This window comes from Mixophyes fleayi, chromosome 2, assembly GCF_038048845.1.
Source record: "Mixophyes fleayi isolate aMixFle1 chromosome 2, aMixFle1.hap1, whole genome shotgun sequence".
NCBI classification, from domain to species: Eukaryota; Metazoa; Chordata; class Amphibia; order Anura; family Limnodynastidae; genus Mixophyes; species Mixophyes fleayi.
The window spans coordinates 58730741-58874919 of record NC_134403.1 but is presented as its reverse complement, the minus strand read 5'-3'; the positions used below and the strand labels follow the sequence as shown (position 1 = coordinate 58874919).

At 40.7% G+C, this 144179-nt stretch overlaps 1 protein-coding gene across 1 annotated transcript; it reads left to right on the top strand.

Annotated features, from left to right (window-relative positions):
• The first annotated feature begins 89913 nt into the window (after positions 1-89913).
• On the top strand, positions 89914-132015 carry FOXO1 (forkhead box O1). The gene is made up of 3 exons (XM_075199040.1): positions 89914-90787; positions 123442-124768; positions 127022-132015. Exons 1-2 carry the CDS (start codon positions 90203-90205, stop codon positions 124753-124755), a joined length of 1899 nt encoding a protein of 632 aa, XP_075055141.1. The 5' UTR covers positions 89914-90202; the 3' UTR covers positions 124756-124768; positions 127022-132015.
• The last annotated feature ends 12164 nt before the right edge of the window (positions 132016-144179 follow it).

The following is a 144179-nucleotide window of genomic DNA, read 5'->3' as shown; positions in this document are numbered from 1 at the left end:
TTCCTGCCCAGCTGTTAATGTTGGAGCTACGTATCTGGGTGCCCCTTATTCCTGGCTTTGGCCATACCTCTCCTTCCCTTTTATAGAGTGGTTATAGTGCTTCTGTGTGTGGTCTAATTACTGTTCTGTCTACCTGATATTGGCCTGTCTTTATTCTTGACTATAACTCTGCTAACTATTTTGACTACAAGTTACTGACCTGGCTTTTTTACTGATTAATGGATTTCTTTTCTGATCTCGATTCCAAACCTGTTTTGCCCGTTCAGTCTCCTGATATCAGAATTTGAACACGGGGCTCCTGCCTCTAGAGCCCTCTGCTCTGCTGATTGATCTACACTGGCTGTGGGACTGCTCCTAGCCTCAGTGTACCTGACTTCGTCTATCAACCTTTCTTGGTTCTATTGAACCTATACAGGATTCCCTTCCTTTCCAACAACTTAACTCTTATTTTGATTCCAGACTGTTACACTTGGCTTGTACCCAATTATGTTGGCTCTTTCTAGTCATTTTATCACTTAGTCCTTCCCTTGTCAGGTGCTGCCCAATGCAGTAAGCCTGGGGTGTCACTTGGTGAAGATTAGACACTTATTAGGCTCCACTCCCTAGGTTTGCCAGCTCCAGCCTCCAGCAGCAAAGTGGGTCCACTAACAGCCAGATTTGCAGAAGAACTTTGTTTACAGCTCTTGTGATTAAGCCATAACAGTAGTTGGACAGTATTGGGCTAGAAAGTCAACTCTTCCAAATGAACTTATCATCATCATGATCATCATCAGTTATTTATATAGCGCCACTAATTCCGCAGCGCTGTACAGAGAACTCATTCACATCAGTCCCTGCCCCATTGGGGCTTACAGTCTAAATTCCCTAACACACACACACAGACACACACAGACTAGGGTCAATTTTGATAGCAGCCAATTAACCTACTAGTATGTTTTTGGAGTGTGGTAGGAAGCTGAAGCACCCGGAGGAAACCCACACAAACACAGGGAGAACATACAAACTCCACACAGATAAGGGGGTAAATGTATCAAGCTGAGAGTTTTCCGGTGGGTTTGAAAAACCAATCAGATTCTAGCTATCATTTATTTAGTACATTCTACAAAATGATACCTAGAATCTGATTGGTTGCTATAGGCAACATCTCCACTTTTTAAACCCGCCGGAAAACTCTCAGCTTGATACATTTACCCCAAGGTCATGGTCGGGAATCGAACCCATGACCCCAGTGCTGTGAGGCAGAAGTGCTAACCACTTGGCCACTGTGCTGCACCTATGCAAATTTATTGGCTGGTCAGGGAAAACTATGGTGGTGATTTAAGTGCCTAATGAGATGGGGTATTGTAATGTGCTTTGATTTGTTCTATTGCACCTCGATTTCTGCCCATGTGCATGGTTTCCTGAGTATGATGGTCGCATTTTTGAAGACATGGATGTTTTGCACTGGTTGCTGAGAGGAGCTGGTGGAGCATTCCTTGCTTCCTGCTATTTCGCATTTTTTGTTAAGCTATATACAACTGAGGCTAAACTAAGACATATTTTAGGACTGCTTCTAAAATGGTAGGATGTAGAACTTTGTTGTGACATTTACACTTTTGCACAGTGCGCCTCTTCAGATTTTTACACCTGTCTGCCAACCTAGGAGCACTTCCAAGCATCTTTAAGGACTGGAAAGTAAGCGTGAATTTGGAAGTGAGCTGGCTGGACCATGTAGGTACACTGGTGCCAAACCAAAGTGATTTGCAGTGCGCATGCAGTTCATTCATTGCACCACCTCCCACCCAGCTGCTGCCCTAAGCATGGGCTCTTTTGTGCCTATACAGTAAATTTGGCTCTGGCCCTCTTGTACACTGTAGAGTTTGTAACATTGAAAATAAGCTTTCTCTTTGCAGCAGAAACAATTCCATATGTCCATATGATTTGCTGAAAATGTGTAAAGTAATAGAGCTAAAGCCCCCTGGATCCCAATACAAAACAGGGCTCATGGCCCCTCCTCACTTTGAACCATCACTGAACATGACCACCCTAAACTACCTATCCTGAACCTGTGTAGCATATAGGGGTGACAGCCTGACCCTCCAGGCTCTTGGGCCTCATAACCGACGCTACTGCACAACCAAAATTGTGCTGCCATTGTTGAAGGGTTAAATGCTTACACTGAATTTGAAAGCTGCCCCAAAGATCATTTTGACAAAATGATTTCCGTCTTAACATAAAAATAGCAGTAGGGTCACAAAACACAACAGTAACACACCGTAAAATAAATAAAGATGAGTGTCTACAGTTTCGGAGAACTAGCTCACGGAGCCCATGTTTTTTAAGTATTTTTATCCATTTCACAACAAAACATAACCTGATACTTGTACTTTGCACGCTGTGCTGTTCCTGGTGTTTCATACGTAACATGCGGTTAGACCATGCAGTTCATTTTAACCTGAAACATGAGAGACTTTTGTTTAAGTAACACATATGAGCTGGTGATTATAATGATTCTGTAGCAATAATATTGGTTATAAGTCCATTGATAATATTATTATTATTATTATTATTATTAATTTTTATTTATAGGGCGCCACAAAGTATCCGTAGCGCCGTACAAGGACAAACAATGGCACAGTACAAGGTGAAGCAGCACAGTACAAGTAACAGTAAGCACTACAACTCTGGGGGCTCAGGCACAGCATGAAAGAGAGGGAGGGAGGGGAAAAGTGAGTATAGGCAGGTAACTATGGCCCAAGAGGGTGGGCACGGATGACAGGTAAAGAGTCACTGAGGGGAGCGGAGAGAAGCGAGAGGAGACAGAGGGCAGAGGGACTGAGAGGAGGTGAGCTGAGTAGCTGGAGAGCGCAGTTAAAAGTGATGGAAACAGGAGGTAGGAGAGCCCTGCTCAAAGGAGCGTACAATCTAAAGGGAGGGGAAGACAGACAGGCACATGGATGAGACGGAGATAGAGTCGAGGAAGGGGGAGAAGGGAAGAAGGGATGAGAAAGAGAGGTAGCCGACCGGTGGGAGTTTAGGCATGAGACTGGAAGGCTTTAAGGAAAAGGTGGGTTTTTAATGTTCGTTTGAAAGAGGACAGATTAGGGGAAGTTCTGATGGAGCGGGGGAGCTTGTTCCAATGGAGGGGAGCGGCGCGGGAGAAGTCTTGGATACGTGCATGAGAGGAGGTAATCAGAGGGGAAGAGAGGCGACGATCGTTGGACGATCGCAGAGGGCGGGAGGGAGTGTGAATAGAGATAAGGTTAGAGATGTAGGGAGCAGTGGAGTTGGCAATATCCCCAATAATATCATTGGGGTTATGAATTAAAGTTCATTTTTAGTTTTCTTGCTACTATCAATGGTCTATAAAACTTATTTACCATTATGTCAGTGGGAAAAGTTTACTAATTATTGGTACAGTGCTTACTAGCCATTAAATAATCAAGAAAGACATGGAAAATAGCTACAGCACTTGTCATTAGCAAACTTTAAGGATCGCTTACTAACTACAGAATATGCAGATGTTTAGCCCATTGTTACATGCCCCTTTCTGCTTTTGGGAATTGCCCCCCATACAGGTGTTCTGTACAACCTTGTGCTGTTTGTGGGTCCAACTGGAAATGTGCACATAGAGAACAGTAAAAATGTTGAAGTACTGTCATCTAATACTGACCTTAGTAATAGATGACAGGTCTTTGCAGCAACAAATGAATGAAGCAACCTTTTTTATTCATTTCCACTGTTACATTTTTTCCATAATGTAATACTCCATAAAGTACATGGCAGCACAAAAGGGCGTTGGCGTTGTGGGGCCGCAGTTTTACAGCTCATAAATGAACCTTATTGGTTTTAAAGCATGACAACCTCACCTTTACTCTTACAGAGAGCAAATATACTTCCTGATCCCATACATGGCAACTGGACTAATTCATTGGAATAATCACTCCAGCTAGGATGCCTACTAGTTATTGCTGCCAATACCATACACATATTTTTAAATCAATCCATAACCACCTCTCTCCTCTTCCCAGACCTCTAGGTGACTAAGGCATTTTTAGAGCCTCATGGCCCTTCTACATTACAAGGATGTCTAGTCATGATCTCCCTGCCATTTTGGATATAGCGCAAATGCCCCTTTTTGCCTATTTATTAAAGTGCCCTGGTGAATCAGTTTTTCTTCCACGATTGATGCCCCTTTGTCTTCTGAACAGTTCTGGGTATGAAACGTATGTAACAAATTACCTTGAACACACTTTATTTCGGATACAAATAACTAGATCACATATAAAGTAAAATAAACAAACCTTATATGATTAACATTCCTTTTTAATTTAACCACTTATATGCAGGTGCCCAAAACTGTATCCCATGTGTGAAATCCCTCTGGTACCTGTGTTGCGTGGGACTTACATGAGGTATCTGGTTGTTGCATGGTTCCCCTCTTGCTGTCCCCTTCCTTTACTGCTCCAGCTATGGCGTGGGTGTGGCATCCACAACCAGGGGGTTCCCTGAGTACTCACAGCTACTAGTGCCAGTGCAGTGTAAATGGACATAAGAATTGGGCACCAGGTCATCTCAGTTCAAAGCAGGGTAAGGGTATCTTTATTTTACTTCCTCCAGCATGATAATCATAACAGTTACAAGGTGTATATGTACATGGAAAAGACCAGACTCCTCCAGCAAACACTTAGCAGCAGTAAAATAATTCTGACAGATCATCTACCTGGTGTAATAGGTACAGGTATTACACAGCATCAGTTAGAGCCAATCATGTACACAGGCAGACGGTTGGCATGGTCCAGAGGTTCTTGCACTACGCTCATGCACACCATCCCTTACATCAGGGACCCTCCTTTCCTGCAGCAACCCCTCCTCACGATATGGGGGTACTTTCAAAGGGGGGCTCTCCTGCTGCGGCCATACGGAATGGTACCCCACTATGCAGGGACTTCACTTCATCTCTCTACTGAAGCTAAGAATAACTGCTTAGGAAACACTTCCAGAATATATTTACACATCCCAATTATCAGGGATTCCTCCACTACAGACTTGCACTTACTCAATGTCTCACAGCACGCCTCTGACTGCAGGGTCCAACCATCTCCCTCCATTTAGGGGTACATTAACTCACAGTCTCCCATGGCATCTGGCCATGAACCCTCTCCCAGGGTGCTGACACTTTTATTTGCTATAACTAGGGGCTCTCTCGCCCTCCCTTTCTGCATACAAATGCTGTAAGGTGACAGCTGCCACACACTCGCCGCTTCCAAGAGTTTCTGACTGCCAACCATTCATGTCTCTCTATTCCAGGCAGACTCTCCCCCTCTTGTCCACTGTCATCCAGGTGCACCTGTCAAGCAGCACTGTATTCCTTCATGCTTTCCCTCTGCACTGGTGCCTCTTCTGGGGTACCCCTACAGGTGGGGATCCCCCTCTATCATGGCCCCTCTCTATGGTGCTCTTTATTAACCTTACTGGGCTCTTTATACTGTGGGGCTCTTACTGTCCTTAATGGGCTCTTATTTGGTACCTAGCGGCACCCACTGTGCCCCCTCACTGGCCGGGGACCTGGGTACACACACCTCCTGCCCGGGTCCCGGCTAAAGATGGCTCCCTCCAGGTAGGGAAGCCAGACTTTTAATAGATTTCCATCTGAACTCTCTATCCCCTGTGCTGGCGCTTTAGCACGGGACCATTGGCCATATCCCCACCGATGCCCAAAACATGAGACACTATTGCAGTAAATTATTGACCTCATCTGCTGTCACTGAGGTTGGGGCCACAAATCATAACGCTTCCAACCATTACATATATTCAAGATGTCAGTGATCAGTGGTGTAGGTAAAGGCCATTGGACACTAGTGTAAAATCCGAGTATACCCAACCATGCAGAAGTACCTGCCCATGTGTGCATCATGTACATCTTTTACACACAACAGGATTATATTAGCCCACACAGCTGCTGCCTGATGCTGAGTGCTGGTACTAAGCTTACTGTCTTCTAATATTCCTAAATTCTGATTTCCCAGGTGTATCATTTAAACTCATACTTCACCTGTTTTTATTTTGTTAGAGTAAAAGAACTGAAAAACTATTAACATTGCAGAAGACCAGAGTCATTACTTTGCTGATCTGTTTCTAGCTGATGATTCCCGAATGATTCTTGACAGATGATTACGGCAGGTATGTAATACCCTAATAACTGTTAATATAAAGCCACACGTTTTGTGAACTCGGTTGTACGTTATTATGTTATGGATAAGTGGTATTCAATATAGAGGGATGATATTTATGCTCACATATATACCATGTATAAAGATACAGTGCAGATAAAAAAGCTCAATGGCTTCAGCTTATTCTTATGTAAGCTGCTTTAAGTAACTTGTCAATGAATTTGCTGTATTATTGTCATAATGACACATGTAATATTGTGACACAATAACAGTAACCTGATTATATAATTCCTATTCATGTGTATGTTTGTTGCTAATGTCCAACATGTCGCCACACCTATTACCTTTAGAGTAAAAGCCATTCCGATATTATTATACAACATGTCTGTTGGTAATTAACAAAAAATGTAAACACAAGTGACACAGGGGGAATGACGCAGTTACATAATAGTATGAGGCGTCATTCTGATGTAAAACTATAAAGCAGGTGTCACACGTCACTGTACTAGGAGACTGGTATGCACTCATACTCATCAACTAGTAATACAGAATTGTCTGAGTGCCTGAGGATAAATTGTGAGTTTCTGCATGGAAATACTGCTGAATAGGCTACAAACAATATTGTATGACGCTGTGAGGAATATATACATCAGTAATTAATTTCTATATGGCTGAACAGTGAAGGGATAAACTAAAGCAAGTTCAAGACTTAATGCTATGGGTACAGTGAAATTCCTAGGCGGAAAATATTTAATTTGCTTTTGAAAGTTATACACAGGAAGGTGGTTAGCAAAACATTGGATCGCAGTCTGGCCACACCTACAGGTGGTCAAATTGTAAAGAGCTACAGTGGTGCATGCAGGGGGGGTTTCTCCAGAAACCCCTCCCCTCCGCTAACAAAGTGCCCCACATAGTGGCACTGTACTATACAGCAGCCGCGGCGCTGTCAAAAAAGAGTCCCCGGCGGAGCTGTAGTGTATACAGCACCGCCGCGTACTCGTGGGTTTTTTTTTTCTCGTGGTGGGGGGAACCCCGCCCCCCTAACAATCCTGCGTGCGCCCCTGAGCTAACCATGGGGTGCTCGGACATCATAGTCATTTTGGGGCTACCCATACGTGGATATTAGGACAAGTGTTCACCTAAGGTGCTCACAAGAGTATCTTAAATGACTTACCCCTATCTCTGGCGGCTACTATCTTGATACAAACAAATGATGTACAATTACATGACACAGAATGTAAAGAAGGCAATACCCAAGGAGCTTACTATCTAAGAGATGTGGGGAACACTTAAATCTTAAGGGAGCAGGATAAAAATTATAATATTTAAAAACAAATGCTACTAGTCAACGAAGGCATTTAATAATAGTTAAAAACAATCAATGTAAGCTCGAATATGTTCATACGTGCGATTCGGCTTGAACCTGTTCGATATGCTCAAATTTAGCTTGATTTGTTTTAGTTGATCTAAATTTCAAGACCTTCTTTTGAATTTTTGTAGTGATTGAACTATCTCTAGTGGTTTCTACATCTTTCAACACTCATTAATGCAGCTGCTGCTTTAGACATCAATAGAGAAGAAGCACAAAGTGGCTGCTGCCGTACTGCTCTGTAATTATTATTATTATTATTATTATTATTATTATTATTTAGATTAACATTTATTGATATAGTGCCAATAGTTTACTCAGTGCTTTGCAGAGAATGTTTTCATGAATTGCCTTAGCTCCTGTCCTAGGGGAGCTAACAATCTAATAAACTACAACACAAAAACACACATTAACATTGACCTACTTAGTATGTTTTGTGGACCCTGGAAGCAGGCTGGAGTGCCCAAGAGAAGCCTGTGTAATCACAGGGAGGACATATAAACTTCATGCAGATAGAGTCCTAAGGGTAAATTTATCAAGCTGCGGGTTTGAAAAAGTGGAGATGTTGCCTATAGCAACTAATCAGATTCTAGCTGTCATTTTGTAGAATGTACTAAATAAATGATAACTAGAATCTCATTGGTTGCTATAGGCAACATATACACTTTTTAAATCCCGCAGCTTGATAAATTTACCCCCTGGTTGGAATAGAACTACTGGCAGAGAGAGAGAAAATTGACCCACTGGAGACAGGGAAACAGGGGGTCAAATTGGAGTCTAGTCCAAAATAATAAAAGACTTGACAGTTCTGCTATTACTAATACAAATCACCATATAAATGTGGTCTACCTTTATCTAAGTAATTGCATTGTTCAGTTAAATTCACACTAATCCCATATTTTAAAGCTTTCCTATTTGATTTATCCAATGAAGTTATAAATAAATAGAAGTAAATAAACATTTGTACAGTAGGACTATCTACAAGCTGTGACAGAGCCTGCTATGAACAGAAGTTACACCATTTGAAGCATCACCTCTTTGTCTGTGTGTGCTAAAGAGCTTGCCCCCATCTCATCATCTCTACTTTATGTAGAAGTACTTCATGGGTCCAACTCTGGCCTATTGTGAATGCTGCTTGGGCAGATGTTGTTGATAGTCAAGAGTGTCTGCAAGTGAGGCTCAACAACACAGAGAGCGACCGGTGATGTTAAAGAGTATTAGGGAAACCCGGTGGTAACTGCCTTAAATTAAACTGAAATGAAATGACTAAATCCCATGAACACAGTCATAAAGGCCAGCACAAGTATCAGAGGTATTTGGGTTTTGCATTGCAAAATGTAGACATTCTCCCTCTACATGATCCACTACATATTGTTGGAATACCTTGCCTCTGTTGTGCAATAAGCTGATAGAGGGGTGTACAGCCAAGTGATATACTATGTGTTGTAAGTGAGTAACATGATTTTGAGTAGCTGTTTTTAGAATGTGCCATAGTTTTATTTCAACCTTCTTTACCATGAGGAAATAATAATGGGTATATCAGGGGGTCGCCCATTGAATGAAGAGTTGTAATATTTTGTAGTCTGTTTCCTTGCAAAGCTTTAGAATAAATCAGTTCACGTGATGAAGGAGGCTCCCCATCAACAGTGGTAAAATCCACAGCCACTTCATTGGCATTAGTTGTGTTGTAGCGACGCTTATCAATTGCCTTGTTGCATCATCCATACCTCAAGCGTGTCTCGACTTCCTTCTCTTGTTTTTTGACTTTGGTCATCATCATCAGGCTCTGTGTGATTTACTTGATGCAACATAGTGTTAAGATCATTCATCAATGTCATATTAGAGTTTGGATTTCTAGCCATATGGGGCTCACTTGCCTGTTGAGTATTGAGGATATAAAGTTGGGCATAACTTGGAGCAACTGCATAGAACCAAAGAGTAGTATTGTAGCGAATATGTCCATACATGGATAATACATGTCCAATGCAAGCAGTGTATTGGTTGTTTTTGTTATGCGTTGATTGTGACGATAATATTCTTGATTGCAAGTTCTTTGAACTGCATTCTCTGGACGACCTGTAAGGGTTCTACCACGTGAACATCCTCGAGGGAGTCCTCTTGGCATGTTTGTTGTAAACAAAGCGAAGATAAGTGAATAATGCAATAACACAGTAGTCCGTGATTGAGATCCCCGCAAAACGCGCTGATATATGTGGCTGCAAATAACTGTCACAGTTGCCAGACCACCTAGGAGGTCACATGTTCCAGGTCACCCAGCAGGTGCCCAGAGAGAGTTCATTAACTGTCACAGTTTCCAGAGCAACCAGCAGATGCACAGGTGTATTGGTAACTGTCACATTGTCCAGAGGACAATGATAATGCATAGTTGTAAATGGCGGGCGGATGTTTTGTAAAATAACTCCGAAGAGATGCAAGCAATTACAACGCCAATATTTTTTCTGCAAATCTACAAACCAAGACCTTTAATTTGGTATATAATGTGTCCTGCTCAGACAACAGCATCATAGATGTAAGTCACTCATAAAAGTCATACTTATGCTATGAATATATAGATATGGTCAGGGCATATGAATTGAGTGGTGTGAATGTTGGTACTCTGAGAGGCAGCCAGAGGGAGCTCATATTGAGGGTCGACAGCAACAGATTCCAAATGCAAATGTCACACCTATAATCAACTCCAGACCTTTTACCTGCTTAATTGATGATGAAATAATGAGGGAATAGCCCACACATGTCCATGAAATAGGTTTTGAGTTGATTGTCCCATTACTTTTGGTCCCTTAAAAAGTGGGAGGCGCATATAGAAACCGTTGTAATTCCTACACTGTTCACACTGCTACACTGATTTGGATGTAAATTCCCTCAAATTAAAGCTGAAAGTCTGCAGTTAAAGCACATCTTGTTAGTTTCATTTCAAATCCATTGTGGTGGTGTATAGGTCGATGTCCCAATGTTTATGGACTTGACTGTATTTGTTTTGCGTTGATATACCCTTACTGTGGCACTTTATAATTAAATGTTTTTGTTGATAATGATGAATGAATACTGCAAATGAAAAAAATCTGCTACATGCTGTGGTTCAGTTGGGTTTTAATGTTTTTTTTAGTGAAGTGTTTTCTCTGGATAGATAGCATGTGTGAATAATACTGATGCTAAATACACTGGCCCGATGATTGCACAAAAAAACTCCAATCAGCCAACATCCGACCGTTTGATCAGATATTGTGTGAGTGTGTATAGTGACATGATGATCTAAAGTCATCCCAAAGTGACGATCATCGTTTCATTTGGTTGGTTGTACTGTTTAATATTTTCCTGACTGATTATGTAGTGTGTATGCACAATGCTCACGATCTCCATAGAGTTTACATAGTCGGGTTCTTTTCAGCCGATACTATCAATGAATGTCCTGGTGAATAAATGTAGAGAGTGCTGTAGAAGGAATACTTAATTTGTTAGTTCTGAGACAGAATATTTAGTTTCAGAGTCACAGAAGCTATTGAAATTTGTTAGGACATGTGGATAGCTATAACAAGGTGGTTTTATTCAGTGTGACAATGTGACAAGAATGAATGAATGAATATTGTGCTGTCATTCTCTAAAGACTAGAGGACCAGATGAAGGACCAGATGAAGACCACAGATCTGAAGGTAAATCCTGTCAGTGTGTATTCATGATTCATTAGACTAATTGGACTTTCAGTTGTAGGTACAATCATTTGAGATAACACATCGGTCAGAAAATTCTTCAGTGTGTACCTAGCCGAATACCATAAGGTCTTACAGATAATCAACTATGTTTGCTAAAAGTAAATCAAAATAGATCAATTGTGTTACAGCATTTAGATTTTTTTTCATTCATTTAATCTGCTATAGTTTCTCACTAATTCCAATATTTATCCTAGAGGTATTCTCCTTCAATCATGAAAGTTAAACTTTGTTCTTTACAGAACTGTGTGTGGAATGTCAGGGTAGCACTGAATAATGTATTTTATATCCATGATTCATATTTAATTGTTTACAATATCTAAATAAAATAATAATTATTTATATACAAAATATAGATATAATATTCTATAGCAGTTACATATAATATAATGTAATTTACAGTTAATTAGGTTGTTTTGATCGCGATGGTATACTTTCCCATTTGCTATAATATTAAAGGGTTAACAGTGATAATAACTTGTGCTACTTATTCTTCCTAGTTTTGTATGAATTAAAACAGGCTCCTCATATAATGACCAACGTACATTTCTTTGCTTACCTCTAAATAAACCCACCTACTTTATTATTAAGCATAGCTTTCACAACCGAGTCTCATACACACTTCTGTGTTATATATTTTCATTATTATTAGTATTATTGTCGTTGATTTGTAAGGCAGCCACTGCAGTGCGGAAGGGCTGCCAATCTAATGGGAAGAGGGCACAGCTCAGACAAATAGAGTCAGTGTGGCTCAGATTGGAGATTGGGACAGGTGTGAGGGTGTAGTAGTATAGGTAGTATAGGTGGGAGTACAATAAGCACTAATAAAGAGATGGCTTTTCAGAGAGTGTGGGAAAGTCGGATCGTGTAGTACAGAAATCATAATGTGGGTATTACTGCTGTCCATCCAGCCAGCATACCCAGCATAGCAATAAAGAGATTGTGCTATGTTTGGAATGCAACAAAAGAAGACTCCCATCTGGATTAACCCTTAGGGTACATCAGCCAAATAGAAGGATTGATGCAGCTTGTGGTTTGGCCTAGTTACTGAACTTTGCAATCTCTTCATTTGCTGTGTGAGGTCAATTTGGCCATAGATCTGGTAATTCAGCATATCTGCGCCACATTATTTTATAACGTCCAAATACTTGTTACATGTCCATCTTAATGGAGATTTGTACAAATCTAATGTCCAATATTTAACCTGTTTTTAAGGAAAGGTAAACAAAAATAAAAAAATGATCCTTGGTAATAGGCTTATCGGAGCACCTAGTCCAGTAGATGTGCAGGGCATGTCCTATCCACTTGTTACGCTCAGTTTGTGTTACTAGGTGACTATGTTTCTTTCCTGTTACTATTATTATTATTATTATTATTATTATTATTATTAATAACCTTTATTGATAGTGTGCCACATGAGGTCCGCAGTGCTGCACAGAGGGAGAACAACAGGACAGTACATGGTATAACAGTACAATAAAGTAAACAAATAACACTACAACTCTCATCACAGCTACTGGAGTCAGAAGGGTATATTCAGTAGAGGCTAGAACCCGTGCCCATTAGTGTGGGTGCAACTAACTGATTTAGAGCCACTGAAAGAGGGGCAAAGACAATGGAGGAGTGGAGGCAAAGGGCAGAGAGCCCATGGAGGAAGTGCACACTGTAGCTGGTGAACAAAAGTTATAGGTAATGAGAACAGGAGGGAAGTGGGTCCTGCCCACTAGAGCTTACAATCTAAAGGGAAAGGGGCAGACAAACGGTTGAGACATGGGGGTGAGTCAATGTAAGAGGATCTGAGGGCAAGAAGCAAGAGTGGGAGAGATGGAGATGAAAGAGGGTGAGGTATACTACATGGTGAACAATGGTTAAGTGGAGGTCTGGTAGGCTTTTCTAAACAGGTGGGTTTTCTATGACCATTTGAAGCTATACAGGCTGAGGAATAGTCTGACCGAACGAGGGAGATCGTTCCAGTGGTGGTGGTGGGGGGCAGCACGGGGGAATCTTGGATAAGGAAAGAAGAAGCTTATGAATAAAATATAATAGTTAAAATACTTACATAATAGCCAGATTATGTTTTCTTATATTACTAATGTATGACTGTGTTTCACTGTATTTCCCAACCACCTAGTGAGTAACACTACTGTGAGAAGAATGTGTTCACAATACACATTTAGTTGTCCTCAAATGAACCTAATCTGTGCACTGGAAGCCCTTCTGAGATGAGAAACGGGTTACACAACATGTACTGTAAGATACATACGTACATTTTACCTCCGGATAGGTTCATGACAACTAATGCTTCGGTGACAGATATTTGCAATGTGTCCATTTTCCCAGCTTACATGTAATACTCTGCTCTTAAGAGGCATAGCAGGAAGTAAAGTATTTTACATAGTCTTCCATGTAAAGGGTATTTTCACATAACCTCTATTCTATGTGAATGAACAGTTTGTACCGCTTAAGCAACATTGAAACACACTTTAATTTCCCCACCACTTTGCCAGCGGCAGCTCTCTATCCAGTGCAGTCTGCTCGCAGCTCTTTGCCGGTGAGAACATTCCTCTACTCATTGTAACAAATGCTGAGCAGATGTAAAGTTTTTGTACAAGCGACTATAATGAGTACTTGATTATTATGCTATTTTAGGAATGATAATGAATGTAGTCACACATCTCTCTCAGGGTCATGCAGGTTCTCCCATTCTAGACTGATCTACCTCTAACAGGGACCTTGTTGCAGCCAGCTGGGAGTTAGCTAATATACATAAGGTTTCTCCAAGTACAACCAGATCATATTTTAATGATTCCCGTAATCATGCACTAATCATACCTATGTAAATTAATCTCAGTCATTTTGTAGCCTACCTGTACAAATAACTACCAAAATAAAGGAAATATTAGTAAATAGATAAAATGGAGCCACAGTGTGAGAATTTGGGTGTTAGGATTCTTACCCGCCAGCTCCGTTCCGCCGCACTTCCGGGTAGGTCCTGGCGGCGATCATGTGACCAATGGGCGGGGAATTCAAACTTCTATTTCAGCGCTGCTCTGACACACTATCTGTGTCAGAGGAACGTGTCTCCAGCGTCTGGCTTCCTCTCCTGTGCTCCCTTCTCCTGTGTGTTTCCCCTGTGCTTTGCTGAACTCCTGTGTACTGACCCGGCTGTTGTCTCTGGCTATTCTCTAGTCTCATCCCTGGCACTACGAATTGGACTGACTCCTGTGTACCGACCCGGCTGTTGTCCCTGGCTACTCTCTAGTCCCATCCCTGGCACTGCGAATTGGATTGACTCCCGTGTACCGACCCGGCTCCCGTTCCAGGCTACATTCTCCAGGACATCACGGTTAGTGTGCTTTGTCATTAGCACCCTGTTGTTCCATTTTGTCTCTGTCTGTCCATCTCATAGAGCTCTCCCCTTACGTCAGTAGTCTAACCTGGGGGCCGTGACTTTCTCCGGCAGCAAAAACCATCCTGCCTTGCGGCGGTTCTTGGAGAAGACCGGGAGGGTTGTTAGACTGCGCACCCTGGGAAGGCCGGCACTAATACTGACTAAGGTAATCCTGAATTGTAACATTGGGATTTTGTTTCTACCGGGAAACACACTGGAAGATGTATGGATGTGATACAAAGAGAGGTTGTCCCACCGGGATATACTGAGGTGTTTGACACTGTAGGTAAAATGCTGAGGGTACAGCTGACTACACCAAGTGTGCAACAGAGTTTTGTAGGCAATGCCTGACTGGACAGCACGTGCGTATACTAAGTTACCTAAGGTGTTGGCACTGCTTGAAAAGCGCGTAGCGTGCAAAAATCTATGCAGAGTTGTTGGCACTGGTTGAAGAGCTTGTAGTGTGTAATGAGGTACATGGATTTGTTGCTTCTGTTTGAACAGCATGTAGCATGGCATAAACAAATGGATACAACGGAGTATATTGCAGTGACCCTGTAGAACAGAGACAGAGAGCGGAGTACACACACCCAGATGACAATAACCGGCAGGTGTGATTGGCACCACCAGATAGAGCTGGCGCAAACTTCACCGGGGATCTCCGCAAGAGGATATGGTCTTCGCTCAGTGAGGATCCAGGTTGCAGTCCTGTGTAGTTGGTTCCCTATATGAAAGCCATAGATGGAAATGTTGGTGTGGGTGAGCTGCTGTCAGGGATATTGGACACAGGAGCTGAGGAAACATGAATTGCTGTTATATTTCCTAATATAGTCCTGGAACGAGAGTATGGATGTTGGACACAATTGATACTCAGGTACTGAGGAGCAGGTTCTTATAGTGGCTGGTTGCATCTGTCATCAGTACTGGAGGTTAGTGGTAACACCTGAGAGAGGTGTTATGTCATCTCTAGCCTGAGGATGAGCCCAGCTGGGTTCTGTTAAGGATTCTAATTGGGAAGGCAGCAATCAGTGGACTGCTGAGTGTTGGAGGCGGTGCAGTGATGTCTAAGACTGCTGGTACTGACACACACCTGCTTGCACACAGGTGAGCTTCCTGAGTTCATTAATTAGTAATATACCAACGTACTTAAATCCATGTTAACTAATGCTGCACCTATGTAGTTGCCCCATATTGTGCTTATTATGGCAAGAGGATGAGACCTTAGTGACGTTGAACGAGATGTGATTCATGTAGCTACAGTGATTATTATTATTATTATCATTTATTTGTTAGGCTCCACAAGGTATCCGTAGCGCCGCACACAGTATAAACTGTGGACTATACAGGGTGAAACAGTACAGAACAATAAACAAAAATACCAATACTTCAGAAGCTCCACACAGGCTAATACAATAAGCACGGAGTAGAAGAACAGGTGAGGAGACAGGAGGGAAGACGGCCCTGCTCATGTGAGCTTACATCCTAAGGGAGGTTAGACAGAACAGGCACGAGTGGAGCTAGAAGAGGCAAAGGGAGAGAAGGAAGAGCGAGTGGAGGAGGTGAGGTGGTTAAGTAGATGGTTGGTAGGCTTTACAGAAGAGGTGAGTTTTCAGTGCACGTTTGAAGGAGCACAAAGTAGGAGAGAGACGGATGGAACGAGGGAGGTCATTCCAGTGAAGGGGGGCTGCCCGGGAAAAGTCCTGGATTCTGGAGTGGGAAGAGGTGATGAGAGTGGAGGAGAGGCGGCAATCATTGGCTGAGCGCAGGGAGCGGGCAGGTGTGTGAATGGAGGTTAGAGATGTAGGGGGCGGTAGAGTGGGAGAGAGCCTTGTAAGTGGTGGTGAGGAGCTTGAAAGGGATTCTATAGGGGAAGGGAAGCCAGTGTAAGGAGAGGTAGAGTGGGGAGGCCGAGGAGGAGCGGCGTGAGAGGAAGATGAGTCTAGCGGCCGCATTGAGTATAGAGCGGAGGGGGGAGAGACGGGATTGGGGGAGGCCATTGAGGAGGAGGTTACAATAATCGAGGCGGGAGATGATGAGTGCGTGGATGATAGTTTTGATGGCGTCCTGTGAGAGAAAGGGACAGATGCGGGCGATGTTGCATAGTTGGAAGCGACAGGTTTGGGCAAGGGAATGGATGGGGGGAGCAAAAGAGAGAGAGGAGTCGAGGGTGACACCCAGTCAGCGGAGTTGGGTGACAGAGGAGATGGTGGTATTATTGACGACAATAGAGAGGTCATGGTGGGATGGGAGTCTGGGTGGAGGAAAGACAATAAGTTCCGTTTTAGAGATATTAATTTTGAGAAAGCGAGCAGACATCCAGGAGGAGATGGCGGAGAGGCAGTCAGATACCCGAGAGAGGAGGGTGGAAGAAAGATCAGGAGAAGAGATGTAGAGCTGAATGTCATCAGTATAAAGGTGATACTGAAGACCGAAGGAGGAGATGAGAGCACCAAGGGAGGAGGTATAGAGCGAGAAGAGTAACAGGCCGAGAACAGAGCCTTGCGGGACTCCTACAGGGAGAGGGTAGGGGGAGGAGGAAGAACCAGACGTGGATACAGAGAAGGAGCGGCTGGCGAGGTATGAGGTGAACCAGGCATGGACAGAACCAGAGAGACCGAGAGAGAGAAGAGTTTGCAGCAGGAGGGGGTGGTCCACGGTGTCAAAGGCTGCGGAGAGGTCAAGGAGGATGAGTAGGGAGAAGTGACCCTTGGACTTAGACATAGGAGGTCATTAGTAACCTTGGCCAGGGCAGTTTCGGTGGAGTGTTGGGGACGGTAGCCGGATTGGAGAGGGTCGAGGAGGGAATGGTCAGAGAGGTGTTTGGAGAGGCGGCTGCAGACAATCCGCTCAAGTAATTTGGAGGCATAGGGGAGTAGTGAGATAGGGCGATAGTTAGCAAGAGAGGAGGGGTCAAGATTGGGTTTTTTGAGGATAGGAGAGATAAGAGCGTGTTTAAAAGAGGAGGGGACTACACCAGAGGAGAGTGTTAAGTTGAATAGGTGTGCGAGATAAGAACAGGCAGTGGGGGAGAGAGAGCGAAGGAGGTGAGAGGGGATGGGGTCGAGAGGACAGGTAGGTAGGGAGGAACGAATAAGAGAGCGGACTTCTTCGCCTGTTGTGGGGCAAAAGGAGCAGCAAAGTTGGTTGTTGGAGGGAGGAGATGCAATGAGGGTGGCTGGAGAAGAGGAAGAGGAGATGTTCAGTCTGATGGCCTCAATTTTGGAAGAGAAAAAGGTGGCGAAGTCAGAAGCGGAGAGGGAAGGCGGGACAGGGGGGGGGGGAGAGAGTAGCGAGTTAAAGGTGGCAAAGAGGCGGTGGGGATTAGAGGACTGAGAAGAAATGAGGGACTTAAAGAAAGATTGTTTAGCGAGGCAGAGGGCAGGGTAGAAAGAGGAGAGGATGAATTTAAAGTGGAGGAAGTCAGCCAGGGAACGAGATTTCCTCCAGAGGCGTTCAGCAGTGCGAGAGCACTTTTGGAGGAAGCGGGTGAGTTTGGAGTGCCATGGTTGGGGAATCAGGCGGCGTTGGCGGATAGAGGAGGCCGGGGCGACAGCATCAAGGGCAGTAGTGAGGGAGAGGTTGTAGAGAGAAGACACCTGGTCAGGACAGGCCAGGGAGGGAAGGGGTGATAGGAGAGATTCAAGCGAGGAGGAGAAGGAGGTAGGGTTGATAGCATCAAGGTTGCGCCTAGTGAGGGTGGCTTTAGGTGGGGCGGGAGCAGAGGAGGAGGACAGCGTGAAGGAGAGGAGATGGTGGTCAGAGAGTGGGAAGGGAGAGTTGGAGAAGTCAGAGAGATCACAGAGATGGGAGAAGACGAGGTTGAGGGAGTGACCGAGACAGTGGGTGGGTCAGGAGGTCCACTGAGTAAGGCCTAGAGAGGAGGAAAGCGCAAGAAGTTTGAAAACAATTTAACTTGATATTTCACAAGATATTTCACTTGATATTTCACGAGAAGCTGTGGCAAGGTGATATTGTTATGGAAATCTAATCTAAGGATACAATCAACTTAAAGCAACTGTGGATGAAACCTTCTAGTCCTTAATAATTATGTCCTTACATTGGTTTGACATGCAAGACATCGCAGATGATCCATGCTGAATGAGTTCATTGCAAATTTTAGTGCAAGGTTTAAGCAGGTAATGTTATCAAGTAGAGTCTTGTAGAAGTTCACCAAGAGGAACACGAACACATTTTAGCTCTGATACCAAAGGCTTGGTCTGTCCCTAAATGTGTTATTGAGGTTTACGTAATATACTTTAATATATCATAACATTTTTATCTCTGAAATTGATGCCCCTATCTTTATCTTATCTACATTTAAGAGAGGTTGAAGACTGAGACTAAAATTGCATTAGAACTGGTGTAAGACATATGCTCAAGTGCTATTCTTAGCTGTAAGCACATTAAACAGCCAATCATTGCTATAGGTGTAATTCAAATCTATTACAATTTCATTAGATATATTTAAATTATAGTGCCCATTCATCCTCCATCTATGTGACCTTTTTTTCTCTAGATGTTCCTACATTGTTTTATTGGTTCTATATAAATGTCATCAAAAGTGGTAGTTGTCCGTAAAGTTTTAGAAAAATTAGCTTTTCAATGTTTGGCAACCTTGATGTCGCAATATGACAGCCCTTGTCCACAGACAGGAACATACTGCAGCAGGAATTTAAAAATATAAATTTGATGAGTCATGTACAAACAGCAAAAATGCTGATGTGCAGTTCATAGTTTTTGGACACTTGTAGTCCATACTTGCCAACTCTCCCGGAATGTCCGGGAGACTCCCGCATTTTGGGGGAGTCTCCCGGACTCCCGGAGGAGTATGGCAAAATCCCGCATTTACAGAAATAGGGCCACAATACCGCGATTCTCCGGGAATCGCGGCATTTGGCCCCGCCCCTGACTGTAAAATGACGCGTTTGCGTCATTGCGTCACGGGGGGCGGGTCCAAAATGACGCGATTTTGGAGCCCCGCCCCCCGCACGCCCACCTCCTCCACTGAATCTCCCGGAAAGCAATGGGAGAAAGTCGGCAAGTATGTTGTAGTCACTTCAATGTTTTATTTAATATCACTTTTAGGCTGCCCCCTTATTAAATTCCAACTCTCAATTTTTACTCTTTTTTTACAGAAGTAGCATACCTCAGGTGAGATTGAATTCAACACAAGCTGCACCAACATACATCTCCTCTCTTGTCTCAAAATATCTCCCATCTCTGGAACTCCGTTCTGCACAAGATCTGCGTCTCTTATCCACCCTCATTACATCCTCCCATTCCCGGTTACAGGACTTTTTTCGGGCTGCAACCACTCTATGGAATTCTCTCCCTCGCACAATAAGACTCTCATCTGGTCTACAAACTTTCAAGCGTTCTTTGAAAACCCACCTCTTCAGACAAGCTTATAATATTCCTCAACCACCCTCTTAACCTCACTAAATTACCCTATTACCACCCGTTACATAATTTCACACAAGACAACTACCCCCTGAACAACATTGCTGTGTGACGGGATCATTAAGCTTACAAATCACTTTTACCTTTGCAGTCTGGCTGGACCGAAATGCAAAATGTAGACTTAACCTCATGTATCAAACTCCCATTGTCCCATAGATTGTGAACTTGCGAGCAGGGCCTTCTCACCTCTTTGTCTGTTTTACCCAGTTTGTTTTACACTGTAGTTGTCCCCAATTGTAAAGTGCTACGGAATATGTTGGCGCTATATAAATAAATGATGATGATGATGAAGATATCTTCAAGAAGTATGAGGATACACCTTGTACCAATGTTATGGCTGGAACCTCCGCTATTTTTTCCTCACAAACCATAGAGGTGATTGATTTAGTGTGGGGGGGGGGGGAAGGGTTTTGTGCCTCTAGAATCCACCTTAAGTTCAAGTCATCCGAGCCAGCAAATTGCTGGTATAATTGAGCTTGTTCTAAATAGATGATAACCTGTATACAGACCAAAAGCATAGATTAACATCTTATTCCCCTTATACTGTATAACTAATGTATACAAATTACATTGTTGCATTTTTAAAGCTGTGGGAATTTCCCTTTGACTCAATCAGTGAGTTATGTCTAGGTGATATGCCAGGAATTTCACAACACATAACGTTGAAAAATATTCTTTATTTATCTAGCAGCGACAAGATAAACACAAAACTAACTGAAGATAAAAGTTTATTTTACACTTATGTGTACCCTATATATGTGAAAGTAATAACCACTCTGGGCATATAATGATTTACATGGTTTTAAAAATATCAGCTTTACCTGATATGATTGCAGGTGTTTGTGAGATAAAGCCTGAAATTAAGATGTATCATGTCAGACCTTTTTCCACCTTTAATTGTGACATTACAACTAACACAATTCAAGTGGAAAACAAATAAATATTTTTTAAGAAAAAGAAGTGGGAAAAAAGAAAAACTACAATACTCTGATGCAGACATATGCACACCCCTAAAACTAATAGTTTGTGGACTCACCTATCGCTTTTATTAAAACAGTGAGTTTTTTTTTTAATAAATGTCTCTCAACTTTGCACTTGGTGTAAATGTATTAAAGTTCGGGTTTTGCAAATGGCTGATATTCTGCGATTTTGCAGGGGAAATTTAAAAAGGCCATAACTTTAAAGTTCAACTTTGGTCTACTCAGATTATAAGACATTTTCACACATGGTTTGGGGGAAAAACACCAAATGCATTAATTACCAGGCACTAACAATCACATGCAGCTATCTTCTCCTAGGATCTCATCTACAAAATAAATCCCACACGCAAAAAATAACAATGTAATCATCAACAACATTTATTTATATAGCGCCAGCAAATTCCGTAGCGCTTTACAATTGAGAACAAACATTAATAAAACGATACTGGCCCGCAAGCTTACAATCTATGGGTAGGGAGAAGGTTTGGGTGCTTGTGAGAAATAGATATTCACATGAAGATAAGCACCAAATAAAGAGTCAATCTCTTACAGTTCCTCATAGACCAGACATGAGCAGAATATGGGAGATTGTTGTCACATGCAGAGAGTGACTAGTTCCTGCCAGAAATTCCTGCAAATCCTTTAATGTTTCCCTAAGCCTCTTGGTTGCCTCCCTGATGAGTTTTCTCTTTGTCCTGTCATCGGCTTTGGAAGGATGTCCTGATTTTGGCAGTGTCCCTGATGTGCACATTTTCACAACTTATTGATGATAGTATTCACAGATGTTTTGAACGCTACTAGTGTACCAGGGCTGCAAGGAAACCTGACAGGAACAGTTGATATTTATGGGGTTAAGCACAGACATTTTCATTGTTGGAAGGTGAATGCTAATTACCTTTGAACATGATTTAGAATGTGATTGCTTAAAGCTGAACAGCCCCATTATGAAAAGATGTGCATACTTATGCAACCAGGGTTTTGCAGATTGTTTATTGTTGCTTCTTTTCCTAAAAAAATGTCTGTTTGTTTTATACGTGAATTTTGTTAGTTGTAAGGTCATATTACACTTGGAAAAAGGTCTGACATGATTTATCTTGATTTCAGGCTTTGCATCACATGAAGTAATCAGTGGGACGGGTCATCTAGTGCTGCCATTTTTCATCGTCATCATTACGTATTGTTGCACCAGCCCTCTAGAATAGATACACCTCCTTGCAGGCGTATATGTGTTTGCATCCAGGTATAATTACGTGAACAAGCCCTTACTGTCAGAGACGTAACTAGACATTTTAGTGCCCTTGGTAAGTCATAACACTGGCATACCCACCCTCCCTCCACAGGAACACACTGTCACAGAGGGCATGTCTACAGGGTGCTGCTGGTGTCTTAAGCTTAGTTGCTGCATGGCCGTAACCTGGAATATTGGGGTCCTGTTTGAATAAAAGAGAGTTAGTATTCACCTCCTGGAAATCGAGCAATGACTAAACATTAGACCACCCTAATCCTGACCAGCCTGACATTAAATCATTAGCTTTGTTTGTTCAATAAACAGGCCTCCTTGCACCCAGTCAGCTCCAGAATTTAATTAATTACATTCACTTTTAATAAATAATAATTATATTCGCCGCATATAGCCCCAACATTAAATTAACTTGATAGTACCCACATAAAAATTAGGCCCCCTTACTCCCTATGAAATTTCAAATAATTGGATTAACTCGTTCAAAATTAACAAATATCAGTTGTAATAGTTTTCTGTGCAGTTGTGATTAGTACGCTACGTCATAACAGGGTTAATAACACAATTGCACAGGAAACCAACACATACACTTACACTTACATTTGTAAATAGTACACATTTAATAAAGTTCCAACTCACATCAGTTTATGAGTAAGACTTAAAGGTTATTCATGCAAAGATAAACTTACATTACAGGTATTTATGGTTCAAGTCCTAAGAAATGTATGGTGTTTGGTCATATATCATTCCTCATTTCACCAGTAGAAATACAGTGATAACAGAGTAGCAATCACACTTAGTTATGAATAAAATAAAATTGATACTCTATAATACTGTAGGCAGCACATGTTTTTAGGTTGGTTTAACTGGATTAGGTCGGTTCCCTCAGGCACAACATGTGCTCAGCTGTTAGAGTGAGCTGCCCCCACCTTTGAAGAGGAATCCTTTGAACTGACCTATGATCTGCATTGTACTGGACTGCCCTGACCCCTGGAGTTTATCTTTGTGTACATTGTGACATCGTCACTGTTTTTTGTTAACTCAAACTGTATATAAGCAAGTCCCTGGGCAAGTATTAAATCTCTCCCTTCATTGACTGCAGACTACAAGACTGAATCCGGACCTGGGTCCAGGGGGCGCTTGGTAATATATTCAGATATACTTTCCTGTGAAATGCTATACCTTTTATGCATTATCATGGTTTATTGTTATCCTGCTCTCTTTTGCTATTAAATCTCTTTGTGCTTTGGAACCACATTAATGGCATGGGACAATATTTATTGGTAGCGACTAGATGCATATTACATCCCAACCAGCCCTGACACTAAATTAATAGCCTTCCCATTTAGTTGACAGACCTAATTCTCCCCTCACCAGCCAGATCATTAAATTAATAGCATTCCCCTTTAGTAAACAAACCTAACCCCACCACATCTGACCCGACATTAAATTAGTTGCATTCCCATTTAATTAACAGACTAATTTAACCCTTCATCAGCCCCAACATTAAATTAATGGAATTCCCATTTAATAAAAGGATATATCCCCCCTCACCAATCCCGACATTAAATTAATAACGTTCAATTTTAATTAACCGACAGATTTCTACCCCAAACCAACCTAAACATTAAATGAATAACATTCCTATTTAATTAACAGACCCCCTGTTCTCTGCAGCCCCCTCTCCCCCCTTGTTCTCTCCAGTCCTCTCTCCCCCCGTTTTTTACAGCCCCATCTTCCCCCATTCTTTGCAGCTCCCCCCTCTTGCTCTTTATAGCCCCCTGTTCTTTCTAGCCCCTCCCCCTTGTTCTGTACAGCCCCCTCTCTCCTCCCTGTTCACTCCAGCCCCATCTCCCCTGTTTTTTACAGACCCCTTCACCCCCTGCTCTATCTAGTCCTTACATTAATTTAATTATATTAGGGCTCCTCAGCTTCTCTTATCTCTGCGTCTTCTTCTTGCTCTGTTATCATCTTGTTCTGTCTGTATTCATCCTGCCTCTTCTTGTTTCCTTGCTGGCTCTTCTATACAGCATCCAGGAGCTGGGCACCTTCCTGATGCAGGCTTTCTGTCACTGAGAAAATGCAGCCCTGCGGTTTGTGCCACTGGGCTTAATATCCATCTTTGAGGCTGCACACAGCGGGCTGGCATTGTGCCCCGTCACCTTTGCTCCCTTGCCTGCCGCACTGCCCGCACCTTCCTCGTTATAGCCCTGCTTACTGTAATCAGCCTATAATGCGACCAAATCTGCATATGGATATATGTGTATGCATTTTTGGTGCACATTCGCAGTATGGAAATGTATATTTTATGCAAAAAACAGTTGGTGCTGCATTCAGCCAAATACTGAAAACAGCTTAGACTGGATGTCATATAGGACTAACTGTACTATATAAAGAAATAAACATAGCATATTGAAACTGGCATTGACCTCAAAAGAACATTTTTTTTGCATTCTTTTGCGGTCTACACCGATTCCAGTATTCCCTCTATTTACTTCCTCTTGATAGCGGACAATTAGTCCTATTTCACTGTTTTCAGAACAGACTTGTATTACGGATACTGGAAAAAAAGGAACCTTAGCACATTTATTAGTGTATTAAAATAACTTGTGAACTAGTGCACACAACTTATGACACAACTTGCAGAGTTCTGGCTGGATTCCATGCTATAGAGTGGAGAGGGAAGTTCCTTGCATGTGAACAGTCACAGCATTGTGGATACAGTGAGGGGGGGGGGGGTATGGTTACTAAGAAAGTAAAGTCTTCTTGATTTTCCTGCTGTCCAACCACAACTTCCCTTCCTTCAGCTTCACCTTACCTCACGCTCCCCCCTCCCGCACCCAAATCCACTCTCACACAGTGAAATACTCTTGACCCCATCACATCTTTTCCACTATAAATTGATCCTTAAATCTTTCAACATTTCCGTTTCACCTGCCAAGCAAACATACATCACTTCTCTAATACCTATCCTACTCACCTCTCTCCAGTAACCAAAGATGAAATCTCTGCACTCATGTTGTCATCTCACCCTACAACCTGCCCCCTCAACGCTATTCTCTCCAAACTCCTGCGCTCCCACTCACGCACTGCATGTCCACCCCTAACTCATCTCTTCAATCTTTCTCTCTCCACTGGCACATTTCCTTCCTCCTTTAAACCCTCACCTCACCAATCCTAAAAGAAAATATTTCTTGACCCAGCTCTCTCCGACTCCCACCTTATTTGTCTCCTCCCCTTTGCCTCTAATCTCACTTTCTCTTCTCTAACTCCATTCTCAACTCTGAACTTCTGCCCCCAACATTCCACCGAGTCTTCACTCACAAAAGTGATGAATGATTTACTAACAGCAAAGTTTAAGGGTCACTTCCTATATTCATTCTACACCTCTCTGCTGCTCTGTTCTTAGACCTCTCACTGTACACCTGTTCTCTTGAGAAATTAATTTACACATTTGGCCTTCCGTACCACCTCTACTCTGACGACACCCAAATCTCCCTCTCTTCTCCTGACCTCTCCCCTTCTGTACTATCTCGTGTAACCAACTGTCTCTCTGCTATCTCCACATGGATGTCCCAATGCTACCTGAAGCTTAACATGTGCAAAACAGAGCTTATCCCCTTCCCTCCTCCCAGAGTCACCTCAAATCTCCCTCACTGTCAATAACACCACAATGTCCTCAGACTCTTAAGCCTGCTTCATTCCTCACATCCAGTCTCTCACCTCCAATGTAGAAATATTGCCAGAATACTCCCTTTTTTTCCAAGAATGCTACCAAAACCCTTATCTAATCTTGCATCTCTTGCCTTGACTAGTGCAACTTCTTCCTCCTATTTGGTATTTTTCTCACCCATCTATCCCCACTTCAATCCATTGTTAAATGCTGCTGAAAAAATAGTATTCCTGTGTCCTCCAGAATCCATTTGAAATTAATCACCCTTATCTACAAAGTTTTCAGCAACTCCCCACCCATACATAGATCTCAAATCTCATCTTAAACTACTCTCCCTCTTAGATCTACCTCTGACCTGCGCCTTGCCTAATCTCTGGTAACAACCTCTCATTTCCACTTACAAGACTTCTCACATGCTGCTACTTATGGAATTCCCTACCATGTCCGATCAGACTGTCCCACAGCCTTAAAATCTTTAAACTTTCTCTCTGAAAACCTTCTTTATTAGTGCTTACCCTACTCCCACCTATACTACTCACACTAAAAAATCGTCATAACTGTCCCAATCTGCACTCTGAGCCATATTCATACCTTTTGTTTCAGATGTGCCCTCTTCCAATTAGAATGTAAGCTCTTTCATTATCAGGGCCTTCCCTACCCTTTATTTTCATCTCTGCATTTATTTTGTCTACCTTGTATGTCCCTGTTTTATCTATGTCCTGTTTTCCCCACTGTCTGGCGCTACGGAGCACTGTGGCCTTACAAATCAATGATAATAATAATAATAATAATTTATAAACAGGCAAATAGTAATGTGTAAATAAGAATGGCAAAAGGACCGGAGTAAGGAGGTTTAATATAGTATTACAACAGGGAACCCATGGTCTTCCAAGGAATTTTGCTTTTTGGTAGACCCAACTTTTACAGACAACCTCAGTTATTTTATTGTATTACATAATTTGTTAACAATATTCAGCCCACAGGCACATAGTTAAACCATAAATGTACATACTTGTATAGCCCAGTAATTATAGATAAAGGGGGGATACTATTGAAAAGGGCTGAAGACCAGAGTTCATAGTGGTATAGAGGAGGGCAGGACAGGTTACCAATTAAATAATTTGTCAATCAGTAAATAATCAAACTATATCTTTACATTTGTATTTATTTATTATCCGGTATCTAATTACATCAGTCCCTGCCTCAGTGGATCTTACAATCCATTTTCCCTGCTACATAAACACACACACACTCACTAGGATAAATTTATCAGGCCATTCACCCGAACAAAGCCAACACAAACACGATAAGAACATACAAACTCCACACAGATAGGGCCCTGGTTGGTATTGAAAGCATCAGCCAATCAGCGCTGTGAGGTACCAGTGCTAACCACCATGCCACTTTGCTGCACGTTTAGTAATACTCTTGTGCAGTTCCTTAAGAAATTATTATTTGGCTTTAGAATTTAGATAGACATTTTGGAGTTGTGGATGTTCCTCTTGCATTTAACCGTTGGACAAAATTTGCAATTTTTTTGCTGTTGGTCAGCATTAGCCTTTCATTGGAATCTTTAGCCTCATTAAATGCTAGTCTATGCTACCAACTTCACTATTTGTTAGTCCACTATCTTCACAACACTTTTTCTTCATTTTTCCTTCATTTTCTGCTAAAGAATTGTCTATTTTGCTAACTTTTACATCTCTAGTCCCACCTGTATACCTATCCTCTGAAGCCCCAGGCTACTATTGGACTCGCCCTGGGAATATATATCACACTGTCAGCGGAATGTGACTCACACCTTCAAAAAGTGACCAGGAGAAGTTTACAGTATGTGGCTGCCGTTCACAGAGCTCTCGGAATCTGGACGTAAACCATCATGAACCGATAACAATCAAATGCACTTTTATCGTTTAATTATATTTTTTGGGTGAATTAAGGAAATTGAAGGAAATGCCAATAATAAATGTTAAATTTACAGTTTTTTTATTAAGTGGCTATATATTGTTTATCAAATAAGTATTTTACAGAAAAAAACTATATCCAAGAGCTCGTATTGAAAAGGTGTAATATATATTTTAATAAAATCACAAAAGGACAATAAGTTAAGAGCAGTTATGATATTTAAAAATAGAACTCAAGTAAATAATAGCTGAAAAGATATGATTATTATTTATTTATTAGGCACCACAAAATTCAGCAGTGCCGTACAGTGGGTAATAGAACAAAATACAGATCAAGTAAGGCAAAATGTAGATCACTCAAGAAGCATAAGTGCAATAATGCTAAAAAGTAAGTATAATATATAAGAAATAATGAACCTGATTCATTAAGGAAAGTAAGAAAAAAAAAATTAGTAAGTTTTCTCCTGGACAAAACCACTTTACAATACAAGGGGTGCATATTAGTTTATTATTTTGCACATAAGTTAAATACTGGCTGTTTTTTCATGTAGCACATAAATACTTCATAGCTTTATTTTTACACTGAAATTTAAAGCTGATCTAGGACATGTCCTACCCCAATTATAAATCTGTCTAAACATTTTTAATTTAGCTTTTTCCTTAATGAATCAGGCCCAATAGGTGTAAACATAAAGCCATACTTGCCTACCCTCCCGAAATTCCCGGAAGAGTAGGCAAAACTCCCGCATTTGCCGAAATTCACGGTATTGAATGGAGGGGGCGGGGCTTAATGGGCCCATTAAGCCCTGCCCACACTATTCAATGCCGTGAATTTCAACATTTTGTAGTGGGGGCAGGGCTATGGTGATGCGACAATGTCACCCCCCTCCTACCCCTTGTCACATGACTTCTCCCCCGGATCTCCCAGGAGAGAAATCTTAAAAGTTGGCATGTATGCATAAAGCATAGTACAGAACATACAGAGCCTAGAAATGGCCCAAAAAGTTCAAAGCGTCTATAAAAAAACAGTACTTTTACCACAGTTAGATCGTATAACTGTAATGTGACTAATAATAAATTAATACATTAGAATATATACTAAGGGTTACACTTAGAAGTATATTTACTAAACTGCACATTTGAAAGAGTGGAGATGTTGCCTAGAGCAACCAATCAGATTCTAGCTGTCATTTTGTAGAATGTACTAAGTAAATGTTAACTAGAATCTGATTGGTTGCTATAGGCAACATCTCCACTCTTTCAAACCCGCACATTTAGTAAATATAACCATTAGCATTTTAAACAGTATATACACCAATTAAACACACACGTACTTAAATCTTAAACTACAGTGTCATAAACCAAAACAGTTGACTATGCTAACCACATAAAAAAATAAATAGTAATAGTAGTAGATTATGACGAAATAATAACAAAGGGTGTTAGCTAAAGAAACGACATATCCAATGAATTGATGTTGTGAAGAATACATCAGCTTCCTGGAACCACAAACCAACAACACTAGTTACCAAGTGGCTGCGTCAGGAAACATCATGGGCCTGATTCATTAAGAAACTTAGGCAAGTAATTTCTTACTTAAGTCTCCTGGACAAAACCATGTTAAAATACAAGGGGTGAAAATTAGTTTTATATTTTGCACATAAGTTAAATAATGGCTGTTTTTTCATGTAGCACACAAATATCAACTTTAAATTTCAGTGTACAAATAAGCTTTCAAGTATGTGTGTGCTACATGAAAAAACAGCCAGTATTTAACTTATGCGCAAAATAGAAAACTCATTTTCACCCCTTGCATTTTAACATGGTTCTGTCCAGGAGACTTAAGTAAGAAATTTCTTGCCTAAGTTCTTTAATGAATCAGGCCCCATGTGATTAAAATAATACTGATGTAACTTTACTCAGTGTCTTCTAGTGTTAATTTCAACATTATATGAATAATACAATAATACAATATGACTTGAGTGTAAAATAATGAAATGCATATAAGATACATTAGAAATGTTTTCTTGAGAAAAATATTAATAATGTAGATGTAGAAACAATTCAGAAAAAGGACTACTGAAATAATTAATGGTTTAATTATAAAAACCTTACGGAATGACTGTTAAAGGAGATAATCATTCAAATAAAATGTGGGCCTTAGATCATCATCATTTATTTATATAGCGCCACTAATTCCGCAGCGCTGTACAGAGAACTCATTCACATCAGTCCCTGCCCCATTGGAGCTTACAATCTAAATTCCCTAATATAGACACACTCACAAACAGATAGAGAGGGAGACAGACAGACGGGAGAGACTAGGAGAGACTAGGGTCAATTTTTCTTTTTTATAGCAGCCAATTAACCTACCAGTATGTTTTTGGAGTGTGGGAGGAAACCGGAGCACCCGGAGCAAACCCACGCAAACTCCTCACAGATAAGGCCATGGTCGGGAATCGAACTCAGGACCCCAGTGCTGTGAGGCAGAAGTGCTAACCACTACGCCACCGTGCTGCCCTTAGATGCCTGATAATGATTTTAGTGTAACTCCTGTTTGCCTGGGAAGTGCTGGTAGGATGTTACTCTTAATTCCTATCACTGAGTAGAGCACCTGCCAGTCTCTCCCCCAACAGCAGGGTCCTGTGGGTTAAATCAGCCAGCAGATGTCTCTGATCTGCAGGTTTATCCACAGTAAAGCAGGTGTAGTGTAGATGCAGCAGGTGTACCACGATACGGTTAACACTGATGGAATAAATGCGGGCTAGGCAAGCTTCTGACAAGATAAACATACAGTATAGTTTTATTATGTACAGTCCTCCCCCCTTTCTCCTCTCTAGCACAATTCACTTAGTTGCAGCAAGTCGTTCTAGTTCCCATCTCGGTACAGGTTAAAGTAATAATCACCTGTCTACCTCATCAGTGGTAGTAAATGTCTTGGCTCAGGAGCTAACACTCGGGCTTTCTATAGTTAAAGAATTCACTACTCCCTCAATGCTTCACTCTCGTCAGAGAATCAGTAGCCCTTTGTGACTTATGACTTGAAATCTTGCAATATATGTGGATTTATGTAACCATCAAAGCAATATATCATTTATATGCACATGTTGATGCATTTTTAAGAAGGTAGCAATGCAGTGACCTTTTACATACAGAGTGCTGAATACACAAACAGCCTGTAAGCAGACTTTATACTGGTATAGTAAGGCTACATACACACTGTGGGAATGGATGTCTTATGTGAGAGGTACAGAACTTTATAAAACTGGTGCAAAGGAAAAACTTGTCAGCTATAGCAAACAATGATTTGTCTTTCTCTACTGCACTAGAAAAATTATCAGAACCAGGTTGCTATGGGTTACAGAACATTTCTCGGTGTCCCAATTTTCATAAATATTCCCCAATTTGTGTTTGTTTGTTTTTTAGTTACAAAGGTCCCTTTAACAATTTAAAAAGGAGAAATGTACAAATATTGTGTGAATGAGCAATTTAATATATTACACAGGTATGAAGGAAATAAAATTCTACTCTACAAAAGTAGCTATTATAAGGGTGACCTTCATATGCACCCCACACCCAACATCAATGATGCAATATTATGTCTGTTGCAGACTAATACCCGCAAACTGTTACCATCTATGTCTTAAAATAATCTTAAATATCTACCTATCTCTCTCATACACACACATATATATATATATATATATATATATATATATATATATATATATATATATATATATATATGTATATGTAAACACACACACACACACACACACACACACACACACACACACACACACACACACACACACACTCATTAAGTTCCACTGTAGATATTTAACTATTTATATCCTTTATTTATATGATTCATTGTCTTTATTTTTCATATATACAATGCAATTATAAAAAAATGTTGGCACAAAATTATTTCTGTCGCTTTGACAAAGTTCACATTTGAAGATTTTTCTTTTTTTGTCTTGGAGACCTTTTATTAGCTGGACGCACCTGTTTTTCCTTCCAAGTTGCCTCGCCCCGCCGTATGACACAGTGTAACCTGTCCTCTGAACTATGACAACGATGCTAAGATATGCATACAATACAAGAATAAACAATAGTACAATGAGTCGCGCACAGCAACAAATCCGCAAGCTCCTAACATCTTGCTCAGTGTCTGGAGAATGTTTGTCAACATCCAGGAGGAGAGCTGAGAGCTGGTTCAGTACATATAAATGGTCACTTTGAAGACATCCAGGACATAGAGATTTATTGACTGCTAAATGTCTCAGCTCAGGCCTCTCAGTGTAGGCAACTTAGTTAGATGCCAACATTTGAGAAAGCAAAAAAAAGCATAACTGAAAGATCAGTAGGATATCAGATTTCTAATGACATCAGAAATAAGTTCTAGGTGCTGGGCCAAAATTGTGTCGTAAGAGCACTTAGTACATTTTGTATTAGCTCTCACACTTAGAGATGTGATCAAACAAGCACAAGACCGTTTTAAGTGGTCTTATTCTATAAAGAAATGCAGAGAGCATGACTTAGGTTTCTCCAGTATGCCTGTCTTCTATCAAATCCATGAGATGAAGTTTCTACTGTGTATTTTGCTGCCTGATTTATCATTGACCTGTCTGACACCAATACTGGTGTCAGACAAAGGGTGTAAGGTGGTTACTAGAGACAGAAAACCGAATAAGGTAACTCCTTAATCCTGGTCACAACCCATCTCGTAGTTATTATCTGTACGTTGTCTATATAATTCCTCCCATTCCAAGGGGCCAGGTACAGCAATACCTAATGTTTTAATCACATTTGTTTTCGTGTGTTATGTCTGATAATATATTTCATGCTCATATTAATACTCTGTACATTACTGTAAATATATAAATACTTAACTAATGTTTTGATTGTTCTTTTGGGAGCAGACACGTGTCTACTGGTGATTATTTTAGTGAGTACAAGGCTGCATGTGAAGGGTGAATAGAGGTAACCAGGAAGCCACAGACTGACAGTTATATAGTGTAAGGAGCAGTGTCCTCCAACAGCACAGACTAGTAATGTGAGGCTCCTGAAACTGGCAGCTTTTGTGGAGGATCAGTTGGGCGCCCCTAGTGTAGAGTTGGTGCACCGGTGAGTCTAGTTTTCAGGAGGAGTGTAAAAATGAGAGCACTGAAATGTAATAATGGGGTGGAGAAGGTCCCTTGACGCCCATAAATGAGGTTAACCTGAGCAGTGTTGAAAAACAGCAAAGTTTAAATTTATGAAACGGCTGATTATAAGAGGTTGTCCGTTCCGTCCACTACACTTCCAAAAACATAAGTGACATATGGGCAGCACGGTGGCTCAGTGGTTAGCACTTCTGCCTTACAGCACTAGGGTCATGAGTTCAATTCCTGACCATGGCCTTCTCTGTGAGGAGTTTGTATGTTCTCCCCGTGTTTGCGTGGGTTTCCTCCGGGTTCTCCGGTTTCCTCCCACACTCCAAAAACATACAGGTAGGTTAATTGGCTGCTATCAAAATAGTCTGTGTGTCTGTGTATGTTAGGGAATTTAGACTGTAAGCCCCAATGGGGCAGGGACTGATGTGAGTGAGTTCGCTGCGGAATTAGTAGCGCTATATAAATAAATGTTGATCATGATGATGATGACATCACTGGCTTACAGCATCTAAGGATAGTTTTACAGGACTGATCCCTCCTGAACAAAACAAAAATATGGAATAAAACAAAATGATATAGTTGTTGCTTCGCAGACTCAGACAGAAGGTAGACAGCTTGGGTCTTGTCATTTAAGAAGCTGGGAATCTCAGCTAGGCCAACACGCACTAATCCCTGAAGCTTTCTGCTATTCATTGCTCAGTATATATCTGCCTCCTTAAATGCTGTTATCATGTAAAACACCACTAGGAAGAAATCTGGGAATAACAGGTCTGATTTGTTGAGTTGAGGCTTAGATTAGTAACATATTAAAGACTAATTCTACCAGAAAGCCAACAAAATGAAGACTCGGGTATTATCCATTAAAGTTATTATCTCGCATATATTTGTATTATTAACATGGAAATAAAATTTGTATAAAAACGTGCAGCAAAAATAGAAAAATATCTAAAATGAGAAACTGAACATAAGAATGTAAACACAATAAATACAGTATGATTTTTTGAATGTTAGAAGCAATTAAATGTTTACAATATTTTGTTAGAATAACTCTCACTGAGGAAAAATACATGTTTAAAATATATATGTATGTATGTATATATATATATATATATATATATATATATATTTGACTTTGCATTTTTGGTTAGTCATTTTGCCATATCTCTTGGAAGGCTCTCCAATTCAAGGCACTAACTTTGCAGAATGAAGAACGGACGAAGGGATACATAGTCCATATTACAAATGGAAAAGCTGATTTACCTAATGTCCCACACACACAAAATAATAGAACTTACAAGTAACAAATTGCAGTGTCACTCAGCTGGCCTCTGACCTGTTCTCCAGGCAGTGAGAGACAGAGAGAACATTTTCATAGCCTCTTATCTACACCTCACAGGTGCAACTCCTAATTAGCCAGCAACTGGCTAGCAGGTAGGAAGACCTGAAACGGGCCTGGTGAATGAAGTCTGCCCTTCTCTCTCGATTCATAACCCCAGGGACAGACCACTGTTTGAAAACCTACTTTCTAAACATACACACTGTCGCTGGGATTGTAAAACACATAAGACAATGTACCACACTATATATATTTTTTATATATATATATATATATATATATATATATATATATATATATGCAAACTAAATCCAAAAGTGCCTCCCTTTTTGGAGTAATATACGGCATTCAGCATTATATGCGTGTATTCATCAGTTTGCTGGAGGTGAGCGCCAGGGTCAGTTTATTTTAATAAAATCAAGTTCCGACCACTGTACAATAATATACAGACATATATGTATGTATATCTATAATTTGAGACAAATTGTAGTTTGTATCAAAAGGTTGTATTTAATCCATTCCAACGTTTCAGTATATTACTTTCTTCAGGGACACTATGTACAGTAGAAATTTGGAGGTGGTGGTTTGGAAAATGTAAGTGAAAGGAATTTGATAGTTTAACAATCAAAGCAGCATGAGAAATGGCAGTATGGCATACCAACGTATACCAGTATATCAGCCAACTTCAACCACTATATAGATATAAATAAATTCTAAATCAGTGTTTCTTAAATCTGTTTGGTGTCATCAGAGTGGGTTTGCACGGCACCTCTGTAGTGTTTTGCATTGTAAATTACTTTTATCATCTACATCAGGCCTGCCCAACCTGCGGCTCTCCAGATGTTGTGAAACTACAAGTCCCAGCATGCCCTTCCAGCTATCAACAGGTTGTCTACTGGCAAAGCATGCTGGGGCTTGTAGTTTCACAACATCTGGAGGGCCGCAGGTTGGACAGGCCTGATCTACATAGAGCAAAATGCTCATGTGAGAGAAATACAGGATCTATATAGATGACAGTGGAAGGAAAATTAAACCAGTGACCAGTGCTAGCATGTCTGGCGCCCCCCTGCAAAAAATAAATTTGCAACCTCCTCTTTTATAAATTACTTGTTCATTCAATAATGCTTTTCATCTTTTAATATAAATCATATAATGAACTTTAACAAAGAGAGTCATATAAATAAATACACTAAACTGCAAACATTTATTGCTACATGAATAATATAAATAAAGACTATGAATTATTTGTAATGAAATTTATCATTGTTGGCAAATTCATTTGGCAAGAGGTATAGAAGAGAAAAAAAATGCCCCCTCCTTCATCACACTGCTCCCAACTGTGCCCTGTCCCTTTATCACACTTCTGCCCCTTCAAAACACTGTACCCCCATTCATCACACTGTGCCCTCTTTCATCACACTGTGCCCCCTCCATCACACTGTGTCCTCTCAATTACACTGTGTCTCCTCCATCACACAGTGCCCTCCTTCATCACACACTGCTCCATCCTTCATCACACTGTGCCCCTCTCCTCCATCACACTGTGCCCTCCTCCATCACACTGTGTCCACTCCTTCATCACGCTGTGTCCCCTCCTTCATCACACTGCGCCCTCCTTCATTATTATTATTATTATCATTTATTTGTTGGGCGCCACAGGGTTTTCGCATCGCCTTACATAATACGAACAGTAGACCATACAGGGTAAACATCACAGAACAATAAACACTAAGTACCAATGCTTCGGAAACTCCGGGCAGACATATGGAGTGAGGGCGGAGCAGAAGAGTCGGTATGAGGACAGGAGGGGAGAGGGGCCCTGCTCATACGAGCTTACATCCTAAGGGAGGGAGGACAAAACAGGCACCGTGTCCTCTCAATTACACTGTGTCTCCTCCATTACACAGTGCCCTCCTTCATCACACACTGCTCCCTCCTTCATCACACTGTGCCCCTCTCCTCCATCACACTGTGCCCTCGTCCATCATACTGTGTCCCCTCCGTCATCACGCTGTGTCCCCTCCTTCATCACACTGCGCCCTCCTTCATCACACTGTGTCCTCTCAATTACACTGTGTCTCCTCCATTACACAGTGCCCTCCTTCATCACACTTTTGTCCCTTCATCACACACTGCTCCCTTTTTCATCGCACTGTGCCCTTCTCCATCACACTGTGTCCCCTCCTTCATCACGATGTGCCCCCTCCTTCATCACACTGTTTCCCCTCCTTCACCACACTGCACCTCCTTCACCACACTGCACCTCCTTCATCACACTGCACCTCCTTCATCACACTGCAGCCTCTTTCATCACGCTGTGTCCTTTTCTTCACACTGTTGCTCCTTTATCACACTCTGCCCCCTCCTTCATCACACTGTGTCCTCTTTCATCACAATGTGCCCTCCTTCATCACTCTGTGCCCCCTCCTTCATCACACTACACCCTTCTTCATCACACTGTACCCCGTCATTCATCACATTACACCCTCCTTCATAACACTGTGTCGTCCATCACACAGTGCCCCCTCTTTCATCACACTGTGCCGCCTCCTTCACCACACTGCACCTCTGTAACGACCTGCCTCCTGGACTTTTGGACTTTATTATTTGTATTCCATTTTATATGTTGCAGCATTTCACCAGAGGTACTGCTATTATGCCTTACTTGGTTGTATCAGAGGGTAACCTGCCCTGTAATTATTTCTTGCACCTGGGTGTGTCCCTTCTTAAACCTGTCTCTCCCAGCAGTCTTGGCTGGTTATTGTTGTCCCATCCTGTGGTTGCATTCTGTTGTTCCTTCCCTGTGCTGTGCTTGTGGTTTCATGCTGCCTGGATTCTCCATATCACTGCCTACCTGCTATCTGGGATCTCTCCATATTACCACTTACCTACATCAGCCATCTACCCGGTATTTATTTCTGCATCTTCCTGTATAATCAGTATTACACCATCAGACTGTTATTCCAGCAATAAACTTTGTGTGTTTTCAACTCATTCTTGGCTCCGGAGCTGCACTTTGTATTTGAACCGTGACAGTATAACCAGCCAAAAGAAAAACAGCTTAGGAGTCGTGTGGAAGATATTTATTCTGGGACCCTTTTCTGCAATTATTTTTTCATTTGTTTTTTGCAACATGTCTGTTTCACCAATCTTGGAATTGCCACTGCTACAAACTTTACAGATGGACATTATCTTGCTACGTTCTCAGCTTGCTAGATTTTCCGCTTTACTTGTGGACCCTCTCAGGAGACTGTCTGATTATGTCTCTCCTGATACAGAAGCTGCTGGTCTTTCTCAATCCACCTTTACTGCTGCTGAACCTGTGCAAACAGCACCTCTTAATTGTGCTTCTACAAATTTGCTGTTTAGTAAGAACTATGGGGTAACTAATTCCCAGTTCACAGGTGGTCCACGCCCTCATCTGACTGAAGAGGAGCGACGGCGCAGAATAACAAACAAGTTGTGTCTCTACTGTGCCAGCAACGCACACTTCCTACAGGACTGTCCTATCTGTAGACCACGACATTCTATGCAGCAGCCTTCAGTGTACTCCAGACCCTGGATTTGTCTGCACTTCACCTCCTGTTGCTATATTACAACCTGATCTGTTCCCTGGGATGGAGCCTAATCCGCCAGCTCCAGTTGCCACCTGTCCTGTGGTGCCAGCTCCAGTTGCCACCTGTCCTGTGGTGCCAGCTCCAGTTGCCACCTGTTCTGTGGTGCCAGCTCCAGTTGCTGCCTGTCCTGAGGCTCCAGCTCCAGCCGCCTGTCCTGAGGCGCCAGCTCCAGCCGCCTGTCCTGAGGCGCCAGCTCCAACCGCCTGTCCTGAGGTGCCAGCAGCCTCTGTCTCCTGTTGCGAGGTCCCAGCCTCTGTCTCCTGTTGCGAGGTCCCAGCCGCTGTCTCCAGTTCTGAGTCTTCAGCCGCTGTCTCCAGTTCAGAGTCTTCAGTCGCTGTCTCCAGTTCTGAGTCTTCAGCCACTGTCTCCCTTCCTGAGCTACATGCTGCTCCAGAGGGGGTGCTGCTCTTACAATCCGCTCCAGAGAGGGCCCTGTCCCTCCAGGAAACTCCAGAGTTGCGGATTCAGCCCGAGTTGCCTGTCCATGCGGTTCAGTCCGAGTTGCCTGTCCATGCGGTTCAGTCCAAGTTGCCTGTCCATGCGGTTCAGTCCGAATTGCCTGTCCATGCGGCTCAGTCCGAGTTGCCTGTCCATGCGGTTCAGCCCGAGTTGCCACTCTGTGCTGTCTGCTCTGAAGCTTCTCACAGCGCTGTCTGCTCTGAGGCTTCTTACAGCGCTGCCTGCTCTGAGGCTTCTCACAGCGCTGCCTGCTCTGAGGCTTCTCACAGCACTGCCTGCTCTGAGGCTTCTCACAGCGCTGCCTGCTCTGAGGCTTCTCACAGCGCTGCCTGCTCTGAGGCCTCTCACAGCGCTGTCTGCCCTGAGGCTTCTCACAGCGCTGTTCCTGCCAAGTCTGCCGTCCAGTCCGGGCCTGCTGCCAAGTCTGCCGTCCAGTCCGGGCCTGCTGCCAAGTCTGCCGTCCAGTCCGGGCCTGCTGCCAAGTCTGCCATCCAGTCCGGGCCTGCTGCCAAATCTGCCGCCCAGTCCGGACCTGCTGCCAAGCCTTCTGCCCAATCCGGGCCTGCTGCCAAGCCTTCTGCCCAATCCGGGCCTCCTGCCAAGCCTGCTGCCTAATTCGGGCTCCCTGCCAAGTCATCCACCCAGTCCGGGTTGTCTTCTGCCAAAGGTGTCCTGCCCGAGTCCCAGGGACGTATGTTCAACCCGAGCTGGCCAAGACTCGTGCTAATTCATCCTCTGTTCCAGATTTCCGACCACCTACCTTCAATGGGAACACACAGCAATTTAATGCTCTGATTAAATTTTTTATATCCTATTTTCCATCAGTACCTGACCTCCTAGATAACCAACGGAAGCAAGTATATTACTTGTTATCCAACTTTACAGGAAAAGCTCTGGAATGGGCAGGTCCATTTATTGAGGCCAGAGATCCCATCCTTTCTAATTTACAACTTTTTTGTGAGGCAGTGTTCAAAGAATTTGCTCCAGCACTTGTCAGTTGTACTCCCTGCATGTCTTCTGTGCCAACTACGTTGTCTCCAGTTGCCAAACCCTTGAGGCTACCTGCATCTTCTATTCAGATTGAGCAATCCTGTGTCCCTAAAAAGAAAGCAAAGAGAAAGAAAGGTAAAAAGAAGAGAAGTGAGACTTCGGGATTCCTGCATTCCTTGGACATGGTCCCCGTACCTTCTCTGTCCATGGATGAGGATTTCTCCACTACAAGTCCGATAGTGGACTATGACTCTGACACTTTCAAACACTTTTGGTGATGTGGGCGTCTGGAATCCGCCCTTAAGGGAGGGGGTACTGTAACGACCTGCCTCCTGGACTTTTGGACTTTATTATTTGTATTCCATTGTATATGTTGCAGCAGTACCTCTGATCACCAGAGGTGCTGCTATTGTGCCTTACTTGGTTTTATCAGGGGTTAACCTGCCCTGTAATTATTTCTTGCACCTGGGTGTGTCCCTTCTTAAACCTGTCTCTCCCAGCAGTCTTGGCTGGTTTGTGTTGTCCCATCCTGTGGTTGCATTCTGTTGTTCCTTCCCTGTGCTGTGCTTGTGGTTTCATGCTGCCTGGATTCTCCATATCACTGCCTACCTGCTATCTGAGATCTCTCCATATTACCACTTACCTACATCAGCCATCTACCCAGGATTTATTCCTGCATTTTCCTGTATAATCAGTATTACACCATCAGACTGTTATTCCAGCAATAAACTTTGTGTGTTTTAAACTCATTCTTGGCTCCGGAGCTGCACTTTGTATTTGAACCGTGACAACCTCCTTCATCACACTGCACCTTTTTCATCACACTGTGCCCCCTCCTTCATCACACTGTGTCCTCTTTCATCACAATGTGTCCTCCTTCATCACTCTGTGCCCCCTCCTTCATCACACTACATCCTTCTTCATTACACTGTACCCCCTCATTCATCACATTACACCCTCTTTCATCACACTGTGCCCCCTCCTTCATCACACTGCACCTCCTTCATCATACTGTGCAGCCCCCTTCATCACACTGCACCTCTTTCACTCCACTGCACTTCCTTCATCACACTGTGCCCCCTCCTTCATCACACTTTTGCCCTCTTCATCACACTGTGCCCCTGCTTCATCACACAGTGCACCCTCCATCACTCTGTGTTCATTTATTAAACTGTTTCCCTTTTATTACACTGTTTCCCTCTTCATTCTTTACTTACTTTTTTATGACATTCTTTTCTTTTGTTTTCTGGCTACTCTCTCTAGACGGCTTCTCACCGACAGTGTCGGGACGTGATGACGTCACACCTGACAGTCAGTATGAGAGGGGAGCACAGAGGAGAGCTCCACCACTGGATTGAACACCAAGTATGGGAAGGAAGGCAGAAAAGGAGCATCCCTCAGGCATGGCACCCCCCACCTTGCTTACTCTGTGTTAAACGCTACCTTCCCTTAGCTAAAACCACTGCTGTTTTGTATCCATGTGCTGTTACCCTTATAGATAATTACTACAGTAGTTCCCCACTTGTCAAAGGATCCAGGAGAATTTCATTATGAGTGTTTTGATATTTTTTTACTTACCATGTGTATGAAAGGAATTATTTTAGCCAGTTGAATTCTCCCATAAACGGGGTCATCATTATTTTGTTTTAGGATGTTTACAATAACTATATCGGTTGAGGACAAGAGCTTATAGCAGATGTTATTCAGATGACCTTTGGCTTTAACTCATGCAAACATTTCCCAGTCAGTAGCTGGGCTGTATCTGTCCTTGGACACTATGTCCTGTAAAGCAATAGCAATGAAGGTATTTTCCAGTCAAAGCACTGATCAGCTTTTCCAAGCAATGTCTTTAACAGACTGTCACAAATAGTAAAGAGTTTTCCTAGAACTTTCAGGGCTCCTTCATACCTGTCTGCTGTTAAAGCACCTTTCAGTCGCTAACTATAACCTAAAAAGAGGAATAAAAATAGTATGAATGGTTTCTTATGGGCTTATTCCCATTACTGTTTACTAAAATGTCAACACTGTGCTTTCGTTTTCATGCATTTTACCCATTTTCCAAGTGCAGATATTTGAATGAGCACTTCAAATATTGCATAGTTAGAGATTTCTTTAAGAATCCTACCTACAAATGTCGTCAACAGTTAGAAAATGGACCCGACATGATGCATGGGTTTTCTCTGTTCATGGAAATGCTGCCTAAGTATTGTATCAGCCAAAACGTTTTCCATTTGCTGATGACAGGTCAACTTTCTAAAATATAATTTTGTAAATTTTATAAACAGAAACTCTCTTCATTTTAGCACAGTTCACTTAATACAAATAAATCTTTACAAAGTTCATTTTCTAAAGTCTAGTTTGACATTTTATTAGCATATACAAAGAAAGAAGACTACAGTAATGATGTGAGGCACCTGCGGTGTGAAATGTTTTACTTAATTTGGTGAATTTGCTCCCATCACCTCCCTGGTTAGGTAATTCCACAGCCTGATTATCCGTATGGCTTATTAGTTCGCTTCATTGTTTCTTAAAAAAGGCAGCAAATTAATAGTTTTGATGTTTTTCATGCAGTAATGTTCACTTGTTCACCCTGAGGGCCTGATTTATCAAGGCAAGTATCTGCTGATTTTGAGCGCATTGTACGCAAAATCACTCTGGGCATGCTCAGAGCTGGGAGATATGTCCGTGAACGCAGCCATTTCCCCTGCATCGTTGAACGCAGAGAACACTATGGACTACGATTTCTGGGAGTTAATGGGGCGGGGAAGAGCCATTTTGCCGTAGTCAATTTACAGTAAGGGCATGCCAAACTCAAGTGCACACAGCCACGTCTGAATCTAGCTCTGGCCATCTCAAAGTGTTAGGGCTAACGGCTACCAAGATAAACTTTTAGAACAGATGGTATAGAGGTCTTCACCTTTGGCAGTCACCTTTCCCGTAGAGCTTTATGTGCTCACAGGTGCTTAGATGCCCACAGGTCTTAAGCTCTAGCGCAGTAAAAGTTTATCTATGGCGGCCGTAGCGCAGCTGCAATAGGAGGCTGTAGCCAAGATTGGAGCAGGTGGTCAGAAGCAGGCTGGATTCAGGGATCCGTAGCAGGCAGAGAAGTCAGGGACAGGCCAAAGGGTCAGGGCTGGCAGCGAGCAGGTATTACCAATAACAAAACCAAGGGTCAGGGAAGACAGAGAGCAAACAGAGCCAAGGGTCACAACGAAGAATCAGGTCAAGTGACAAAGTATGCACAGGAACAGAGCCGGTCAGCAATATGTGCAGCACACAGGATGCTATAATTGAAAGGGAGGCTAAGCCTTTCCTGCCTTAAATACCAAAGATGGCCAATGAGACAACAGACAGCCAGCCTGCAATTTATCAGCCCCAAGGAAAGCTAATTACACATAGCTAATGCACACACGCCTGGCTGCCACTCCTGCTAGGGCGAGGCGCTAAATAAAATCAGAAGAGCTACCTAAGAGACAGTCTGGTCGATAGTACAGGAAGTAACATCCTGGTCATCATGACGACGGCTGGCACGTGACTTGAGCACATAGTGAGCCACGGCAGCTTGGGCACCGCTGCGGCTCGTGACACAAAGTTACTTGCTTTTCTACCATATATCTTGCTCCAGGCACAGGGCTAGTCTAAGTCCTGAGTACTAGTGATGATGACAGTCTCATATACATGCTATAACATGTGTTTGCAATTATAAGCAACTGTAAAAATGTATTTTATGCTCAGTAGACATTAACAATATCCTAATAAATGTATTTCATGATGATTTTTTTTTAAAAAAAGTGTTTTTTTTGCATGTTCTTTTGTTTTATCATTAATGCCTTTATTATTAACATGTGACATTAAGTCAATATATTTCTACTATGCATTCTTTTACGAATGTATAATCCACATAGGTGTTGAACGCGAAACATCAGTGGGTATCAATCACATGATCATGATCATGTGACCACACTGCGTCTGGTGGCTGTGGATGTCCTCTTGTCACTTTAACATTCTGTATAGTAGAAGTTTAATATAGAAATCTTGTATTGATTTTAACATATAAGTAAATATAAATTAAAGTACCTCTAAGGCACCATTTATAATATAAACCAATACAGTTTGTTTAGACTGTATAATTTAACATGTATTAGTAATTTTGCATGTATTAATAAGGATGTTTGCCTCTGAACACTTTTAATAGCTCCTATCTCATTCTAGACAGGTGCACAAAACTGTACTCTATATATTTAAATAATAGCAATTGTTGCTAGTATATTCAATTGTAAGGTGTAAAGAACACACTGTTCATAGCCCCTGGTTCCCATGTACTGCTCCCGATCAGAGATTACCCTGTGGTGTCCTATGCCATTATACACTGCTCAGTCTGTGATGTCCAATGTGTTGTGCCAAATTCTTACTGCTATATTTAGATGTACAAACCATTTGAGGTGACACAATTATTGAAAATTGTGATCTGAAATTTAAAACGAGTTCACAGTGAGAAGTAAACCACATACGGAAGAAAAGAAAATAATTTGTAACTTTAATCACTGTTACCTAATACCTACATTGAGACGCCAATAGCTATTTAGTTTCTTGCACTTGTCTCTACCTTTTGGTATTCATACAATTACGTATTATTCCTCAGAAGGACTTAATTGTGTTATGGTTTATACAAGGCTCATTGTGTGATGGGATTATACAGTATTATCTGATATATTTATTGTGGTTAATGCTGGTATCAGCAGTGCAGTATAAAAATAGACAGAAATAAATCTCAACATCCCCCTTCAATTGGCATGAACTAGTTTAATCTGCAAACAAGAACATTTACTGTGTAAAGTAATCCTGGACAATGAGCAATCAGTGCAAATTTAAAATGCAATTGCTGTACTTGCATAGGATACGGACTTCAGCCTGAACCTTAGTGTGGGACTGCAATGCTTGTGTTACCACTAGGCGAACCTAGGTGGTCACCTAAATCATTGAATGACTGACAGATAGACAAGAGTGCCAGAAGGGGGAGTACGGACAGGATGGTGCCTGGGGAGCCCAGGACGCTTGTGCTGGTCCTGTGTGGGAATGGCAAGACGTTGTCTACGTTCCTGCAGCTCAATAATAAGGTTAGTCCTTAGTGAAAGTTGTATTTATAACTATAGTTATAAGCAGTTTCATTTTATTTTGTGACATCATGATCTATCTTTGAGAGCAGTTGTCAGACATGAACAGATTGAGGGGTTCTGTAGACAATAAATACTAGCAGACTAGACACAGCAATGCCCCTGATTTCACATCCAAGTGCAAAAATTAGATTTTGTTTTGCACAAAAATATTTTTGGATAATCCCTTTTTATTAAAGTGTTTCAGACAACAAAACATGCTGGTGCAATTCTCTTTAGAAAAAACAGTATACACTATATAAATAATATGAACAATGACGAATGTAAGCAAAGGGGGTGAGGTGAGGGTAAGGCTCTATTGGGGAGCAGTAAAGGAGATCCTCCTGTATACTATGTGTTGAGTCCCTGATAGGGGTATAAGGAACTGACTGGTCCATATTGTGGGTATAGAGAGAGATGGATAATAGTCTATGAGGACTTAGAAGGGCTAGGTCTTGTCTACACTCGAAAAAGTGGTTAGACGCTTCAGCTAATGTATGATAAAGTGCGGAGACGTACGTTCCCATGTTTGAACTCTCAGAAAAAGAGGTGAGTTAGGGAGTAAAGGGCCATGAAATGGGATCTATAGTTGTCTTCTCCTTGTTTTGTAGCCATTGAAACCAAGTGCTTTGGAACGCAGAGTATCTGAGGATCCTCCATTCTCATATAGAAGGTGAACCAATAGGAAAATAGTACTCTGGATATCCAGCTTGTCCCCTGACATCTTTAGGACGACTGCCGCTGCTCCTCTCAATTCTGCACCTACCCTGCTGGGGGTGTTTTATTGGTAGTGGATCATTACAGCGACCACATGGCCTTTTTTATCCTCAAAAGTATTTTTACATGTGTTTGTAAGTGGTGGAGACTGGGCCATGGCCTATACCTTCAATGGTATTCCATTTGCACTTCCAATGTAATAAAAACATTTAAATGCACAATTATGACTACAAGCGCCAGAATGTCCAGACACTTAATGACAACCTGGGTATCCTTGGACCTGTAGTGCACCAGGAACAAAATTATTTTTTACTATAAAATCTTTATTGTTGCCCCATACCCACCGGACAGGGGTGTGGGACGAGCCCTAGTGCTATCAGCACGGGGCTGGGTACACCTGGGGGAGGAGCACTTTTGTTTTTGAGGACCCGATCTCCCTAGGGAATCCAGCCCCATGCTAACCAACTGAAAACTGTTTGGGGGAAGGGGGTCAACGCCGTTTTTTTTATTTTACCTTTCTTCAGTTTTTTTTACATGTATTGCCGTTTTAAATATAGTAATTTATGTCAACATTTTGACTGTCTAGTTTACAAGCCTGTTTACATTTTACATGTCGACTTTTTAACTGTATCGACCTTATGACTGTAGACATTTTCACTGTAGTCTCCTCACTCTCCTGAATAATTTAAGATATTAATAAAGCTGGAACAATGTAAAATCTAAAATGGTTTAAGTGGATTTTCCTAGAGTGGGAGCAGCTGGACTTTGCAGAGGTATCTGTACTCTTTCTCCTGTGCACATTTCCCTGTGGCTTTGAAGTCCCACAAAGTAAGTGCAGTTTCCAAAAACATCATGTGGGCATGCAGCTATGTATATGTTAATCTTAACAATAGGTACATTTCTGCAAAATTGAAGGCATTGTTGGGTTGGAATTTTTTAGCTCACAAATTACTCCAGAAGGGTTATTTACTATGGTGGTAATCAATAACACGGCTATGTAAAATTCAACAGGAGAATAACGATGGGTATAAGCGCGACAAAAATAAAATCACTACTTGCCATATAACAGACAAGAAGTTTTTCTGAAGCTTTAAATCACAGTCCAGTGTAAAATCTAAATGGGCTAAACACCTGCACAGTACCAAATTACACCATTTACTGTGAAAACGATGCTATAAAAGCGACAATACTCGGACTCCACGTATTCCATTATACATGGCGTGGGGTCTGGGTATTGCCTCTTTCAAACTGATTTTATCTCTGTCTCGCTTATACCCATCATTATTCTCCTGTTGTTTAAAACTATGTGGGATTTTAAATAGTTGTTCTCCCGTACCTCACCCATTTACTAATATTGCATAGAGGAGTACATTTGTCAGTTTGCAGTATACCTTGAAGAACTAGCTCTAGGAAAATAAAAACTAGTGGCAGAATGGTTTAGTACAAACTTTCAAACACACACAGACACATAAGGTTGGGCTGTGCAGGGGGGTACCTGGTCCCTGGGCTGTTCTCATATGGGCTACTTTGGGCGGTAGGTGGGCCAGTTGCATTTTTTTTAAAAATGTTCCTAATAAGGCTGGATACACACTGCAGGTTTTCGGCCAATTTTCAGGCAAAACACCCGTAAATTGACCATTCGGCCCAATATTGCAGTAGTGTGTACACTTACACGGTGATAGTCGTTCCAAAAGCATTGATCGTCAATTTATTTGGTCAGTCAGTTAAACTAATAAACTCGTTCCATCCGCCTTCCGAACCTGCAGTATGTACTCACGATTATGATCTCAATAGTTTACAGAGTCATGATTTTTTCAGCCAATGCTGGCAATGAACATGTCCCGGTGAATAAATGTAGAGTGTGCTGTAGATGGAATAATTCGTCCGTTCGTTCTGAGACTGACTATTTTGTTTCAGAGTCACTGAAGCTAACAAAATTTGTAATGACATGTGGATAGCTATAACAAAGCAGTTAATCAGTGTTAATAAATGAATGAATGAATGTATGAATTCTGTTCTGTCATTCTCTAAACTACTATAGGACTGTCACGGAATTGCAGAGATGGCCGCTAACTGGTATTAGCTCATCTGAACAGGGAGGTGCAGAGTCTACATACCCCTGGTGTTCACTAGGGACCCCCGCAAGGGAGTTTGGGCTTAGCTTAGGGTACGCAGGTCGCGGTTTTCCAAGACAGTCACCGGTGTAGCGACAGTAGTGGACAGGCATAGTCAGGCAATCCAGGTCAAAGCCAAACAAGTGATGCGGTACATGGGGAGGATCGAGAGAGAAGTCAGGTCAAGCCAAATAGTCAAACTAGCTGGACAGCGAAGTACAAAACGTAACACAGGAGAATGGTAACAGGAAGCCGAGTCAGAACCGAAGAACACAGAATCAGAAGTTCAGGAATTGCTGGAGTAGGAGTGAACCAATACTATGGCACCTGACAGGTGTCAGAGGGAGCTATAAAAGGCATAAGGTGCACCCTGATTGGGTGATGGAGATTTGGCTGTCAGACACGCTGACTGCCGACAAGTGTGCGGAGAAAGCGTCCAGTTGCCTTGCAACGGGATGCGGCTGAAGGTGGCATGCACACACACAGCGTATAGGAGAACTAGGCAACGGGACGCAGATGCCGAGAAGGTGCAGGCGACCGTCTCTTGCACAAAGTGCCAGTGCGGAGATGGCGCCTAACAAGGACCAGATGAAGAGCACAGATGTTTAGGCAGATTGATCGGAACTTCAGTCGTTTGTAAAATCATTAGTGATAACAAATTGGTCAGAAGTTTTTTTAGTGTGTACCTAGCCTACGCTGCCGGGCTGAATCTCGCACCCCAGGCTAAAATTTGCCAGCGAGCACTAAATACAGAAATGCAACAATTTAGTAAGAAACCTGCTCTGGATTCAGACTTGAGCAAAGTCATATGGTCACAGGAATACATGCAAACTACAGGGAGAGAGCACCATGATTAGAGTTAAACCCAAGACCCCATCAATGTGCCACCATAATGTTCGTAAATAACCATTATAGGATTAATAGCATACAATATAGGATTAATAGCATACAAGCAGTGTATTTATGAAACAAAAGTTTAGGCTTTTTAAACACAAGTGAGCTGGGCGCAACGCATAAAGTACTTTTTACCAAAACAATTTATCCGCTTTCCTCTTATGTGACATGTATGATGATACAGAATACAGAATCCAGTATACAGACATTACAAGCAAACACTACCAATCCATGTACTCAATTACCATCAATGCTTCTGTGCAAGCTTATCTGGGCGACAGCTCTTGATGGTAAAGTTATGACTTTATCATGTCAAGCTGTCAGCTTTATCTGATGCTGAATTACAGATGATGGTGGCAGTGGATTGTTGTGATGAAGACAAGTACTTGAAAGTTATGAATTTACGCTGGTAGCGATCATTTACAAGCAATCATGGCAGGTCAACATCCCTACTGTACTATGGCTGCCATGGAATCGTGAATTTTTACATAAAGGAGAGGGCCCTTGAAGGTATTTTGAGTTAGTCATCAGTCATCTGATGTAAGACAGGTTTCAGAAGGTGACACTCTGAGCAGGTCAATGGAGTTTCTTTTTGCTGGTCTAGGCTGGACAAATGCTGGTAGCAGAGCAGTATGAACCCACATGAAGGGAAAATACTTCATCATTCAGTTATCATTTTGCTGTAGAATCACATTTTTCTAACCGTATTAATGGATTGTAGATTATCACTGCATTTTTATGGGAGAAATAGGGTATCTGGAACTGTCCACAATATATTGCAGTCCGGCATAGGGTTGTAGTGTGCTTCAGTTAATTGGAAAAATCCTTCTCCTCATCTATTAATGACTGTAAATTACTCTGTAACGAGGAACTCTCTTACTACAACCTTTATATATTTAAACCCGAGGCTGTCTGATTTTCTAATATTTGGTGAGCCAGAAGCCTGTCCGCTTTCGTATCAAGTTAACCCCCATGAATTATTTGTTAAAAACGCACCATAAAATAATCAATTTCGTCCAGGCTCAACAGTATGATTCCTCCTAGGTGTTGCAGTATGAGTGTGAGTGATTGTGCTGATCGTGTCTCATGTTGTTGCATTGGTGTCTTTGTGTTTAAGTGGTTTGATTGTTTAGTTTATTTATGTTAGTTTTATATAGAAAGATATCTATTCTTTTACTAGTGGAGAACATGTGATTTCAAGGCTGAAACTACATGGGAATTAGAATTTGTCTTGTACAAGCTTTATTTACTGTATGTTGTTGGATTTAGTATTTTCATGGCAGGTTATAGAGGGTATTTGTTTCCCTGTTTCAGGATCCCCCCCACTCTCTGCCAGTATAAATACCCTAACTGGGGTGCAGGGCTGGCGGAATGCAGTAAGCAGGGTAAACAGGAGGGGGGGTGCTCTGCTCCGCCTGCCTTCCCCGCTTGTCCACAGGGTGGCCCAATAAAAAATGACTTACTGCTGCACCTGGCATTGGCGCCCTCCTCCCTGCTCACTGACTGTCGGGCGTGATGTCATCATGCCCCGACACTGTCAGTGAGAAGCAGCGCAGAGAGGAGCCAGAACAGTAAAGAAAAGAGAAGAGGAAGAGAAGAAGATATAAGGAAAGAAGGTCATACAAAAGTAAGTAAATAACAGAGGGAAGCAGTGTGGTGAAAGGGTCAGTATGAATGTGATAAAGGTGGCACAGTGTAATAAAGGAGAAATAGTGTGATGGAGGGCACAGAGTGATGATGAAGGGGCACAAAGTGTGATGAAGGGCACAGAGTGTTGATGAAGGGACATAAAGTGTGATGGAGGGCACAGAGTGATGATGAAGGGGCACAAAGTGATGATGGAGGGGCACAATGTGATTATTAAGGGGTACAGAGTGATGATGAAGGGGCACAAAGTGTGATGGAGGGCACAGAGTGATGATGAAGGGACACAAAGTGATGATGGAGGGGCACAGAGTGATTATTAAGGGCCACAAAGTGATGATGAAGGGGCACAGAGTGATGATGGAGGGGCACAATGTGATTATTAAGGGGCACAGAGTGATGATGAAGGGGCACAGAGTGATGATGGAGGGGCACAATGTGATTATTAAGGGGCACAGAGTGATGATGAAGGGGCACAGAGTGATGATGAAGGGGCACAGAGTGATGATGAAGGGGCACAGAGTGATTATTAAGGGGCACAGAGTGATGATGAAGGGGCACAGAGTGATGATGGAGGGGCACAATGTGATTATTAAGGGGCACAGAGTGATGATGAAGGGGCACAGAGTGATGATGGAGGGGCATAGAGTGATGATTAAGGGGCACAGAGTGATGATGAAGGGGCACAGAGTGATGATGGAGGGGCACAATGTGATTATTAAGGGGCACAGAGTGATGATGAAGGGGCACAGAGTGATGATGAAGGGGCACAGAGTGATGATGAAGGGGCACAGAGTGATTATTAAGGGGCACAGAGTGATGATGAAGGGGCACAGAGTGATGATGGAGGGGCACAATGTGATTATTAAGGGGCACAGAGTGATGATGAAGGGGCACAGAGTGATGATGGAGGGGCACAATGTGATTATTAAGGGGCACAGAGTGATGATGAAGGGGCACAGAGTGATGATGAAGGGGCACAGAGTGATTATTAAGGGGCACAGAGTGATGATGAAGGGGCACAGAGTGATGATGGAGGGGCACAATGTGATTATTAAGGGGCACAGAGTGATGATGAAGGGGCACAGAGTGATGATGGAGGGGCATAGAGTGATGATTAAGGGGCACAGAGTGATGATGAAGGGGCACAGAGTGATGATGGAGGGGCACAATGTGATTATTAAGGGGCACAGAGTGATGATGAAGGGGCACAGAGTCATGATGAAGGGGCAGAAAGTGATTATTAAGGGGCACAGAGTGATGATGAAGGGGCACAGAGTGATGATGAAAGGGCACAGAGTGATGATGGAGGGACACAATGTGATTATTAAGGGGCACAGAGTGATCATGAAGGGGCACAAAGTGTTATGGAGGGCACCGAGTGATGATGGAGGGGCACAATGTAATGATGAAGGGGCACATAGTGTGATGATGAAGGGGCACAGTGTGATGAAGGGACTTGTTGCCCTTAGATATGACACTGAACTGCTTTGTTGTCTTTATTGGAATTCTTTAGAAGTAGTAGAAGAAAATTAGTATATTTTATTGGGTGAATTAATATCATGAAAGAGATTAAAAAACAATCATAAAAAAAACATTATTTTAAACAAGTTTTTGTCTTTGGAATATCCATAAATGAAAAATATATTTACTGTACAAAATGTACTTCGGTAGAGCAGAGAAAAAAAGTTATTCCGGATAAAGCTTACCGCGTGACACATGGTGCGGCCTACTAAGGTTGGTGCACACCTCTGGCAGGGACAGAAGATTATATGAATGGCTCAGCCTTACACAGTAGTGTAAGCAATTATGTCCTACAAATCAAATATGTCCTACAGGTTATTTATTGCAGTTAAGGCCTGTTAATAACAAATCTATCAAAAACGTACTTTACCGCTTCATCCCGGGCCAGTCACAGGAAACAGGCGCATGCGTGACCCGGTTAGCCGGTGGAACTGAAAGACTGGACTTTTCAACAGGGCCACTTGTTGAAAAATATATATAAAACAAAATTGAAATTATTCCCATCTGAAAAATGCTTTTATTTAAATATTAAAGTATTTTTTTCATTGAATTTTATCTGCTATTGTGATTCCGAGATGGCAATAACAGAAAAGTGTTGCAGTGGTAATTGCTAAATAAACTTTACATGCGGAAGCTATCGCTCACAGTAACTCTTTGATAGATAGCGTGAAGACCTAAGGCTTTTCTCAGTTTACTAAAGAGGCCGTAAAAACAAAAATTGTGATGCATTGATTACATCAGCAATTATTATTTTGTAATCTAGCCAATTGAATTTTATTTTACACAATTAGTATAACTCCAGAAATACACACCTAAATATATGGGAATAACCCGGACTTTATGTAAAAAAGTGTCCTGAGTTCCTGTTACAAAAAAGAGTGGAGCCTTATTTTAACTGCAAAGTATTGCAGTATTATTTAACATTGCCATTCACCTGCTGACTGAATTGTGTAGTGTAGTGTAGTATAGTTGTGGCTTGTTTGCAACTGGAAGCAAAAGTGTTGCAGCTACATGACCATTGTTCTGTAGAATGTGGCGGATTACTGGCTGCACTCTAACGGATGAATCCAGCACCTGTCCCTCATAGTGACTGTTTTTTTGATTGCAAAACACTCCTGGGCCGGGGAATGAATTTTCATGTAGACCTTAAACTCGCTTTAACTGGGCAGAATTACACACTCATGGCAACATATTATTAAAAAATTGTAGTACAAATATATGTATATATGGACAGGAAGAACCTTCTAGAGATGAGATATACATAGAGAAGGAAATGTTTTATGTCTTAACTTTTTATCTAAAGAGATTTAGGTTTGAGAGTAAGAAAAGAGAATGGGTGTTATTAATGTGGAAAGGAATGGAAATAATGATGTGACCCAGTCAAGGAGATATCAATGGGATACATCATCATCATCATCATTTATATAGCGCCAATAATTCTGCAGCGCTGTACAGAGAACTCACTCACATCAGTTCCTGCCCCATTGAGGCTTACAGTCTAAATTCCCTAACACACAGACACAGACACACAGACTAGAGTCAATTTGTTAGCAGCCAATTAACCTACCAGTATGTTTTTGGAGTGTGGGAGGAAACCAGAGCACCCGGAGAAAACCCACGCAAACACACGGATAACATACAAATTCCACACACATAAGGCCATGGTCAGGAATTGAACTCATGACCCCAATACTGTAAGGCAGAAGTGCTAACCCCTTAGCCACCGTGCTATAATACCATATAATACCATACTATATCTGCAAATTCCCTTTGTCTAATCAGTGAAGCATTAAGGAGAGCCATCAATCTCATCCACTATACCTTGTCGTCGACTTTAATGGAAAAAGGAGATTTTAGTTTTTCATGATTTTGGTATACAGCATCTGGTAGCTAAGCACACATGTCGTACAAGTATGAAAATTGATTTACTAAGCTCCTGAGGCTTTCAATTTAATACAGCGAGTCAAAGTTCAGGTATATCCTGTCTAGTGGTGAGGCTTAGTAGAACAAAAATCTGCTTCCATAGTTTTTGGTCAAGGGAGAAATGTCCAGCACATATACCTTGTATCTCCAGTCTCACCACATCCCAGAGAGCTCCATAGTGGAGTACTGAACAATAGAGATAGCTGCTTTATAAAAACTATGTTTGCTTGGTTAGATCAATACCGAGGTTGAAATCTCTAAATTCACAAAAGCAGTATTAACCAATTTAGAAAGTTGCCTGTAACATCTTTGAGAATAGAAGGTCATATAGTTCTTGTAAGTCCATAAATTTGGGAGTTTTGATAGAGGAAACTGAAGAAAGCTGTAAGTTAATCCAAGGAGTAAGACAGTTTGACCAGCCTGGAAAGCATTGTTTGAAGTGATGTCTATTCTGTTAGTAGATGGTCCAGAATAGGATTTGCTTGGAGATCCGTAGAATAAAATCCGTTGCAGGGTCTCAGAGTGGAGGCGTCTGAGAGGGAGTTGATGTGAATCCATCTGGGCTGTGAGACTTTAAGGATTTGAGTTTTGAAATCATTGACATTAGTTTGTTTTGGGAAAGAGGAAAATTCTCTGCATACTTCTCCGAAGATAACAAGGGAAGACGAACTGTAATGATGTTCGGTGAGATATTAATGTTTTATTTCCATCATAAAGTTGGGCATAACAAGCTTGAATTTCTTGCACAACTAATTCAGGATGGTTGGTGAGCTGGCCTCGCTTAGTCCTTATAGGCAAGACAAGAGCAGAATCACATTTAGGATTAGGTTTTCTGGCTAGAGTTTGGTTTATTGACCAGCATTGCTTCTGCAGCTTGAGCTTAGGTTTGCCTCTAATATTAATAAGATCTAACAGGCTTAGGGAAACTGCATTAATTCAAGATAATTATGCAATAATTCAAGATAAATTCCTTCAAGAAATGAGGCTTCATTTTCTACAGGCGACCTTTTACTGTTGTGATGCTGCTTGCAGAAGACAACAACAGATTTCAGGCTTTCCTTACCATAGAATGAAACATATGTGGAGTGGAAATACTCTCAAAATAGGAAGTAACAGCTCTGTGAAGTTATTATGAGAGGATCATGTCCTGGAGCATAAATTCATTTAGGCGCCATTACCAATTTGGATAAGATTATTCCGTGAATAAGACAGTTGCTCCAGTCATAGGATCAAACAACTACAGAAACATAAATAATATAGAGAAATAGAGTCGGATTTTATGCTTTTGACACAGCTTATGAAGTCAGAGAAACAGATGCTAACAAGACATGGAGCTAAACACAAGCAAAAAATATACCAAGATTATCCTCCTTGAATTTACTGTAATATTCTCAGTTTACAATTTCTAAGCTTATAGTTAGGAGGAATCAGAGAGAGAGAAGAAACAGGAATAAGAAAATAGAGAGTGGGGAGGTAAAGAACCTATGACGTGGGTTTAGTCTGCCTCTCTGTCTCTTCTGCCACCAGTTATGCCCCTATCTGGGGCAGCATAAGGTTTTACCGGTTTATCTTGGGGTTTGGTTTACATTAGTAACCTGCCATTACTAACACCTCCTACTGCTGTTACTTGGCCACTAGACACTCACCAACTATAGGTGCCCACAGAGCACCAGTTGTAGGAGAGTAGCTGCTACCTCCTCCAGGATCCTTCACTGACACCTGGAACCTATCGCTTCTATGTGTTGTTTGTACCTGCTGCAGAATCTCTTTGAAGGTGACTGTGGCAGATCCTCCTTACCACTTCCTCCGGATCAGGACTGCAGAACATTGACGCCGGGCTCTAAGGGACAGGTTGAGTGGCAGCTCTTATCTGTACAGCACATAATAGCTATATCAGCAGATATAGGCATCTTGCAGAAATGGAGCAGGATCTTTAAGAAGAGTAGTGTTTATTACTCAATGGCTGTTAAAAGAGCTGTTACACATCATTGAGAGATAGTGATGATACACACAGGTGGAATACATACACTACACATAATACATACAGCAACATGTGCTCTTTATATAGAGCCAAAGGCAGTTTACGCCCCTTTCATAAATTCAATACTGGGCCAATCCTAGTGGGTGATATGATCAGGGTGGCCAATCTGGGAGAGGGGCTAGACTGCACTGAACCAATCTCACTCTCTCTCGTCAAGTTGATGCCTTCCCCTACCTGGGTCACAGCATTACACAATGATAGAACCCGGAAGACGCGGGACTGTCTCATTAGTCTGTGGGGTGGATATGAGCATCAGTCACATTAGTAATGTGGTCTCTCATTGTTACTTTGGCTATTAGGTAGTTTCTTCACTTGGTGCAGCCAGGCTGGATTCAGCTATGTAATGTGCTCTATCACTGTATCTTAGACACAGCTGTCAATCATTCAATTAGACTGCTGCTATTGGATACGTGTGTTTTCCAAGGTTAATTGTTCCTGCTTCCTGTGCTGGTTGTAGTTTATCTCTGCTAGTGTGTGCTTGTCTCTATAGTTCTCTGTTTGGATATTTTGAATTTTGACCTCGGCTTGGATTTTGGGATTTTGCTTGCACTCTGCCTGCCCTGACCTTTGGATTGTATTTTGAACTTTGCTAGATCTCAACCTGCCCTGACTTTGAATTTGAATTGACTTCAGTGTGCTCCATTCTTTTTGGATTTTTATTAGACACTGGTGCTTGTTCTCCGCGTCCCTCTTCGTGGTAGCAGCTATAGGTGAAGACCTCTGCTTGCTGGTTTTGCAGGTATTAGATTTGGCAAAGCAGTATTGTAACACACAAAAATGCTCTTGGTATCCTGCCTCAGAAATAAACTAAAGAGGCCTGATTAATCTTTGAACGCAACCTGCATGCAATTTGCTTTTGTAAAACAAGCACGGACTTGAACGTACGTGCGCCTGTATTCAAATCCAAGTAGATTTCAAGATACATTTCCATTTGAATCTAGGAATCAGCATGCTCTGCCTAAATGTTGCTTGTCGTATGTTAGCAAACAGAACAGTATTCACCTGGACAAAACCATGTTACAATGCAAGGGATGCACATTAGTTTATTATTTTGTACATAAGTTAAATACTCTCTGTTTTTTATCTAGCACACACATACTTGATAGCTTTATTTGTACACTGAAATTTAAAGTTGATCTAGGACGTACCCCAACTATAAATCTGCCATCACATTTCAAATTCACCTCCCCCTCCAATACAACATGGTTTTGCCAAGGTGTATAGTTACCAATTGTTTTGCTTTACTTCCATTAATGAATCAGGCCCCATGTATTTATACAGCCAATCTTCCTTTCATATATAATTTTTAATGCAAAGAATATGCCGTGGCCAGGGCTGCCATCAGTATTTGTGGGGCCCAGTACAAATGAAACACACAGGGCTCTACTCACCCCACTCACGCCGCCCCCTTCCCCTCCACACCCCCGTCCGCCGCGTCGGTGGATAGGTTATGATTTTAGAGGCAAATGTAAACGTGTTACATATAAAATAAAGTACAATGTGTTTGAAAGATAAACATAGGAGATGGAAATAGGAGAAATGAGGTGGGGTCATACATACAGACACGAACACAGAGAGCCTCTCCCCCCCTCACTATGAGGAGCACAGCTATACAATGTAATGATGAGAGAAATGGCATACGCATAGTAGGGATCGCATAGAGACTCCTCCTACAGTCACTATGAGGAGCACTACTGCTCAGTATAATGAGAAGGAGACTGTCATACACAAAGTTAGGATCACAGAGAGACTCCTCCTACAGTCACTATGAGGAGCACTACTGCTCAGTATAATGAGAAGGAGACTGTCATACACAAAGTTAGGATCACAGAGAGACTCCTCCTACAGTCACTATGAGGAGTACTACTGCTCAGTATAATGAGAAGGAGACTGTCATACACAAAGTTAGGATCACAGAGAGCCTCCTCCTACAGTCACTATGAGGAGCACTACTGCTCAGTATAATGAAAAGGAGAAAGCCATACAAAAAGATAGGATCACAGAGAGACTCCTCCTACAGTCACTATGAGGAGCACTACTGCTCAGTATAATGAAAAGGAGAAAGTCATACAAAAAGTTAGGATCACAGAGAGTGTCTTCCTCAAGTTAGGACCATCCTTACACAGTTTGATGAGAATGTTAATGTAGGGATAATTTTTTGAATGTACTTTGCATATTTTACATACAATGTTCCAATTATGGTCCCAAGCTTTCCGGGTAATAGCCCACATATCCGTATTGTCTTAGGAATGATATTTTGGTAAATGTTCTGTGCTTTTTACCTAGTAGAGGTAAGTTTGCCTTTACAAGCCATCGCAGCTTTAAATTTCCCCTGCAAAGCTGCCGATTTCCAGCGACTTGCAGAAATCGGAACATAGTACATTTACCCCCAGGAGTAGGGTTTAGGGTGACTGCACAACGATAATATAATGGAATGGTACTTAGCCAGCCATTGTTCAGTATATAAATCATCTCATCATTCGTTTCTATAACACCTCTCTGTTTAGGTCACCATATCTAATACAATGACTATTTATCAAATAAAATCTAATTCATGTAGAGAAATGAAATGATTCACTATCCTTAACAAGTTCACTCGAATGAATATGAAAATCCCAGTGCTATTGTACAATAATTGCAGATAATGATGTACTGTCACTGGTTTAGAATAATCTAATAAAATAAGTGTACAAACAAATAAGAATAATGTGAAACTATTCAGTCTTTTTATGTACTTAACTGCAATCTGCTACAATTTCTTCTTAAAATACCTGAATATTACAACAGGGGGCTCTCAGTTTTACAGATGGCAAACCTGGAATTACGTAGCCCCCAAAAGTGGAAGTTTTATACATGACACATGAAAGTAAAATGCAATCTTCAATCTTACCCAGAGATTCTATTACAGCTGGTGGCTAAAATTGTTCTATCATGATAGCCCTGGCAAAATAACTCACTGCCACCACATTTGGTAATTAGTGATACTAACGTGCATATTTATAAAAAGTAAAAAACAATACACAGTCCAGATTACAGGAAAAGTTCTTGATTGCAGCAGCCTCTCTTGCTAGAACAGCGCTCCTTCCTCCTGATAGTACAGCGCTCCTTCCTCCTGATAGTACAGCGCTCCTTCTTCCTGATAGTACAGCGATCCTTCCTCCTGATAGTACAGCGATCCATCCTCCTGATAGTACAGCGATCCTTTCTCCTAATAGTACAGCGCTCCTTCCTCCTGATAGTACAGCGATCCTTCCTCCTCATAGTATAGCGCTCCTTCCTCCTGATAGTACAGCGCTCCTTCCTCCTGATAGTACAGCGCTCCTTCTTCCTGATAGTACAGCGCTCCTTCCTCCTGATAGTACAGCGCTCCTTCCTCCTGATAGTACAGCGCTCCTTCCTCCTGATAGTACAGTGCTCCTTCCTCCTGATAGTACAGCGCTTCTTCCTCCTGATAGTACAGCGCTCCTTCCTCCTGATAGTACAGCGCTCCTTCCTCCTGATAGTACAACGCTCCTTCCTCCTGATAGTACAGCGATCCTTCCTCCTGATAGTACAGCGCTCTTTCCTCCTGATAGTACAGCGCTCCTTCCTCCTGATAGTACAGCGATCCTTCCTCCTGATAGTACAGCGATCCTTCCTCCTGATAGTACAGCGATCCTTTCTCCTGATAGTACAGCGATCCTTCCTCCTGATAGTACAGCGATCCTTTCTCCTGATAGTACAGCGATCCTTTCTCCTGATAGTACAGCGCTCCTTCCTCCTGATAGTACAGCGCTCCTTCCTCCTCATAGTACAGCGATCCTTTCTCCTGATAGTACAGCGCTCCTTCCTCCTGATAGTACAGCGCTCCTTCCTCCTGATAGTACAGCGCTCCTTCTTCCTGATAGTACAGCGCTCCTTCCTCCTGATAGTACAGCGCTCCTTCCTCCTGATAGTACAGCGATCCTTCCTCCTGATAGTACAGCGATCCTTTCTCCTGATAGTACAGCGCTCCTTCCTCCTGATAGTACAGCGCTCCTTCCTCCTCATAGTACAGTGATCCTTCCTCCTGATAGTACAGCGCTCCTTCCTTCTGATAGTACAGCGCTCCTTCCTTCTGATCGTACAGCGCTCCTTCCTCCTGATAGTACAGCGCTCCTTCCTCCCGATAGTACAGCGCTCCTTCTTCCCGATAGTACAGCGCTCCTTCCTCCTGATAGTACAGCGCTCCTTCCTCCTGATAGTGCAGCGCTCCTTCTTCCTGATAGTGCAGCGCTCCTTCTTCCTGATAGTGCTGCGCTCCTTCTTCCTGATAGTGCAGCGCTCCTTCTTCCTGATAGCGCTCCTTCTTCCTGATAGTGCAGCGCTCCTTCCTCCTGATAGTACAGCGCTCCTTCTTCCTGATAGTACAGCGCTCCTTCTTCCTGATAGTACAGCGCTCCTTCCTCCTGATAGTACAGCGCTCCTTCCTCCTGAAAGTGCAGCACTCCTTCTTCCTGATAGTACAACGCTCCTTCTTCCTGATAGTACAGCGCTCCTTCCTCCTGATAGTGCAGCGCTCCTTCTTCCTGATAGTGCAGCGCTCCTTCTTCCTGATAGTGCTGCGCTCCTTCTTCCTGATAGTGCAGCGCTCCTTCTTCCTGATAGCGCTCCTTCTTCCTGATAGTGCAGCGCTCCTTCCTCCTGATAGTACAGCGCTCCTTCTTCCTGATAGTACAGCGCTCCTTCTTCCTGATAGTACAGCGCTCCTTCCTCCTGATAGTACAGCGCTCCTTCCTCCTGAAAGTGCAGCACTCCTTCTTCCTGATAGTACAACGCTCCTTCTTCCTGATAGTACAGCGCTCCTTCCTCCTGATAGTACAGCGCTCCTTCTTCCTGATAGTACAGCGCTCCTTCCTCCTGATAGCACAGCGCTCCTTCCTCCTGATAGGACAGCGCTCCTTCCTCCTGATAGCACAGCGCTCCTTCCTCCTGATAGGACAGCGCTCCTTCCTCCTGATAGTACAGCGCTCCTTCCTCCTGATAGTACAGCGCTCCTTCCTCCTGATAGTACAGCGCTCCTTCCTCCTGATAGTGCAGCGCTCCTTCTTCCTGATAGTACAGCGCTCCTTCTTCCTGATAGTACAGCGCTCCTTCCTCCTGATAGTACAGCGCTCCTTCCTCCTGATAGTACAGCGCTCCTTCCTCCTGATAGTACAGGAAGATGATCAACTGACAAGTTGAGGGGGCTAATCACATGATCACAGGAGCAGAGTGATCATTCCCCTTCACCTCCGATCACATTTGACAGCTAATGCCTGCCTGTTACTGCCAGGCTCACAGCAGAAGTGGGGACGCTGGGGAGGAGACAGCAGCGGTGGACGGTGGGCCCCCTGGTGAGCCCGTGGCCTAGACCCCAGTACCCTCCATACCCCCCGATGGCAGCCCTATCACTGTCATCTGCTGCTGCAAATGATACGGTTAAAAAATACGTACTTTCTAGAAACACAGACCTTAAATTGTTCACATCTACGATGGCAAACCCTCGGCATTCCTTTACTGTACATTGCCGCCCTTCTCCATCACACAAAGTACCTCAACTCAGATGCTAAGGTCAACCTTTATTTTTATGTCTCACAAAAGTAATTAAGATCAAGCGGAATTACTTTAGATTCAGCTGTGTTCTACTGAGATCCAGAGTAGCCTTATATTATAAAAGTCCAGCTTGAATTCCTTTGCAAATTCATATATCATGCCATCAGGATCAGTGACATAAGGAGATTGGTAATTTGTTTGCAAATTCTTGAAAGAATGGTACCTGGGTTTGGTTTGAAGCATATACATGGAGTAGAATAAGATCCAGGTCTAGGAATCAGCATTTTTTTTTCTAGTTTTGGTTGTCCCGTGAGCCTGAAAATCAGGGTAAACTCCTGGTGCCAGAATTTAGGTTCATTGCCTCTCTTATGATATGTCTCTTGTGAAAGATTACAATCTAAGATGTTCCTTGCAGGCCATTTTAAATTTATAACAGTTGGTCAGCCCTTTAACGTAGGATAAAAGTTTCATGACACCAGCATTGGAAGTCCAGGACGGTGATGGATCCGCAATGAAGAGATTAGAAGATGTGCAAAGACATCATATTTAACAGGAGGGGAAAGAGAGAGAGAAAATGTAAAGATGAGAAAGTAAAGAAGGACTAGTTATAGGCAAAAATACCCAATATCTTGTGGATGTCTGCTTGGAAAGTAAAAGTTTAATTGGACAACTGGTCCTGTTTAAACTGGAAGAGAAATATCTGAAGTAAGAAAGAACTAATCAGAAGTTCCCAGATGAAATATATTAAAAACACAATCCAGTACACGTTCCCTGCTATCGTGTTATTGTTGGAATGATAAAATTAAATTTCAGATAATAATGAACCATAACATTGTTAATTATGTAGCTCTCCTTGCAGAGTCAGCAATAATAAATGTAAGCTGTAGACTTCATCAACTATATTCCAGAGGCATCTGATACCAGCTTAGAAACAAAGGCAACGGGGTGGGGGTGAGGACAGAGGAAAGCAGAGAGGGGGAGAAGGTAACAAACAAAGAAAAAAAAGATATAAAGGAAATAAGCAATGGAAAATAGAGTGAGAAAATAGAGAGGAAAAGATAATAATGAAGAAAGGAGAAAAGAGGTGACAGAGAAAAAAGCAATAGATACTTTGAGAATACCTTCATTCTGATATAATACTACAGCAATAAAAGGTCATCTATGGTATATCCTTGACAATACACATGAGAGTTCTGTTAATTTGTTAGAAAGTATAAGTCAGTGATAAGACAATTTGAGTCACATAGATACTAGATAAATGCAATATTACTCAGTTGCTATGATATAGAGGTTTCCATAATCACAGTAAAGGAGCTAGGAGGGGCAGGGGGAGTTGGGGAAGGAAAGAGGGGAGAGTAGGAAGGAGAATGGGAATGAAATGAAGAGGGGAAGAGGTAGAAAGACAAGGAGGGCAAGAGGGAAGTTTAGATAAGAGTATTGCAGATACGTGTTCATATTGACAGAGTTCATAGTAAGGTAGTAGGGATTTCGTTTTTGATTTTCGATTATAGTTTTCAACAATTTAAATAACCTAGTTTGATAACCGAGATTTGCAACATCTAGGCAGGACGCGTATGAGTCAATGTTTAATGTGCTAGATGACTACTTGGCATAACAATACAAGGGTACGCAGTATATTCAGGGCCCTCTTAACAACCTTTTGGGCACCCGGGCAAAGCAGTGCACCGGGGCCCTTATATATACATAGTTTTATATATATATATATATATATATATATATATATAAAAAAGTGGCTATATATATGGGCCCTGCAGCCCAGGGGGCCTGTCGGAGGCAGCACAAAAAAAAACCCTGAAAAAAAAGAAGAAGAAAATACTAACCTTGCTGTCAGCTGGCGACCCGGCTCCCTCCATGGTCTCCTCCTCCGTCGCGCTCCGCACTGCAAGCGCTGCACAGAGGAGGAGACCATGAAGGTAGCCGGATCGCCAGCTGACAGCAAGGTAAGTATTTTCTTCTTCTTTTTTTTCCAGGTTTTTTTTTGTGCTGCTTCCAACGGGCCCCCCCGGGCACTTGCCCATTGTGTCCAATGGGAAAGACGGCCCTGAGTATATTAACAAAACCCACAGGCGTAGATAGTATCCTCTAAATCCCTGGTAGGAAACTGTTCTGAAAACTAGTAGCTCAAAATCATTAAACATCAAATGAAGATAGTTGGAAAGAAAACCTGATTCAAGCCTCTTATATACCATCCAAATATCTAATGACAACATCTAACATTGTCAAGCGGAGGGAGTCCAAAGTGTTCAGGAAAGTAGGACCGGACATGTCTCTTAGGGATCTCTGTCTACAATTTCTGTTTACAATGAGATGGAATGGGAAGCGTCTTTGATACTTAACTTGGAAGGCCATGCAGTGCAGAATGACACATTACATAAGTGTGGTGGAGACCAGATCCTGGAACAATAAGATGTTCACACAATTATGTCTTAAAGAACCATTTAGTCTGGAGGTGGACATGAGGGCCTCAATGTCTCTAGGAGGATTACCCATCCTCGGCTATTGGCGTAGAGCTCACTGACTAATTCTCACATGTCATGGACCAAGAATCGGCTTAAATATCTCTAGTGTAGCTTAAGGTCTGTAAATGGTTTTGGAACTCCTTTCAGGTGCAGATTGTTCCTGTAACTTCTATTATCTGCATCATCAGACACATCCCAGAAGAAGTCGATATAGTACTGTAAGTAATTTATGTCTCACGCAACTTTATCCTTAAAGTACACCTGGTCTGAAGCTTGCTGTCACACGCCGGGCGTTCGGTTTCTATAACCGAAGTCTGGCACACTTACCTGCTCCTCGCTGACTGCCGCGCTCCGTCCGGCCATCCAACATCTTCTTTTCGGGTCTGCACATGCACAGACTTAATTCCCTTATGTCTTCTGCCTCTCGCCTATTGGCTGCTCAATTTTGACTCCAAAGTTTAGTACTAGACGTTGCTCCATTGCTCCTGCTGTAACCTGTTGTCCGCAGAGCTGACACTTCATCTCTCCTGCTGTAACCTGTTGTCTGCAGAGCTGACACTTCATCTCTCCTGCTGTAACCTGTTGTTTGCAGAGCTGACACTTCACCTCTCCTGCTGTAGCCTGTTGTCTGCAGAGCTGACACTTCACCTCTCCTGCTGTAGCCTGTTGCCCGCAGAGCTGACACTTCATTGTGTACTTCGCCACTATCCCAGTGGTAAACCGGTGGTCCGCAGAGCTGACACTTCATCACTCCTGTTGTAACCTATCATCTGCAGAGTTTCTCCTCTCTACATTCCCCTATAGGTCTCGCCTGACACTTCCAGTAAGGGCCGCGACGTAGCTAACACCAAACCCCCTTGCGGCGGTCCCTGGTGAATACCGTCTGCCCGTTAGAGTCCGCGCCTTGCTGGAAGTAGTGCTAAATTAGGCAGATATAGGATCCTAACCTTCTGAACTGTGACACTTGCAGTCCAAATGCTGATATTCAGGTTCCCAGGACTGACACTTCAGTGGTGAGGACATTGCACTTCTGTTTGGATCAATTTTTCAATCCTGGCCTGGAGACCCATTGAATCTGGTCTGGCTCCAGCTCTAAATCTTCAACGTGGAAATTGACATCAACTTGGGAAGTTGAAGAGAACTGTGGCGACAAAAATCTAGCGGTGGACCAGAGGCAGGAGGTTTATTTCATTTAGGAAACACTTCTCCAGGTGAGCAACTTTTAGTAAAAAGAATTACATGTTTTGTGGAGAAAGACGTCAGGTTTAGCAAACATTTAATAGAAGCCTGAGAGGGAACGAGGCATAAAGGAAGGGCCCAACTATCCTAGTTTATCACATGTGGCAGTTGGTATTTTACCAGCTAAATTAAAATATCAATATTCTTTGTTAATATTCATGAACTGCGCCTCTGCAATATCTGATATAATCAGCATTCACTTTCCATTCAAATTCTATCCTTTTGGCCTCAAGACAAAGCTTTATTCATATTCTCATGTTACCACATGAACTGATATTTCCATTTTCACATCTTCTTTGTTGTTCTCATCGTTTAGGGCTTCCCAAGATTCTGATCTGACCACCTTCTTATTTCTTAATGTGAACTTTCTTGTTTGCATGTTGAATTGCTATTTACCATTCTGAAATGAATAAATAGTCTGGCGTATGTGGTCTACCTTTTAAAACCAACATTGTTCCATTTACATGATATCAGGCAATTGGCCCAACATCGAAGTATGTGGCCTCAAAATCACCATGATGGTTCATAAAAATTCTATTTAATTATGTCGGATCATTTTCGGACATGTTGGTAAATGCGTTTAGAAGATGACAGCTCATGGCCTGTGTGTTTGCAGTCATCCTTAGCTGTATGGACAGAGTGGCAGGATTATGTATACATCCAGTATCATTTTTAATGAGTTCACATTGTTATTAGTAGTGATTCCTGGTGGATTAATGTGAAATAATTACTGTCTGGGGTCAGCACCTATCTCACATATTGGACAATATATAGATGACTGACCATTCATCTTAATATAAAAATAAATCTGTGAGTGCCTAGGATTGTGATAATTCACTCTCATGCTTGGTAACATTCAAATCCTCCCCTCCGGGTGATTCCAAAGTGGAGGCAAGGTGGCAGGTGTGAGGGAGGCATGGTACCACAATCGTGTCACCATGGTACTGTCCCCAGCTGTCCAATGCTGCGATTCGTGGCATCACGTAGCAGAGGGCAGAGCAAGGAAGACGGGAATCAAACCACATCTGCACCCTCTTCAATAGTGAAGTCAATGGGATTGAGGAGTGAGGCCTGCACTTCTGTGAGTCCGGGAGACTCCCCCAAATTCATGTATCTCCTGGACATTCCAGGGAGAGTAGGTAAGTATGTTCAATTCTTGCACTGACTGGATTTATGTATTCAGGAATTATTTAATGTTGCTAGTGACACAGTGTCACCTTATTGATTCTGGATTCACCACCAACTGGTATTGGCACTACAAAACAGGGAGGCGCGAAGTCTAACGCACCCTGGTGTTCACCAGGGACCCCGGCAAGGAGGTATGAACTTGGCTGTGTGAGGTGCTCAAGTCGCGGTTCTCCGAGTTAGTCACCAGTGCAGTAGCGTGGTGAAAAGGAATGGTCCGGGTCAAGGCCAACCAATAGCGAAGGACACAAGGATGATCCAGAGGATGGTCAAAGAGAAGCCAAAGGTCAAAACCAGAACAGGCAATGCAGTACTAGAGATAAACGAGAGAGAAATGTCCAAAAATAAGCCAAAGGTCAGGAGGCAAAACACAGATGCAGGATACAGGTAACAGGAACACTGGGGCTGGTGTGAACCAATACTCTGCACCAGAACACTGACAGTAGGTGCCTTAAATAAAGGGAAGTGACCTGATTGGAGGGGAGCAGATCAGATGTAGCTGATCAACGGCAGAAGCAAGCATTCCAATGCCTAGCAATGGGTGTGAACAGTACTGCGCATGCGCACGCAGCATGGTCGTGCAGAACCAGGAAGAGCATTCTGTAGCTAGGCAATGGGACGCGAGCAGCGGGAGAGAGCAGGCGTCTGTCATCAACATCTAGGGGAAGTGTGGGGACGACGCCTGACACCCAGTATGTATCCCACAGTGACACAGTATGTATCCAATAAGTTCAGCCTTAGCGGAGACAAGGATCTATTACTATATAAGTTACCATCCCTATAGCAGGGACAATACCTGATAAATATGATCAAAACATTATTGGCCATATTGAAAAACATGGATGGAAAATGATAGTGAGAGCTCATCTTCCATCCGCACTAATAATCAGGGCTGCCAAGAGCAATTTGGGGCCCCGGTACAGCAACTTTTTGGGTCCCCCTCCTGCACACATAGTAGTAGAAGAGATGTGCGCCGCCGTGCCGTGGAAGGGGGCGTGGCCACATAGTTATGGGGGCATTGCCAACATGGGATATGGCTCCGCCTCTTTAGACATGACATATTATGTATTAAAATGGTGTTGCTCTCACCTACCTGTTATTGCAGCTTTCCCAACCTGGTACTGGATTCTTGTATGGATCCTGGAATGTTGGGACCTGTTTCGAATATGTATACATAAAATATGGAAAGTACATAACACAGATAATTATAATAACAAGCAAAATAATCACTTTTATCTATATGTTTGTGAATGGTCAGATACCGAAAAAACATTTGTAAGTGTATAAGAGAAATGGCTGCCTCATTGCCATACAAAGACATATGCACAATAAACATATTAAATAAAAATAATGAAGACAGAAAAATACATAAAATTTTAAACTTCAAACCAATTTATTCATAAAGTAACAATATGGGAGAGATTTAATTGCCGGTGATGTGACACACGGCAATTACAGTAGGAATCTCCGCCGCCAGGTGTATCATGGACGTTCCTCAGGTCTAATACAGGTCTAACTGAATCTATGTCTCACAATACAAAAAATTTAATATATTTAGGGTTTTTGAGCGCCTAATTTTTAGCACACTGTATAAAATGCATACTAATAAATGGATCTGGTACAATCTGGCCATCCATGTAAGTGACCACATTGGACCTTTGGCACAATGCTCTGGCCAATGGCAAGACAATCCCAACTTTGCTGACATCATAGGTTGAGTGATGGAGTTTATATTCTATTTCTGTATCTTCCATGATGTGACTTGTCATTTCCAGCAAAGTGAGATAGCTACATAGCAATTAGCATTAAATAAACTTCTCAAATCATATCCAGTTGTTTAACTGCAAGTCCAGGCTAACACACACAAAATCTAACCAAAGCTCCTCTCAGTTTGTTCAATATCTTGTAAAAATGAATTAATGTCTGACCTTAAATTTGTCAGATTTCCTATCTGCTTCAACACTTCTTTATATAAAGATTATTAGACCTAACTTTAAATATTTGAAAATGATTAAACAGTCGTTTCTTTAAAGTAATAATTATAACCGCCAACACTAACTCTTTTAGTATTCTACATGTTTTCTAATCTTATTGTTAAAAAAACTACTTTTCTCTGTGTTGATTAAAAATGAATGTATGTTATTTGATATGTTTCTGGCTCACTACATTCATTTCATTCTCATTTGTCATCGGAGCATTCACAATCACAAGTGGTTTCTGTTATTATAAATAAATTGATAATGTTTCCTGAAGCTTGGATAGTCTGAAACATAGTATCCCTTTAAAGGCAGAGTCATTTCAGAGACATCATCTAAAGACAAATATTTAATGTCCCTGAAAATTGCACAACTTTGGTTTCAGTCCACTAACGCAATCAGACACTGTAATTAACGGCACCACTGCTATTATGTATTGTTATACAAAGCAAAGTGGAAGCACATGGATTTATTACTGAAGAGAGAAATAATGTTAAACATTTATGTATACTTATTTTGATTTTAAAACAATCTAGAATATAAGTGACATAGAAATCCATACTGCTCTGTTCAGTAGTGAATGTTACTATATACTCTTATATTATATTATTATTATTATTATTATTATTATCGTTTATTTGTAGGGCGCCACAAGGTTTCCGCAGCGCCGCACATAGTACAAACAGTAGACTATACAGTAGACTATACAGGGTAGAACAGTACAGAACAATAAACACACAGTACCAGTACTTCAGAAACTCCGGGAGGGCAGATACAGTAGAGACGGAGCAGAAGAACAGGTATGGAGACTGGAGGGAAGAGGGCCCTGCTCATTCGAGCTTACATCCTAAGGGAGGGTAATACATGTATAATACACGTGTGACAGGATGGACCTCCTATGCTACCCTGTCTGTTGTGTTGCTGGGGACAGGCTGGGCCTGCCTTGCTACCAACCCCTTTTCTTTATCCCAAATGCGCCCTCTAACCGCAGTAGGAGGGGCTTTTTGCTGCTGTCACCACTAGGCTCCTTAGGGGCACCTAGAACCGCATCCTTCTGGGTAACTCTCGCTGCTAGTGTACTTCGTTGCTGGTAGACCTGGCTGGTACCCTTAACATCTTGCCTTCAGATCAGGGTTGCTGTGGACGGTTCCCATTGGCCTATCACACTGGCCAGAGCTGAAGTGTAGCGGGCAAAGCATTGATACTAGACGCTGGGTCCCAACCTCAGAACAGCCATATAACGGATTATATTAGGTCTAATCTGTAGGTCACAGGAATTATGGCAGGTAAGTTGCCATCAAAGCAGATTCCTTAAGCAGTGATGTTTATTAGCTCAGGAAGTCCTGAAAGTACAGCTACTTACACTAGTTGAGGTACTAGTGATATCCAGAAGTACAGATGGTATAATACATTACATGGTCAAGCAAGGCCTTTATTATACACCTTCTGACACACATGTTAGCAGGGGGTAACACCGCCCCCTGATCCTAGATGGCTCTGCAAAGACTGATCAATCACATTCAATAATTACCATTAGGATGTAATATATCCTTTAACCGTGGAGCTAACGCCATTGAAGCGTCAACAAAATTTACACCAGTCTCTTGATTTCTTAAAACTGGGTGTTAAGTTCCCTGTATTACTTGCATCCTGAGTCTACATTGTTCAGACAGGTTCCAAGATACAGGAAGAAAACCTACACAGGACCTTAAGGTAACGACCTCCTGCTGTGTTGTTCACTTCACATGAAAATAATTAATTAGCATGAGGCTTCCTTTAGAAGAGTTACACAAATCCAATTTCCTCTCTTGGCACAGTCTCAGAAATAAATACATTTCCTATACCGAAATGCAACACAATTTTAAAAAAATCTGTATATTTGCAATTACATAAAATGGTGCTATTAATTTAAATAAATGTATCAAATAAGTTATTTATAAATGAGCCAGCCACAACATGGTTTCTTTTTATTCCCTGTCTTTACATGTTCAGTGCCATATGTACATGTATGCATAATGTGATTTATGTGAAATTTGTTTGCTAAAGTAAATATAATACTATTTTGGTAATTCTGCTTTGTCATGGTACTGTGTGGGTTTTTTTTTTTTTGTGTCCGGTTGGGGAAACCCCCCCCCCCCCGACAATCCTCCGTGCGCTGCTGAACCCCCCGCAGCAGTTACCAGTAGACTCTATTGTAAAGGTGACCAGTCATCTCATTATCACTTAGAATGTTGAATAGTCTTACTAGGCATTGCCAAGAACCAGGAACTTTGAACTATGCATTTCAGAAGGATAGGCACACGGATTTTACTCAACTTGGCAAATAAATATATACATTGTTTGCAAATGAGGTCACTCTTTAGGATAGCGTTCTTTTGAGGTGATAATAGAGATTGTCTAAAGGGGGCAAAACTTTTTTTTAGGTATAAGTGAAAGGTGAAAAACAAAGGGAAGAATAATAAGACTAAAGACAGAGTGAGAGTCTTGTTGAGGGAGACAAATAAATGACAGATCATGTTAATAATTATGTTTGCTCAGTGTTCATTACAGAAAGAGCGGGGAAGGGACCACGGATAATTGCAAGTATACTTATAAAAACTAGGTAGATACAAGTACATTTACAGAGAAGTTTCTCACAGAACTCTGAAAGTGTATAGATCAATTGAGCCAGATGGGATATATCCAATGGTACTAAAAAACCTTAAAGGGTGCTGGTAACACCACTAACAGGATTATTCAACCAGTCACTAGCTACAGGAGTAATTCCAGAGGACTGGAAAAGAGCAAATGTGGTCCCACTGCACAAAAGCAAGGAAGAGGAAAGCAACTACAGACCAGTGAGCCTTACATCAGTAGTAGGGAAATTGATGGAAACACTCCAAAAAGAAAGAGTTGTAGAATATCTAAAATCCAGTAACTTACAGGATCCCAAACAGCATGGATTTACTGGGGGGATATTATGTCAAAATAATCTTATTGACTTTTTTTTTTTTGCATCAATATTTTTATTCAACTTTTTTTCAAAGGTACATGGGGTACAGAAAAAAAGAAAGGTGAAAAGAAATTACAAACAAAGGGAAGCACATAGGGAATCCCCTCGCAGGGGGAAAGGAATCACTCAATTAAAATTGAAACTAAAATAAGGCACACAATATCAACTATGCACATTTAAAAATAATAGGATAAAACAAAACAATCCAATCAAAAACAAACAGACAAATAACCCCAGAGAGATACAGCAAGACATATCAGCCTTCATTTTGATCATCCGGAGATGTCTCCACCATGGGAGGGGTACCAGGGGATAAGAGCTAGTCGGTGGGCTGGGGAGATTCTATAAGGGCCGCTGGAGAGTGAGCTGTTGGGAAATCGGAAGTATCTTGGGGAGCTCCGGGGCCATCTGCGATGTATTCATGCCACCTGAACCATTTTATGATAGGAGCTGATGCAGATGAGGAATAGGGCAGATCTATTGTTTCCATCTCAAAGCTGTACTGTAGCTTAGAGATGATTCGGGTAGTGGTAGGGGGGGGCTTGAGACTTCCAGTTTTGTGCTATTGCTGCTCTAGCAGCTATTAATATGTGGCCCAAGAGGTAGCGATCGTGCTTCGGAATGGAAGTCGGGTAGACATGGAGAAGAGCCAGGGCTGGGTCTGGAGCAACAGGAGTCTTTAGGACAGCTGAGATCAAAGCAAATACCTCGCCCCAGAGTGGCTGAATCATTGGACATGACCAGAAGACATGAAAAATATCGGCTATTTGGGCACATTGGCGCCAACAGAATTTTGATTGACTTGGCCAGAACCTGTGTAACCGCTCCGGGGTAAGGTACAGCCGGTTGAGAGGTTTGACCTGCATCTCTGTATGGTTGATGCACTTAGACATACGGTGGGAAGTTACAAAAATTCTTTCCCATTGTTGCTCAGTGAGCATTAGATTCAAATCCGTTTCCCACTGGGTTTGTGCCGGAGTTTTAGTTGGGGGGATCAGGGAATAAATGTAATGGTACCAAAATGTTATTCCGCCTCTACCACTGCCCTTTGTCAGTCTATTTATGACAGACGATGGGACCGAAGTGAGTAGGGGGTCCTAGAGACAGTTCTGACCCAGTGACTGATTTGCAAGTATCTATATGTCTCTGAGGATGGCAAGCTATAGCGGTCTTGGAGCTGAGGAAAGGAAAGAAAGAGGCCTTGGGCAAACAAGTCTGACACTGAGGAAATGCCTCTAACTTTCCAAGCAGCCAGATTCAAATCTGAAATGAGTTGACCCTCTGCCTGGAGAGAGAGGTTACGAGATGGGAGTACAAAGTTGGCATGCAGCCCAATGATTCTATCCCACACTTGCATGGCATGCGATATGGACCGTAACCTGTATACAACAGATGGTCGAGCTGGCCTGGGTGTCCAGAGAAGATCCAACAACGGGTAACTAGGGCACACGGCTCTCTCCAAATCCACCCATGGCTTAGAGGTAAGAGGGAGCACCCAATCCCGCAGCTGGCTCAATATGCAAGCCTCCTGGTAGCAGGTTAAGTTAGGGAGCATCAGTCCCCCGCATTGTTTAGATAGGGCCATACGTTTATAGGAGAGAAGGGGATGTTTCTGCCTCCACACATATGACATCATTAGCGTATGGAAGTGGGCCATCAATCGTTTAGGTACAATATAGGGAATAGTGCGAAAAATATACATCAGTTTCGGTAACAACATCATTTTAAAAACAGCTATACGACCCCGCCAGGAGACCTCGAAGTTAAGCCAATTCTTAGTTAGGGAGGAAAGATGTAGATAAATTGGAGTGAAATTAGTTTCAAATACTGTGGATAAGGTAGGGGGAATATGTATGCCCAGATACGGCAAAGAGTCCTTTACCCAGACAAACAGAAATTTCTTTTGCAGAAACGATAATGAGGATTGCGGTATATTAATAGGTAGGGCCTCAGATTTAGTAATATTTAATTTATATAACAAGGCCGAACTGTAGTCATCCAGGATGCTTTTCAAGGCTGGTAACGAGGTCTCCGGACTGGTAACAAACAGAAATACATCATCCGCAAATAGACATAGTTTGTGTGTATAGGAGTGAAAAGTAATGCCTGGAAAATTGGAAGCCTGCCTAATTGTATGCGCTAATGGTTCTATAGCCATAACAAACATCAGGGGAGAAAGGGGACACCCCCGCCTTGTTCCATTAGTAATGGGGAAAGGGGAAGATAGGAAACCGTTACTAAATACTCTTGCAGAAGGTCCTTGATATAATGCTAATATAGAGTGTAAGATATTGCCCTGAATGCCAAATTTAAGTAAAACTTCTTTCATATAGAGCCAATGGAGCCTATCAAATGCCTTCCCTGCATCGAGGGAAAGCATAACAATCTCCTCTCCTGTCTCAGACAAAAGGTCCACCACATCTAGAATGCGCCGTGTATTATCTGATGCCTGGCGACCTAATATAAAGCCCACCTGGTCCGGATGGATCAACTAAGGTAACTAGGGGTTCAGACGGTCAGCTATCAGCCTAACATAAATTTTAAGGTCGGTGTTAAGTAGTGCTATAGGTCTATAGTTCTTACAATCGGAGTGATCCTTACCAGGTTTGGGGATCGTTATTTGTGCTTCTAGCATCTCAGCTGGGAAACTACCCCCCCTCAAAACATTATTATAAAGATTGGTAAGAAGCGGGGCCAACTCCGACCGAAATGTGGTATAAAAAGCATTGACAAAGCCAACCGGACCCGGGGCCTTATCTCTAGGGAGGCGCTTGATGATCTCCTCAATCTCCCGCTGAGACCAAGGGAGATTAATCTGCTCCAGACTATTACGATCTAACGAGGGGAGACTAAGGTGGTGAAGAAAGGTAGATATGGACAATTCTGATGGCTGCACCGTGTCTTTGTCATCCCGAAGGTTGTATAAACTAGCATAAAATTTAGCGAATTGATTTGCTATGTCAGCGGGATTGTGGATCTTATTTCCCCTAAAGTCATGAAGAGTTTTTATTCGGTTTCTAGCCTGCTTACCTCTGAGTTTACGGGCCAAGCTTATTGACTTTTTTGACTGGGTGACTAAAGCAATAGATCAAGGGGAGGGGGCGTAGATGTAGCTTATCTAGACTTTAGTAAGACTTTGACACTGTCCCACATTGTAGACTGTTACATAAGCTCAAAAGCTTGGAATGGATTCTAAGATGGTTGAATGGAAAAGATTTTGGTTGCAAGATAGAAAACAGAGAGTTATAGTAAATGGAGTACATTCACAGCAGGGAAAGGTTACCAGTGGAGTACCTCAATGATCTGTACTTGGACCAGTGGTTTTTAATATCTTTATTGGAGATATTGCAAATGGTATTGAAGGGAAAGTATGACTTTATGCAGATTGCACAAATATATGCAACAGGGGAAAAACAAATGATTGATGATCTATCATCGTCATCATTTATTTATATAGCACCAGCAGATTATGTAGCACAGTAATATAACAATACCGAGAGGTAAGAGGGCCCTGCTCGCAAGCTTACAATCTATGGGACAAGCTACAGGAATGTCAAGTGTGTGGCAACTAGAGTTTAATGCCAAAAAATGCAAAATTATGCACTTGGGTCTCAAAAACCCAAATACTAAATATAGTATTAATGGCACTATAATGGAAACTATTGAGGAGGAAAGGGATCTAGGAGACTTAAAGGCAGGTAAGCAATGCAACAAAGAATGAGGAAGACAAGTCAGATGTTTGGTTGTATAGGGAGAGGAAGCAGTAGCAGAAGAAAGTAATAATGTCACTGTATAGGTCATTGGTGCGGCCTCATCTAGATACTGTGTTCAGTTCTGGAGGCCATTTCTCCAGAAGGATATGAATATATTAGAGACTGTACAAAGAAGGGCAACTAAAATGGTGCATGGCCTACAGCACAAAACTTACCCGGAAAGACTAAAAGATATTAATATGTATAGTTCTGAGCACAGAAGGGAAAGGGGGGACATGAAAGAAACTTTCAAATATATCAAGGGTTTTAATAGGGTACAGGAGGGAAACATTCTTCAGAGGAAGAGAAGTACTAGAACACGAGGACATGCACTGAGACTGGAAGAAAGTAGGTTTAGAGGACATTTCAAGAAAAATTTCTGCACAGAAAGGGTAGTGGAAAAAAGGAGTAGTCTCCTATCAGAGGTGGTAGGGGCTAATACAGTAGAGCAGTTTAAACATGCTTGGGATAGACATAAGAATATCCTTACAAAGACCTAAGGATCAAATAGGGTTTGAGGTTACCATAGGTTAAAATATGGACAGACTAGACGGGCCAAGTGGTTGCTATCTGCCGTCAAACTCTTATCAGAGAGTGTGTCAGTGACACACTCTCTGATAAGGTTGTGCTATTCCCCTGGTGCAGCCAATCACCTGCTTACCAAGTGTGAGTAACCTATGAATTTTCCATAATCCCCATTATAAGTTCCACAAGGGTTTGGCAGCCCACAGAAGTAGTAGAGAAGTAGTTTAAAAAGAGAGAACAAGCCACAGATCGCTTGCCCTAGACCCAGAAAGAATGAGTGAAACTAATGTCTGCCTTTCAGTGTATTAGTTCTAGGGTGGACTTACATTCGTTTGTTTTTATTATCGTCACCATTTTGTTAAGAGATACTTTACAACAGCATAGTGCACCTCTTTCTTTTTGCTAAATCAATGTCAGCAGTTGCACAGAGATTAAATATATGCAGAGTCATGGAATTTGCCTTCCAGCACGAGCTTTTTTTAAAGCTCCCTTCTGCGTGAGTTTCATATTGCCAGTCATGACGAGAGTGAGTTCAGTGGATCTGGCTTTCACCCTCAGCCACAGCAAGCTGCTTCAGCCAGGACGGAGCCAAGGGAGAGAGGACCTCCTATGAAAGCTCTCTCTGTACAAACTTGTGCTAAGATCTTGCCAGCTGGCTGTTGTGTCCTGTACATGGATTGTCCCTGACTTTCTGGTAAAAAATGTCACATACAGTTCTCTCTTTTCAAATCGGAATGTTGGTTTACAACATCATCGCAACGGCTGCGTTGCTTTCTAATTATCATCATCATCATCATTTATTTATACATCGCCAGCAAATGCCGCTTTACAATTGGGGACAAACACAATAATAAAGAATACTAGGTAATACAGACAAAGCAGTAAGAAGGCCTTGCTCGCAAGCTTACAATCTATGGCTAATGCCTTTATTTAACACAAGACCACTATTAGGTTTATTAAATGACTATAGTGTCACAAGTTAAAAATAAATTATAAAAAGATCTTATAACAAGAAAAAAAGAGGATCAGACAAAATATTAAATTTTCAGATAGGTCTTATAAAAGATAATTACATTTTGTCATTTTTTCAGATCATCATCCTCTTCATTGTTTATTTATAGGAAGCCACAGATTCCTTAGCGCCTGTAAATCATCTTACAGATATGACATACATATGACATACATATATATGACATATATGAATATAATAAACATAACAACAGAGAAATGAATACAATTAAGAATAACACGTACATGGATAGTCATGTGCTGTTAATACATCTAGCATGGATACTGGTACGAATTCCTAGTGTGTGAGTAAACAAACCAACAGCAGAAGATGTAACTTGAGACATGACATCAGGGTTGCATGAGGGTGACAGGCATGAGACATAGGATACTGAGCTTACATTCTACAGGATTTCAAAACCTCATAGTCTTTGTTATATAATTGCAATTATAAAAGCAATTTATTGAAAAATAAGCTAAACGTCTTGTCAATGAATAAGTAGTAGTTCTTAAAAATAAAATGGGCTGCAGAACAACAAAACAGGCAAACCTGTTAGTTATAAGACTTTCAAAGAGCCACTAAACATAAAATGAATGTAGGTCAAATTATTTATATATATATATATATATATATATATATATATTATATACACACATATGCTTTTGATTGTTAGCTTTGTTGCAAAGTCCAGTCCCGACGGCACCTACTGTAATTTAAACGGTAAAGTTCACTTTTTACCTTACCGGTCTCAAAAAAAACTAATTAGATGATAAGCTTCTTGGAACAGGGTCCACTTTAGTATTGCATCCTTATGTATGAAGTTGCTGTTTTTCTAAATGTGTTTGTCATCATTTGCGGTCTAAGGCACTGCATATTTTGTGGAGCCTTAGAAAATAAACCTACACCTACATGCAAAAATCCTGGTTTAACGACACAATTTAAAATATTTTATGTTATGTGAACTGTGAGCTCAAGGTATTGCCCTCAATTATCTGCTATCATGGGTATCTGCTGTGTCCATCAGTGGGCTTCACAATCAAGTATGCAAAGTAAAAAATACTTGGTCACAACTTTGAAATATGTGTATATGTTTTCAAAACATTTACCTATTTGTTTAGAAATGTTACTAGTAGCTGTTTTACAATGTGTACTGTAAATAGAATTGTATTTGAGTTTAGTGGTACTTTGAATTTAAGCAGCATTATGAAACCTGTGATTTATATTTAGATTCATCAGAGTTTTCCTCTTTGTAATGAAATGATTCATGGCTCAATACTGTGACTTGCTTCCAATTTAAATCGTCAAAGCACTTGTAACATCGATCAGGAATGTACAGTTATTAGCCAGCTGGAGCATTTACTCCGATGATCCATTCGGACAATGAATTAGAATTAGTATTTGTTAAATGGTTTCATTTGTGGCTCATTTCTTTACCTGCACCCATATCTCAACAGGGGGATTTTTAGTAGCATGATGCACAATGCCATTGTTGTATGACTAGGGTCTTTGTGTCATTTAACCCTGGGCAGCACAGTGGCCTAGTGGTTAGCACTTCTGCCTCACAGCACTGGGGTCATGATTCCCAACCATGGCCTTATCTGTGTGGAGTTTGTATGTTCTCCCCTTGTTTGCGTGGGTTTCCTCCCACACTCAAAAAACATACTGGTAGGTTTATTGGCTGCTATCAAAACTGACCCTAGTGTCTGTGTGTCTATATTAGGGAATTTAGATTGTAAGCTCCAATGGGGCAGGGACTGATGTGAATGAGTTCTCTGTACAGCGCTGCGGCATTAGTGGCGCTATATAAATAAATGATGATGAACCCTAACACTTATCTGTTGCACCCGTATACAAGAACAGACTTAAAAGTGTGAGCTATACAAGAAAGCCTTTAAAACAATGTGGCTATGTGATAAATAGTTTGTAGCACAAGTCCAGGCTGACGGAGAGCAGTAAATGTGCTAAACAGATAAGATACATTTGTTGACCGTATCAAAGACGCATTGACTACAGTTTTTAACTTACACTCAGGGGGATGGGGCACCTTTATACATTTCAATGTATATTGCGCTGTTGACAGTGATACTGGTATCTCTTCTTATTATTATTACGAAAGCGTAGTCTAATCACTGATATTATCTTTTGTGATTCCTGTATAGCCATACCTCTGTATCCCTACCCTTGCCCCACGCCTCACTTTTTTTTTTATGTACCCTTCCTATTATTTAAAAACCAATAAAAACTAAGAAGTCAAAAAAGTTCAACGCTTTTTTGTATACATGGAAAAGAAAGATTATAAACATGACATACATCAAAATAGAAAAATGGTTACAAAATAAAAAGGAGAGTAACAGAAGTCTTATATATCATCAATACGTCTGTGTATTCTAATCTTTCCATGTGCAGGAAAATGTGAATGAAGCAAAGAATGTTCTCAAAAATCTTCAATAATATATATAGTGGCGGAAGTGGGGTGTATATGGTGGTATGCTATACCGCTTTTACTCCTACTGTTTCTATTGTAATATAAATATATATATATATATAAATACAGTAAATCCTCACAAGACTGGAAAGTAAAAGAAAAACGATGGTGGATTATAGCAATGGAAGAATTGAAAGCTACGTTTTAGACCAGCATCAGAAGGTGGACGCCCCCCTTGTATCCAAGTCCCCACTCTACATAGAGTGGGTCTCTGAAAAAGTATAGTATTAGTGCATGCGCAGTGAAGGAGCAGTTGGGCGCTGGAGAGCCCAGCACTGGCCCTGGAGAGCCCAGCACCGGATCTGGCTACACTCCAGGACACAGTACTGGAATTCTGGTATACAAGGACAGCTTGGCTTTTGTAAGGATGTCTATGAAGGGCACTTTGAGGACCCACTGCTCAGGTTGGAAGGGGAACTGACCTCCTGTTTCTTCCCCATCCTCTCATCTTCTCCCCACTCCATTATCTCCTCTAATTACTTTTTCTTTTACAATTTTAAAGTCTCTTTTCCTACTCTTTCTAAAACTCTACATGTGACACTCACTTGACCAAAGTGAAAATAACAATAATCATTGTATCCTTGTGTTATTTCTAAAGCGCTTATCTCCCAATAGAACTCAGTGGCCTATTTTGCAGAAGATGAGGCAGCCATCTTGGTCACACTCAGTTGCTGGCCTAAATAATCATCTACATCAGTCTCTGCCCCATTGGAGATGATAGTCGAAATTCTCTACCAAATACACAGGTCCAATTTTGTCAGAAATCAATTAACCTTCCAGTTTGTTTTTGGACTGTGTGAGGGAACCAGAATAGTCATAGGAAATCCAGACAAACATGGGAGAACATACAAACTGCACACAGACATGGCCCTGGCTGGTGTCGAAAACATGGCACCATCGCTGTGAGGTAGCAATCCTAACCACTGAGTCACCAAACCTCTCAATAGTATGCTTTTTATACATGATTAAAATCTGGTCATATATATGCATGGTAATGTACATGCTCTATATGTGTACTAGACAAAAACACAGTTGTTGTCAGCACTTGTCCTTACCACTGCATATCAGTGTGTATCTAGAAAAATAAAAACATGAGGTATTAGCTGTCCCTTGTTTTTAGACATTTTTTAGATATTTTGATGAAAACATTTAATCTTGCACCCTACGTTAAGGGTAGCTCTTTGTATGCAAGTCCTACATCAACATACACTCAGTGACCACTTTATTAGGTACAGAGTGCATAAAAGCATGCAGCTGTGGTCAAGAGATTCAATGTTGTTCAGAGCAGACAGCAGAAAGGGGAAGAAATTTGATCTAACTGACTTTAACCATGGAATGATTGTTGGTGCCATACAGCGCAGTTTGAGTATCTCAGAAACTGCTTGAATTTTCACACACAACAGACTTTAGGGTTTCCAGAGAACAGTGAGCCAATCAAAAACATCCAGTGAGTGGCAGCTCTGTGGGCGACAACACTGTGTTAATGAGAAAGGTCAGAGAAGAATGGCCAGACTGGTTCAAGCTGACAGGAAGACAACAGTAACTCAAATAGCCATGTGTTACAACAGCAGGGGAGCGTCTCTGAATACACAGCACATTGAACCTTGAAGTGGGTTCATACTAGAGATGGTCACTGACCCCCGTGTTTTGGTTTTGGATTCGGTTTTGGATCTGGATTACCGTTGTGTTTTGGTTTTGCAAAACTGCCATTGCGTGTTTTGGTTTTGGTTTTGGTTTTGGTTTTGGTTTTGTTTTGCTATTTTTTTGGAAAATCCATGTTTTTGGGCCTAAATTAACCCAATTTAGTGCTCCAACTGTTTTAGAGACAAGTAATCTAATTGTTGAGGTAATAAATCATCCAAAAAAACAGTTTAATTCTTCGTTGGTAGGCCTATTCTACACACAAAACAAAACTCCATCTATGCATATTGGCAATGCAGCCATCGTCTTTGAATGTATATTACACCCTACACTTATAATTAAATATGTAAAGAAATGGAAAAAGCCAGTTTGGTTTCTGTCTCTCTAGGCCCCCCTCCACTTGTATAAAATACCCAAAAATTCAGCCATTATAGACTGTACAATATTAATTGACATGGAGAAAGCCAGTTTGGTTTCTGTCTCTCTAGGCCCCCCTCCACTTGAATAAAATACTAAAAAATTCAGCCATTATAGACTGTACAATATTAATTGACATGGAGAAAGACAGTTTGGTTTCTGTCTCTCTAGGCCCCCCTCCATTTGTATAAAATACTAATAAATTCAGCCGTTATATACTGTACAATATAAATTGAAATGGACAAAGGCAGTTTGGTATCTGTCTGCATCAGATCCTCTCTCCACTAGGAGTAAAATAGAAAACTATTCAGCCGTTATATAATCTAGAATATAAATAGAAATTGAGAAAGGCAATTTGGTATCTGTCTGCATCATAATCATCAACATCATCATTAGCGCCCTCGTTGCCTACACAAATCTCCCCCTCATCCTCTTCTAATTCCAAAGTGGCATCCTCAATTTGGGTATCACCGGCAACACTTGGGCTATTAAGGCACACATCAGCAGAATGCTCACGATTAGACATCCCACTGTTGGATGGACTCTCCACAGGGATTGTTGTCATTTGTGAATCAGAGCAAATATTCTCCTGTAATGCCTCACTGTTATCTTGCAGCTCGGCTTTGACGCGTAACAGTAGTTGTGCACCAATTGTAGGCTGGGTAACTTTTTGGGATCTGCCACTAATAGCCAAAGGTGAAGGCCTCATTCTCTCTTTGCCACTGCGTGTGTAGAATGGCATGCTTGCAAATTTTTTTTTATCGTCACTTAACTTTTGCTCAGTTACACTTCTTTTTCGCTTCAATACAGTAAAAAAATTTTTGGTTTTTGTTTTTTGCACTAATTTGAAAACACTCTGTTGTTTGACATCGCCTTGGCCAGATGACGTACTGGGAACACTAACATCAGGACTGGTGACAGAACCTGGTTGCTCATTTAGATCATATGTGGACTGCTTTGAATCCATTCTGAGCGCAAACCACTGGGGAGTGCTAAAAATTATTTAGTAGATTCTGCTGACAGTTATGACTTTTGACAGCCAGAAATATTAATGCACAATTAGGGAGGACACCCCAAAAGCACTGAGGAGTGCTAAAAATTATTTAGTAGATACTGCTGACAGATATGACTTTTGACAGCCAGAAATATTAATGCACAATTAGGGAGGACACCCCAAAAACACTGAGGAGTGCTAAAAATTATTTAGTAGATACTGCTGACAGATATGACTTTTGACAGCCAGAAATATTAATGCACAATTAGGGAGGACACCCCAAAAACACTGAGGAGTGCTAAAAATTATTTAGTAGATACTGCTGACAGATATGACTTTTGACAGCCAGAAATATTAATGCACAATTAGGGAGGACACCCCAAAAACACTGAGGAGTGCTAAAAATTATTTAGTAGATACTGCTGACAGATATGACTTTTGACAGCCAGAAATATTAATGCACAATTAGGGAGGACACCCCAAAAGCACTGAGGAGTGCTACAAATTATTTAGTAGATACTGCTGACAGATATGACTTTTGACAGCCAGAAATATTAATGCACAATTAGGGAGGACACCCCAAAAGCACTGAGGTGTGCTACAAATTATTTAGTAGATACTGCTGACAGATATGACTTTTGACAGCCAGAAATATTAATGCACAATTATGGGGGACACCCCAAAAGCGCTGAAGAGTGCCAAATATGAAGAAAAAATAATAAACATCTATCCTCCTCTCTGCACTAGCGATTTTGGTTAGAGCAATTGCAAGAACAATATTGTATTCTCTGTCCCTGCTCTAATTAGCCTATGACTACACCCTGCTCTCTCCCTCTGTCAAATGGCGATGGATTGCTGTGGAGGCGTGTATTTATAAAGTTGAAGTATCGCGAGAACCGAGTCCCGAGATCCGACAACGTCACAATGACGTTCGGCCTCGATTTGGATTCGGAATGGGCGGGAGAGTACCGAGCTGCTCAGCTCGGTACTCGGATACCCAAAGTTCGGGTGGGTTCGGTTCTCGGAGAACCGGACCTGCCCATCTCTAGTTCATACTGACTTATGTCAATGGCGCAGGCAGGTGATGGTGGTGTAATTTTGAGTGGAATGTTTTCTTGGCAACATTATACCCATTTAATACCAATTGAGCATCATTTAAATGCCACAGCCTACCTTAGTATCGTTGCTGACCATGAACATCCCTTTATGGCCATAGTCTACCCATCATCTAATGGCTACTTCCAGCAGGAAAACTAGTCATGTCATGAAGCACACATCATCTCGAGATGGTTCCACGTACATGACAATGAGTTCAGTGTACTCCAATAGCCTCCACAGTGACCAGATCTCAATTCAACAGAGCAGCCTTTAGATGTGGTAGAGCAGGAGATTCACAGCATGAATGTGCAGCCAACAAATACAAACAGCGCAATGCCATCATGTCAACTTGGACCAGAACCTCTAAGGACCAGCACCTTGTTGAATCCATGCCATGAAGAATTCAGGCTGTCCTGGGGGCAAAAGGGAGTCCTACCCAATACTAGCAAGGTGTACCTAATAAAGTGGCCACTGGGTGAATATGCTTCAACACCATTAAAATGCAGGAAAAACAGATAAACTCCCATCCCAGGTTCAGGGACATAGATCTAACAAGAGCAGGCTTGTCGGCCCGACCAAAGAGGTCTTATATAGGCATAATAGACCACAGCCAAAACAACAACGGGCAGCATTTTGGTACAAAAACAGAAAATAAATAAAGCTCTGCTCATTCATATATAATACATGGTACCAGCTGCATGACAACATAAATGTTCTATAAGTGTACAAAACAAAATGTTGTCGTCAGAAGAAATTTTGTATGTTATTTGTAATTGAATCTCTTCTGGTACTTACTAACAAATCAACTGAATAGCTTCAATATCCTCTTTTCTTCCTACAGTTACTGTACTAGGAGCTGGATGACTGACAGCATGAGTCCAGGTGCCAGGGATGCAGCACTGACTTATGGAGTAGTATTTATACTTTACAGAAGAATGGCACTCAGTGGAGCACCATACACATAATGTAGCATGTACAGTAAATATTTATTCCCTATGGCCCCTGATTAGGTGCAAGAGAAAGGAATTAGGCTTAACAAGGAAAGGAGTCGGGGCCTATTGTGGGACCCATGACATTTAGAAAAGACAAACAACAACTTTGACAAAAATTCCGTTAAAGTCCCACCTTAGCTAACACAAGGACGCAGAAAGCTTCTGGGATTCATTGCATTTGCAAAACTGGCCACATGTGTGTTCCTGCCGCTCAGTATAAGAACCCACTCACAAGATAAGTTTCCAAATTGGCCATACATTTAGGACGTTCCAGATGTTCGGTCCCACATACACAGGCTGATTGCGGTCACCTTACAACCAGGTTTGCCTGGTTCTATTAATAAAGCCTACAGTGGACACATACTAAGCCATCCTCCTTGGGGAAAAATTGGATAAAAAATCCAAAGCAGAATCATTCTTTGACATGTGGGAGAGTTATATAACTACTTTGCCAGTCTCAACTAGAATACAAGTACATAACTGCCAGCATCATACCACTTGGTATGGACTTAGGATTGTGATAGTAGACCCACAATACATTTAGAAGTTCACCTTTTCTTTTATGCAGTTTGTTCGCCCTCCACCTCCACCTCTGAAACTGACCGAGAATGAACTCTGACGAGAGATGAGTTAGTGCGGGTTATAGTGTGTTGCTGCTAGACTTTCTTGAGATTACTTCGTTTATTGATAATTATACGTACTGTACTGTAACATTCGTACTTGGTTTTTTGACAACATTGTGTTATAAGTTCAAATATGTTTCTTGCTTACATTTGCATGTTCAGTGTAAGTTTTTTCACGTTTGGAATAAAGATGGTTTAAAAATAAAATAAAAAAAATAAAGTCAACAGAAAAAAATAGATTCAGGCTTCCACATTTACCTGGTCTACACTGAGGAGGTGTCCTAGTGACGGCACTGTGACACGTCCCAGGATTTCCTGTTACTAATACAGAAACTATGTGCATTAGAAGCATAAAGTGTTAACTGTGAATCCTATGTGTATGGGCTGTCTGGTCCCAGCAATGGACCCACAGGCTGTCGCTGTCAGTGAGAGTCCAGCAATGGCAGAGATTTATATATGGTGCTGCCTCTATCCATTAATGTGCATTTCAAAAAAGCCAATGAGAGATGTGGGCTCTGCAGAGTGAGCAATTATAATGACCTGTAGATAAGGATGGGTTAAACAAAACCCACCAATCTTACCCTGACTTCCCACTGCAGGTTTGTTTAATAATAAAGTGTCATAACCCTATAAATTGTTAACAGCAAAAGCACAGCTTTTATCTAATGTTTGATATCAGTAAAAACAATCTCAAATAGCAAAGGATATTATATTCATGATGGAGTTTCATCTTTATAGAATCTGTGTTACATAGGAGACTGCAAGCCACTTATGGACTTCTATGTACTGCCCTAATCTCTCTCTTACATAGTTACTCATGCTAGAAAAGCACTGCCTTTCCTCCTACATTATTACAAAAGTCAGCTTTCAGCAATGGGTAGGAGAAATAACATGATGGACAGATTTAGGTAGTTAAGAATTAACACCTTATAATAAACACACATTATTATAGATATGCTCTGCGCTGTGCTATCACATACAGTCCATAATCTTCTGTATGTAGTAGGCTGTCTGCAGACAGGTACTAAGCCTGATATAAAACATTAAATATATCAATATTCATAACACTGGTCATCAGCATTTTTGCTGCCCAACATGTTAAAGTTGTTTTAGGACCAGTTTTTGGTGACGATTCCAAATATGTAATCAGATTTCCCAGACTGGCTAGTTTTTGAGATATGAGAGGTCACGCAAATTCGTCAAAAAATACAAAGAAAACTGACGATTTAGCGTGATCACATGGGTATGATCGTAAATAATACATAGGTAATTGCACAAAATGAACACATTTTAATTTTTCTGAAGCACACACAAAATTCCTTACAATAGTTACAACTAATAAGTTAGAAAATCCTGTAAAAATTGTTTGTAAAGCAAATATTTCAATAACGCTGCCTGTAGGATTTTCTTTTGTACTGTAACTTAGAACAGTCATGCTGGACTTTCCAACAGTATTCCGCCATCATATGTTTGTCCCAACTGCCTTGGTATCTCTCCTCCATCAACTGGATGTCCTGGTAAAACCGCTCCTCTGGTTCTTCACTAAAATCACAGAGGTTGTTTCGGAATTTGTCTAGGTGGCTATGCAGGAAGAGCACCTACTCTCTTGTACGGTTAATGTGTAATTTTCACATTGTCTTTCAGACAGTTCTTCTCCTTTAGGGGTCTATTTATGACCCTTCGTTTTTTTCACTTGATACTTTTCAATCCTTATCTCCTTGATAGGGATTGAAAAGTAACGGCTATGTATTAAAAAACTTCTCAGGGACAGCAGTGCCGATAGACTGCTGTCCCTGAGAAGTGACTCACCTGATCATCGCAGTCTTTTCTCAAGTTTAAAGGCTGCGGTGATCTTCTCTTTTTTTTCCCTTTTTTGTTAGTGCGCATGCACCGACTGAAAAGTTGGTGCATGCGCACTAGCATACTGGACGGCAAACTGCAGGATGATTGACAGGGAGGGATCACATGATCCCTCCACACATGTGCTGTCCAGCTCTGCGTCAAAGTTTTCAGGTATGTTAATGTACGCCAGCTTCAGATGGCGCACATTAACATGTAAAAAAAGAGAAAAGTTTCTCTAAATAGACTTTCATACATAGCGGTTCTGAGCACTTCCCATACACTGTTATGGGGAGTGCTCAGAAAAACGATAGAAAATGCAAAGCAGCAGATATCTGCTGCGATGCTTCAATAATACATAGCAATTTCACGGTAAACACCCGAAAACTGTTTTTTTCGGGTGTTTAACACAGGAAAAGTCCTTGATAAATAGACCCCTTAGTCTGGAAGCTAAAAGTTCAGATGCTTGCTTTAAAAAATTTAAATATCGTACCAGGTCATTCAGTTCCTCCTGAGAGAAAGGCTGAGATATCGAGGTATATCATTCAAATTTATCTCTACTGTTGTATCCTACAGCAGTACCAATGTCATTCATTTCTTTATCATCGGAACATGATGGCAGGGTGGTAAACACGGGCACAGGAACATCTTCCCCATGCGGTATAGGTCTTCTGGTTGATTCCAAAGTCAGGGTAATAATACTTGAGCTTCTTGTACCGATTAAAACCTTGAACGTTGAAAGCACAGAAATAACAGTCATCATAGTGATTTTTTGGCACGCCAAAGCTTAGGCTTTTCCGTTTACCATATTTCCAGTGTTGTAGGTCCTCTACACATGGTTTGCAAACCTTATGCGGTGCCCAGGCTTTGTCCTGGTCTACTAATTTGATCCCAAAATATGCCAAATAAACTTGTTTCACAAAGTTGGTGATGGGTTTTCTTTGTTTCACAAGAATATAGCTATCACATATCTAGCAGAATACGTCTAGGTCATTCAAACAGCTTCTACGGGAGGAAATCATTTTTTCGGAAAAAATAAACAAAGTTATATTGACATTATTTATATGTTTGACCAAAGTGTAATAAGCTGCACAACATGATATGTTAAAGGAAACATTAATTTAAAAAGACAACCCAAAAAATATCCAGCAACGCAAATGTTGCGAAAAAGCACTTAGCCGCTAGAATAGTACCTTACATATCTTGAGAACTGTAGCAAATTGTGAAAAACAGATTACATTTCTGAAATCAGCACCACCGATATATACCCCAAATCCATTTAAAGTTCCTGGGCAGCAAAAAAAAAAAATACAAATTTTGTTGAGCAGTGTAATGGGTTGGGTGGGAAACTGGTAATTTATTTGGATGAACACCTTTAATGTCCAACATAGTTTTCTTGATAGTTATGCAATAGTGTGGATTTTTGAATGTTGATTATATTTATCATTTTATTCCTGTAGTATGTCTCATTGTGGATCTGACATGATTATCTCTAGAGCTCTTCTGGCATGAATTGCGCGTTACTCTTCATTGTGCCGGGAAACAGGTGGCTGGGTTATCACTAATTAGTTTGTAGTGTTAAGAATGTTTCTTTTCTCTCTCTCGCTCTCTGTCTCATTTGCCTTGTAATTGACTCATCGCCTCAATAGACCAAAGTGATATTGGAAAATAAAAACTCACTGTGTTTAACTAGAAAGAAGACAAAACTGACCTAAATCGAGATCAATAAAGTGTAACATTTTTTTAAGATTAAAGGCTAATTCCACTTTTGTAAAAACATATTTTGAAATGTTAGCTGCTTCCTGGTCTCGTCATCGCGCTGCTTCAGTCAATGATGTTGTAAATCCTATTTGATAGGAAATCACACTTTTCTATTATTAGGAAGACCATCTACTTACAGCCTGCAAGAGGATACCCCAGTGACCTTGAAAGATGGGCACATTGTTGGGGTGCGTTGGAAGGAACTTTAGTGAACAAGAAAGCTCAATTTGCTTATGTTTCATGAACAACAGTGTCTAAGGTAATCACAGCATAAACAGCCCGCTGAGCTGTTGCTGTCCCCCTTGTCCTTGAAGTAGGGGACACTCTTGACCATCCAGTCCATCCAGGAAACCATCACAATGTCAGGAGGTCTTGACTTGCAAATGAAGGAGGAATATGTCCTCAAATTCCTGGCAGCAGCAGCCCACTTGGGTGGCACTGACCTTGATTATTTAATGGAGCAGTTTATTTATAAGTGGCAAAGTGATGCCATTTATATTATAAATCTGAAGTGACAACAGAAGAAACTACTGCTAGGTGCATGTGCACAAGTGTTTTAAAAAATGAGTGGGCCTGTGTTCAACTTGTTTGTGAGCCAGAAGACGACAGCAAACCCTTAGCCAATGCCAAACCCCTAACAGTGCAGGTTTTCCATCTCACAAGTGAATTATTACCACCTGTGGATCTTTCAAAATGTGTCAGTCAGTAATGAATACACCTGTGCTCCAGCAAAGAGATATGAAAAACATGCACTGTTAGGGGTTCCTGAGGACTGGGTTTGGGGAAACACTGATATAAAAGAATATCATAGCTAGGTTGTAGTGCATGTACTGCTCATGCCCAATGGAAATCTACATTGGCAAAGAGCACACGCAATGAACTCCTTTGCAGTGAAGGTGATATTATAGTCAGATGAATCATCCTTCACCCTTTTCTTGGAAAAATGAAAAAGTGGTTGCCCAATGGTTTGATGACCGCAACACTGGACTGGTGCTATCCATAAGACAGTCACCAGAGCAGAACCTGATCAAGCCTTTATGGGATGTTCTGGATTAATGCTTGTTATTTGCAGGCAATAAATATAAACAATCCATGTGCAATAAAAATTTGTTGACTTACCCTAAATTTCAATATGACGTGTCGTGCATAGGATCCAAAATTCTAGGAATCACTGTTCTAAATACTGATAGAGGACACCAACATAACATGTAATAAATACTGTAGATGGATAACTAAATAACATATAAAGATGATAGTGTTACATAGGCGATAGCAAGAAATAGCTAAATAATTGTGTGATAGTAGATGTCCAAATATACATATGGACAAGTCGTAGCTACATGTCCTCGCTAGTACCCAGAGTATTCCTGGCAGTATCAGTGTGTGCACCTGGCAGGTCATCAGTGCACTGCACATCCTGGAGGTATTATTATCACGGGAACCACGCGGGTGCAGAGTCTCCGAGGATACAAACAAATAACAGTGCGTGTTATCTGGCTGTGTCATCCTCTCTCTGCTGCCTGTGGCGGGTACTATAGCGCTGCAGACACGTTGCACACAAGGACATAAACAAACCGCACTCAGAGGATAACACGGGCTCTGGTGCTGCTCACTATTAACCGCTTCGCTGCGGCAGCCAAACCACTGAGCCAGTCACAGAGCGCGGCTCTGCCCCAGTGCCCGGCAGTGAAAGGGTGCACTCTGTGCTGTCCGCAGCCCCTCCCCGCCCACTCGGCAGCAGCCGGGATAAGGTGAGGGCGGGAGACAGCGGTAAAGCGCGGCGATTGGCCAAGACTCGGCACTCTCCTGTCAGGGTGACCCCGCCCATCCCCCCTCCCCTCCTGCCTGGGAGTGGGCGGGGCCGGCGCGTGACACGCACGGTGGGTTCCAGTAAACTGCAGCTTGTTGCCGGGGGCAGAGCCGGAGTTACTCAGACATTCAACAGGCGGCGGACGAGGAGTGCGGAGCTGGACCGCTGCCGTAGTGACGCACAGCTTCGGGTTTGCGGCTGGTGTGTAGTGACGCAGCGCGGCTGTCACTCTGTGTGTATGTGCGGAGTATTCTCGCACGGAGCCGCTCTGATGAAGTGAACTGAAACTTTTGCGCCCGTCACTCTCCGCAGCCCCGGGGGACTCCCATTACTGAGCAGCTGATCCGGGAGAGTTCAGGCGTCATGGCTGAAGCCCCGCAACCCCCTCCTCAGCCGGTGGTGGAGATAGACCCGGATTTTGAGCCCCTGTCCCGGCCCAGGTCGTGCACTTGGCCCCTTCCCCGGCCGGAGTTTAACCCAAGTAATTCGGCCAACTCTTCCCCGGCCCCCTCGCTGCAGCCGGAGCCCGCAGCCGGCAATGTGGACTTTATGAGCAACCTGAGCCTGCTGGTGGAGAGCGAGGACTATGACCCGGCCGACGCTCTGGGGGTGTGCGGGGACTTCCAGTGCCAGGACCTGCGGCAGCTGCAGCAGCACCCCCACCAGCAGCAGCAGCACCCCCAGGCTGGAGCTCTGCATGCACCCCCGAGTGTGCCAGCCCTGTCCCCCGCCTCCGCCCCGTCCCCCCTGGGAGCCCAGCAGCCCCGCAAGAGCAGCTCCTCCCGCCGGAACGCCTGGGGCAACCTGTCGTACGCCGACCTCATCAGCCAGGCTATAGAGAGCTCCCCCGAGAAGAGGCTGACGCTGTCCCAAATCTACGACTGGATGGTCAAGAGTGTCCCCTACTTCAAGGACAAGGGGGACAGCAACAGCTCAGCGGGCTGGAAGGTGAGCGAGGGGTTAATCTGTCATGTAGACCAGTGATCAAGAGTTGTCAAAGTTGTCTGACTTGTAAATCAAAGTATGCAGCTTAATCAGTGTCTGTGATAGTAGCTGAGATCATTACACTAAGCTGTGACACTTGACACAATACCTGGTTTTTAAGCAGCACCTGAGTGTCAGATTACAGTGTCAGCACTTGGGTGATGATCCCTACCCACATGCAAGGTGTTACAGGTAACCTCACTCCTGGGAGTGTTCATGACAGTGGGACCAGTGTGTGTGATTTGATTTGAAAGGATTGTGTCTGGTTTTGATGGGACTCTTGGGATCATGTCTGTGTCTGTGCAGCTATTAGACAGGCTCCAAAGCGCAGACCTGATTACTGTAGCTATTCCCATAATACTGAATTAAAGTAATAGGACTCTGAAGAGTTGCTATGCTCATGCAGTCATTGTATGTGCACTATACTAAAACTTCTAGAGGGCACGCACATAGAAGATCCTAGACCCTATTGTGACCCCCACAATAGTGCATTGTGTAGTGACAAATTCTCTCCACTATCTGTTTCCTCTGACTTCATCCTGAGGAAGAGCTGAGGCTCAGGTTACCATTTTTAGTATATTGGTGAATGGTGCATGTAAAGTTATTGTACATTTATAGGCTGATCGTAAACCATTGGATATACAGGATGAATGCATAACACTTGTGCATCCAAAGTTTTATTTTCTTTGTTTTTCTTGGACTGTTGTCAGGTCTCTAATAGATTTGCTGTTTGAAAAGAAATATTCATCTAGAAAAGACACTTTAAGCAAATCGTTTTTGACATACCCCTATGTTTCTGCCCTTGCATGAACTGTTGTCAGATTTGATTGCATTGTTCCTGAGTGGGTTCCTTTGCTGACTTTCTTATCTATGAATCCGTTTATATTTACAACACTTGTGCGATGCATTAAATTAAATGGACGGAAGAGGGACTGTTTAGTTGTGTGGTACTGTTCTCTGGACTAGAACTTCCTTTTTGGCACATGCTAATGATCATGTGCGGTGTGGGTGTAATGATTTTGGCCACTTGTTACTCGCACACCAGTCTGTCCATTATTTTTCCCTGTGTGGCAAAGGGAGATCTAGATCTTCCCAAAACACACTGCAGCGGTTGTCCTGAAACTGCTTAATTCCCTCTTGTCTTGTGAAAGTACCTGTGGTTAGAAATTTCCCTCCTGTCCCCACAGATTTAATGACCTATACCTTCTTGCTTGTACATTATTTCCTAACTACTGTGGAGATTCCCACAAGTAAACTTATGAGACACTTGTTGCTTTCTTTCTTGTGAATCCACTATTTACATATTTGAGAGTTTCACATTCCTGATTGCTGCGGATATATGGAAAATGTTAACAATGTATGGGCTAGCCTCTGAATAAATTAGCCATGCTTACACAGATGTGGGTGTTTTTTGCTGACACTAGTGGCAAATGTCCGTCTCCTATAAAGACAATTTTAATAAGATTATGTGCTTACTTTTGTAAGCACTTTCAGAGTTCTTTCTTGTTTGGAAATATTATTATGGCATACTTTACGCATTTTTTTGAGTCCCAATCTGTGAGGAGATGTAATTCTTGAAAGTTATTTGTAAATAAAATGAATATTTTGAATATTCTAAATGAATGTTTTAGTTTAACAGTACTTGTCATTGATTAAACTATTACATTTGATTCTATATGGCTTATTACCATAGTGACCTCTGAATGCTAACGATTCTGATTTGATCTGTGTTCTCCGAAATGTGTATTCAGTGGTTTGGAGGATTGACTGTAAATCATCTAAATTGTTTCCTCCTCAGCGAGGCATCCGTGTCTAGTGACTAGATCTCCTTGGCAGGACTTGTTTGCCGCAAACTGACCTGTTCAGTACAAGCAACGTATTTGTTTGTCATTTTGGGAAATATCTAAATTTTGCATCCACTGATTGCCAGTAAGGCACCCTTCTTTCAGTGGTAGCTGTAGTGTCTCCAGATGCCACCGATTTCTTTGCAATACTATTCTCCCAGAAAAATAGGCAAATTCTTGATACAAAAGTTTTATCCAAATTCCTTCAGGGATTAAACTTCACATGCCATCCAAAAGACAAAAGCAAATTGTGTGTGTGCACTTTTTTTTTCATTGCCGGGGGGGGGGGGGGGGGGGCAACAGTATTTAGCCCAGCATCTTTTATGAGCTGGCAAAATCAGGAATAATTAGAGCACCTTGACAGCCCTGTGACCTGTAATGACGTGGTGATTTGCTTGCAAATCGCATCATAAAATTGTGTCTATAAATGAAGGCTTAGGCTTGAATTGAAGTTTTTCTAAAAAATAAATGGTTGTGATGAGATATCAGATTCTAAATGGAAAATAATTGGTATACGGGTGTTCAAATGCGATATAATGAAAGAATGGCTTAAATAATTGGCTGCATGTTTGAGATAGGTGGGTTCAAGGATAAATTTGACTGTGACTGATCCTCTTGTGCAATACACTATGCACACAAAGCTGGTGTCATCCCCCTAACATCCCTGGGTGCTAATTGTAATCTATTGTACTGAGTGACAAGAGTTCTTCTAACTCTTTATAGGATCTATGTTACAGGATCGTTGCCATATAGTAGTTTTACAAGGCAGCTGGTGAATGGAAACCATAGTATCACCTTGTGCTGTAGTGTAGTCTTCTAATGCAGACATGTGCATCCTTGGGTCCCAGGATCTGTTTTTTGGGACCCATTATTGTTCTGTTATATTGTAATACATTCTATTGGCAACTACTTGTTTTTGAGTCTTGGGATAACACGACGCCTCAGCTGACAAAAAAAAAAGAAGTTTGAGCGCAACTGTTATGTACTTTGTGTTTAAAGCAAGTCCCCAGCTTGTGTGCAATGGGTATACTAGAAAATCAGTCATGATCCTTAAATTGTGTCCTATTGTTTCCTGTGAAAGGTTGTGTGGGATTTAGTATGGTTAGTACTTTATTTATCTTGATGTTTGGGCTCAGCTACTGAAGGAAACTAATCTTGTTCTACAGATGAACAGTGTAGTAAGGTGGATAAGTCATGTATTGTTTAGACCAGCTACACCTGTCACTGACATGTGATATCATTAGGTGGCATGGAGGAAAACAAAATTAAACTGGGAACCAATGCAAATGTCATGGGTTTGTTTATTTTTTTAATATAGATTTACCCTTTATTTACTTCTCTTGTTTGCTCTAATATAAACATGGTCCATGGGGGAAAATGAGTGTTATTGATACCTGGGCCATGTTTATAGGGAAGAGGATATAGGCGTATCATGATTCGCTGTTATTGAAGTTTAATTACATACGTTCTGGTGATTGTGTTTGTCTGCACACAGTGGGTGAGTGAATGAGAGCTTTGATTTTTTAGGTGTGAAAACAGCAATATGAGTATATAGGCGTATATTCTCCATTGCATAAAAAAAGGCAGATAGCCATTCCCAATTTGTGTATCTCAGAAAATTATAAACCTGATGCACAGTTAGTTGAGCCTTTTAAATAACTCTGTGGTGATTATGGACTACATATGAGCAAAGTGTTTCTGCTGTAATTGTTGCATACCTTCCTTTTTTTGTTTTTTCTGCTTTACTTTGCAAAATAGTGCTTTTGCTATAAGGCAAGCGAGCAGAGTTGCATTTTAAAGAACGGATGATAAAAACAGACTCCAAAAGTGAGTGCAAATCGCCATGCTTGGTTCAGCAGAGGAAATAGCAGGGGTGGAGCAGACTGACAGAAACCCACAAATGTGGCAGATGTGAATAATCCTAGCTTCACTTGTAATATGACTAATGCCCCAAAACTCAGATGAGTCGCCCTCTACACATGTAATATTTGCATAGGTTACTCACACGGCTGTTTTATTTGGAATGTAAGACTTTTTTTTTTTTTTTTTTTTTTTTTTTTTTTATATAAACCTAACCCAATTTGAAATGTTCATTAATAGTGTGTGGGAGTAAACTGTAGGTCGGCTGCTGTTCACATTTGCTCATTAGCGTTTGTTTTTTAACTTTGTGCAAAAGCTAAAGAGGGGTAACGCATCAAATGGTTGTGACTCGTAGGTAGTGCAGAATGATCACATGAGCAAGTGCTGTATATTCGTATGTTAGTGATCGCTACGCAACCTGTGGAACAACAAGTCCCAGGATGCCTTCACAGCATGTGTGCTGGGATTTGTAGTTCCACAACACCTGTAGATTTGCTGGTTATTTTACCTCTGCACTAAGGGAATAGACTTTGATTCTTAATATTATGTCCCATTCCCCTTCCTACCCCCCTCAGTTAGAACACCAGAAACTAGCCACGGTTTTTGTTTTTTTATAAACTTTTTTTTGTTTTGTTTTGTTTGTGCTTAGCTCTGTGCAAATATTTTAATTGTAACTTTAGTTTGCTATAGTAATGGTTACATATCCTGTTCTAGGATTTTTTTCTCAAACTGAATGTCTAATCAGGTGAGAAAAGGGATGATATAATTCATCAGTACTGTATTGAGAAACATATTTTGGCTTCACACAGTTTCTTTGGCACCTGAAGAATTTGCATTGTGCATTTGCAAACAAAACATTTATATAGTAAGTATTGTGTGGTAAACGCACCCATGATATTTAATATATATACTCTTCTCCACATTATGACGATGAAGCACCAGCGCAACATACAAATGGTTGATTTGCTTTAGTTGTAGGGAAGGACCTGTTGAGCTCTAGTATTAATATCAGATTGACTAGGACAAAAGCCCATTAAAAGTTGTCTCTTCCTCCTACTGCTAATTTGGACAGTACAGAAAAGGTTTCGTTACTTTTTTTGTTATATAATATTAAAATATACATTTCTACTTTTTGCTTCAGAAAGACATTGTCAGTTTAGTTTCATTACAACACATTATATACACAGCGTGGGACGTTTATGAAGACTGTTGCCCAGGTAACTGCGAAAAAAAAAAAAAAGGCGCTGTAACCCATTGCAATCAATCGGAGTGGAGTACTGTGTTGGAAATTTCTCGACCCGAATGTCTTTTTGTTAAAAGGGTTTACATTCTCCCAATAATAAATGCCAAACATGGTCACCAACCAGCCCCCAGCTGCATTAAGTCCCCTTTCAGACTGTTCCCAGCTGTTAGTTGTCAAAAGCAGCAATCCACACTTAATGCAGGGCACTGTACAACAAATGTTAACAACTTTTTTGGTGGAGAATTTTTTTTTAAATTGAAACATTTTGCTATAACTATGTATAGCATGATAGATGGAAATAGCACACAGGGTATGTTTTCCTCTTAAATTTGTGAGCAATGAAATGATTTTTGGTGGTGAGATACAGGGGTGTGTGTGTATATATGTGTATATATGTGTATATATGTGTATATATGTGTGTGTGTATGTGTATATATATATATATATATATATATATATATATATATATATATATATATATATATATATATATATATATATATTTTCATATATGCCAGGCTCTAAAGCTCCCGTTGAACCACAACTCTCAATCTTGGCACAGCTATCATTTCTTATTGGCAATCCCTCATGTTTTGTGCTATAATGTCTCCTCTTGTTAGAATGTGCAGTGGGCAGTGATAAAAGGTCTTTCTCAGATAACATTTGTCCTAATCCATCAAGCGCTCACTCTCGTTTCCCACCTTGGATTGCATCTAAGCTTCTCAATTGCATATCAATTAAGGAATTCTATGAAGGTGCTGCTGTGGCACCAGGTTCCTCCTCCTGATTGATCAGACCTTCCTCTTCCTCTCATTTTTTGTTTGAGTTGTGGAGTATGAGGTATACCTTCCGTTATGCCAGAGGTTTGTAACCTGTAGCTTATAACTGTTGGATTAACCTCTCCATCTTTCTCCGGCATGTCTGTTTCCCAGCTAGTGTGTAAATCTTATATATAAATATCATTGGTCTGTTTGTCTGTCCATTTATGCATTCGGATATCCCTGCACAGATTAGAACGAAGCCAACACAAGGTGGTCCAGTTGGATCCTGGACAGATTTTAGAGGGGGGTTAGGGTCATGGATGGACTTACCGTTGGTGTACTCTGGGTAGAACTTTGACCTGGGGAAACTGTTCTGGGCCTTACACTGAATTGATTTGGATAACATTTAATACAAAAAACAAAAAATCGACACTGGACAGCCACCTAATGGGGGTGTTGGAGGTAACTGTCAACATTTTAAAAATAGCAGCTTAGCAGCTCTTCCAACTCATTAATAACTTGAAGATTTAAGCCCGGGCAATGCCAGGTACTTCGGCTAGTATATACACAATGCCATTTTATAGGGTTTTGTTTTTTAAATTTTATTTTTTTTCTTTAAATTATGTCTGTTTAAAATATTCAGTTGCAATTTTTATATCTAAGATTCCATGCATAAATTTCAATTTTTACCAGTTTTCTTCTATAAACTTAAAATTGGCTGTATGTTCAATGACTATTTTGTAAAATGATTATCCTTGCGACCATACTTCAGAGGAACTCCACACTTTTTTATAGTAAGCTGCAATTGCTGTATCCAGCAGGAAAATGTGTCTAGTATTTCTTTATACCAAAATACAGGGTGATGAGAATTTATAGTAAGAGGTGTGTGTGTGGTTTATCTTTTTTTTTTTTTTTTTTTTTAACAGGGGGGAGGGGGATGTTTCTTGGAGATGGTGTGTTCCTCTATATTTGTTACTGAATTTCTTATTGTTTGTGTAAGCATCAGATTGTGATAAAGATGTTAAGCTCCCTGAGCATCTTTGTAAATCCCTTACCACTTCTACATCCGGGTAATACTACAGAAACTTTGCATATGTTTAATCCTTCTGCACTTTTGCATATAAAGGACTGCTGGGAAGAAATAAGACATTCTGCAGAAGTGTCAAGGATTCTGTTATGGTATGAAAGAGAAAAGCACGTATTTCTATGTCAGTGCTGTGATTGGTATTGAATACTTTTCATAGGGACAGCTTAATAACTGTCTTCTGTATCTTGGTCCAAGTTGATATTAAAGATGTTGATATTGTATGAGGCGTGTAAACATTAGCTATGCCACCTTATAGCAAATGCCACAAATAATGCCGGGACATTTGATGCAGTACAAGGAGAGAGGTGGCACAAAGGAAATCTAATTTTACATTCCGAAATGTGTTTGAGAAATACACTAGAATTAGCAGAATAATATTTTTCATAGTCTCTCCTGAAATATCAAGTGTTTTGTTAGATGAGTATCATGTGAGAAGATTGTTACATTTTATAGAATAAGACTATTTCCACAGCAGGCCATCCTTTTTTTGTATAGGCTTTAGTTGGCATTTTAGGCTTTTAATTTCAATGTGGACTTATTGCTACTTGAGGCTGAAACAATAGTTCAGATGCACCTTATCCATTAACTGATTCCTGAAATGAAAGTGGTTCTGGTGAAGCTGTGGAGACAAGTGCATTTTATAGAGTAAGTAAAGCCTCTATATGACCTTAATATATCGTTGGCTGTGTATTGCAGAGTTGGTTAGGTGGAAGTACACCAGTTATTTTATGTGTATGAAAGGTATTGTCCATTTTTGGGCAGCCTAATTTAATGCGAACATGGGTTTCACGGCTGGATTAAGATTTGTGTGGACCCCCTGCCACAGATTCTCCAGGTGAGCAGACCAATAGAAGTGCAAGCTCTTGGCTTCCTATTGTTCTACACAGCATTACCCTCCTTAGTTTGTGACGTTCACAGCCTAGTGGGTAGACAGCGGGACCAGTTGGAAGCGGTCAGCTTTGAGCTTGTAGATTGTAAAACACTGTGACGTACTTTAAATTAGCTTCGTATTGTGTTGCTGTCTACCTACAGCTGATCCAGCATTGTGCTTGGTAGTAAACTCCCTGTAGTCGTCAGAGAGTGCTGCATTACTGTAAACCTAGAATACCACAAAGCACACACACTTCCACTTTTGCCCGACATCGGCGATCGTGAATTTTAGGAAGTTTAGAAAACCAAATCAACGGCTACGATGTGTTTGAGTGCGATTAAAAAATGATGGTGTGAGCATACACTGTTGCGATATCTGCACAAACAGTGTGAATCGTATGATCTGTGCATAGGTGGGTACCCAGCGTAGCACCTCAAATCTTTATTCTTCCCACTACTGGCTCCTAGATTTTTGTGAACTTGTGATTGGTCTTCTGCTACAACTGCTATTTATCCAATAGTAGGCATGTAATGAAGTAATAGTTTGCAGTGTTGTCCCCAGCACCTATTTCACGGGTGCTCCACTGTTTTACTTGTCACCCGGCTCTTTGAGCCCAACAGAGTCCTCTTTTATAATAGAACAAACCATGGTTTCTCCTATTAGAACAGGCATTACGTGAGCACTACAGCCAGCAGTGTGTGTTAGACCACTGACCACCAGTCTGACCAGTCCTGCTCAGACACTTTACAATATTATTGCAAAGTATTACACTGCCCCCACCTGACTACTTCTTAATGTCACCCCCCCCCCCTCCGGCAGAATTTCTGGGGAGAACACTTAGCTTGTACGAATTGTTTTTATGATCTGTCTGTTGGATAAAGACCTTTCTGTGGATGACCATGAGTTTTACAAACAACAAGCAGCCATGATTGATGCTCAGTGGTCCCTTCTGCTTCCTCTCCTCTTACTTCCTATCCTCACTTCCTCTCAAAGGTCTGATGGGGAAAGTATATGAAGAATAGGATGAGCAGTGCAGATAGGTTAGTCCACAAGTATGTTTTAGGCATGGTGCTCCACATTATACACCTTTACCTGGGAAACTTTGGTCCCAAGCATCCTGAATGAATGGCCTTATGTCTATTTAATGCTAAAATGATATATGGTTAAGTTTTTGATAGGCTATTGAGAGATCTCAAAGATATACCCATAATCTTTTATCATAGTCTTACAGGTGACACATGTGCTTTTTGGTGGCTCCAAATTAATATGGATATGTTAATATAATCCCACCAGGAATATCAGTTAGTACATTCCCTGCCTCTCAGTTATGACCCCAGGTGGTGTATGCACACAGTGTTGGTGTAAAGATGGTGCCTGCACTGAATTAATGGAGGAAGTAATATGTTCTGTCATTCAGTATGGGCAAAAGTTTTTCCACCCATTGGCATTTATAATGAGCTTGTGACAATCTATGGTCCTAATGTGATGTGGAAATAGAAATGGTCAAGTAAATAGTGTTCTAAATGTGACCGATCTAGTATCGGGAATGTACTAACTGAATTGAGTTATCGGCGATATGTAAGAATCCTTTTATAAGATAGTTTTGTGGGTCTTGGCTTAGTTAATCAAAACATGACTACTAAAATATCTCAAAAGGAAAATTAGAGGTGTTGCCCATAGCAACCAATCATACATTCCAGGGAATGATGGTTGATTGATTAGTTGCTATGGGCAAACCTCCAAATTTCCTTGTACTTATAATATTTAATCTCTTTATGTTCTCTTGTGTACTTCACACTTATAAATGCTTTATCATTTCATTCACCAGTATGTCAGATGTGTACAATAGTGTAGTGTATATATGCATAATGAAAGGGGGGAAAAAAGGAAAAAAAATCCTTCTTAAAGTAGTAAAAGATCTTGAGAGAATTTATGCAGCGGACAGAAATGAGAATGTACCAGTTACCCTCCAGCTATGTCTTTAGACAGTGTCAAAGTACTAAGGCTCAAAATTCTGAAACATTAGCATTGCTTGGAATAGCCATGGATTAGATCACCAAGCATAACAAAGCAGTTTTCTCAATTCCTGAAGCACGCCAACAGGATTATGTTGCTTAAAGCGGAATACAGAATAATATAAAACTTGTTTATTGAGCTTTAAAAGGTCAGGGAATACAGTGTAAAAACTGAAGTGTCCACTGGTAGAACAAAGGTTCCAGTGTTCCCTTAATGAGCAACTGTATTTGTTAATAGAAACTTCCCAGATCATGCAATGGTGGAGAAAAGCAAACTAGGCCCATAAATTCCAGAAGATTGTGTCTAAATCTTAATCTGCCTGTTTCCATGACCCCAGCAATAGCAATGCCAAAGGGATAATAGTTGACGAGTGCATGACCATGTGTTGCCCCTGACAGAATGCAGCTCAGATGGGGTCATTTACTGCCTGGTATATCAGTATATTGGCAGTGGAATGGCGGGTAACCTGGTGATGTCGTGACTGCCCGCAGTGGTAACCTGGGAGAGGTCCAAACTGGCTCTCCTCTGCCACTAAAACTATGAGAGCCATTATGTAGGCTCGAGGACATAAAACAGTTATTCTCGGTGAAACTGGCAAGTCAAGGAAATGTAAAAATGGGTCTGGTCATGAAGGGGTGAAAATCATCTATTAAAGTTTTAAAGAAGCAAGCAATCCATATACTTCCTGCAAGCTTTCAGTATGCAGAAATAATAGTATTCTCATAGTATTTGGTTAGGGATTGGTGTGTTGAATTATAATAACCTTTATATAGCACCAGGATTCCAAGTACTTTATTGTTGCAGCGTCCTCGGCTGCCATCCTATAGAATCACACACATCAGTCTCTGCCACATTGGAACCAGTTAACTTCCCACTGTGTTTTTGGGACTGTGTGGAAGGAAACAGGAGTACAAATGGACATTAACCTTTATGTGTTCAGCAGACATTTGAGACACACAAGGAGAACATAAACATTGAACTGTGATCCCTATGATATCCTATATAATCTGCTGTTTATCCGTTATCTGGGTGTTGTAGTGGGAACTGACCTTTTTGTTGTGTGATTTACATTTCATATCTTCTGAAATTGGACAAACACGTACCAGTGGTCTGTTCTGAAGGCAAAGGAGCGTGGACTCCTGCTGGAGAGCAATGACCAAAGGTACAAGACTTTGGAAATATCAAAATACCAGTCAGTAATTTACAAAGTCTGATAAGCAAAGGCTAGTATCATTTTATTTAAACGTGTTCGATCTGCAATGCATAATACAGTCTAAAAGCCTATTTATATTGGCATGCTCCATAGCTTAACAGTTCAGAGAAACAGATACACTAACCTTTTAACCTAAAAAAAAACAAAAAAACCCACGACTACTAACAAACATGCCGTCGACGAATGGTAACATACTGAGAAAATAGGCAGCTGGAAAGCATAGTCAATAAAACCCATATCTAGCAAGAGAAACCTATGCACTAGTACATGTAGCTTTAAACACACAGCATGTTCTCGTGTAACAAGCAAGGGGTAAATGTATCAAGCTGAGAGTTTTTCAGCGGGTTTGAAAAACCAATCATTTTCTAGCTATCATTTATTAAGAACATTCTACAAAATGATAGCTAGAATCTGATTGGTTGCTATAGGCAACATCTCCACTTTTCAAACCCCCCCAGAAAACTCTCAGCTTGATACATTTACCTCCAAGTGTGCTTCCAGCTTCATGTGTTTATGAACCTTGTGGGCACACAGGGAGAGGGAGCCTTTGTGATTGTGTAAAAATATGTGTACTTTACATTTCTCCATTGGTGACTTGTGTGACTGTTTTAGGAACTATTAAGTTGAGGATTATTTTTAATTGTAATATCCAGATACCTTTTGACCACATGCAATGCTGCAAATGTCAGACTTTTCCTGTGATATTTACAGTATGCACACAGTCCTGTTATTAGAGCACATAGTTGTCCGCATGGACACGTTGCTGCTGCTCAGGCACAGTCAGACGACTTCTCACGACCAGACCTTTATATGCCCTAGTGCGCTGTGCTACCTGATCTTCATTACAATATATTGTTCTGCCCTTTAAATACCCACTTCAGTAACTATTCAACCTTAAGAGTGGATCATAATAAGTACATACAATGTATAGGATAAAAGTATTTATACGGTGCAATTAGTCAATATTCAAATATGGGCACTTTTTTTGGCCTAGATGTTTATAACTAACTAGGTCTGTCGTTGGAAAATAGGGATAGGTGGCTATGAGTATATCGAGCCACACAGAAGGAAGACCCTATATAAAAATAAATATGATGTGCACTCAACACATTTTTAAAAAAAAAAAAAAAAAAATGTTTTTGAAGTATAAGAACTTTACTTACAAATCTGTGCACACTAAAACATTAAAGGCAAATACATTCCCAAGACAGGTTAATAAATAATGGTTCTCTGAGGGCACAGTTCAGCTACAAAGTTACAATTATGCCACATTAGGTTGCCTCAACATGTGTCTGCAGACTGCAAGAAATACGCAAGCGAAGAAAACATGAATGTAGTGTTAAAGTCCATTGGGTCACTTTCACCTAGTGGCTTTGATCTGCTTGTGGTGTTTCTTTTTTTTTTTTTGAACATGACAAACAGATTTTTACACAGTGTCAGGGACAGAGGTTACAAAATGCTCCCAACAATTATTATTTTATTTTTTTTGAGAACTTTATTTGTAATAGCCATCACACAATATATACAAAAAAGTAAGAGCCTTGAAGGCCAAAGTAAGTGACGATGTACAAGACAAAGAAAATGTAACAACCAGAAATGGTGCAAAGAAAGTGAGCAGGTTATATACTGAGTTAAGCGGCCGAATTAAGGCCTAGAAAATAGAAATGAAGCCTGCGGTTATGGGAATATTTTGTTTTCATGTTTAAAAGTAACCACAGAAGAAGATAAAACCTTTTGATAATGGTTCCCAGAAATGAAAGTAGTAATCAATATGGCAAACACAGATCAAGCAGCTGTAAGAAGGGAGACTGTAATTCCCCCTGATGGATACCACCAGGAAAATGTTTGATACAGCTCTAAAAATTTAAGTAAGCAATCCTGAAACTATCAAATGTAATACTGAATCAAACATCTCACGGATCACCAGATTAGATATATAAAACATTTATTAAACATCAAAGCGAAATATAAATATTCAATTTATAAATAAAAGCATCTAAAAATGGGTAGAAGTAAACTGTGTAATATTAGATCTGTAATATAAAACAATAGTAAGAAAAATTATGCTTAATACAAATTCTGTTTACTACGCACAATTCCATCTGACTAATAGGGGTAGATTCAATTCCCCAAAAATTTGTGCGAGGTGCCTCCGGAACGGCCGTTAGTCGCCTTGTGCGGATTTTTTTTTTTTTTACTATTATTTACAGAAATAATGCTCACCTTTGCTGCCACCCCATAGAGATGCGAGCAAAAGTGAGCATTAAGTTTGTTCTAAAAAAAAAATAATTTGATTCTGCCCCATAATAACAAATTGTCAAAACAAAATTGTCCATAAGATGAAATAAATGTAGAGTCTAGAATCAACCTGCTGTTATGATAAAATGTGAATGTCACAGAGTTGGATGGTAGGGAGGGATGCATAGGAACAACTAACATCCCAGTGAAAATGGTTGGTATTACAAATGATCCCAAGCTTGTTAGAAATTGTGGTTAATTAACTGTTGTGTCCACTTAAATTAGTCATAACCCATAGCACTGAACTGCATCCAGCCGCCCAAAATGCGTCCCGTGGTAGCGATGACAGCTGTGTGTGAAAAACAGGTTCTAGCTATCATTTATTTAGTACATTCTACAAAATGATAGCTAGAATCTGGTTGCTATAGGCAACATCTTCATTTTTCAAACCCGCTGGAAAACTCTTAGCTTGATACATTTACCCCCTGGAGTTTGAATGCCATAATACTGTGGGATAGCCGGTTAATGACACAGACGTACCAGCGTTTAAAGGGGGCTATTTAATTGTTAGCGAGATTCCCGGAAAAACGAGCGCTCAAAATATATTAGCGTTAATACGGTAATATGCGCGTAAATACCGTTAATACGGTATTTTACTCTCTGAATTTCATCTCGCAGTTCAGGGAGCTGCGAGATGAAATTCAGCGAGTAATTACCGTATTAACACTAATATTTTTAGAGCGCTCGTTGTCCGGGGATCTCGCTAACAATTGAATACCCCCCAAAAAGTGGTTCAAATGCTCTCCGTGTTTTTGTACTTTAATTCATAAGAAACTCTCGAAAATCGCTGGCAAGTGGTCCTTCCAGATGGAAAAAGTGCATCTAATACAAATTCAACTTGCATGGCCGAATCTTGATACCCATATGAACTCCTAACGCGTTTCATTACACCATAACTTCTTCAGAAGAAAAAGTATAATGACTCAATGCTCTCCTGAGACCTTTTTATACAGGTGAACTCATCAGTTCATCAATTAGTTTCAACAATTCAGCTGGCGATCCGTGAGAAAAATATATTCCCTTATAAATTATAACGTCAATATTGATAAAACTGAAAATAGAAAAGAAAAAAAGAATATAGATCACCAATAAGCAGTTATCTATCTAGATACACAACTACCCAAATGAAATTTTTATAGGGCCTGCAATTCTCACTCTTATAAGATGTTATTAAGCTTCATTGAAACCATCAGAACAGGCGGCATTCATCTTGTGCATCCAAACTACTTCCTTTTGACACAATTTGTTATTATATAAATGTTGATAGCTCCAGCAAAGTTCGTACAATTGGGGACAAACACCGTAATAAACAAACTGGGTAAAATGGACAAAGAGGTGAGAAGTCCCTGCTCCCAAACTATGGGACAATAGGACTTGGATACATGATGCTGTCTACATATTGCATTTCGTTCCAGTCAGATTACAAAAGCAAAACAACTGATTTTAGTATGCTATATGATCCAGTCACACAGCAATGTTTCTCAGAGGGTTGTTGTCCTGTGTGAATTGTGTAACGGGTGGTAATCTAGTGAGGCTAAGAAGGTGGTTGAGGAATATTATAAGCTTTCCTGTGGGTTTTCAGAGAATGCTTGAAGGTTTGTAGACCAGAAGAAAGTCTTATTGGGTGAGGGAGGGAATTCAATAAAGTGGGTGCAGCTCGAAAGATGTACTGTAAACAGGAATGGGAGGATGTAATGAGAGTGGGTGAGAGACACATGTACATTGTAACAGATATATCACAAAATGTTACAATTAAAAAATATCTGATATATTGAATTTTTTATTTATAAGGGTGGAAACCATTTCTTTAAATCCATGTGTGATCTATTTGCAAGTGATTCAGTTTGCCTTTGCACATCTAAAGATACCACTTAATGGTTCGGCTAACCTGTTTGATAGAGGTTGCACCTGATTAGTGTGTTTAGTTTATTTTTTTAAGAAAACCAGGGCCAGTGAGGTGTGTGTTTTTTTTTTTTTTTTTTTTCAAAATAACTTTCAGTGTTTTCTGGGAGAAGTTTGTAAGATGGAATCTGAGTTCATAAGATAGGATAGTGGCTACCAATAATCCTTTTGTTTTGATGTGATGCACTATTGAACTTAGAACTAAAGGCCATATCTGTAAACAGTCTTGAGGGTATAGTTACTAAACCATAGGTTTGAAAAAGTGGAGATGTTGCCTACAGCAACCAATCAGATTCTAGCTGTCATTTTGTAGACTGTACTAAATAAATCATAACTAGAATCTGGTTGCTATAGACATCTCCTTTTTTCAAACTCGCAGTTTTGCAAATATATCCCTTGGTCTGATTCTTCTCTTGTTTGACTGACCATAAATTGGTCCTATCTAATTCCGTAACCTCACTGTACATTTTCTGTGAATGGTCCAGAGGGTAACCTGTTATTAAATGAAACAATCATTTCTTCTGCCTGATGTTCAAAGTCCACAGAAGAACAGTTGCGTCTTAGTCGCATTAACTGACTTAGGGATGCTTTTCTTCCATGCTCTGTAGTGAGCACTGACATAGTGAAGAGAATGATTGGTATCAACCATTTTCTTAGAAGTCTAAGTTTCAATTTTTGACTCCTTGATGGAAAGAAATCCGATCCTAGAACTCCCCAGAGGCCTCACTAACTGTGTAGCTGAATACCCATTTTTATATGGTTCTGTTTATAAATTGTATATTTATACTTTGCTTTAATGTTTAATAAATATTTTATGTATCTTATCTGGTGATTCGTGAGAGATTTGTATCATTATTACATTTGATAACTTCAGTATTGCTCACTTTGGATTTTATTGCTGTATCAAACTATGTTTAAAAGCACCTATTACCAGCCTGAGTATTGTAATAAAATAAATGCTGCAGGGCTATAGGTTAGAGCAGAGGTCCTCAGACTCCCAACAGTTCATGCACAGGTGATTTAATCTATTTTTCTGGGCCTGTACTTATCCCACCTGTTTCTATAGACACATCCTGAAAACATGACCGGTTTGTAGCTCTTGAGGACGGGGTTTGAGCACCTCTGCTGCTGTATAACCACTCACACCTACATATATTAATGATGACGTCTACAACCCACTGGGAAAATGTGGTTTTCATGTTGTGTAAAATGATTCCTTTCATATAACGAGGGCTCTTGGCACCGCACATTGTACATGAAAGTGCTTCAAAACTCTCAGCCGGATTTTTACAAAAATTGCATTGTCTCCTCAACACGTGTACGATATCTGCAAAGGGTGCACTTGTCAGTACATTAGAGTCTGGCCAGCCGCTGCTCCATAATGTGTGTACGTTTTTAAAAAGGGTAAAAAGTTAAACTTAAGTGTAGCTTCTGCCAACACTATAAGATCAAATGTACCAATTATAATTGGATAATAACTATATAGATGAGTAATTACTGTCTGCTCAGAGAGGATTTAAAGCTTTTTATAATTGCAAAGTTATTCGTTATACAGCAAGCTAAACAGAATTGAACCAAGACTAGCAATTAATTTCACACACATTAGTATTTCATGATCCTGTTATAAACAGTCTTTCCATTATGTGCTCGTATTCACTGACACTTTGTATATACAGTCTTGTTTTCCATTAGAATTTTTAGTCCCCATTTGGACCCAACTAATGCTAAGTACACACTACAGATAATTTCTCCCGATGCGATATCTTTAACAATTTTACCAATTACTAAAAGTCCCGATCAGCATGACGATTCATGCGTACACAATTTACCTTCAGATCTGCGCTCTTCATCTCATAACTATTGGCTGAATGATCGTGGCTCTGTAACCTCCATGGAGATTCGCCTACACTGCCGCACGTCCACATTTGCCCGACATCGTTCCACAGTTTATAGAGATTTTTAGTTCGATTTATAAAATCAAATGAAAGGATATGATGTCCTTTGGTATGATAACAGGAATGTGGGAGCGTTCACATTAATGCAGTATTGGATAGAAGTCCAATGGGGCAGGGAATGATGTGAGTGAGCTCTCTGTACAGCGCTGCGGAATCAGTGGCGCTATATAAATAAATGGTGATGATAGAAGTCGTTTGTGTGATTGGCACGATAATGGATGAAAAACCTGTAGTGTGTACCCAGCTTAAGTATAGATAACCACTTGCACAAAACCTACTAATTTATGGTTTAATTAGAAGATAAACAAATGCTTGTGGGGCATGTATTCACTATCAATCCTTGTGAAACCTGCTATTACACTGATTAGAGTATGTACAGATAGTGGCAGGCCTATGGTTACAGAAGTAGTATATTCTGATCTTAACAAGAGCAATGCATTTGATACATTGAAGGCCCTACAGTCACTACTTAATCAGAGGTTGTAAGTTTTTGTACCATGTGTTCTTAACACTTTGAGAAATGGTATAGAACAGTGTTGGCTAACCTGTGACACTCCAGGTGGTGTTAAACTACAAATCCCAAAATGCTTTGCTAATATGTAGCAGCTTATTGCTGGAAGGGTATGATGGGACTTGTAGTTTCACAACACCTGGAGTGTCACAGGTTAGCCAACACTGGTATAGAACATAAACGGGGAGCCCGTTGAGGAGTGAGACAGACTTGCAGAGCAGGAAAACTCTGAACAGTGATCCCCAATGCGGTTTAACAGTTGGGTGGTTTTTTTTTTGGGGTTTTTTTTTTTAGTTTTTTGTGGTTTGTTTTTTTAATGCTTGACAGCAATGCTGAGGAGAGATCTAATTTCTTATGAAGTAATCACGGTGGCTTGGTGGTTAGAACTTCTGCCTCACAGCACTGGGGTCATGAGTTTGATTCCTGATCATGGTCTTATCTGTGCGGCGTTTGTATATTCTCCCTGTGTTTGCCTGGGTTTCCTCCGGGTGCTCCAGTTTCCTACCACACTCCAAAAACATACTGGTAGGTTAATTGGCTGATATTAAATTGATCTTGGTCTTTCTTGGTCTGTGTGTGTGTGTTGGGGAATTTAGACTGTAAGCCCCAAGGGGGCAGTAACTGATGCGAGTGAGTTCTATGTGCAGCGCTGTGAAATTAGTGGCGCTATATAAATAAATGATGATGAACTGGTGCAGAATACCCTTTAAATTTAACTTGGTCAACCCAGTACCTGTTTTGTCACGCATACCTTGATTTGCTCTCATAAATGATAAAGCTGACCTGCACAACAGCACAGGTCAAATACAGAAATAATATTATGTTGGGATCAGGTTGCAGACTTATTTTGACTTTCTTGTATAACAATAGACCAGCTACAAAAATAGGCAGCAGTTGTTTACATGGCTGTGCTGATCAATTAAATTATGTTTTGGCACCCTCAATCGTTTTTCTTTCAAACTGTTTATGCCGCTTTGGTGTTTTTCATGTGCCGTGCATTGTTGTTTTTTAGTATATACTAAAAACATGTTCCTAATTTTTTTTTTTTTTTATATGAAATTGGTTTCACTGGGGGCTTTGTTAATCAAAAAATAAGAGCACGAAAGCAGAATGACTTGGTTATTTTTACATCTTCCTGTAAAAACAGCCCTACAACCGATCCACAATGAGCCGTGATGTATTTCCTCCGCTAGCACGGAAAATGGACCATTTATTATTTCAGCTCTGACTCACCATGAACCTGCTGACACTGGGATGTTTTAAAACCTAATCACAAGGAACAGGTTAGGGCAGAAACCATGGACGCCAGGTCTGGGGATTACCTGCTTATTACAGGTTGTCGGCTTTTTTTATTTAAAAAAAAAACACCAAACAAAAAAAGCTACTTGGCTCAGTTGGCTGGCCGTGATCTCTAGTAATTTAGATGTACATTTAAGGTGGTGGTGGTAATAGACACATTTCATTAGCTGTGCAGTAAATATTTACATCTGTATAGTTGTGTCACTTGAAAAAGCTGGCCTTGGGTAATATTCTTGAAGGCTGAAATCTATCATTTAGAAGCTCTAATTACATACGTTCTAAATGGCAGTTAAGCTTTCTAGTAACCTTCTGAATGCTTATTAAATCCAGTGTGGTGCTGTGTTATTAGAGTTTAAGAAGTCCTTGGGTGTGGATATTCGCCTGCTCCTATTTAATGGGAGATGACTAAGTATGTCAGCTTTGCACATGCATATAGTTTGATGAGCTTGTCATTGTGAATATGCTAAACAGGGACCAGGTTATATAACGATGACCTAACACTCTGCACAGAAAACATATTTATTCCTAGGTAAGTTTGTGTGGGATGGGTACGTCAGTGGTCTTCCCAAGAAGTTTCAGAATGTCCTTTTCTTTGATAAAGATATGTCTGCTGCTTCTCTTGTATGTATCTTTAATTGCATCCCATGTCCTGTGTCTGTAGAACATAATTTCCCATCTGACAGGTCCAGAGACACTTTTTGGCTGGTGAATAATGTTGAAACACATACAGATTCTGTCTGGTTACCATGGGAGCTGACCTTTTTCTAAGGCAGAAACTGACGGCTTCACTCCTGTGTCTACTTGCATGCAGTAAGGATGTTTGAGACCAGAAAACTGCAGGTTCATAGTTTCCAACTGTCCCTACTTTCCAGGCAAAAATTTTAAATGTCCCTATATTTCATTATTGACCAACCACACAACACATATTTTTTATCCCTTATACTCAAATATGATTCTCTGTAATTAGTCATTCTCTGGCCTTTACTTATCAAAAGGGAATATTTAAATTGCACAATAATACATGGTATCCAAATTCTGGAACAATGTCCTGATCAGCGAGGTCCAGCAGTGTGCCCAGCTGACAAGGGGGTTGTCTGTGCTGATGCTTGTAGTGTGGGAGGTATTAGTCTGTACTATGCGGTTTATAGTGTAGTTTACACATGGGGGCTTGGGTTGGTGGGGTGCAAAGGTATCCGGATCCATATGTTCTGGATTACATAGATTACACCAGGATGTTCCTGATTTAGGGTTTGGGGCCTGATAAATGGTTGACCGTGTTTGCGTTTGTTTGAATGATGATATACACAGATGGTATATAAAGTATATCCCACTGTACAAATCTCTGGTCAGCCCAGATCCACACATTCCACACCTCTTTATATCAGCAGAAATGGCTCCTAACTGGGCACCAGCAGTATATTTTTAGGCTCTTTGGCTACCTGATCCCCAGGATCTCTCCATTCCTGTTATCTAGCCATCATGCAGGCAACCATTTTTTTTTTGAGATTTGCTCTCTCTTGTTGCTTATGAAATAATAATCTATACTCATAAGCAGTCAACTAAAATAGTACACACACTTTTTTTTTTTTTCTTTCTATTTTTCTGCATTTGTACCTTTTTTAAATGGCCTTGGGAAAAGCACGCTGTCCGTACTGCTACGTCAAGGGTCAATGGCTGGTAGGTTTTTTTGACATGTAGGTCAGTGCAGAGTTCTGTTCCAAGTATAACACATACAGCAGGGACTGTGTTGTTTATTGAAACCTGGCAAGAAATTCCTGACCTCTGACCATGTGTAAAGCAAGTCTGTTTTTCGCTCTCGATCTTTGGGATCAAAAACATTTAGCAGGGCTAATCTGAAACCGAAAAAGTTGGAGGTCTCCGGCATACCGGCATTTGTAACAGCAAATAAAATCCTGGGCATTCAATAGGAGTCCGTTGCGTGTTAGCATTTGCTTGTGTTTAGCTGTGAACAATGTTCTTTTATGACTGCTATGAATCTCTGAGGCTGTGACACATTAACTTGATATGTTAAGTACCATTAAAACGAGGTGTGGCGAGAGCTGCCTAGCTGTTTGTCAAGTTAAGATCCTCAGACAGCAGTGACGATTAATTACTTTCAGTTTTACTAGGTAATATTCTAATTGAAGTGTGATCAAAGTACAACAAGTACATAAGGCTAACTCAGGACAAGGCCTCTTCGTGTGGGTGTAGAAAATGGCTTTATACCTGCTTGTAAATAGAGGAAAATATTTATTTTATCTTGTTTAAAGGCATCTGCAGCTGCCTCTTTTCAAACCATTGTGTAAAGACACATAGAAGGGAATATACTACATCTACACCTGCTGTTCATTATTTCAGAAAGGGTTTATTTACTTCTAGGGAATATACAGAAGATTTCTTCTATAGAAAAGGATACTGCAAGGATTCATAACAATTGCACCCCCCCCCCCCCCCCATAATATATATTTTTAAAATCCTTTGCTGTCCCCTAGACTAGTACTTTGAATTGTTCTCTTCAAGTTACTTGTGCCAGGAATTGGTAGCTGTGGGCAGCTTTGCCAGTCACATGGGTTTACGTGATTGCAATCTGGGTGCTAGCGTTCTCATCTTTCTCTGATAACACATGTCCTTTGCTGAACGTCTGCTGGCCAGGAAACTGCATTTCCCTTTTTAGAAGTAGTTAATGTTTTAGATTTTGTTTTTTAGTATAGGTTACATCCTGCATGTTACTGCACCTCTTCAACAATACAAACACCTTTCCATATATTTTCCTTGTGGAAAAAATGGGTTGGCAGCACAGTAAGAAAACAGCAGTAAACTGTGCTGACCCTCTTTGTTATCGGAAAATATCCTGCTTTTGAGGGTCCCATTGGAGGTAGAGGCCAATCATATCATCATCTAATTTCCTTCCTTTCAACCTTCAGCTGTACATCATGGGTATAACCTAGTAGCAACCATAACCCTGAACGGCTTTCTGTATATTGTGTTAAGAATAAGCCCTTCTAAATGAGACAATGTACTGTACTGGTGTCTCCTGTGTCCTCTTAGGCCACTTTCCTCACAGCTGGACCACGTGTTGAGTATAAAGTTTTGGCTTTATCCAAGTCCTGAAAGCTGTATTGATTTCTTTAATGAAGAAAATGAGGGTTAGATTGGGAGACAGAGATGACCATCTTTTTTTTGTGCATAGAAACTATGAAGCTGGACTCTTAATTCATACACAAACCACACTAAGTCACTAAGCCTGAACAGTGATGACCTCTTTTTGAAGTACTGCAAGGCCCGATCCATGTGAACAGGGCTTGCTTATCTGTCATGCTTTGTTTAAATCATAATACCACCAACAGGCCACATTCTTTGTACCCTTAGGACAAAGATTGCTCAGGATGAAACTTCAAAGTGTTGCTCTGGTTTTCATACTAACAGGAAGCAAATGATAGAAAACCGGGAATTCCTTTGTTGACTATACATCATGCTTAGTCTGTGAATGCTAGATTGTAGAATTTCTATCCATTTCCTGTGTCCAATGTACATGGGTAAATGTGTGTTGTCTTATTTCCACCAATCAAATGGCTAGTTGGACATAAGTGGGGGTTAAGTGGGTGTCTGCTGCTACTTGTAGCATGAAAACAGATCACTTGTCCTATTTATGGAATTGTGACTACATGGCCGTGAGTCAGCCTCCTCCAGGTTCTGATGCTATATGGCAAGCAAGAGCTAACATGTGGTGGGTAGTCTTCTCTTTTTTTATTGTACTGCACAGTGAACTGCTCATCCACATGCAGGGAAATCTTTCTAGAAACAGGTGTACAGGTAACTGGGGAGTATAGGTTCTCTCGCAACACTTAATTTTCCTCATCTGTAAATAATTACTACCAGTATTTAATCACACTCTACAGTACAAGCTTAGATTTTAATTAGCTATCCAGAACACATGCCCATCTGGTACAAACTCACAGTAACATTGACGTTTCCGTATACCAATTAGTGTACTGTGCTTTAATTCAGCTACCGTGGAACAGAATTAGGCCATATGCTCCCAGATGTACCATAATGTGATAGGTCAGAATGTGACTATAGATCGGTGCTCTGAGCATTCCAAACAGAATAGATGGATCCTCTCCAGTTTTTCCAGTTAATGGAGATTTGAAAACTGCTTCAGATTTTTTGCCCATTTTCGGCTGCTTTTGGATCCTTCTTCGGTCACTCAGGCACTTTCCTGGTTGTCTAGCTGCTGTTTATGGGGAAACACGGCTGTACCGGTGAGTTAAAGTGGTGCCTGTATCATAAGTACAATGTATGGCAAGTGATTCGAGTAAGTGATTTTTTTTTTTTTTACATATTTCTTTATAGTTGTCCACAGACGGCTTCTTTTATTTACCTACCCTGTGAGCCCCGATGGTGACTGTTTGCATTGCTGTCCACATACATGTTCAAGGGACCCGCTTAGTGTGTTTTAACAATGACTGCATACATTCAATCGTTCTCTGGCATTATGTTGCTAGAGTCCCACACGTGGCGATTCCACATCAATTTGGTGTAAATGAAGTCAAATGCGTGTGGCCAGTGTAAAGCTATAACCGGTGCAGATCACACTAACGTGGTGCTGCCATATAGAGTAGTACAGGTTATGTAATGTAAAGGCTGTTCTGTGTCTCTCACAGATGTTCTTATACCAAATAAAACTATTTTGGAGATGTTGTCTTTAACCTGACATGTTTTGTTATTGCCACCCCTGATGGCCCTTGTGTCATGCAGTGTGCTTGGGCAGCAGACAAAATATAACTCTCTTTATTTTTCTGTGTCGCACACATCAGATTGACTCCTATCCAAAGTCATTTGTTGGCCCTGTTCACTGTTTTGTTTTTTTGGATGCGTAAAAATAAGCTGTGCTACGTATTAATGTGTTTGACTGGACTTTGTGCTGGAACAGTTTTGCAATGCTTTAACAGGAAAACGTGTCCAGTGTTTCAACAAAAACAATGAAATTGTTTTTTTTTTATTTTATTTTTTTAATTTTGTAAGTTAGGAAATTGAATAAATAAAAATATTTTATTTTTTTTCTACACAAACCACAAAAGGGCAAAGCTAATGGTGTATATTAGGGTGCCGGGAAGAGATGGCACCAGGATGCACTATGGGACGAAAGTAAGCTGTCTGGTGCGGTGTGATACTCTGGTCAGTGTTCTGGTAAACCTGGGTCCTGGCATTCATGTGGATGTTACTTTGATGCCCACCACCTATCTAAACATAGCTGCAGACCAAGTACACGTGATAAACCACCTATCTACTACTGGGATTATCAGTGTAGAGATTAGCATTCTCCTCTTGAGTTTTGTAGTTAATCCTTCAGACCAACCTCTGTTGGTTGAGGATTTACAAACAGGAACAGCAGCCGTGATCTATCACTGAGTGTTATATTATTTATTTTCAGTGATAGGATCTCTCTGAAGTGTATGTGTATATATACAAGTAGATTATGCATATATGTGTGTCTCTATAAGGTCCTAAGGGATATCACTTCCTTGTCAGACAGAAGTTTTTGTTCCTGTTTATAACTGCCTTCTACACCTGCAGATGTATTTTTATAAATGGGTTTATTCTGTCTGGTCATACCTCAGGCACTGCTTTTAGCAGCAGCATATATGTTGTATAGGAGGTGCTGAAACACATAACTGCTCGCGCTAGTCCCTGGCCCATTGGGGTGTGTGTGTGTGTGTGTGTATATATATCACACACACACACACACACACGTCTATTTGATAGAAGCCAATTAACCTATTAGCAAACACAGAGAGAACCTACAAACTCCACACAGATAAGGCCATGGTCGGGAATCAAACTCATGACCCCAGTGATGAGGCAGAAGTGATGACCACTGAGCCACCGCAGATGTTTTACTTTTCAATTCCTAAACGGATCTAGAAAAAATGACCATGACAATCTAGTTGCTATGGGTTACCACAATTTTCTGTGCACTAAATTTCACAAGCGCATCTATATATAGATATTTTTAGATATTTTTTTTTTTCCTTTTACAATGTTCCCAATAGGCTGCTGAGTGGAGTTTTGCCCCCCTGGGCAAAAAATTGCCAGCCCTCCCCTGGCACTGTACATCATATGCTTTGCTCCCATCATATTGTCCCATACTCAACCTTCAAGGAAAGCTTCAAATATGGCAAGGCAATCATGTTCTAAAGATGTCCTTGAAGAACAATCATATCTTGAAATGTGTTTACAATATTATTCTAATCTATATTCAGGTTTGCGAAAAATAACAAGTGAGACTTATGGGACGCAGACAAAAGGCATAGCACCAGTCTGGAGACGCACGGGCAGGGAATGATGCCGTGTAGCCCTGTCATTGCACTGTATAAATGCCACACAGCACACCTCGTCCAATACAGTAATATCAGTTTTGGGAAGCAGGATCCCATGTAGCCTACTCCCCTTTCACGTACCACTCTAGTGTATGTATGTATGTATGCATGCTCCTCCTCCCGGGAGAGCTCCAGCATGGAATCTCCATCAGGAGCACTACCCCGTGAGAACCCTACACCTACAATCCTGCTTCTACTGCGTTACAACTGCCGCCTGCTGCAGCAAGTGTACAATACCTCTGTAGCAATGAAAGGACACCCAGAAGCATTTGTACCACTGCCCATGTTTATTCAGTGGCCTCTTATAAGGACCATGGCATTGAAGAGAGCAGCTGACTATGCTGGAATAATGGTTAGTTACAAACACATGAATTGTGGGTAACTTGAGTTTAGCGCTAGTCGGTATATACACAGTGCCAGTGTTTAGTGTGTGTGTGTGAGGTTTGACTTCAGGCTTAGGTAAACGGAGGCTGTTGTGGCGCTAATAACTCACGGGTACTGACATGACTTCGTGACATCACTCCGGACGGATGCACAGTAACAGGCTTGGGCAGACACTGCTTCTAGAGCTGATGTGGGACAGGTGTCTGATAAGCCTCTGTTTCATGTGTCAGAATAGCGCACACATGGAGATCTGTGCAGTGTCACTGTGGGTGTATAATGTACTGATCCCTAATTTACCAGCCTGTGTATTGGTACACTAGTATTTGAGTGGTTTGGTAAATGCATACTCTCCTATGGAATGTTGTCTGTATGACTTTACCACCACGTGAGTTACTCTTATTCCAATGTCTGTATAGCTGTGTTACTGTATAACAGGCCCAGTGTAGTTGGTGAGCTGCGTTCATAGCTAAGTTAGTGTGAGACGGTTTGCAGAAGCCTGTGGCAAGGTATGAACATGTCTATAAACATACAGCACTGTCCAGTACACGTACATCATATGTAGATAAGTTCACGGTCACCTACACTAGCACCTTTATCAATTCTATCCTCCACTCCTTACATTAACACTCAAAACCAAGTCTGCTCTCCTCCACTAACCCCACACACTTCGTCTCCACTACCTACAACCATAAATTCTACACATTAATAGGCCCTCGTGAGGTTCAATAAGTTATTGCGTCTGTACTGTAATAATCTTGTTGAAATCGCTCAGAAAATGTGTTCACGGTGTCCTTTTAAACACTCTGTATGCACAGGCTGACATTTAATAAACCTATCAGAATGAATAAGTAATTAGTAACATGTGGCCAGATTAATTGCATTATTATAGACATTGTTGTGCATAGTGGAGTTTAGTAGTATACGTAAGTGCTCTTGGTGTCGCCTTTACACTAAGATACACACACACCACTAAATCCCATACATTACGCTGCCCCCCACTCTTTCTACTAATAGTAATATACTTACACATAACTGTAAAGTGCAAGTATTAACCTATATGCCCTGCTGTGTAAATTGGTGTTCCTACACCAACCACCAAGTCCCACACATTAAGTTGTAGCCTCATCACTTGCAATAAAATCGTTAGACTAAGTTTAATCTGTTTTTTCACTAATATCCTACACTCAAATCACTTATTAACTCTCCCTACCCCTGATCTCCACTGTTTACATGAGCACACGCAACACGTCACTAAATCCCCTCACAATGTGTGCCCCTTCTATGCTGATATAATATCACTACAGTTCACAGACATTACACTATATCCCCCTCCTATTTATTATACAGCCACAAACACTACATCTCATTTACACACGTACATACAACACTTCTGTACCACACAATACAAAGCCGTCCTTTCACCGATTTGTCACTGTCCTTATTCTGAGGCACTTCAGTCATGTTGCCCCAGTCCATGCTCATAGTTAGAACAACCTCTCACTATGATTCGGTGACTGCTTATGTTAACTAGTAAAACTGGCGCATTTTACAACTGGAAATTCTGAGATGGTGATAGAGCAGTGTAAGCACAGCCTGATGATGAAAAGCTGTAATACCTGAGTGTGTGTTGTTTTTTTTTTTTTTTGCTTCTAACCTCTGTCAATTAAAAATTAAACATAACAAATCCTGGTCCCAGATTAGGATACGGACACTGGTTATGTAAGTGGATATGGCAGTGCTTGGGGTCTGGCTCAGTGAGTGGTTACGTCAGAGAAGAACACACTCTGTACCTTACTGTAATACTGATGTTTGATATGAGTTGTTTTAGTCTGATATTCATGGTGCTGCTGTAATACCAGTGAAGGTTTTAGTCTAAGCTCTGGTACCTCTTCACAGGGTTTCACTGATGTGGTTATATTTATTGTGGTTTCTTATTCAATCTGCCGCTTACTGCGTAGTCCAATCTGGAGCAAGTAGTCTGCTCCGTCTAGTTATTGCTGCCACACTCTAAGACCACTGAAGAGATGGTACATAATGAGACTGTGTTGAGTGATATGCCAGTGGTGTGTGGCTGTTTTATCTCGGCCATATGTTTTGTTCAGCACATGCAGCTAAATCTGAATATTTCCCTTTTTAGTCATACCCCTCTGCCTGAGAGGACTGTGGTGTGAAATCTGGTGTTGATCCATGAAGTTTTGCTACAGATCCACCTAGTTTTTTTTGGTGTGTTTTGGCTTCACTTGGTGAGATGCACTTGTTTCTGTAGGTTTTGGGGATATCGGCAACACACTGGTGTACGTTTGTGGGTTCTTTAATACTCGTGTCTCATCTCCACTGCCCTCTGAAGACATATGCAGCTTCCTGTGACAGAGGAATTTCCTGCACGACTATGACTGTAATGTACAAAAAAGTTTGAGATTAGGTTCAGACGATTTCTCACACTATTAACCTATCTCGGTGCTTTAAATAAGTTACTTTTTTTTTTTCTCATTTCATTAAAATAACTTCCCTGCAGGTAAACACAAAAGCTCTTCTGAAACCACTACAAAGCAAAGGCCACCTGACAATCCAAGGACATCAGATCTGTTCTGCTTTTTGTGTGTGACAGACTGTGCAGGGACATGTTTACTTCTGGTTGCATATTTCCCAGAGTAGAGGATGTACAGTGTATAGATAATGTGTAGGTGGTGCAGGCATCTGTGTTTGAAGTGTAGTAAAGGTGAAACTGGTGGTCTCTTAGAGACTGTTTGTCTACTTCGCAAAATTATGCTCTCGGTCAAAGTCATTTTATCAGATTCTACCATTATACAAACTCCATTTCAATATATTAGATTTTGCTTTTAGTTTAAGGCAAGATGTCATTTATTTATTTCTTTATACTATGAGGGTAACGTTGATTACCCACGTTATAGCCATATTATAATTGATGAGGTTGCAGTTACTAAAAATCCCATAGTCTACTTTTTTGTGATTTCAAATTTGTGTTTGTGTGAGATTATATACAGTAGTTATTGTCTTTCTCAGACTTTCACAGCATGCGAGTGAGGGAAGAAAAACTGGGTTTGGATCAGCTCTCTTCACTGAAACATTTAGTTTGATAGACTTTTAACCCCTTTGGAACTTGGTCATGGGGGTGTTCTTTACTTTTAATCCTGGCCTAAATATGTGTTTTGCTTTGTATTCCCAATTGCAAAGCGCTACGGAATATGTTGGCGCTATATAAATAAATGATGATCTTTATGTATGCTCATTTTATTTCTGCTGCTGCTTATACAGAGCCCCAGAGGCACACTGACTAGTAGGCTACCGCTACTTTTCATTTGGTGGCAACGTCATTTAACTAATGTTTAGTGCAGAAGTACAGTGCTGTCCCACTGGTGACGCAGGTCTTTAGGGCGTACAGTGGACTCCAGCTTGAAATCCCACATAAGCTCTGATGTAGAAAATGTTTAATTGTATCTGCTCTTTCATAGTGTTCTAATTCTCGCATCATTCCTATCAAGACCTCTAGAACTACATAATTGCTCCATGCAGGGTACTATTCTCACTACAATATAACCTGGGGCCACATGGCCAGTGCATTTATATACTAAATACAGGGAATCTTTATTTTATTAAGGGAATAAAGTTGCTGCCTGTTTAGCATTAGCAGGAGTGTAAGAAGTTAAAGCCAAATAGATAAACTAGACATTTCTAGGCCTGGTTTCCTTGATATATAAATGGTTTCTGGTCTAGTGAATCAGAAAATGTTCCACCTATTGAAGGGTTTATTGCAGACAGTCATTTTGTTGGCAAACTGACATGTCACTGCCTACTCTCTGCAAGTTGCCCCTGCAACCAGATTTGTGGTTTTGATGGCCATTAACAAGGCTTACTCTTTAAGAGTAAGCTTTATGTATAATTTCTTCTGTTAAATGATTGCGTACATTGGCATAGCCTCTTCTAAATGACTGGTTGGAGATTTTTGTTTGTATTTTTATTAAAATCATTTTTTGTTTCATATTTTATTTTTCAAACAAACTCGCTAAGTATATGTTGCTTTTATTGTGCATAGCATTTATACACCCATTGGCTAAAGGTCACCAACATCTCAGCAGCCAGTTCATACCTAAATACCAGTAGTCAGATCAGCTACTTAGAATGTCAAAAATGTTGCCTTTTAAACCTGTTGTGGCAGATTAAAGTCTTCTCGGTAACATTTTTCATTTGAATTTTGTGTATATATTCATTATATTATATTTAGACATCAGTGAGTGCCCATGTATTACCTTTTAGATATACAGTCTACACATGTATCAAATATAAAAGTAAATGTAATTACACTTTGCAACGTATTTAATTAAAAGCAGTTCATAGTAATTTTTTGTTTTGTACAGTACTTTTGTTTGGCCAGCAGGTGTCACTGCAATTAATAGAAAGCATTTGACCAAGCCTTCTCCATGGACAGCTGTAGAAATGTTGGCATCTGTGCACTACTACAAAAGTGACATGTTGGCATACTCCTCTTACCTAGTGGTAATAGTACAATTAAAGTGAATCCATGCACTTAGTCAACAAGACCGTTGGGGTTATTACAATCAGACCAGGCGCATGTACTTGACCTTCTGCATTGTAACTGGTTTTCCATGGAGACCATTCTGAACTGTAAAGATAAAGGCACTACAAGATGCTCACAAATGGGTAGAGAAGTCTGTTACATAAATGACCCTTGTGGATAAAATGACTGTATTATTGTGCACAATATCTACATGGCCCTTCTGATATATACAAATTGTTATTGTAAAGATCACTTATAAACAAAGTACTTTTTGTGCAGGACTTGCCAGTATGAATGCACTCTAAATCAAGTAAATCACTGTTATTTTTGTCGTAGCTTGCTGGCTGTGTGTAAAAACAGGATTTTGTATAACGAGCCAAGCAGACGTTTTCCTGTTAGGAAATCTTTTTTTTTTTTTTTTTTTTTTTTTTTCTCCCCCCTCTAAATATTTTTATATTTGTTGGCTGCGGTCTAAATATCTGTGCGTGACCCTAGATGTCTTGTTGTAGTAGTTTTTGTGTTGGGATATTTTTGATGAGTAAGAAATCTACAAGCATTCTTTTTATGGAACACTGCAGTGGGTTTGTAAAGCTGCCCACACATGGTGTGATTTTATTGGGCACATTTACCATTTTCAACCACTCTGCCTTGACAATGTTCTGTCTAAGGGTTCAAACCAACATTCAGTCCCAATCAAAATCCACACTGATATTCAGGGAATGCTGGAAAATGGAGATGGCCAATGTCTTTGATATCTCTCTCCAAAATTAGCTTTGTTGGACAAACTCAAATTATCGTCAGAAAGATGTTGATGCGTTATGAAAAGACCGCTACAAATGTCTCCCCATTTTTATTATGCAGTTTATTACAATGTTTGATTATTAATATTAACGTGGACCTGTTGCCACTTGCATGTCTTCTAAAATCCTAATTTGACATGCCTGCATGCAGTGACATGCATTCTTTGTCTATATAGGTCATGAGTATTAATGTGTAACATACTGAGAAACTTTGTGACATTACCAAACCGTAAGACATCTACCAGCTTTCAACAGGTGTCCCCCATTGGCTCTAAATCACATGAGATTAGATTCACAGACCAATGTCTAATCTAAAGAAGGCTTAAAACGTGGGATAGCCGGCAGTACAAGATTGTGTGGGTTTTGCAAGAGAATTTGAAGGAATCCTATGTCTTTAATACGTGTATAGTGCAGCTGAGCTTTTACATAGACTGTGATTGTTGGCTTTTGCAAAACTGTAGGACATGTACGAGTTTAATATACTTTGGAGCAGTATCAGTTAGGCGCAAGGTGTCTCTGACCATCACCTCGATGTTCAGATGCGCCTATTGCCGGCTAGTACGGTAGGAAATTGCTGCTCATTTGTTTGTGCACCTTTTGAGACGTGAGTAAAAATGAGCGGAAATTTCCGTAAAAAGTTGGTCGCCACGGACTGTTCCGGAAGCGCATTGTGTTGAATTTTATCTGCTCCTTTGTGTCTACCCAGAATGGCGCAGATAATCTTGAATGGATACAAAACAATGGTTATTCTGTATATTTATCTTTCTAGCTGATATGTTTAGGGATGTAGATTTGATAATCTTGTCATTGAAGCATTTATACATGGCTAAGTTTTTTACTGACAAAATTTTGGGTGTCCTTTTTTTTTTTTTTTTTTTTACCATAGGATTAAAAAACTTTATATTAGAAACACATCTGACTGACTTCTGAAACTATACTGCTTATGTACTCCTGATTAGAAAGAGCACTTGGCATTCAAAGTTCAATTTCTTACACAAATGTAAAGACTTGGGCCACATTGCGATGACAAAATACCATCATTGTTTCATATGGTAAAGTGTCAAATCACCATCTACATAGTAACCGTGTGGCTGGAACCACAAAGCCAAAACAGACTCTAAAACATTTTCTAAATATTGTATAACTTTGGACATTAAAGTGTTTAAGTTTTCTATGGCTCTGATAGATTTTTATTTGATTGCTACGCTGATCACAGATAGTGTACACGAGCCCTTTGTACTCATAACCAACAAGTCTTGGGTTAGTTGGCGCAAGTTACTGTCGCTGTCAAAGGAGATTAAGGCTGAAATTTGGGTAGAGTTCAACATATTGAGGAGTTTTATATCCGCTAATTTCTCGCCTCTGAAACGACAGGGATAAATGCTGTCTGTAGTGTAAAACTGATGGGTGATTTTTACAATTCGATATAAGTCTTGGTACCAGGATTTCTTATAACTGGTTTGTTGACATTTGAATAGTCGCTTCTGGCAATAGGTAGACTTATTGGGTGAAATAGAATCCTACTTATTTCTGACCTTAGAACTATGTGAAATGAAGTGTAATATGTATATATTTTGTAATCTGTACTCAGATTTTATTCAAGAAAAAATAAATGATCATTTATTTGTATTTTTTCTTTTTCTTTTTTTCTTTCCAGAACTCAATTCGGCATAACCTCTCCCTTCACAGTAAATTTGTGCGAGTACAAAATGAGGGGACAGGTAAAAGTTCATGGTGGATCTTGAATCCAGAAGGCGGGAAGAACGGTAAATCGCCAAGAAGACGAGCGGCTTCAATGGATAACAACAGCAAATTTGCTAAAAGTAGAGGAAGAGCTGCCAAGAAAAAAGCCACCCTCCAGTCAAGTCAAGATGGGAGTGGCGATAGTCCCGGGTCACAGTTCCCCAAGTGGCCAGGAAGCCCCAGTTCCCACAGCAATGATGATTTTGAAGCTTGGAACACGTTTCGACCACGAACCAGTTCCAACGCAAGCTCTATCATGCCAGAGGAGGAAGATCTTGGAGATGCCGATGTGCACAATCTTGTGTATCCTCCATCTTCAACAAAATTGGCATCTACGTTGCCAAGTCTATCAGAGATTGGAAACTCTGAAAACATGGAGAATCTTTTAGATAACCTGAACCTGTTGTCTCCAAACACCTCACTGACCGTATCGACACAGTCCTCGCCTGCCTCAATGATGCAGCAGCAATCTGGTTATTTATTTACATCACCAAACAGTAGTATGGAATCGCCTGACCCCGAGTACAGAAAGTACAGTTATGCTCAAGCTAGCATGAACTCTATACCACAGATGTCTATGCAAAGTGTTCCCGACAGCAAATCAGGTTACAGGGCTGTGGGCCCATACAATGTTCCTGCTGGACTTCTAAAGGAACTGCTTACCACGGATTCTCCACCACACAATGATATACTGGCCCCAGCTGAATCTGCCGTTTCACGTGGTAGCAGCAGGGCTTTGGGTCAGAATGTTTTAATGGTATCTAATTCTGGCATGCCGGTGTACGGCAGCCAGCCATCCCACAGCAAAATGAACACTATTCCCCATGCACATCAGCCACATAGCCAGCAGGCCTCTATCAATGGTCGTGCCTTGCTTCATGGCGGGAGTGCCATGATGCACAGTGCTGGCATTAACCGCCTATCAACAGTGAAAACTTCATTGCAAGTGCCTATGACCCAACCCCTTCACATGTCCGGCATGGGTCCTTGCCCTGCCAATAGCTGCAATGGCTACGGCAGAGTGGGTATAGTCTCTTTCCACCAGGAAATGCTGCCCAGTGACTTGGACGACATGTTGATTGAAAGCTTGGAATGCGATGTGGAGTCCATTATTCGGAATGACCTCATGGAGGATGGCGAAGCAGATTTTAACTTTGATAGTCTATTACCTAACCAAAGCTTTCCTCACAGCGTCACAACCACCACACACAGCTGGGTATCTGGGTAAAGACAGATGCATGGTAAGTGTGTGAAGTGAAATGAAATTCAGTGATCACTAGATTTATTTTGGTTAACACATTTTAGTTTTTTTAGTACTTTGTTACAGCAGCCACTAATTCTACATTAATCTACAGCTTTACTTGTGTTCCATTATTGACGTTTCAAGTAGGCTGTGGTATATTTTTAAATAGCAAGTTTCTTGTAAGAAGAAGGTGTAGGAAGACATTGGACTGTATTCTGTACGGTGATAGTCTCTTCGCCAATGCTGATAAATCCGACGCTGAGGAAACTTACAAAAGAACGGATTTCAGAAGAAAACTACAAGAATATACACACTTACCTGATCAGCAACTGTCCACATATCCAATCCTAGCAAAACACTGACAGCAGCTTCTTCCGAATGCACAGGTGTCCGGCAGTAGTGTCTGACTTCAGTGCGCCCTCAATGAATTTTTATTTAAAGCAGCAATGTCGTGACCACGCAGGTTAACTGTTAAGAGAGGGGTCCCGACATTGCCGCTTTAAATAAAAATTCATTAAGGGCGCACTAACTTCAGACACTACTGTCGGACACCTGTGCATTCGGAAGAACCTGTCAGTGTTTTGCTAGGATCGGATATGTGGACAGTCACTGATCAGGTAAGTCTGTGTATATTCTTGTTGTCTTCTGAAATCCGTTTTCTTTTGTAGGTTTCCTCAGCGTCGGATTTATCAGCATCGGCAACGCGTACCCCATCCATTCTGTAAAGTGCTGCACGATTAACCTGTCTCAATGTTCTTTGTAAAACAAACTAGACATGCCTAGTACTAAGCATGTATATTTAATGGTAAAACAGGGCATGATTTATAACGGTGAGTAGCTAGTGTTACACCAGTTTTGTCTAATACATTAAATGCTGGTTTCTAGTTGGAGAAAGACCCTTAAACTTAGATAATACCCAGAGGAAATCTCTTTACAGTCATCTCCAAGTTGCAAAATTGAATAAAAAACCCAAACAAAATGAACTAGATTTGCAGCTTGAAAACCAATGATGAAGGAATGTATCATTCAACCTTTAGAACTGATCATTAGAACAGTTGGAAAGGGCATAATAGCCTCCACCTTTATAGTCCCCTGTAAATAGTGCTATCAATCATTTATTAAAAGTATTTCTGACCACCTACACTTCTGAATGTCATTTTAATGACAAGCCCACGTGTAAAATGCTAAAATCATAAATAGACATTCTGAGGTATGTTTAGTTTGTTTGCATTCCTCTGCTTTGTAGAACTGAGCCTGATAGGGCAGAGTGGGCGAAGATTTACAGTTTAGAAGTCAACAGGATCTTCAAACGTCACCTTTTTATAGAGGGATTATTTTTCTGTATGAAAATCGCCTGGCGGTACAAAAGCAGAGTGGGCCAGAATGCCTGGAAATGGTGCACACACTGTTATAATACGGTCACGCTGTGCTTTACAGGGATCCATGATCACTATTCAGTGTGTGTCTTCTGGTTCTTACAGCTGCATGTTCTTCAGTGCTACGGACCATGCATGCATTGAAGCTCCTGTGAATGCACATAAAGGCTGGTCACCCATTGGCTAGTGACGCACTGTCAAACCCACAATGACATATGGTGGTAGCTAGCGCTAGAGGTCACGTGTTTTTTAACCATAGTAAAAAGAATTTAATCTACTGGTGTTAAAATTCAAAGCCATTAAGAGTAGCCTCCGTAGCCTGAAGTTATTCAGTAAGTCTGTACTCTGGTATACACAGCACCTATTGGTAATACATTCAATTGCTAAGTATTGAAAGAATATCTGTACCCAATAATACTTGGCACCCTTCTATGGAGGTTTTGTTTTTATGTTAGTATAATAGGATGCACAAAACTCCTCTATGAATCCCACTGTTTAATTGCTTGTTCCTGTGGTTCAAACCATAGTTTTTAGTTACATACATTACAGTATGTCTATAATCTCCCATATGTTCATTTACTTAATGCCTTATATTATATATATATTCTGTCTAAAAGTGGATCTGTCAACTCCACACATGGAGGCAACCGTTTCTGGCTGAACCAATATTCTGCTGATCACCTCGCTGAGAGGCATGAGGTATAAGAGGAGGCATACTGCACTAATAATCACAGATGTGGCTGCTTCCACTATGTGCAAGTGATGGCTCCACTTTAACAAAGTATTGGCTGCACATGTCTGGCAAAAGTGTTTGCTTTAGTCATTGGAGTGTGACCATTTTTGACTAACGTGACCCAATCTGATCTGTCTTTTAGGCAATGTCACCGTAAAGGTCGGAAGAAACCTCCAAAGATGCTCTTCTCCAGTCTATTTTTGTCAAATCTACAGAAAAATGGATTTGTTCCAGTGTATGCCAGTCACGTGCTGCTCTTGGACCTCTATCACTATGAAGTGCCAAACTGACTAGAGAATCTAATGGAAGAACAGCCTGTGTCATTGCCGTTTTGGTGCTTGTGTGGGCAGCAAAGAACTGATGACTTAATAGTGTAATGTGTGTACCTGCTTCATTGCTCTAGGTGCCAGATCTGCTCTGCGAAGGGACTTCTGAATAATATTTTATTATCACAAAGACTGGAAACCTCCTAAGCACCCATTTCTCTAAATGGCCTAACAAGAAGCAGAAAGAGCCATTTTTTTAATGCTATCTGTCTCTTTTGGTAACTGCAAAATGTATGTTTAGCAGCAAGAATCTAATTTATTTACATTCCAAGCTCATAGGGATTCTCCCTGTTGTTGGACCAACATTAAAATAATCCAGGGTTGGTGCTAATCGTGTATTTGAAACCTAATTTGTCTGCCCTGCTCATTACATCCTCTCACGTTAGATGTTAGCCAGTGCAGAAGACATTATTTTTTTCCATCATTTTTCTCTTTGTTGATGAGCTGGAGCTCCAACATTGCTTGAATTCCAGATATTAGGAAATTCATCCAAACCCACCAATAGCAGAGTGGCCACGGAGGCCAAACAAACAAAATAATACAGTTATTGGTTTTTTTTTATAAATCCATTTTGGATGTGGATGAAAAACTGGTGAACAGGTAACTTTGCTGTATAGCAGTAGTCAGGCATTTCTACTATCTTTAATAGAGGTGGGAAAAAGCAAACGCAGGTGCTTACAGTTGTATTTCTCAGATCCAGTGTTCAGGAACAACTAACCGTGCATGTTCCAGGTCTTACATAATCGCAGGTGAAATAATTATTACTACTCGTGGCAGTCTGTAAGTAATACACCCATGCACAAGCCAGGCCATAGGATTTGAGTAACGTTGGTTTACATCATCTTTTGTTGCCCCACTACCGGAACACCAGTTTTTTATCAATGTTGCAAACGTATTGAACAAATAATTTTAAAAATCATGGAATCATTAGATATGTAGAAATATGTGTATATCTTAAGTTAAATGCCCCTTTTTGTATGAGGTATAAATAGTATTTTAATATGACTGGATGGCAGAGAGCTCTCATTCTTTGTATGCTGTGGCATAAAATGTAGAACACGCTGCACTTTTATTATGATTTTGGAACCCCTAAGACAGCTTGTGTATCTCTCACGTTGTTGGGTTCAAACGTGCATCCAGCCTGGCATGCGTGGAGCTGTGCGTCAGGGGTTGTCTAACCCCTCAGCCTTTTCTTGTAAGCTTCATGTTGATCCAATGAAAGGGTTTAACCTACAAGCAGTCATCTATAGAGACAAATAGGTTATGTCAGATCTTGTACAAAGTAAAACAATGTTTTTAATATCTATGTATAATTTGTCTTTTTACTCAGTTAAGTTAATCATTGTCAGTATCCTGCAATCCCATATAACCCAGATACATTCAGTATTCCCGTGTTGTGCGCTTTGTATCAGCTTTTGTACCTTCGGAATTTGGGTGCTTTTTTCCCCATGCTCATGTTTTTATGAAAGGAAAATGGAGGAAATCCTGTAAATAAGACGTAAACATTCCTTCCTTTTGCCTTAAAAGAAATGTATAAATATTTGTATTGCTTGCTTGGGAGAGTCTCAATAATATATATTTTTATTTTTTATGTTTCATCAAGCTTTCCACAATACTAATTAATAAAATAATTGCGCTATAGAAGAGGGGGGTTCTCACAGAGCACCCCCCCCCCCCCCTCCCTGGAGTGGTTAAACTGCAATGTCCCTCGTCCTGGACAAACAGAATGATGGAAGTTGTAGAAATAGAGTTTGACGTCTCCGGTTATGAAATGTTTAGTGTCATAAACCATATTTAACTATGCCAGAGAGGCCATAATGCATTGACAAATATCTTGCTTCTGCTGTCTGGAACCGAAAGAGTAAATGTTGCTTTGTTTATGTTCCGGAGGTCCCACGGTGTGTTATAAACGCATACATGTACGCTTCCCCTGAACCAGTTTACATTTCAGTATCTTATTTATCATGCACCATCTGATCTCGTAGTATTTCCGTTCCATATTATGGCTACATCGCTGATTTTTTTTAAAAAATTTTTTTTGCCCTGTGGAGGCCTATAAAGCATACTATGCTGCCTTTGAATACTGCTGTCTTAAAATCTCCACCAAAGTAATCGCTCAAGTCATATGTGCAAAGTTATGTATGGTGTTGTTTCTACCCCACCATTTATTCTCAATATTGTCCATCCTATTGGAGTCCTGGCAATGTGTAAAGATATATAGCATTTTGCTTACAGGACTACTACAGCCAGGAACTTGAGAGACTGAAAGCAGGACCTTTCCATAGCAGGGAAGATCTAACAGTGGCTTTAAGTAAAGAGCTGAGCAGCGCTGAAGATTGGAAAGTTCCTAGTTTTATGTTCTCTGGACCATACTAAAGCGACTAGTAGGGGGTAATAGGGAAGGGACACCTACCAAAGACCTACTATTGGAAAAGCAGGAGACCAAGTCAGATTCATATTTATAGTGTAAAACCCAGTTAAAAACATAGATATGAATATTATCTTGTAGCTTTCATGTAAACCAGCTCCAGAAAACAGCGGGGCAATAAGACATAGACAATAGGGAAATACACTGCTTGAATGTGCATTCAAAAATTGTATGCATGATTTTCTTGCAGTGACCTGTGTATCACATGTCCTTGGCTGTGTGGAGAGCAGATGTGACACACTATAGTGATCTATAGATATCGGCCTACTCTTATTTACCCTACAGTTTTCTCGGATTGCATTCCCTTTGGAGTGCAACGAGCAAGAAATATTTTCTGCATGAACTCTAAATATTTAAAAGTCTTTTGAAAGCGATTTTACAGTTACCTTTGACTCTGGATTAGTAGAAAACTGAATGTAGTTAACAAGGTATAGTGAGATTGGTTCTCATTAATATTTCATTTAAAACTAAAGGCTAACATCCCTATATCAGAGATGAAATGGTTGCCTAGCGCAGGTCTAGATAAATGTCAGGGTCTAGGTAGATATGGCACAAATAATTTTCTGCTAGTATCTTATTTTATTTTTTTGTTTGGCTTGGTGACTTGCCGGTCAGACTCCTGACGTTGTTCTTTATTTTGTTAATCTCTGGCTTCAACTAAGATTTTTATATTGAGTGATGTGTTTAACTGTTCGTTCTTATTAAAGAAATTTCTGCCATGGGTGTTTCTTCTCGCCTTCTTCTCTCCACTGGCAAGTAGAGCAGTGGAAGTGTCCCTCTTAAAGCAGGGGGGAGGGGGGAGGGGGGGGGGTGGAGAATTTAAAACATTTTGGTGGTCCTTTCCCTTTAAAACTTTTTTACATTTTTAAATGTCGGGCCTCTTCACCATCAAAAACTGAAATCCACTTTTAATTGCAAATGAATGCAAGAACATCTGATAAGCATCACATCCAGAAAGCTAATCAATCGCTCATTAGGCAATGCTCGATTACTGCATATCTAGTAAAATCTGCTGACGTACAGCAGGGGGTTCCAAAGTGACAGGCGCGCTAATGTACTCTGCTGAGGAGGGGCGGAGCTCTGCTGAGCTGTGCAGTTGGCATGTTAACCAGTCTAATTAGCTTGCCAGCTGCTCTCTTGGTCTGATGCTCACCCAAGTCAACGGAGGGCAGGTGTGTTTCTGTTGTATTAAGCTGTTCCTTTCTAATTGGGGACTGGTGTCATGTTCTCTTATTAAAAAAAAAAAAACAGCCCACCCCCAGCTGTCAGCACAGTGTAGGTATCACGCCCCTAGGACTTGTGCTGCTCAGAGTATGTGTATTTTCCAATGTTAAAAAAAAAAATCTATAAAAAAATAAATGTCAAGCTCCTATTTCAAATATTTTGTCCATTAAAACATATTGTGTTCTGAATTGTGATGTCCTGCAAAGACAGAAAAACCAACCTTTTCCACTTGTTTCTATGGCTGTCCGTGAGTTGTGTGGATGATCTATGCAGCATCTCACCTCCTCCTGTGCCTCCTAATGTGTTCTGTTTTTAATAGATATGTATTGTTTTTTTGTAGTACCATGTAAAATGTTTATTTAGGCATATATAGGTTCAGTTATTGAAGTTTTGGTAAGCTGAAGTCCTTGTTTAATGCAAGCTTGCTTCCTATGTGGACATTATTTTATAGATCATGCCTGGAGTTTCACACGCTTGTGCTCTCATTCGTGGCACACTTGCCACAGTTTAACTGGACACACATAATGTACAATATGAGCGAGTTGTCGCTTTGCAAACTCTTGCACTAGCTGATGCGAGCTTCAGTGATGATGCTTATGACTTTTGTTGTCAATGATGATCTATCTGCTTATAAGCTTAAAAGACTAGTGCACCCCTCTTTTTTTTTTTTTCTTTTTTTTTTTTTTTAAATGTAGGCGTTAGTTCTAGATTGGACCAATTTTTAAATTGTATATAACATTTGCACTTGTTAAACCACTGGAACATGTTGTTATCAGTTCATTTACTGATCTATTCATATTTTCATTCTAAAATTGTTAAATCCCTTAATTTATAACTGATTTATTATTATTTTTTAATTAAATTGTATATTACTTAGAGGCTACACAGTGGTTCATGCAAGTAACACAGGTTTTTTTTTTTTTCCCCCCGCTCTTCAACCAGCATTCATTCATCATGGATTCAATAAATCGGCAATATCTCTAATGGTGGCATGTAAAAACTGCTTTCTTATGTTGTGTTGCAGCATTCTCATGTTCCTTTTTCCTGTCTATTCATGATTCAATATCTGCAGACAAGTGCCTGATGTATTTACAGACACAAGAACAATCTGTTGTATGAAGCCATAAATGTATATAAATTATGCTACAAATGACTGTCCTCCGTCTGCATTGTGTCTTCATTTTCAGCACAAACACAACTGGGTGCATGTAAAGAGCTTTGCATAAATCTAAGAGACTGGTAACTCGAGCCAAAGGTTTAACATGTAGGTTTGAATGTAGTATGCTTAGTTATAATAGGGTACATATATTTAGTGTATATATGTTATATGATGCAGCATTCCCCCTGACTCAGTGGGTCTCTATTATAGTATTTAACCATATTAGTAGAGAGGTGTATATGTATATCTGGATATATTAACAGACCAATGGAAAGCAAGGTAAAAACTAGTGAATTATTTTAAGGATATTAGTGATGCTGCTTCTACAACTCTTCACATGTCGACCAGAACAATATATCCTGCACGGTGGTGGGCAAAACACACCTGTCTGCAGGTGTCCTGCTCCCAAAAAAAAATAGTAGGTGGTGCAGTGACTGCTGTGCAAATACCATTCCTTTCAAAACCCTTCTCTTTGGTGCTTGGTTATTGGCACATTGTAATGACTTAAGGCGTTAAATCAGTCATGGCGTGTCCCTTACATCTAACTCGCTTTGGTTATTGTGTACTAGAGATGAGTAAATGTTAAAAACATCATTACCTTATTCTGCATCTGGCTGCTAAATTTGACTTTAAAAATTCTGTTCCTACCCAAATGCAGAATGAATTGACCCTTGGTTTCAGTTCATAGACTATTAATTAAAAGGCGAGTTTAAGTACAGAATGGCATTCCACTAAATGGCAAACCACATGGTTTGTCATAACCCCCCGGTGTAAAATGGTCTGTTCTATCTCGAAACGCCATTTGCACATTCTGTGTAAATTACATTTGCCAACTACACTTTCATCACTGTTATTACAACTGTGTTCAACACGGGTCCCGATTGTGTGTGAAATAGGTCTTACATCAGTTGTAGATTTTGGTATCCCATTTATCAGTAATAAATCATTACTCCAGATGAGGCTTCAGCGAGGACTTATAGTGCATCTGGAAGGTATTCACAGTTCTTCACTTTTTCCACATTGTGTTATTCCAAATTGGAATAAATTCCTTTTTCCCCCTCAAACTTCTACACACAATACACCATAAAGACGATGTCAAAAAAAGTTTTGGGGAGATTTTTGCAAACTTATTAAAAATAAAAAAAAAAACTAAGACATCACATGTACATAATTATTCACAGCCTTTGCTCAATACTTTGTTGATGCATCTTTTGCAGCAATTACAGCCTTAAGTCTTTTTGAATATGATGCCACAAGCTTGACACGCCTATCTTTGGGCAGTTTCGCCCATTCCTCTTTGCAGCACCTCTCAAGCGCCATCAGGTTGGATGGGAAGTGTCGGTGCACAGCTATTGTCAGAGATGTTCAATCGGATTCAAGTCTGGGTTCTGGTTGGACCACTCAAGGACATTCACATAATTGTCCTGAAGCCACTCCTTTGATATCTTGGCTGTGTGATTAGGGTTGTTGTCCTGCTGAAAGATGAACCGTCGCCCTAGTCTGAGGTCAAGAGTACTCTGGAGCAGGTTTTCATCCAGATGGTCTCTGTACTTTTTATCTTTCCTTCTATCCTGACTAGTCTCCCAGTTCCTGCCACCACCATGCTTCACTGTAGGGATGGTATTGGCCTGGTCATGAGCGGTGCCTGGTTTCCTCAAACATGACGCCTGGCATTCATGCCAAAGAGTTCAATATTTGTCTAGTCAGACCAGAGAATTTTGTTTCACATAGTCTGAGAGTCTTTCAGGTGCATTTTGGCAAATTTCAGGCAGCCTGCCATCTGCTTTTTGCTAAGGACTGGCTTCTGTCTGCCCACTCTACCATACAGGCCTGATTGGTGGATTGCTGCAGAGATTGTTGTCCTTCTGGAAGGTTCTCTTCTCTCCACAGAGAAATGCTGTAGCTCTGACAGTGACCATCGGATTCTTGGTCACCTCCCTGACTAGGGTCCTCCCCGATTGCTCAGTTTAGACGGCCGGCCAGCTCTAGGAAGAGTCCTGGTGGTTCTGAACTTCTTCCATTTACGGATGATGGAGGCCACTGTGCTCATAGGGACCTTCAAAGAAGTAGTTATTTGTCTGTACCCTTCCTTACATTTGTGCCCCGAGACAATCCTGTCTCGGAGGTCTACAGACAATTCCTTTGACTTCATGCTTGGTTTATGCTCTGACATGCACTGTCAAGTGTGGGACCTTATATAGGCATGTGGGTGCCTTTGCAAATCATGTCCAATCAACTGAATTTACCATAGGTGGACTCCATCTGTGAGATGTTCCTACAGCTTAATTGATCAGTGGAAACGGGATGTACCTGAGCTCAATTTTGAGCTTCATGGCAAAGGCTGTGAATACTTATGTACATGTGATTTCTTAGTTTTTTATTTTTAATAAATTTGCAAAAATCTCAACTTTTTTTCACGTTGTCAATATGGGGTATTGTGTGTAGAATGTTGAGGGGGGGAAAAATGAATTTTTTTAATTTTGGAAGAGGCTGTAGCATAACAAAATGTGGAAAAAGTGAAGCACACTGAATACTTTCCAGATGCACTGTATTAGGAAGTTGGTGATGACTCTTATTTCCTTCTTAATGGGCATTTACTTAAGGTCTAGGATCCTTACTGGTTTCAGGCTTCAAAACTGATGACATCTTTGAGCAGAAGATGAAGGCATTGGGTGGTATAGAGTGATCCTGTGGGAGGCTGTGACACCTAAAAGTTCATGTGCTATGAGCAGTGACAGGTGGAGGATAGCGGTAAAGTCACAAATGTAGATAATGGAAAGAGTGAGGTTACACGACCACACAGATCAGTGATGTGATTGTAGTATCAAACACACACCTATATAAACTTAAATTAATACATTTAACTTGTTGGCGTGTGTGCTCCAATATGGTATTATTTAGATCATAAAAATGATAAGTGTATAAGAATTAAAGGTCCTCATTTTCCCACAGAAAAGCACAGTTTGTGTAAATCAGGTTATAGTATCTAATGGTGAAAGTCAAATGACTCTCAGTGCTCATTGTGACGAAACAGGATCCCACTGGGCTAAGGACTTTATTCATCACTCGTTTCTCACAATTTATTGTACTTTTTAATCTTGGTCCAGTCTAAGTATAAACACCAGAGCGTCAGTGTAGTATGTGTATTGTTTCATGTTAGTGGATACAGTTTGTCCTTGTGATTACCTGCCATATTGTATGTATACAATAAGACTGTTGCCATATTGTGACAATAGCATGACAGCAGAAACTGTCTTATATGACAGGATTGAAAGTTGTTTGCTAAGCTAATTTAACATTTGTTTCAAATGTCCATTGTTATGAGGTGTGGCATATATCTGGGCTGTTAATAATCAGAACAATGTCTGAGTAACTGCTAAAATAGCTAGCTCGCAGCCCAAGTAAGTTATCTAGGTCAACAGGTAATCTAGGAGTGATCTCAAAAGATTAAAAATAAATTTGGTGAATACGATTAGTGCTCCAAGATGTAAAAGCAGCCAGAACAATTTTGAACTAGATGATAGACCCATCTAAAACTACTATTTCACCAATTTTATTTTTAATCTTTTGAAACCACTATGCATAAACAGAAATAGTTAGCTGCACCATGTTTACCTTTTAGAACCTCTAGAAAAGATCTAATCTCAGAAGACTATCAAAGACAAGAAGACTCTGATTGAATTAATAGATGAAGATCTTGAATCCGATTTAAAAAAATTAGAAAAAATTATTATTAAAGGAAAACAAAATCTGGGGGAAGTAGTGACATTGGAAAAATATTTGGCTAATTATATAATTCCTGAAGGGTTACAAATTAACAACATTAAGAAAATAGGGTAAAAACAAGTTAAGAACGATACAAGAAAACTGATGTTTAAAAAAAAAAAACATAAAACATTTCTGTGAGATAAAAAATTGCGTTAAATCTATCTAACCAGTCTATAAGTAGCTGCCATTCTAAAAAGGATTATAAGAAATCTAAGGAAATTTCTCCATTAGGAAGAAAATAAGAGATCAGGAATATATGGAATACAAAATCGATTCAATAAATTTGAGATGGCGAGAAAAGAGTTTTCTCTCTACAGGTGGAGAAACAGGAATAATGGCAACAGTGCATTTAATATGTTTAATCAAAATAAACACCCATATGGAAAAGACCGGCCTATACAAGAGAATTATAAATGGAAGAAATATTATTATTTCTCCCCAGAGATTCAAAATCAATATGAACCATTAACAAATCTGGAAAATTCTGGAGATGGAGGGAAAACCAACCATACTAGACTCTCAATACAATAGAGGAAAGGAAAGAATGGGAAGGTAGAAAAAGCGAAAAGAAGGGTTGAATTAAAGAAAAAACATGAAAAAGAAAATACGATAAGAAAATTAAGAAAGAAGATAACCCTGAAAATCAGGTAGAGATTTTTAACTTAAGCTCCAAACTTTTGACCCATAATGAAATGTCTTTATCAAATAAGGGTCTCAAATTCTCACCTATTACTACACCAGATAACTTTGAAAATTTTGTTGACTTATAGACATTTGTTAGAAAATTATCCCTAACATATTTTTTTTGCAGTAGCTGAAACAAGACAAAATTGAGAGACAACAAATAAAACCTACTCTATCTGGAACAATAGAGGAAGCTTTAGATCAGTCAACATTTAGAAAAAACATCTTGTTTTTATCCTTCCCATAGAAGAGGACATTATGTTGACACATTGAATAAGTTAGTAGTTGATGATGTTAAGAAACAAACTACTAAGTAAAAAAACCTCTAATTTAACATCAAAAGCGAGAAATGCATTAGGAAACCTTCAGAAGGACTCAAATATAGTAATTAAGCTGGCCGACGAGGGGTGGTCTGGTGATTATGAATCATGATAAATATGTTAAATAAATTGTAAGACAACTCAGTGAAGGAAACCTATTTTAAACAAACAAGATTCTACTTTTAAGACTAGAAAGGATTTTATTACTTTTGTAGAGACATTGGGTATTAACACTTTAAATAAAAATTAACTAGGTTTGATCAGACTTGAGAATCCCACCGCCCCATACGTTTATATTTGGCTAAAATTTCATAACCTTTAACCCTCCTGGAAGACTTATAATCTCTGGAGTAAATAACATCACCTATAATCTATCCTCTTTTATTGACCATCAACTACAACCATCCTATTTAAAAGATAAAGGTGATATATTAAAATTATTGGAAACAATAGATTGGCAAGATAATTATTTTTGGGATACATCAGATGTAACATAGCTGTATACAATAATCGGACATCAGAAAGGCCTAGAGGCTATAAAATTTGTTTTAGATGAGGCTAACTATTCTGAAAATGGAAAACTCTTTATAAAAGAAGGAATAAAACTTATATTTACCAATAATTATTTCTATTTCCAGGGAGAATATTTCCTAAGGCAGACTGGGACAGCCATGGGTACCAGGATTACGCCGGGCTATGCCAATCTTTTTATGGCATATTGGAAACAACTAAATATTGTAAGCTTTTGGGCAAACCTGGTATCCTGGTGTAGATTTATTGATATCTTTTATATGGAGGGGTGATTGAGTCTTTATTACAATTTTGTTCCCTTTTAAACAATTGGAACATAAAATTAACATACAACATCAACCAAACTGGTACAGTTTTTGGCTCTCAAGATTTATTTCCATGAAGCAAAAATACAGTCCAAATTATATAGAAAACTGATGGATATAAATACATATATCTAATAGTGAACACCATAGGAATTGGCTAGATGGAATACCATATAGCCAGTTCCTTATATTGAAAAAAATTGCACGGAACAAATATATACTGTTACAACAGATGGAAGATTTGAAATAAAACTTTATTTTGAGGGGTTATGATGAAAAACATCTTGAGACAGTAACAGAGAAAGCCCTAAAAGTAAATAGATACAACCTGCTATATCCTATAAAAGGAGATATATTAATTAAAACAAAAGCGGAAAATAAGGATTATAATTTAGCCTTTATTACTAGATATAACAATAACTATCAAACAATAGAAAAAATAGTGCGTAAACACTGGAATATATTATTGAAGGACCAGATTCTCCTAAAGGTACTTCTAAATAAACCAAGTTTTATATATAGAAGGTCAGCAAGTTTAAAAGACCACTTGGTAAAAAGTACCCTTTCTAAAGAATCTAAGGGTAGGATAAAAACAAAAGTTTTTCACTAATGTGGAACCTGCTAAGCATCTAAAAATACAAGTGGGAAGAATAGTAAAGCTACAGAATTTACTGTAAATAATCAAATAATAAAGATTAATAGTTTTATACATGTGACTCTAGAAATGTTGTATATCTAGTAGAGTGTAAATGTGGCAAAACCACAAAACCTTTGAAAAAAGAATGAGTGAACTTTTGTATAATATAAAGAAGGGATTAGAGACCCACTCATTGTTAGCTCATTTTCAGCAGCAACATAAATGTAGAGAAAAGGACCTTTTTTGGGGATAGCCAAATCCAATTATCCAGAAGAAAAATGAAATGGATCCAAGTTAGATACTCTTAGCTCACAAGTTTTAAATAAGGACTTTGAGATTAAATGTTTTTTAATTTGATTTGATTAAGTGCTCCCTCTCCTTTCTATTTTTCTCTATACTATCTTTCCTTTATAATGATAGCCAAAAAAAAGTGGAGAATTGATATTACTTACAATCAATACCGCCTCATGAAGATCGAAGAGAAGAATGATATTCAATAATATAAACACAAACTAAATTGAATTGTTGATTTTTTATTTATTGTTTGTTTTATTATCATTAATTTATGTATTTTGGTATTTCTCTTTCACTTTATACTTAAGGTATAATAGTGATATAATAGTGAACCATTATGATTAGGTATGATAGGAGGTGAAATATATGATTAGTAATTTTGTTTAATGTGAATAATACTGTTTAATGTGGATAATAGATAGATAGAGTAGATAATTGGTATATTAACCCTTGTCTTCGTAATTATAATTGTATAATTGATTGATGCATCTTTCTAATATCGCGTATGTATGTACGAAGGAAGGGCAATTAAATACCAAGTCTATAGTGAAATTAATGATATACTTCACTGGTCCTTCTGGGTCATTGCTGACAGATATTTTGAACCAAAGTTTATTTCTGTTGGCATAAAAACCATAGCGCGACGTCACTTCCGGTAACGTCATTGTGCCGGCAAAAAGGCTGATAGCAATAGGTATTAGATGCCACTTCCGTTCCCCTTATGAACATGTTTTTTATAAGTTGGGATTTTGAAGGTTTTTTTTTACAAATCAACGTAATATAAAATTTTGCATTTAAATAAACTTTCATATTTTGGGATTGTAAAAGCGAAAGTGATTCCATGAGTTTCCATCACCTCATTTTCGGTTAATGAATAATGTAATGTTTCATTAATGGATTAACCTAATCTTCCATCATTGCTTTTGCTATATAATCTTTTTTTTGCTTTATAACTCTTCTGTTTAGTATATTAGAATTTAAGATCAATAAATGATAGAGATTGAAGTTCGGCATGTCACTTCTAGTTTCGGATAAATATCAAAACCGATAGATGACTCCTCCTCAGACTTTCTGATTGGTCAGCTGGGGTTTAAATATGGCTCCAACACAATGTGTCTCATACACCTGGATAAAGACTGCCTTTTTGACAGTCAAAAAGCGTTGGATGAAGACTACAGTGTGAAAAACTAAGCACCCCTTTCCAATACTATAACATCTTGGAGAAACCTGTGTGGCATCTATAAGATGAAGTCCTGGAAAAACAACATCTGAAATCTACTTATATGCTTCCATTATGATTCCTCTTGCTGGAAAGATTACCTTTGTGCACCTTCATTTAATCCGAGCACTGTTCGGATATTTCCGGCAGGCAAAAAAATGAAAACGAGGCTCTGTCGTCCAAGTCTCGCGTCGAATCTCGCGAGGGGTGGGAGGGAGGGCCCAGAACAATTCCATCTTGTACCTCTTTTTTTGGCATTATGTGCTCAAGCTACCTCGGTGCAACCTTTTGGCCTAAAAACAATATTGTGAGGTGTTCAGAATAGACTGGAAATTAGTGGAAATGATTGTTATTGAATGTTATTGAGGTTAATAATAGCGTAGGAGTGAAAAAAAACCCCACAAAACTGGTTTTTAGCACTTTTTATGTTTTTTTCAAAATAAATCAGAACCCAAAAACTTAAATCCGAACCAAAACCTTTCGTCAGGTGTTTTGCAAAACAAATCCGAACCCAAAACCTCAAGCAAATCCGAATCCAAAACACAAAACACGAGACACCAAAAGTGGCCGGTGCACATCCCTAGTTAAAATAGATGGTTTTGTTAAAAGGGAAAAAAAAAACTGTAATTTTGACAAGTAGGTGGTAGTGGGGTCTCTTTACTGATGTTTATTGTACAATGTTGTTTGTAGGCTATACTAACGCAGGATTAATGGATATTATACTACTATTATATTTAATATAGTTGCTATGCATATGTAAAAAATGTAATTTGACAAAAAAAGTGAAGTGGTGCCCAAGGAAAATATCACCTTTCTGATAGTTTCCACTCTTCTGTACATTTTACTTTTGGAATCCTCTCCAATGTCCTGCACTTGCCAGTTATATCTGTGAATTCCACTAAGGGAGTGAATAAACATGCTACATATATTTCATATTTGTAGTGGATCATGTGGTAGATTGGAATTTAGGAACGCAGGAACACAATATATTCTACCACCGAAACATTAATGTGCAAGAAAAAGAATTTCAGTTGGCACCAGTTCTTAAAAAATAAAAGATTTTATGGCACATGAAAAAGTTCAGTGAAGGGAAATTAAATTAAAGGGAAAATCTGACTGACTAGCTTGGAAAGTACGTCACTGGGAGTTTTGTTTGCCTTCCTTTTGGATGATCAGAAAGGACATCTGGCATCAGATGCACCTGATTGACGTGTATCTCTTTCAAACTAGTAACCAGGACACACACTCTGCCCAGACAGCCTTAACTCTTATCCACGGGCTGTTGCTGGCCGACATCTCCCACAAAGCTCAGTTTGTCATTCTTAAATATTCCAAAAATTATTTTGGATAGAGTTCAACATCTTGAAACAAACGAGGGTACTCTTATGGATGAGATCATTTTTCATAGCTATTAATTTGCTTTTTTATCATGAATATTTGAGGGATATTGTCTATTGGTGAATATTCTAGTAATTTCATTTTCTTTTTCGTCATGCAACAAGTAGCTTAGTAAATGCATAGAAGTATGATACCCGTGCAGAATTAGTTACGCAAGTAAGGCCTGCAGTTTTGCAGCAATTTAAGGGCGCATGAAGTTCCTAGTAAACTGGCTTCACTGTGTCTAGATCAGTGATAGGCAACATGATACACTTCAAATATCCAACTCTAACATTGCCTTTTATCTCTGTAATACGTTAACACTTTTCATCAAAGAGACACCTACCTGTCATGACATATCAGCAGGTATTTTAGCATTGAAAGCTATAGCAAATCTGACAAGAAGGCAGGAAGGAGCTGGGCCTATGGCCGCCTGTTGCCCAACATTGGTCTAGGTTAGTGATGGCTAACCTGTGACACTCCAGGTGTTGTTAAAATACAAGTCCCAGCATGCTCTGCCAGCTATCAGCTAGTTATCAACTGGCAAAGCACGCTGGGGCTTGTAGTTTCACAACACCTGGAGTGTCATAGGTTAGCCATCACTGGTCTAGGTGAATGGTCCATTGTAAATGGGCAGGTGCATAAAGCCTTACAGCCACACCTGGCCCACCTGTCCGGAAACAAGCTGCTGTATGTATACAATGTAGTTATGTGCTCCAGGACTTGTTACTATAAAAAAAAATTGCCTGTTCAGTAAAATGAAAATGGAAATGATCTATAAATTGGGTACATGTTCCTATTTAGTAGGATAGCAGGTAGTTGATTCAAGTGTATACATTGCCTATTAAGGCTATGGAGACAGCCGTTCCACTGCCTTAACCAATATTCATGAAAATGTATTCTCAGTGATGTTATTGGTTCCTCGTAAATTACCACAAAAGCAAAACATAATTTCTGGTAGGTTCAGCAGCATAATCATATTAGTCTTACACAGAAAAGCATCACACCAAATTAAATCTTGAGTTTAAATAACCTGGTAGAGTCCTGCAGAATTATGCTGCTTCCTTTCCCTTCTTTTTGTTCTGAAACTAGAACAGGGATGGCCGCTTGCACCATCAGCTGTGTTCAGTGTCGGACTGGGGCATGAAGGGCCCACCAGGGGACAGCAACGCTAGGGGCCCACCAGAGGGGGTGTGGCCAACCATCAAAGAGGCGAGACCAGACACTAGAGGGGGAGTGGTCAGCCCACAAAGGACAGCTAGCACAATAGTGTAGTATATAAAGAATGCAGTGTGTATAAAGAGTACAGTCTTGATCTGCACCTTAGATTGGGCAGAACAGTCACCAAAAATCGGGATTATCCCACTAGACCAGGCTTGACTAACCTGTGGCACTCCAGGTGTTGTGAAACTACAAGCCTCAGCATGCTTTACCAATATATAGCAGCCTATTGCTGAAAGGGTATGCTGGGACTTGTAGTTTCACAAAACCTGGAGTGCCACAGGTTAGCCAAGCCTGCACTAGACTCAGAACATTTGACAGACTGTCCTACCTGTTCTTGTCACCACCTGTGGCTGCTGGTTTCTTTAGCTGCGGCTTGTCTGGATCCTGGAATGTTGAGGGGTCCTATTTGGAAAAAATAATGGGTACATTTAGAAAATTCCAACCAGCCCCGGCATTAAATCAATAGGACCCACATTTAATACTTAGGACTTCCTCCAGCCCCAACATAAAAGTAATAGTATTCCCATTTAATAAACCTATTTCCCTCCCAACAGACAGCCCCTGCAATAAATTAATCACATTTACATATAATAAATATACCTATTTCCTGCAACCGTCACTGCCATTAAATAATTCATATTCACATTTAATAAATATACCTCATGCTCCTCAAACTCAGCCCCACATTCAATAGCGCCCAAACCACCCCATCTTAAATTAATAGTCCCCACTATAAAATTAAATTGCCCCATCTTCACCCTACAAAGAAAATAGCACCCATTATTTAGCCACCACCTACCACACACACATTACATTGCCACAAGCCCGTTGCGCCATCACACACACATTACTGCGCCCCTTCATCACCATGATGTGCCTTCTTATAATCACACTGCACCCTCCATGCTGCTTTTGCTCCCCCCTTCTCCTGGCTCCCCTTGACACACTGCCATACTGTCTGTGCTCCCCCTTCACACTGCCATGCTCCCCCTTCACTCTGCCATGCTCCCCCTTCACTCTGCCATGCTCCACCTTCTCTGTTCCATGCTCCCCCTTCTCTGTTCCATGCTCCCCCTTCTCTGTTCCATGCTCCCCCTTCTCTGTTCTATGCTCCTATTTCTGTTCCATGCTCCCCCTTCTTCTCTGTTCCATGCTCCTATTTTTGTTCCATGCTCCCCCTTCTCTGTTCCATGCTCCTATTTCTGTTCCATGCTCCCCCTTCTCTGTTCCATGTTCCCCCTTCTCTGTTCCATGCTTCTATTTCTGTTCCATGCTCCCCCTTCTCTGTTCCATGCTCCCCCTTCTCTGTTCCATGCTCCTATTTCTGTTCCATGCTCCCCCTTCTCTGTTCCATGCTCCTATTTCTGTTCCATGCTCCCCCTTCTCTTTTCTATGCTCCCCCTTCTCTGTTCCATGTTCCCCCTTCTCTGTTCCATACTCCTATTTCTGTTCCATGCTCCCCTATCACTTACCTTTTCTATCTGCTTCTTCCTTTTCTTCTCCTCTATCTTGCCGGCGCTCCTCACTGAACGTCGGGCGTGATGACATCACGCCCGGCATTCAGTGCTAACGGAGCCAGCGCTGCGGTCACGTGAGGTTTTTTTGTGTTTTTTTTTTCTATTAAAGTTTCTAGCTCCCCCCACCAACGAAGAGGGGAGCGATTCAGGGTCGGGGCCTACCGGTGGATAGTCCGGTCCACCGGCGGGCCAGTCCGACCCGGGCTGTGTTACATCTTACATGGCTAAACAGTAGAAGATCAGACTGGAGAACCTGTGCTTTCCTAGCGGTGATTCGACATGAAGCC

Bases quoted from the DNA above. Each gene is read 5' to 3' on its own strand.
- FOXO1 (XM_075199040.1), top strand. From the start codon at position 90,203: ATGGCTGAAGCCCCGCAACCCCCTCCTCAGCCGGTGGTGGAGATAGAC. The intron at 90,788-123,441 runs GTGAGCGAGGGG...TTTTCTTTCCAG, and splicing joins ACAGCTCAGCGGGCTGGAAG to AACTCAATTCGGCATAACCT.